Source organism: Rhyacophila brunnea, unplaced genomic scaffold (assembly GCF_057557595.1).
Source record: "Rhyacophila brunnea isolate RB1 unplaced genomic scaffold, BYU_Rbru_1.0 scaffold_2, whole genome shotgun sequence".
Taxonomy (NCBI): domain Eukaryota; kingdom Metazoa; phylum Arthropoda; class Insecta; order Trichoptera; family Rhyacophilidae; genus Rhyacophila; species Rhyacophila brunnea.
The window spans coordinates 48,663,054-48,784,548 of NW_028232859.1; the positions used below are offsets into that span (position 1 = coordinate 48,663,054).

Below are 121,495 nucleotides of genomic sequence, written 5' to 3' on the forward strand. Positions count from 1 at the left end.
TATTTATCAAGATGCTTCTGGCATATAAACTAAGTCATATGGCTACGTGTAAATTGTACGTAAAAAAATCACCGTGGCACAGTTCGCCGTGAGCTTTCGTATCGGAAAGAAATGACCGTATGCTATACGGTCTCCAATTGTATTAGATTCAATATGAACATTAATTCAATTTACATAGCTGATTTTGGTAAAATTTATGAATTCAAAAATGAAAACCTAACCTAACCTAAGAAATAATCCAGTTTATCGGCTATTTTCAAAATTTGTTTGCTGCTGGCTTCCTGTAAAGTGTAAACCTACACGAACCGTGTTTTATTTATACATTAATTTTATGTCAGTACTATGCGACCCAAAGAGGTTGGACGGTCTTTTATATACGGTCATATATTTCCGATACAACATTTCACGGTAAAGTGTGATATGGCGAACTGCATACGAAATATACGGTATAGGACTAGAAAAATGGTATTTTTCGGTTATGTGTATCAGTTCAATATAACCAAAGTTATCCGGAATAATTTAACTGAAAATTACTCCAGATAATTATAAATTTGGACAGTCTAAAAATAATAATAAAATTAACCGATTTTACTTTTAGATTAGCCATTTTCTATTGTATTTGTTTTTAATTTTTTTATCATGCATGGCTCATTTAATGAAATAAAACTAACGATCATAGTAGAAACTGAACAATCAATAATTTTGATGTCGTTAATCTGTATACTAGAGAATCTAATGTAATACCACATGATACCGTCTTTTTCTCAGCTCGATTACATAATATATTAATTAGATACAGCACTGCCTTGTTTATAAATTGATCACTAAATAACATTGAACAACTGTTTTATTTTATGCAAAAAAAAATGTTTAATCAAAACACACCGCACTGTTTGGGAGTTTGGGTGATCATCGATGAGGCAAACAAAGATAACATAGTGTCACTGCTGTGAAACAGGCTTCTACTCCTGTTTATTCCATCTCACTTCAATACATGTCTTCATCACTAAGTGTTTCCTAAAACTTATTCTGTCATACTCGCACGCCGGTTTTGTGCAGGCCTTGGGTATACTTGTAGCACTGACGAAAAGAAAACTGAAAAAAAAACACTTTGTAAGTAAAGCATACATTATCGTCATATTTTTTATGACAAACTGTATTCTTTGTAACATATAAAACTTTCTAATTACGTACTATGAATAAAATTGTGAAATTTATAATAACTACTAGTTCTTTGAAGATTTAAAATGACTACGTACTACCTATTATATTTAACAACATGGTAAATCCAAAATGAATGTATCATTTTATAATATTGATGCCAATGATGTATACCAGAAAACCAATACCATCTTTACTTTATCGATCGAAATTTTCTAACTACATAATATTATAATAATGTGTAAATTACACAAACATTTTTTCTTCTTTGAAACACATTTCTGACTATTTTAAGCATCGTTTATTATTTATAACACTGAAAATATTTATATATATAAAGTATACGCGTTGGGCTAATGGTAGTGCCCAGCGCTCTAAATGGAAAAGTTGACGACCCGGAGCGTTCGACAATTTTCTGAAGATTTTTTTAGGTATCAAATTGTATGTGTATTTTATAAAAATAAATGTGTTAGATTTTTTTTTGTTAAATGGCCTATCTAGTTCAGACGGTCAAATTATTTTTTCCACGAGACGGAGCGATAATATTACCTATTTCACGAATCGGAACGGCGCTCCGGTGCGCTCCGGTCTATTTCGAGCACTGGTAGTGCCCGCTTTTTCGCCAGCTATGTTGCTGGCTACAATCTCACGTCTCTTAAACTCACATGTTGCTTTTTTTCAGTGTGAACAACAATATATTGTTTTAAAAAGATCTCTTAAACCCCGTGAAAGACGACCAAGATTCAAATTTGAAAATATAATTAATTTTAAATTCTACATTTCTTGTAAAATGGAATTCTACCAAGTAAATGCTAACTCAATTAATTATCAAACAAATTTATTAGTTTTTGTTAAAAACTTAAAATTAATAACGTATGCAGTGCAATAACAACTGATATTATAGTTGCATACGACTCCAAAGAAAAATAACGGAAAAATATCCAAGTAGAAATAACAAGAAAAATGAGAAATTTCCAATGAAAATAGTTATCATAACTATACAAAAATTTTGTGAATAATTTCGTAGTTGAAAAAATATTCTTGTCGAAACAATGAATTAATTATGTTTGAGATTCGCATACCATTGGTTTTATATCAATGCAGGGTAAGAAACGAATAATAATTTAAAGCAGACACATCTCAACATCCTTCGCAGAGCGCTCGGGATCACCGCGCGACGAGCATCCCACGCGCCACCACTGTCCGACACATCATAACATATCGTTTGACGCGATCGCGAAGTATTGCCAATAATCAATTGTTGTTATTTTCAAGACCACGGCCTTCCAAGTTCACGGCCATGGCGTTTCTTTCAATTCAACATGTCCTCATGTGGATTCTGCTGGTTTCTGCAGTTTCCACAGATCCTAGCTTCACACAAGCTCTCAATAAAAAGCAGCGCGAAGATCCCAATATTCATGTGACAGACGATGCAGTTGTCATTGAAGGTATGTTGTTATCATTTTTTTTTGAATATGGAATAGTAAATTTATTATCGCACGATGTTTTGCACTCCAATTTCGTAAATTTGAATCGATTACTTATTTCTGTCATTATTATTTTAACTATTTTATTATCTTTCAGATTTGTTTTATTTTATAATTGTACTTATTGTACCTAGGTACTTACTTAATATCATGTTATGTAAATTTTTACTAGAATTCATAATTCTACTACCAAAAAGAAAGGGGAGATTAGCCTGATTTATTTTAAACAGTTGGATATGCCAATTTAACCATATTGCGTAAATTACCAAACGGCCGAATCAACAACCCTGAATTCGTAAATTTTGTACAAAAATATACAAAGTAATATTTTTTTATTTTGAATTGATAAAACAGTAGTTTTTTTAGAAATATCTCCCTTTCCGTTTGTTATTTTTCATTATTATTTTCACCGTATAATCTCCATATTTATATTAGAGTTAAAATACTCATACTTTAATGAGTCAATGAGGAAATTAATTATTGTTAATATACTTTTTGTAATTAATTTATTTCAGACTAGGTACTAATTTACTTTTCATGTCATAATAAAGTTAACAACTCCAATAATAACAACGTTTAATTAGTTTTGTTAATTTTAAGTGAGTCACAATGTCAGATACCTTCATTTAAATGTTAAATGATTCATTCTACTATTTTAGAAGAAATTCTCTAATGTGCTTAACACCAAAAATCATCAAACTTAGCTCCATTTGATATTGAAATAAAATCGGAAGTTAGGTATGTAGTTGAAAATTCGTTTGATATACATCTTATTAAGATTTGACTAATTGCAACTAATAATAATATTTTTTATTTTCTTTAATTATAATTCACTATAATATGATTTTCAATTAATGTATTATTTACAAACTGTCAACATTTTCTTTTGAGTATATTAGATATTTTACATTTCAAACTGTACTTATAATAATAACTTAAATATTATTACAAATTATATCCATTTAAAATAAAGTAAAAATATGTATTATTCATTTAATTTTTTAAAACGCGATTTTTTTTAGTAATTCTTCCACTTTTGATAAATATAGACCGGTTTTGTCCATCTCAGAGTTGAAAATGTCCCTCTGAGGCGGACGAAACCGGTCCAGATTTATTTGTTAAAAAAAATGCATTTTATTAAATTAAATTAATGATACAATGCATTTCCACCATGAAATGACAAGTAACACAATAAAAGAAAGTAAAAATACGTATTTTTGACACTAATTTTTAAACATAATCATTGAAATAAAAACTCTTTCAGTGAAATGGCAGAGGTATGGGCATTTTCCCAACGACCTTGCTTATCATGCCATAAACCTGGCGATTGTGCTTACCAGTTACAAAAACATCGCGCAGATTTCAATTTCCTTGACACCCCATACTCGTAAAACAATCAACGCCATGCCATGATGTCACAGAGAGACTTCCATACTAAATGTTTTTTGGCAACTACACGTCGAATTCCGATCTCAGACATAAATAATTCATACTTAAAAACGCAAGTAAATAGTTTCACGCCAATGCTCTAACTTGAAATAGTTTTTTTTTGTTTTTTTTTTTATTGAAATTGTATTTCACTAGCGATCACCCACAATTTCTATCGCATAACAAGTACGCTAATATTGGCGACTAGTACCAATACAAGTTAGGTAGGTACTGAGTGCATACTTACTTTGATTCCCAGCCAGCGTCAGGGTCTCCAAATTTGTCGTAATTGCGTAAGGTTCGAGTGGCTAGGTAAAGCATATAAGACGGAATGTAATGTATGCAGATTCGAGTCCTGTCCGGCACCATACTTATTATTTTTTACAAGATTTTTATCTAGTATATGTTTCTGAGGTGTTTCCGAATTATATATAATTTATTTTTTTACTTTATAATAATATATAATATAAAGTTTACTCATCGTGAAGTACGGGTTACGCTCAGTTTCTGAACTCTAGGCTGCGGATTCGAATCCTGTGTTAGAATTAGACATAATATGGACCACAATGGGTGACGAAAATGGCGGATTTTCAAGATAACCCCGATTGACTATTATTTACAATAATTTTAATACGATGTTGCGATTTCTCAAAATTTACGACCAATTGCAAACTCCATTGAAAAGTTTACTGACTATATTTTCCTACTTAAGATAACAATTAAATTAAGTAAGTATATAATGCACGTGTTGACAATATAATGATTTTAAAAAGTTTCACGGACATCTGCCAAAGTACCAAACTATGACTTGATGGATAAATCAACTACGTTTACAATAATATTCTCCTTTATGGTTTTAATATATTTATTATGTGGTATTAGCAATTTTTCTAAAAACAAGAATCTCGAAATTAAAAAAAAAAATCTCGTAAACGGATATCAAATAGTTTTTATTATTTATTAATAAATATCGATCACAACCTTTATATACTAACTAAATATATTATAATATACGTATATTATAGATATGTACTATTCCCGTGTATTATTAAATGTATTGAATTAAAGTTACCGAACGCTAGTAATTTTACTAAACATTGACTGCTGCTTTTACTATAGTAGGTACCTAGGTAAGTATTTAAAGTCATGAGATTTTTCGTGTTTTTTCAATTGAATCGATACATTATACTTTATATTATAGATTATGCATTTGTTGTGTAGCTACCACATAATAATATGGTATGTAAGTGATATAAAAAAGACCACTTAGCTGAGTGATTCCCAACCAGCGTTACGCGTCTCGTTTCAGAGGTACCGCGAGAGTTCGAAAAAGTACAACTTGAAACCATTTCTGTTAGTAAGCCGTGTTTAGTGTGACAGATTTTTAACAATGAATATGTGAATACATGAATACGAAAGTGGAAAATTGTTTTGTTAGATAACTCGTGCACGCAAATGTATGCAATACATTTATTATATAATATTATGTTTTCGTCAGAAGTATTAATCGCAAACCCTACTGGAAGTGGCATTCCGTGCGTGGTTGGGTGATACATTTTAAGGGAGTAGCATATTATGAAAGAATGCAAATCATATTATTTTTAATAGTATTGTGTAGATTCCATGGAGATGTCAATTTTTTGAACAGACTCTTAATATTTGTAACTTTATCATAATTGTATATATTGTTTTATGTGTCCGCTCAAGATAGCTACGCAAAAATAATAAGAGGTATTCTTCTTCTTATCGTGCCATTCCCTAGCGGAGGTCGGCCATCATCAGGGCGATATATGCCTTATCATAATGTGGCCAAGGTAATGTAGTTTCCTGGTTTTGTTTGAACATGTACCTAACCGAAAAAAAAAATCTTTTTTTTTAAACAGTACATGTTCAAACAAGCGCGTTAACATCATTTTACTCCCTACTTCAATTATAGTTTGTCAATTTATGGCTACAGTCGTATGTTGTAGCTTAACCACTAGGGAATGCCAAAAGAAATGGCGTATTTCAAAAAATCACTACCTTATTCTTAGGTCAATAATTATTATAAAACAATCATTATTCGTAAGATGTTTATCACACTTGAATGGTCAAAGACATAGCTTATAATGAGTATCTTTAGAATTATCTTCAAATGTGTTAATCTTGCCCATTTTTTGAATAATAAAATGCCTAATTCTTGTCAAATTTGGGATCACAGAGATTATCAATATAATTTTTTATCGTGAATATTTTATTAAAATTATCTCGTCATAAATTATACTAATAGTTTTATAAATGCGTTTAAATATTAATAAATGTAAAAAATCTTAACACCACTGCACAGTTATGTACCGAAATATGACTATATTCTAAAACATTAGAGCAAGAGGTTTAAAAGAATACTATTTTATGTAATAAAAATACTTTATGCAGTCATCAAATGTTTAAAATAAATATAAAGGATAATAAGGCTTCAAAATTATACAAATAGATTATCTACAACGTTTAAAGTATGTCCAGGATCATGCTTTGAAAATAGAAAAAAAGCTCGATTTTGACCCACGCTGAGCACGTCCGCCCTTAAGGAAGGCACTTTAAGCCTGCTTAGTGATTAACAAGTCTATTTTGTAATTTACCTATCAGGACGACAAATATATTTTTAGCTTCGTAGGGGTTTTCTGATTTTTTTAAACGCATCAAATATTCCACCAGACAAAAAAGATTGGAAATCACTGACTGCATCTACATTTTTTGCAGACGTGATCTTTAAATTGTTGTAGTGCCGTGATTTATCGGATGTGAAGCCAACTGATTGGCGAATACTCACTCACCTATAAAGGTATGTCGGTACTTATACAATATTGTCGGAGAATAGACGGCAATTCTTGTCACGTTTCAGTCACAACACGAACTGCCACTACTATTCCCTCTTCATCCTGCACCGCGAAATCGGACATAACCTTATTTAAAACGTAAAAAAATATTATATTAAAAATGTGTTATAATTACTAAACCTGCCTAAACATATTACAATAATTAATGATTAAACGTTTACTAATATTATATCAAAATAATTACAAGATAAAAAGAACTTTTTGTATACTAACAACGTTTTTTTTAAATTTTCTGTTGAATCATATAAACTTGACTAGCTTAAACGATCAAAAAAATTTGTACTTGATAGAAATAATACTGAAATGTCATTTTGACATTTCATATTGATTTCCATAGTAACGCACGTATATATTAATAATTTAGTTGCTAGGACCCCAGACCCCTAGCTTTTAACGCTACTTTTAACGGATTTCTCCCGAAATAACTATTCATACAAAACAGAATTAGCTGTGTTCTGATATATTCTAAAGGTTTCAAATGTCTAGCTAGTCGGGAAGTTAGTTAAAAATCGATTGCAAGATTTGTACTGGATAAACAACCACCGGACAAATAAGAATACGACCTAAAAACGTTGTAAAAATAAAGCATCACAATTATACAAATTAGTTTCTTACAATGTGTAAGTCCAGTCATGTTTTTCATATAATAATTATTATCTCGAAAAGTTAATCGACGGCATATTCTTTTCCAATTTTTATTTGGAAACTAACCACAAAACGAAAACCGAAAAATCAATTAGAATTTTTTTTCAGAGTAATAGAAACAGTAAAAAATGGGCGAGTGTCGTGAACGTCGTCGCGTTGTATTTTGGTTCAGTGGTCGCTCCGTTTGCAAAATTAGCGCACCTTTGCACCATAATATTGTATTAAACATACATTTTTATTTTTTCAATAGATGATATTGTCCCTTTTTACCGTATTCACGGAGTGGATTATTCTGTCATATCTTCAGTTTCTTCATGAGAGTTTCACGTGCTATTTGATAGTCTCACCAATGAGCAGCCGTACCCACAGCACTCGAAATCGAAAATTTTAGGAACCGAAGCGCTTCATAATTTTACGAAAATATGTATTAACATAAAATATGTAGTTATTTGTATTATATTGTGTATTTTATACGAAAGTGTGTTCGAATTTTTATTATATGACATATCTAGCTCAGACGGTCAAATATTTTTTTCCACGAGACGGATCGATAGTTATAGGGATTTTATGAACCGGGACGGTGCTCCGGACCATTTCGAGCCCTGCGTATCCATAAAATTGACAATCAAATTTGCAAACTATTTCTGAAAACTATTACGTATATACTGTAATATTGAAAAAATAATATTCACTACTTATGTCATTGCAAAATAGCTTTATTATTTTGACCACTTTGTGTTTCAGAAAAAAAATAATGAATAATAATACGGCTTAGACTGGCATTTGTAGGAATTTTGAATAATTATTAGTAGGTATTTAAAACAACAAATTAATTAGGTACCTATATCAATAGAATTTTATTTTTAATCATTCTTGAATGATGCAGTAACTATAAAATAAAAAATGGCAAATAAAACCTTCCAACCATGGTATAATAAAATATTGAATTTCGTTTTTCGCGTGCGATTAGATCTCTTTTAGAAACTAGAAAACTTTTTAAAACCCATAAAATCTATGTATGTATCATTATAAAAAATTAAGAGATACTAACCCATATTTCAATAAATATTTAACACAGTTTATCTGATCATATTATTATACCACGAAGATTCAATCGAGTACAATTTATTTTCATTGAATTATTTTAAATTTTTTCTTTTGATTATGAGCTTTAACTCTTTAAACACAAATTATCTCTATGATTAGTACCTAGTTAAACCCGTATATGCATACAAATTCACTTAAAGCGATAATTATGTCAATATAGAAGTGGACCTGTCACTGTTTGAATAATATTTTTTCTTCGTAAATACTTTAAAATCAAACACACGGAAAGCAAATATTGCCGCCTTCCGCAGTCTAACAATTCATTTGTTTTTTATTTCGTTTCTCTTATTTTGGAGAACAATAGCGTTCGAGTTCAACAAACTTCTGTTTGAATACATAATAGCTAAATGAAATAATATTCCGTTAGTGGTGTGGTGAATCACACGGGGATAAGGCATCTCGGCAATGCCAAAAATCACTCCACAATCCTCACATACTTCGCGTGACAGATGACTAAACAACTTTTTCGATGACATGATAGCTTATAATCCAGGCCACATGATGATTACATCAATACCTAAATATTTCAGTGATTGTCAACCTTTTTGATTTACAACACCCCGATAAAAATAATGGATTTGTGCGGCGAGCTTACGCCATGGAAATTAAGCTTTTCGGTTTGCTCTCCATTTTCATAATATGTATTCAACTTTGTCGTCGTCAATGTACGGTAATTTACACGATGTTATCGTCCCTATCTTCACGTTCTCTGTGATTCTTCGCATACCTACCCATTAAAAGATATTCATCAGTTACACAGTCTCTGTGATAGATATTTCCCACCGTGAGTGTAAAACCAAGGCATCTGCAAAAGACATATTTTGGATATATAAGGGTTTGAAGTCTTCGTTTTGAAATAGAGTTTCTAAAAAAAACCATAATATTTGGTTTATATCTGCATTATATTGCATGTTCTTTCAGTTACTTCACTTTTACATTATCAAGTTCACGACTTTTGCAGTTGTTTTGCATTTAATCTCGAAATTGAAAAATTTGCAGATGCCTTGGTTTTACAGTCACGGTGCGATTTTATCTTGTATATGTAGGTACTTACAAAAGAGACAAAATTAGCAATGTAGGTTGCAGATAATATGTATTTGTATTAGAATTCATTATGTACTAAATGTAAGAATCAGTTGATTTCTGTGAGAGTCAAGCAATTTACGCGGTTGGCCGGCCGACTGCTAATCAAAGCAATATACCTCATCCATCTCGTCTACCTCTGTCCGCTTTTTGTTCTAAAAAATATCACATTTACCACATGGTGTATTTATTAGTAGTTGGTTTGAGGGTGACCGTTTGCCTACTGTGAACATTTTTTTGTTTTTGATTTTCATATCAGCTATGACGGTTTATCATTACACATCAACCGAATTCACATTACTCGTGAAATTACTATTATGAGCGTAAAAAATACTTTAAAAACGATGTCATTGTAGTAAACCACACATAAACATGGGTAGTTCGCACAGAAAAGAAAATAAAAGTTCGATTAAAAACATAGATTCTCTATATTAGTAGGTATGAAAATTGATGTTTTGTTTATATCATTTTTTATAATAATTAGATACCAAAACTTGATTCATTGCGATTCCCATCACCCCATCGATTGCAACCCACCATTTGAAAGCCCCTGGCCTAACATAATACATATTTCTGATCCATTATTATTATCTAGTATCAGGATATGTCATTTTTAACACTGAAATATTCAATAACTGTCGCGGAAACCTATTACGAATTAAAACTGGTTATAACAGATTGATATTTTGGCCTACTGAACGTCTGAACTATTATATTAATTAATTAAAATCTATAATAATTAAGATTTCCATCCCACATTTAGAGTGTTTTTGCTGATGTTAAAACAGTTATGTATGTGAATGAAATAGCAATATATTCTATGTGAGAATATAAAGTATTATTCTAGGACTTACCTAGGTATAAATTATTCGGGATTAAGAAGTGAAAATCGATTTAGCTAACATATCAATAGTAAATTTTGGTAAAATATCGTCCTTGAATAAAATTTTATAACACTAATACTTCATTGAGATTTATAGAGTGCAACGCATTCTAAACAAACCTGTATTCACATTTTTTTATATGAGGACACGTTGTTAATCCAGTTCTAGTATATTGACAGATCCAAGGGTTTATAATATTATATAGGTATTCATTCTTTTGGACGAATATTATTTGAAACACAAATGTATTTTATATATTTTTCTGAAAGTAGGTATCTGTTACGCATAAGAGAAAATACATGAAACTGTGTGAGAAAGAGCGAGACAGAAGAGAATACGTATTAAACATATAGACGCATAGACGCAAATTTAAAAATATAAGAAATCGTTTATTTTATTCGGGTCGTGAAAGAAAATAAATGATTCTCTCATAATGGTTTGAGAGATGCTTACAGTGTGGTGATAAAAGTAGCATATCGAATGATTAGAATATAAATTAGTGGGTGTATCGAAAAGAGTTAAGATTAAATATGACAGTCAATTTATTAAAACATAGCGAGATTGTGGATGAGTAAGAACCATCAGTTAAGCGTCGCCGTTTGATAAATGAACGATTTCAGCGATGGCGTGTTCGGCAAAGTCAAGAGACAATAAAAACTCCGCAAGGCTGATGCAGCAGTTTATAGACAAATAGTTGAATCTGAAACACCTGAACAAAGACAGTAAGATAGAACATACACATACACGTATAAAAGAGATTGAGACAAGGAGATCTTCTCCTCTATCTATGAGAATGTTGACAGATGATTTTTTTTGTGATTTTACCGAGGCTTTGAGTGCGACTCACTGTCATACCGCCTCTTCTCTTCTAGAAGGGGATCCGTCGATCAGGTCCTCACTCCTATTCTGTTAAATAACTTTACAATTTTGCCCAGCTCTTCCGTCTTACCCACCGCCAGGACACCCTTCAATTTGTCGACATTCTCATAGATATCCGCAATTCGCAGCTGTACTCTGTGAAGTTCATATTTAGGGCATTGTAATGCTATATGTACAATGTCCTCTGAAACATGACATTCGTCGCAGAGTTGCGATTTGCTTCTTCCTATGAGGACATCAAATCTTTTGCCCATTGTGTGCCCTGTTCTTAGCCTCAGTATTAACTTAAGCTCATTCCTCGTCAAAGGAGACTCTACAAACTAGGGCACCTCTCGTGGTGATGGTAGAATAGATGTACTCCATTTCCCCTTTTCTAATGATGCCATATGGTGAAAATATATATCCACATACTTTGGCCCATTTTCTTTATAGCCTCATTCCAGTCCAGGTCAGTGTTCGAAATGGACAATTTTACGAACCGGAGCGCTCGATAATTTTCCGAAAATATTAACATATTTATGTAATAATTTAATTATTATATAAAAATAGTGTAGGTATGTTTTCGATTTTTTGTTGTATAGGTACCTACCAAGATTAGAAGGGTTTAATGAGCCAGTTTTTTGGCATGCGAGATTTGGGCATAATCGGCAAGGTAGATGACAATTGAGGTTTACGTCACGTCATAAACATTATTTTTTTATATGATTCCGATAAGTTTCATATAAACTTTAAGAATTATATTTAAATATGTAAATAATTATATTACTTTTTGATAATTCACGAATTGTAGTGCAATTTTTCATTTTTCCACGAGACGGAGCGATAATCTCGAGGATTTCACGAACAGGAGCTGCGCTCCGGTGCGTTCCAGTCCATTTCGAGCGCTGGTCCAGGTTTTCTGGTATCCACTGATATGGTACCCCTGATTAGGCAGCTTTCTTTGCCAGATTATTCGCCCTTTCATTTCTCTCAATACCCATGTGCGATGGGAGTTGACAGATGATACTGCCACTTTTAAACATTTTCTAGTTAATTAATATTATTTCAGCACGGACTAGGTATATAATTTTAGTCACGAGATTATTATTGTACAGTGCATTTCTACCGTGCTTTAACGAACTTATTGGTTTTGTAAAATTGATTGTCATTAAAATTATGTTTGAAGCAATATTTTAGTAAATATTTACATAAATTATTTACATCAGCTCTACGATAAAACTGTATGCATCAAATGATTAAACCTAGTAAAAAACAAATTTTCAATTACTTTTCTCAAAAATTTTACTTATAACACAAAAAATGACGTCTTCGGAACAATTTTCTTCAGTTTAAATTGACACGAAATATAATCAGTACATATTTTGATTTTTCGTTCTTTAGGAGGTTGGAAATTATTACACCGTTTTAAATAATCATCAAAGTAACTCTTAGTGCAAAAAGCCCCTGATTTATATCGCACCGTTGGTAAAAATTATAAAATCACTTAATATGCATGTTATGTAAGCATGCATTTTTGTAAATTACTTTTTTTAAATTGAATGGGGTGGCCATTCGATTTTTAAAATTCGCCGGTGTTCTGGTTAGTAGATATTTTACGAGATATTATAACGAAATCGATTTTGACTTTGTAATAATTCTTCTGATATGATGATTTTTTTGCAATACTAAATATTTTACAGTAAAATAATATTAAATATACATAAGTCGATAATAAAATATTATTTAATTACTATGGATATGAACGGAATGCGTTTTAAATAAATTGAACTTTAGAATATGAGAACATCTCTACCAATATGTGAAAAATGGAAATTTTCAATGTTTATAAAATTGATTCTCACGTCAAAGTTGAATAAACTGTATAAATTTTAATATAATTGTACAAAATTGGTTAAATAAATAAACATCAATATTTTATTATACCTATTTAAAAAGTTTACTGTAATTTTGAAGTGGGTGTTAAAATTTATCTTAAAAAATACATTTTTCGGTAATTCATGCTTGTTATTTTTTTAAATATGGGCATATAGATAATAATATTCATGATATTTTAACATTTTAATCTTCTCAATATAATCATAAAATACGATTTTTAATAGAATATTTTAAATAAATATTATATAAACACATACCCTCTTTGTAAATGACTTGAAAATATCCAAATTATTGGCCATTTTCATTCCGCCCTCTCAAATTGGTATCAGATCCGTTCAAATTTCTGAGTGTATTTTCGTACCATGTTATTATGCAACATCAGTGTTGAATTTTAGCAAAATATCATCCTGGAATAAAAAAAAATAAGATAATAATACCCGATTGCAATTTCTTGAGTGCAACACATTAAAAAACAAACCTGTATTTGCATCTGCAGTTGTATCATTTTGGTCGAATGCACATACACTGTCTGCAACAAGTTTTCTTCGGTCAACAATTAAATATTTTTTTTCCAATACCTTTTCTTCCAAAATTTGAATTCGATTCATTAAGTAATTCGATTATGAATGAAACTGATAGTACATAACCTTTTTTCTTAATTCATTCATGTTTACAATAGTATTTAAATATAATTAATTGATTCTTTTGTAGACTTTGTATTAATATAAAATAACAGGAAATCTTAAAAAGTTGCTTTGCAATAACACTTAACTATTATAGTTTCTTTTTGTCTTGTGGGATACGAACACAAATCATTCGTTTGCTGTGGGAGAATGGGACAACTGGGCGCCGCACTGTCGAATGAAAGTGTAACGATTTTATACAGAAAATAGACGAGGAATTTTAATCAGTTCCTATCTACTACTTAGTAGTTTTAAATCATTTTGCTCTTAACATAATGTATTTTATTGCAGATTGAGAATTATCATTCCTGAGGCTTTATATAGAAATAAAACAACTCTTTTATCGTTGGAACTTAAACATGTTCACAGTGTAATCATTATTTACGTGTTTTAAATAATAATATAATAATTTTAATGTTATTCACGAACGTCTATTTATTCTCAAATTTAATTCGATTGCGTGGCGCCCAGTTGTCACGGCACCGAATCGTCCTAGACCTAGACCCACTGGGGGAGAGTTATAATATGTAGCCACCTAACTATCAATCCGTACATTGTCAATAAATTATGCTTGATTATTAAATATTAATAATAATTTACCAATAATAAAACAAAATAAGTCATTTTTTATTTATTTTTTACGATAAATACTTATTTTATAAAATTTGTAGAATTATAAATATCCCTCAATATGTTATAATGAAGTTAGTTACAGCATTCGTAGAATACATACTACGTGTTTTCATAAAAGTATGTAACGAGAAATTATTTAAAATGGCAAATCAGCAGCTTTTCGTTGTCGCAAACGAAGCAATCGATTCGTTGGAAAAATTTTAACAGGGCCTCCAAATAGATTAAACCAGTCATAAAATCACTAAATAAGACACCTGTATACACAATGCATGTATATAATATGTATTGTGATTTGTAAAAAAACAGTCTGTTTACACGAATAAATTTTTTTAAATCTCATGGATGATTAAAAGATTAAAATTGCATTATTTTTATCGTATGTGGCCTCAAAACTAGTCATTGCGTACGGCGTAGAACCTCTGAGTAAATAATCCTAACACCACCAACTCCACGGTGTATACAGTATTTCTCAAATATATAAAAGTGATCTCTGCCGCTTAGTTTAGCACTGTCCAACGGCTCAGAAACACTGCATATTTACTGCAACATTATGAAGCAGTAATTGCATAATAATATTTATTATACTAAATTAAAAAATATGCTCTAACTAGTTTCAGAAAAAATCATCGAACCCACCGATATCAACAAAGAATTAACTTTCCTCCTGCAGTGTAATGCACTTTTTACGTTTGTGCAAAGTGTGTAATAAAAGTAAATTAGCTGAGCACGCGGTCAGAATTTTACGGCTTTTATTAGTCGAACGCGAATTCTTTCCGAGTGTGGGTCCAAATCGTTTTTGGCCAAAACAGGTTCCCGCCGGATCATTTATGTCAAGAAGGTCAATAACACCCGCGAATGCAAATGAAGCCTTATTTTTATTACGGGGCACTCTTATTTCGGACACATAAGTTATTATTAAATGCAAATTGGCAGCGATGGGGTCGATAGGTGTATTTTTTTTATTTGAGTATACACATATCCTAAATAACAGGACGAACCCCCGCACTCTGCGATAAAGATGACGGTGACATATAGTTTTCTTTTCGAAATGACACTTTCAAATACAGGGTCATCAACATCATATTATATAATATACGTAAAATTAACATATCAGCTGGACGATCAGTATGTGTTTAATGTTCAGTATTTAGTTAATGTAAAAAAACTACTTCCTTGTAAAGTCTGCCAAATTGGCAAATGGTTCGAATTATTTATAAAGTTTAAATATTCTTTACAACGACATATTAATTGAAAAGGTAATTCGAGATTGTTGCATCTTTATTAAAAATGCATGCACATCATCATCATCATCATCAGCATGCACATAAGAATAACAAATTTATATATTTTCGGTTAAAAATGAGAACGAGTAAAAACAGAAAAGAATTTTATAAAAGCCAAGATTTGTACCTACATGATATGATAAATTTACATAATTCTAAAGATCAAATAAACAAAGGAAGAATAAAATAATTAAACATGGACAATATTGAAACGTTCTATGTAGAGGGGTATGTAGGGGTATATAGACCCCGCCCATATTCCAATGTATTTGTGTAACAAAAATTTTAGGAACTTAGACCCTTCATAATATCATTAGACTTGGCATATAGATTTTATTGAAGTAAAACACTTGTTATAGAATTTTTTTGGCACTTAGACCCTATAGACTTTCAACCCTTCAAGTTTTTAATGCCTGAATGAATGTATTGGGCATGTCAATAGACATAATTATTATGAAGAGAATAAAATTAGATGTATACATACAATGAATGGTTTGATTTATAATTTGTTTTAATAAATTTAGTGATGACACGAAATTGAATCATATGAGGTTGGGGCAGTCAAAGATTTGACAGTTTTAACAAAAGGTCAGTGGTTTAGCACATTGGTTTTATCATAAATATTAATTATTTCTGTATTATTAATATAGTTATCTCTAACAAATTTGTATACTTAGTTATAATAAAAACTGAACAGTTTTTCATATACTTACTCATTTTTGTAGGTGCTTGGACTTTTGCATAAATTATTTTTACTATGTTAAATTAAACTATAATAATTGTCCAGCGTTGAATAATTAAAAACTTTATATATACCAACTTTACTAGATCCGCTAATTTTTCGTAATTTCACATTTCAATATTTCACCATACAACCAATCCCAAATTAATAATAGGTAGAACGGAATAAAAAGCATTAGTTTTACGTACTGCTATTTGAGTTCAGTTTCATAAAATAGTTCGAATAATTTTCATATTGTCGTTCTTCTATAATTTCTTATTTAGTTGTAAACTCCTAAATAATACGTGCATCCGTTTTGTGGATGTTATATTAACAAACTTTTTACGTGAATTAATTGCCAATCCATTTGAGGCAGGTCTAGACGTACTTTTTTCAATAATAATCATTCTGATAAAAAAAGCATAATATAAATAATTGGCAACCCTGTTTTTTGACACAACCTTTATTTATTAAAAACATGACATGACATTTTTTTCAATAAATTTTTAGCTTTGCAATCGTGATTAACCAAAGTTATGGATGTATCTTGTTACGGTTTACCGTTAGTTGATTAAATTAGATCCTAAATAAAATCGTAAAAAAAATAATTTGATCATAATATATTCTTTTTCATGTTTAAACTATAAAGCCTGTTTTCTGATATTTTATTTCTCTACTCAGCCAAGCAATCCGTGAATTATTGGAATTTTAGCCATATTAACTATAGTAATACTTTAATAGTTTCACAAGAAAATATATTTAAAAAAAATTAATAGATTGTGTTTTTGATTCTTATTTAATTCTGACTAATATTAACTAGATAATTAAATTCAATAAATCTATTCACGAGTTCTGTCACGTAAACGTCAGTTCAATTAATAAATATTAATAATGCAATGAATTACATAACGCAATTATCGACGCATACTATGCAAAAACAATATTTTGAATACCTACCTACCTAATAATAATGAAAGATTTTTTCTAAATAATTGCGTCCGTGAAGATCACGGTTTTTTTTTTTAACATTTTTACTTTTCAAATATAATTTTTTCACCCTACCCCTCCCAGTATATATGAAATTTTATCTCTAAAAATACAATCACAGTCAGTCTATTTTTATCACGTTTTTATTAGCTCGTATTCTTGTTTATCCAGTACAATTTTTTTCTTGTTTGTCCAAGATTTGTATTGAACGATTGAAGATTTTTAACTAACTTCGCGACTAGCTAGACATTTGAAACTTTTAGAATATATCAGAAGACGACGACAATGCATTCTTTTAATACTTTTAGCCATTTTTAAGCAGAATTGAATTCTTTTTCAGTTAATTCTGTTTTTTATGGAAAGTTATTATTGTTGCTTGCTAAGGGGGTCCTAGCAACTAAATTATTAATATATACGTGCGTTACTATGGAAATCAATATGAAATGTCAAAATGACGTTTCAGTATTCTATATTTATTCAGTATTTCTATCAAGTACAAAAAAAGTATTTATTAATACATAGAATTGTCAAGTTCAACAGAAAATTTAAAAACGTGGTATATAAAAAGTTCTTTTTATCTTGTAATTATTTTACTTCACCTAACTATGACGTATAAATCTATGTATCGTTATCGTATAGTTTTTGAATTTCAAAAAGATTGTTTGGAAATAAAATAAGTTGAAACTAAAACTAATGTCGTCTAGTTTAATTGCTATATTTCTTAAATGTATACTTGCTTTTAACGTTCCCTAATGCGCCACAGATTTCTTGAGCACACACAAGGGGATGATAGCGCTGACTTTAGAATACAGTATTGTAGACCGGTTAATTTTTTATATTTTTTGATTGATTTTGAGACCTATTCGTCCTTTTGATTTTATTGGATTAACAGTTTTAATTTCTTGATATTTTTGGTCCTTATACTTACTACCTAATACTTGTCCTGGATAATTTAAGGATACGTTAATACTTACCAAAGATGGTGAATCTTCTTCCATTTGGAGCTTTCTATGATTTTCATATAAGAACCGCTGTAGATAATTTCAGTTTGCCGTGCAAGTGGTATTTTTGTATGCAAAAAATATATAAATGCTCCCTTTCTTTGCAGAGTTTGTATGGAAATTTAATTTAAATACAAACTCTAACTAATTTAGTTGTTCTCTTTTGCCGTCACTTTCATACGTTTCGGTTCCAACTCTATACAAAAAAATCTTCAGCATCCTTGGTACTTTCATAATATGTATATTAATACCGTTTAATGTGTATTTTTCGTGATGAAAACTGGTTTAAAAACTACAACTATAGAAGAAAATCACCTAAGTGCCTTCTTTATTAAAGATATTATGTTTTATAAAAGTGCTAAAAATCATGGAATGAATAATTATCATTAAACATGTAATATTATAATTTAAAGATAAACAATTCAATGGCTACAATACAGCTCTGTAATATTGTGGGAACAAGGTTTTAATTAACATATCCTAATAAGTGCCATGTAATCCAACAATATGTAAATATTTTTTGTAAAATGTAAATATTTAGTCTTGCTAACAAGATGACATCCAAACTATTAAATAGTAAAGTTGCTAACATAACAATGATGTTTTCAAATCCACTATTTCTCTATATTATAATAATATTATAATACATGTGTACCGGAATTTATAATATCATAAAATCCATGTTGGTATAACATTAAAATCTTTTTTACGTATTATTGTTTTGATAGTAATTCTACTCTCATCTCATATTAAAATTATGCCAGAATTAATATTCTTTCTTTAATAATTAAACATTTTTTGTTGGATTTAGTTAATGCGTTATTAAATATACATAATTTAGAAAACCTCTTGATTTTTTTAGATTTTGAATCAAAGTATTAAAAAAAGCTACTAATCTTGACACTTACATGTATTAAAGTTTTAATGTGCCTACTTACACCTACTAATAATGTTTCATGAAACTATTTTTTTATTCAATCTAAGCTAACCTATTGCTTAGACCTTGATTTAAAAATTTACAAAATATGGTCACAAATAATATTATTAATGGAATTGAAAATAACACCTCAGATTCATAGTAAGATTCGTGTACTATTGAACATTATATTAATTTAGATTGCTCAATTGATAGAGCATATTTGCCAGAATCCGATTAATGTAGGTTCGTGTCGGTTTGGCACATTTTTTTCTAATCGGTATGTTTCACGATGTTCCAAATAATTTACAATATTCTTTTTGTGGACTGAATGTCCACAAATATCCATACATGTAGGTACGTATTTAAATTATTGTAACTAAAGATTTATTACATTTTTACAACGTTTTTCTTAGCTCGTACTCTTATTTGTCCGGTACAAATCTTGCAATCGATTTTTAACTAACTTCCCGATTAGATAAACATTTGAAACTTTTATAATATATCAGAACACGATGCCAATGCATTTTTTAATACTTTTAGCCATCTTTAAGTAGAATTGAATTCATTTTCAGTTAATTCTTTTTTGTATGAAAAGCTATTTCGACACCATTATTGGTTGCTAGGGGTCTGGGGTCCTAGCAACTAAATTATTAATATATACGTGCGTTACTATGGAAATCAATATGACATGTCAAAATGACATTTCAGTATTATTTCTATCAAGTACATTTTTTTTATCGTTTAAGCTAGTCAAGTCAAGTTTATATGATTCAACAGAAAATTTAAAAACGCTCTATATAAAAGTTCTTTTTATCTTGTAATTATTTTAATCGTGACTATGGTTTACGCACTCTAGGTTCACTCACGATGTGTGATAAGATATGACTGACTCCAATGTACCTAAATCAACTTGACATTCTTGTGGGTAGATAGTTCAAATCAGTTTTACATAATATTATATTATGCTGCTCGTATCAAATTTGCTTCAGTAATAATATTATCGATGACGTTTGTTCACCATACTACAAGCTACAATGCTACGTATGATCCTTCTACACCAGTGACGTCCTGTGGGGGTAGGCAGAATGAGCGTCGCTTGGAGACGGCAGTTACTCGAATGGCGACAAATTGAGGAGAATCATTATGTATATATAGAAATAGGTAGGTACCTAAGTTTAGCTAAAATTCAGCTCATTGGTTGGAAACAAAATGTATTAATTAACATAATAGGTTTAACAGGACGGTGTTTTTTATCGGGCTCGTGATGTCTAGTTTACTTCCGTTGTCCTTGGACAACACATCTTTGGTGAGCAGCAATGACACATACAAGTTGTCAGGTGTAGTATTTTTAAATGTATCTGAATCCGTGGACTCTCAATAATATTGTCTATTAAAGTAGAGATGGTATTTAAATTAGGTTTAGTGGTATATTTTGTTAGTAATGTATCCATACAACACCTTTCTCAGATATTGGAGTCATGAAAGGGTGATAAAAAATACTGTATAATAAAACGGGGCGGTATTCTGGCGGTGTCTAGGGGCGGCATTTTTTCTAGGGACGTCACTGGGCAAAGGCTATGATCTACTATCATAATATTGTATCAAAACTGGCGAATAACGTCAACTTGAATAAATATAGTATATTTTGCTGAGGACGCCGAGGCGTTACAAACTAAACAACACTCACCCTTCATTATCACATACAAATACTTAATATCCTATCCATCGTAAAAAATTTGGTTATAGCTACATTTAGGTGCAAAAATTACCCATTCATATACCAAAGACTAGATTTTTAAAATATAATACATATACCTGCATATTACGTTGCAATAGTTTATTATAATATACGTTGTAGATGAATACCAATGTATATTCCACGTGCGAATAACATAACTTGATTTGGCGCCTCGATTATAATCTAAATTCTTACGATAAATTAATTATACACTTTGGTGTCTTAGTTCATCGCTCTCTTGATAAATTATAATTGTGTATCCCTATACGCAAACCATTTGAAATTAATAGTATCCGGTTAAATAATATATTTCAATTTGATGAACATCTTATTTCTTTTTGGATAGATACTGCCGAAATGTGTCTTGTATATTAATTACTAATACCCTTGGTATAATTAAATATAATAATTTACTCGATGGGCGGATACACAGTTATAGGCAGGTATTACCATGTAGGCATTTAATCAATATACTCGTATGATATTAATATTTTTCTGCACACATATTCTCTCTAACTATAAAAATAATTAATAAAAGTTATGCCTTATGAAAGTTTAGTGTTAAAATATATGATTTGGAATGAATATGAATTCTGGAATGTTTTTAATGTGGTTAATTTGGTAGCTAGGATAAAGGTAATATTTTATTTGTAAGTTGTCGGATTGAAATTGAAACATGGATTTTTTTGTTTATAGCTGCTATACCTATATGTTTTGACTTTTCTATACGAATGACATGCCGTTTGATATATTTGTGATTTATATCAAATTATATTAGCCTATATTGAGCACTTTAGTTTTAAAAAAACTACTTATACTTGGGTATACTATTGGAATAAATCAATCCATTCGCCCTAAGATCGAACTTGAATTATAGGTAGTGAATAATTACGATTCGGTTCCATTTTGTGCAATCATTAAATTTGACGATTCATATTTTACCGAAAGGTTTCAGAATCGCCCGTCACTTTTTCACTCAGGATCGCCACTTTGTATCATCATATTTAAAGTTGAAACGATACGTATTCGTTAATTAGATAATTTAATAAATAAATGAAATTGGCTGTTTCAATAAATCTCAGATTGTGTTGAAATTTGGTTGTAATGTTTGCGGTTTTTGACAGATTCTGGCGAAAATACTGATGAACAAAGTATGAATCCGCAGAGTAAAATGGATTGCAGCTTATTAAAACAATAAGAGTCTTTTTTTTTCATTTTCACGTTCATATAATTAGATTCCATCTAGTACTCTAGTACAGTGTTCCCGAACCTTTTTCCACCTGCGGACCGGTAAAAAAAGGAAATTTTTTTCGCGGACCACTAATACTGAAATAAAAGTGTTTTTTTTTTACGTAATATTTTTTAATCTTATATTGTGACAGATGGGCATAACTATAACTAACAAATATACATAATATATTAGTCTGATACAATTAAAATTTAACAAAAACAATGGGTTTTTTCAACAAACTAATGCGAAACCTGCTGTTGCATCTTTGCTAATATATTGGATATTCTCGGCTGCTCTGACAGACGAAGTGCTACATTCACGTCCAGTATATTTTTTTGTTTCAATTTTATTGACGACATGAACAAAAATACTTCTTCGCATAAATAGGTTGTTGAAAATGACATTAATAAATTTATAGCTTTACAGCTTAAAGATGGATATTCATCTTCCACTGATATCCAAAACTATGGAAATAATTTAATGTTCCTTGGGCGGCCCGGTACCATTTGATCCACGGACCGGGGGTTGGGGACCATGGGGACCACTGCTCTAGTAGATTAGTGTTTATCTTCGACGTATTGGTTGAACTTTGAAATAAAAATAGAACTAAGCAACGGGTACGGGTTAATTAAAATATAGAAAAAAACCGTTTTCTTTACATTTCTTATTCAGCTTTACAATAAAATATAGTTTAGTGCGTTTTTGTTTTTAGCCATTTAAAATTAAATGGCAGTATGACTGCAAGCTCCGAAGGAGAAAAAAAATCATTTTTCTGTAGAAAAAATCAAGGTTTCGTGCTTGACCGTACGTTGGTGTCATTTACGTTTTCATAGCTTTTTTCCATTATCGCAATGAAGTCGAGAACGACTTATTATAATATTATTGACAAATGTTTTCTTGGCATTTACAATACTTGATACACTAGATTTAAAAAACAGATATTGATTTGTCCATTTCACTTTATAGCATAGGTGCTAAGCATTGATATACTACTAGATGAGCAGTTCCCATACAAGTGTCATTTTAAAAATGTACCACAAACGAATATCGTCTTATAATATTTCCTTGTAGGTATAATGCGTTAAGACAGTTAACATGGATTCCCGAATTTCACCCGTATTGCCCTAGCTGTAAAACTAAATTTGCGTTCTTGGAATAGTGAACCTAAGGGTGGCTGCAACGCAAAACAGACAGAGCAAGTCGTCATGCGCTGACTATTAGTTAGAGTAAGATGCAAGCTAGACCGGGCTTACTCAGTAAGTTTTAACAAAGGCCGACTCGCTGAAAATCGGGCGTCATTTTAAGAAGCATATGATTCATCCAGTAGTATATCAATGGTGCTAAGTTACTGACGGATCGGAATCATCGTCATCGTCACCTGCATTTTATAGCTGATGCTCGTGATCACTCTGGAATACAACCGGATTCTGGATCAATTTTATCTCTTTTTTTCATATTCTCTGTTTGCTTGTAGCAGATGCTATATATTCTCCAGTGAATTTCTTCACCTCGGCACTCCATCTATCTCGCCACTCCATTGGTGTTCGGCTTCTGCCCCCTTTTCACGCCAGAAATAATTAACAATTAGAGGCTTTCTGGGCTTCGGCGATTAAAGTTTTAGATACTTGGTGACAGTGGCGCCTCGACGACTTTCTAGGTGGCTGGGTACAGTTATTAATTATTAAAAATACACACCTACACTACTTATAATAATGTGATTTTATTAATGGGAAATGAGTAATTTTTCGAATAAATAATATGATTAGCTGTGTTGTTACTGAAGCACATTTAAAAAAATCTGTATAAAAATATTAACTTAATTAATAATAATAATTAGTATAGACTTACCATTATCGGCTTTGAAGAACGACAAACAGCGAGTTTTTTTAAGGGGTTATTTGAATCGCTCCCCAGTATGCGTATACTAATGCTAATGCGTTCGCATCCTTTGTGGAACGAGATTTGTACGGCGGCGACAGGATGGGATCAAGTCAGCGGAAAATAGACGCAGTAGCTTTCTTAATTTTTACATAGGTCACCGGGTAAAGAGCGTATTTAATTTTAATAATTATTTGAATACCGCGTAATTAGAGATAAGAAAACTGGTCGATTTTGAAGACTAAGTATACTTACTACCAGTATAAAAAATACTTAGTACATAAACTTGTTCCAAAATACTTAATAGTATTTAGAATACTATATAGAGCGTTTGGCGTGCGTATGCGACAAAAGTTTCATACTCAACTGACACTAAAACCAACTCCTTATTAGTATTTGAAATACGTATCGGCTCAGGGAACTCAGACTGTGTATCGGTTTCAATAGAATCGCTAAAAATACGATGAGATCTGCTTGTTGAAAAGTCTCATTTATTATAAAATTTTAAACACATTTTAAATTTATGAGTTGTTTTTCTGTTAGGTCACAATATTCTTGTTAACAAAAATGAATAACAGTGATTTTTTTTAAATTTTAAACATGTTTTGAGCGGTCATATAACAAGCCTAAGCCTGTGCGTCATCTCACCACTATGCTGAGACACAAAATGTATGACATATTATTCATACATTCGAATGCAATATACTAATAAATTAAAATATACCTATATTCAAGTGCTATCTCGTTCGCGCACATTTAATGTCAATAGTGTTGAAAGTATACCAACTGGCGAGTGCACTGAATAGCGACTCGCCATGATATCATCACAAGTTTTTTGGAATAAGTTTATTGGGCCACAGATACTGAGTATGGGTAGTTTCATCCGAAACTTAAGTACACAAACTGGTGACAGTATTTCCAACTCACCTCTACGCGTGATCATCATTGTGTTATTAAATAATTTACAATCATTATTATTTTATTTATTTGTATAATAATAATAAATATCTCTCTAAAATAGTGACGGGTTTAGATGTATAAAATAAATAATTAAATAAGTTGTTCATTTAATTATGTAATGAAGTAGGTTTATTATGTCCAATAATAAAAATATCTGAAATGTATTTTTGAGATGATAATGAGAGCCGCCCCCTGCTTGGTGATATATTATGAAAGTAGCTAAGCAAAACCAAACCGCTTAGACTACCCTTTATCTTATCCTTTACATTTCGCCAAATACCTACTACCGAAATAACAAAATTAAAACAATACATTATTATATACCTACTTACTCACCTATGTTTATATTTTGATTTCAGCATCGGGACATGTACGACACAAGCGTCAGATTTGGCTGACACGAGTGGCAGGGGTGTCACGCCCCGCCTTGCCACATGCGCCCTGCTATACAGCGTCTGGCCAACTTGGCAAGTGCGCCTCCTTCAGAGAGTGCTATCCTTATTTCAAGGTTCCAAACTTGCCAGCATATGGTCCGTGGTTATTTGGAAACTATGACACTTGCAGTTACTTCAACGACCAAGTCAGACAGGTGAACAACATTTTTCTGACATACATTTTAGAATATTGCCTCACTTGTTTTATGTGTATTTTTTCATATATCAAACTGTATAGTGTATTTATATCACGAATCTCTACCCCCGCTCTGCTAACTACAAGAAGTTTTTTTTTTCTGTACCAGGGCTCGAAATGGACCGGAATGCACCGGAGCGCCGTTCTGGTTCATAAAATCCTCAAAATTATTGCTCTGTCTTGTGAAAATATCAATTTGACAGTCTGGACGAGATATGTCATTATAATAAAAAAAAATCTAACACACTAATAGATATCAATCTTAATATTTTCGTAAAATTATCGAGCGCTCCGGTTCGTAAAATTTTCCATTTCGAGCGCTGTAGCTGTACCCATTCATAGAGACGCCTTTACAAGCGAAATTCATATAGAGTCCACGTTCCGTTTTGGCGTACCTGAACCTCATTGGCTGCATACCGCCTAGTACCAATAGGCTCACCAATAAACGGTCCTGATTGTTTTACGAAATGTAAAAAAAGATGTACTGTTGCAAACCCATGCGAAATTATCTAAAAGCCTACCCTATATGGTAAATAAATTGCTAAGCATGTAGTAAAATTCAAAGAAAACCCTGGTCAGCGTATTAAATGTTTGGTGTAATGGGTCACTGAAAGATGTATTTTTATTAGTTTAAAAAAAAAGTGCAGAAGTGGCTTCTTGTTTATTAAACCGACGTTTACAAACTGAAATTTGGCTCAGCGATTATTATGTCATATTTTCTCATGTTACACAGGTTTGATATTATGTAAATCAGTGTTCTTCGACCAGTGGTCCGTGGACCGACGCCGGTCCGCAAGAATTTATTACCGTTCCGCGAAAGCTTTCACCATGCCAATGACCGACTATATCGCTATACGATTCTGGGAATTCACACTAGATGAGATGCTGGGAGAATAATTTTTGAATGCTGCTGATATTAACCAGAAAATCATATTCAACATCATAAGCCAACATTTAAAAGCGTTTGCTGAATACCCTAATAAATATTTTTCTGAAAATTAAGACCTACCTACGTAAAGGCGGATCTCTAACCTCTGGATTAATAATCCCTTTTTGAAAGATATTAAATCATGTGCACTTGATCCTCGTCAGAAAGAAAAGTTGATCGAGCTATCGTCTGATGTCACTATGGTGTCTAGACATAAAACGCAATCATTGTCTCAATTTTGGATATCCCTTGACAAAGAATATCCATCTCTGAATTATAAAGATCAGATTATTGGTCATTTTTTCGACTTCCTATGAGAATTTTTTTTTCATCTATGTCAGTAATAAAAACCAAACAGAGAAATCGATTGAATGTTAATGCAGCGCTTCGTCTTTCAGAAACAATGCTGCAACCACGTATTTCAAACTTGCTTACAAAAAAGCAGCATAAGATTAAATAAATAAAATTTTATCTATAATGATTATTATGTCTGGCTAATACCGGTCCGCGAAATATTTATCCTATGTTCACCGATCCGCGGGTGTTAAAAGGTTGAAGAACACTGAGTAAATAATATGAACATGCTATATTTTTAGATTCTTAGATAGTTATATTATATAATTACCTACCTAATTAAGGTCCTGCGGCCTGCTTTTATAATAAGCTTATTATTCAGCTTATCCATACTGTTATTTTTCCAAATATAGCCAGATGTCTTTCAAACTCTTGGCGTCTGCTGCGTCAGCCCAATAACACTTGAAACCGGTGGCCTCGGAGGAGTTCCTCAAGTTGCTCCTGTTGAAGAGTCTGCCGCGGCCAGACCAGCACTAGGGTCATGGCCACCACCCCTTCCTCCACTACCAACCCACCCGCCAGACCATTCAGCGCCTACACACCCTCCTGGCTTCGGTACAACAAATAATTGTTATATTTTTATTGTTGAAATTTTGTAGTTTGTAATATTTATAATTAACATATTATAGGTACCTTATATTCACGGTGGCAAAAAGATTATGAATCAACTACATCATGGAAATCAACTTTTCTAAATTTTATTTACTTACCTACTTTTATCTACAATGGCCTAGTTTGTAAAGCAGCCGTCTCTGGAAAGGCTGTGGGTCGTGCGTATAATCGGCTGGGCAAGAAGAACGCATTTTGTTTTTTCATATTTTCTAGGACTCAATATAATCACACAATATTATTAATGTAGTCTTCCATCTTTACAATAATATGTACTGAAATGATACACTTCGATATTAATGTTTTGTTTTCAAAACAAATCGGAGTTGCGGAAGCGCTTGGTCAGCACTTCTTGACTACCATTCTCAGTCAAAGATAATAGTAAAAATGCCCATGGACAATAATTTATGTCCCTACCAAATTTTACAATATCTTATATCCTGAAATGAAATATATTTTTTTATTATTTTCAGGTATTCCTGGTTACCCAACCACAAGTAGACCAATTACGACCAAATCACCGCATACTACATGGGCCACCAGACCTCCAATGACTACATTCAATCCACAAGTAAATAATACTATGCTAATCGAAATTTATTCCAGTTTTTAGGTCATCCATAAATTTTAAAGTGGCGTTACAACAAGTCACCCCCAAACATTTTTTTGTATCAGTGCTACGGTAAATTTACATATAAAAACTAATTGATTCTGTTGCGATGGACAATTTCACATATCCGAAATTAATTAAAATCAAATTTTGCTACTAATTATAGGTATAATAATTAGCGCGCGTTGGAGGGAACATTAATGCACTATTGTGTTGGTACAATGATGTCCCGTGGGTGTGGGCATGTCATGTGTTGCATAGGGATGGCACATTATAAAAGGTGGCGAATAAAGGAACGAATATAAATATAGTATAACTATTGAAAGCATTGGTGATAATAGACGATGCTTTCGCATAGTGACGTCCCGTGGCGGTAGGCATATTGAGCGTCGATTGGAGGCGGCAGTTACTCGAAGGGCGGCAAATTGAGGAAAATCATTTGGAATATATAGAAATAGCTAAGTACCTTAACTTAGTAACAACGAAAATAAATCTTTCCATTAAAAAATCAGCTCACTTGTTTTGTCGGGTTTGCGATATCTAGTTTACTTCCGTTGCTCTTCGACGTCTTTGGTGACCAGAAACGACACGTACAGATTTGCGAATAATAAAATTAGTCTGATATTTGGTTAGTAATGTATCCATACAACACATTTCTTAGATAGTGGACTCATGAAAGATATGATAAAAATAATGTATGAACAAATGAGGCGGCATTTTGGCGCTGCCTAGGGGCGGCATTTTATCTAGGGACGTCACTGCTTTCGCATCAATAGGAAGTGTCATCTCAGTTTAAAAAAAATCAAAGCATAAAAATCCTGACAATATAACTATACTTACCTAATTGTACTTTAATACCCACTGTGATATAAAATTTAGCGTCAGTTTATATCACACAGGCAATTTAATTTATTCACAAATTTGCCTCCATATACCTAAAACCACCACTGTTTGAGAATAGATTTCGTAGAAATGTTCGAATTCTCAGTGTGAATGTAAATTTAAAGGTTTTAGCACATTATTTGTCTGTTTAACATAGCCGAAAATAAATAATAAAATAGGTACCTACATACCTAATGATTTTTTAGATAATTTGAAACTACAAATGAAAGGGGGCTGCATTCTAAGTCTGCTTAAGGGCGGCACTTTACCTAAGTACGACACTGTGTTAGTAATACTCAGGGTTTTTTTTTCAAAAAATAAAGGTGCCGGAACGCACTTATTGACAAACTTCTTAACTACTAAAGTAAATTATATTCAAATATAATTTAAAGTGACTTTTCCTATGCCACAAAGCGCACGAAAAATTAAACAAACATTAAGACAAATAACCAACTAAAGTTGTAAAAAATAAAATTATAAAAACATCATATATTTGACTAAAAGTATATAGTGATTTCCATGGCCCCCACATACTGAAACGGTCCCCCAGTCCAGGATCTTTGGCGGTCCCACTACCTATCACTAAGGTTAAAGGCAGTGTGACGCTATATACCTAGTAGCGTTTTTTAAATGCCGTTCGAGGTAAAATTAAGGGTATTCAGTTTATTAACAATCATTAACCAAAAAATGCAATTATATAACCACATATTTTAAAATGTTAATACGCCTGAAGGAAATTAACGCCGCAGGGGATTTTTTTACGATTAGAGCAAATTTTTGATGTGCGTTTAACTCATTTATCTAGTCGATCTCACAGGCTAGAGCCCTGTCAGCCCCCCCCCCCCCCCCCCCCCCTTTGTGGTGGCAATGGTGATTTCCAAAGTTCGGTCCAATTCTCTTCTGGCAAATTGTCTCGATTCCTTTTATTAGTGTTAGAGTCTATGGCCGAATGTCTTCCACTGAGTAACCACCGATCAACGTATTTTGATAGGAACGAAAAGTGTCAAAGGTAGTCTGATGCGTTTGATGAACAAAGGTACGGAAACTGTTTTGGTCTTCAACGAAGCTCTTAGTGGGGTAATAATTAGATTCATTTGCGAAAATTCGCGTTCACATTCACTTGAAGAAATGGTAATAGAATTCAATGCAATATATCAAACAAGATAGTTTTTCAGGATATGTTTCAAACATTAAAAATACTGTGAAAAAAGGTGCCGGAACCCCGTTCCACCACGTTACATTACAAAAAAGCCCTGGTAATACTACTGTATTATGATAAATTAATGAATAATTATTATTTTACATTTTATTTTTTCAACAGAAACCGACTGGAAGACCTACCAATTCACCAGTTCTTACCACAGATGCAAACCATGTTTTGTCCGACCACATGTCTTGTGGATCAAAAAATGGTTACCAGGTAAAAAAAAATGATATATTAGTTAATATAATATAATATATAAATGGGAGCATTATATTTATCAAAAAGTCATAATGTTTACAACATACTTTCAAATTATTAATAAGTACCACACAGACAATTATCTTGCAGAAAAAATGGGTATATATATTGTATTAGTTTTGTGACATCACATTGTATACCTATAACTCTTTATCCCCTTCTCACAATAATCATCGCACTATATCAGATTCCTTAGGCTGTGGCATCATATAATATGCATGATCCCCTACGAGTGTGCATATCGTATTCATTGTATATGAGGAAGTAATGTAATTATTTTTTAACTCTTTGAACTCTCTTGGCCAGACAGATTCTAGAAGGGAGCTCAATTGGCCAGTGGGTCTGGCCCAGAGCAGGTTTACATTTACTCCCCGATTTATCAAAAGTGCAAGCATTGCCAACAAATGTAGTTAAACATTATAACATGCAGGATAAACCATCAAATTTACATTATTATCAACCGCTGAAATAAATTCTTGGAAAAATTGATGTACTTATCTATTCACCTGATTAAATATTTGCAATTTTCAAATATTTTTGAGACAGTCTATCGTAATATCCTATAAGGGGCAGACTTTTAATGCTTTTTCCACTTGCTACAGTGACCATATTTGTTTGTATTATGGAACTAGTATTTTTCTAACTCCTTGTACATTATTATTATTAGATATTCTCAATACATACAATAATTTCAACATGACTGTCATATTATCAGTATCATTTATTAGTTAAAAATCTAATGAAGTTTTTTTGTAAATATCAAAAATTTAGAAAAAGAGTTTTTCTTGTATATTCAGGTACTGCAGACAAATTTATTGACATTTTTCACTCGCGCTGGATCAGTATTAAGTTATTATTTATTATAAACATCACAAGTTTCCTACTTTAAACTTCTACAAGAATGTCCCGAATTTCGATCATAGTACCTAATACGTTTTGAAAAAAATTGACCAGAGTAGAAAAGGTTAAATATGAATAAAATAGAAATCTGTCATTTAGTTAGACAATGTTATATTTCAAATTTACAAATATTGTAGGACCAGGAAAGAATTGTCGGTGGACATAACGCAGACCCGAATGAGTGGCCATGGATTGCAGGATTATTCAATGCTGGCAGACAATTTTGCGGCGGCTCCTTGATTGATGAAATCCACATACTCACCGCAGCTCACTGTGTTGCCACGTAAGTAGTATAAATTTCCTGATTTTGAAAATGAACTGTGACCTCTGAAGATGGTGATTGAAAAGAACGTGCTGTTTTACACTGTCTTAATCGATGGTGATGGGATCCACCTCAAGTCTCTATGAGTCTTTTCTGTACACCCACGGCTAGGTGAGGCTTACTATATTAAAAGCCCATTGTTTCTTACAGAATGACATCTTCAGATGTAGCACGAGTCACTGTGAAATTGGGTGATCACGACATCAGAACTAACAATGAAATACGTCATGTAGAAAAACGTGTTAAGAGAGTAGTGCGGCATAGAGGATTCGACATGAGAACTCTGGTAAAACATTATTGATTCATTAATAATTATTTTAAGAATTGATTTATTATAAAAATTAAATATTATATATGTACCTAGGTTATTGAAATTTTAAAATATTTTTTAATCTATTTTACATTAAAGGTAATGGACATTTATTTTCAAATTTGACATAGTGAACATTGAATTTTCATGTCTTGAGGGGTAGTGACTACTCACTATAGTTATAGAACTTAAGGACGGACCTGCACAGAAGCACACTTACTTTCGTGCGCATATAGTAGGTGTGTATACGCTGCGTCTGTGTGAAAAGTCTGTTTTACACGATACAATATAATATTCCCAGTTTTACAATGAATACTCCATCTCGATCGGAGTATTACAAAAAACTTTTACAAAGACAAGCACGAGAAATTATTGTTTTTAATGTGACCAAATATAAAAGTGATGAAGAAACAGTACAATTATAATGATAGCTAGATATATTGTGATAATTGTTTTCTGTGTTTTTACAACAATTTTACTAAAAATACCAAATAAAAGACATTATTTGTAAATTATAAAAAAATATGATTGGGTCATCGATATATTTGATAAATGACGTATACTGTTCACTTTCTACTAATTAAGTTATAATTTGTGTTCTAATTATTTAAATAATAAATAGCTGCAGTAATATAAGTAGTTCATGTGGGTTTATTGATTTATTTCCTTCCAAAATCAATAATTACCCAGTATTATTTAACCTAACTAGCATATGAATAATAATAATTAAGATGTGAAATTATTTTAATTTATTTTTCTATTGTTAATTATAGAATAATAATTGGACTTCTCAATGAATTACTGAGAATAGAATTGTTATACTTAAACTAAAAACCTAATTTCGCCGGATTTGTTTTCTCAAAAAATGACAACACAGATATCTTTTACACACGACTACAGCAACTTCTGTTATCGCCGAGATCTTGTTGTGGACAGTAGTATAACAATTAATCATATTGAAAGTAACTTTGACGATTTGCTACGTTTAATACGAGCTGTTCCCTTCTTAGACACTCCTGTACTGGCCGAAAACGAAAACAGCCGAACCCAACGGAACATCAAAAAGTTAACGTTTATGTTGTCGGACTATAGTAATATATTATTTTGCCTTCTCACTAATTTGTTATTTTTTCAACAAGCATATCGAAATATATTTCACAGTTTAATTTTAATCGGTGTGTTATTATTCTTTATCTTTCAGTATAACGACGTGGCGGTATTAACAATGGATTCGCCAGTACATTTTTCACACCAAGTGCGTCCAGTTTGCCTTCCTTACGGAAGTACTCTTTATGGTGGCAGCACTGCAACGGTCATTGGATGGGGAAGTCTCAAAGAAAGTAATAAAACTATTTTTAATTAAAAGAATGTCATTATTTAATAGATTAATTAATTACTAACATTTTGTTTGTTTTGTCTTCAGTGTACTTCAGAAAATCGTGTTTAATAATAAATATTTTGTTGCAAAAGTGTAATACATAATCAAACCCAAGATAGGCCTCGCGGCAGTATGCTTGATATGTATTCATAGATTCATATTAAACACAGAAATATGATAGAATTGCAGCAGGTTTCCGAGTAATTGAGATTATGAAATAACGATTGTCAAGCTTTCCTGCTGCAAGGGGCCTCGATACATGAATATATAAAGTGTCTAATAACAAAAACTAATAAATCATGTTCAAAAGCTAAAAAAAATGTAATTATATATGGCTTCAAAAATGCGCCAAAATCATAATATATGAACAGTGATAATTAATAAAGTCAATAATGTCCAATTTTATTTTTCGTATAATATTTATTGCATAATAGAAATCGGCAGACTGTTCTAATTTGAAAATAAAATGGAAAAAAACAAATGTTAAAACCAGCCAAGTGTATTTATTACACTTGACGCACAAAAATGACCTTTACCACTAATATTGAATTGTGGACTTATCTGTTTTTGTAATTAGACTCCTGATATATCAGAGAACATGAATCGTGAACAATCAAGAGAATTGGAACCAGTTCCGGCATTAGTAACCCGGACTTAAATTGAATTACGTAGATGAGAGAATAATAGCAAAATCTTGATAAGGTTATTTTTAATATCATTTACATTTCTTTATTTTCAAGGTGGTCCACAACCCGGCGTTTTACAGGAAGTCTCAATACCGATTTGGACAAATGCTGAATGTAGACAGAAGTATGGGTCAGCTGCTCCAGGTGGAATAGTCGACCATATGATTTGTGCCGGCCGAGCGACCAAAGATTCCTGTAGTGTAAGTATTACATACGAAGATATTCTTGTAGAGAAAATTACATAAAAAAGGTGTTCTTAACAATAATCACAAATTCAATGCGATTATACGAATTGTCTTCTGTATATATTATGTAAGTCAGTTGAGAATGCTTGATTAACAACATTTGAGTAATAAGTATCTTTGCAAGGTGTTTGTGCGCACGCACACAAAAAATTGATTGCCGTACACAGCTAACTGAGTTTTTTTGTTCAGTATAAAACTTTATATACAAAATGAGTCTATCTGTTTCAAAGTCGGTGATACTCTTATATTTTCTCGGCGATCTAAAATGCATATCTATTTTGCTAATCATGTAAAATTCTTCTGCATATTTGAATATATTTTTAAGACTCGCTTGTTGGTATTACAGGGGGATTCTGGAGGTCCATTAATGGTAGGTGAAGGAGGGCGGTGGACGCAAGTTGGAGTCGTTTCATGGGGCATCGGTTGCGGAAAGGGACAATACCCCGGAGTATACTCCAGAGTCACAACATTCATGCCGTGGATTCAAAAGAACACAAAATAATCATATTTATTCTCACGTCTTTAGGTTCATTTAAATTAGTTTCGCCAATGTGCAATGGGCTAACAACTAAAAGTTAAATCTAAATAAACACTTCATTTAAATATCTCCGTATTATAACAATTTGTAACAGTCACAAATACGTGCTGCGATAATAGGTACATAAAATTCTTTTTACTTGTGAAATGTTGCCATATTGGAAAAATTCAATTTTTCTGTTATAATATATTTAGACTTGTTTTAAAGTTACATCGCAGTACCTATACCTACATGCTTTTATATAAATGATTCTTTAATTGTAAGGTAAAATACTTATAATTATTAATAATAGTAAGTGAATAGAATTAATATAGGATAGGATAAAATAAGAAACACTCATTTACCAGTTTTAATCTTGTACTAGATTTATTGGATAAAATGTTTGTATTTGACATAATTAAATATTACAAGGGATGAATGTTCAATATTTTATATGAAAATAGAGATCTCAAATCCAGTTTGGTGGCTTTTCTTTCCCCATCCCAATATGCAAATAAAAAAACAATTTTTAATTTTAATTAAAAGAAAAATAATCGTCTATAAATTGTTAGAAACTTATTAATTAATTATTATATAATATAATGGGTAATTATATCACAATGCAATCATGCAAAATCTTATATTTCAAAAATTATTAAAAGCAAATCAAAAAAAAAAAGATTTGTACTTAGTGCAAAATCTAATAATATTTCAGTGTTAAATCATTTTATTTACCCAAACTCATTGTATTTACACACTGTATTACCCAAAATATTGTATTTACCCAAAATCATTAAATTAAAAATTCAAATTGATCCACTCTAATTAGGTACAGTAAAAACAAAACAATGATTTGGTTCGTGGATTGTATGCGTACGAATACGTATGAATGCCTACGCGCTCATCGGCTGGCAGGTGTTTAGTACGGCCCCCATCCGCATGCACACCATCGACCAACCGATTTATTGTCTTGTTTTTACTCTAAGTGAATATTAGACACATATTAAATATAGTAATATAATATTTATGCATATTTTCATTCATTAATACATAATATTACAAAGATTATTTTAATAAGAAATAAAAATTGTTAAATGTATACATTGGATGAATTTAAATTGTGGTTTAAATTATTACAATATGAATTCAAATAAATTATGGTATATATAAATTATGTGCTACTCACTCCCAAACATTGAAAATGCTCACTGATACGGAAAAAAAACTATAATGCGCTGTTGAAAAACCAAACACTGAAATCTGTTTGAATGGTATAACAGTGCAAGCTCTTCACACAAAAAAGCAAGCAAACATGGATGTCTAAACACATCAAATTTTGATCTGTAAACAGTGTCGTGGCTGTTTGTCACTTGCACACATTGCATTGTGACCTATAAACATGGCCAGAGATAGATAGATTGTATGATTTCTATGTTTAACACATCGTCGCTATAGGATTGGTTTGTCGAATATCAGATTTGGTTGAAATCGACCTTTGAATGCAGAATGATTTTTTGTATCTAAATGGACCAGAACCATCCTTTTCTTTAAATTGCTTTGTAATGAAAACAGCATTCATATGCTGTAAAAACAAGAATTTAAATACCTTCATGTATTTAAATATAGGATAATCAAATTTGTTTTTCGTCTCCTGAACAATTGCATTTGGTCTATTCGACAAACCAATCCTACAGTGACGACATAACACAGTCGACCATTTGTTGCAGTCGCCTTTTCCATGTTTGGGCGTAACATATAGACTAGAAATAAAACTGCACGGTGCAGTTATACAAATAACAAATTGAAAAGTGCAGCCCATCATATCTCGAAGTTTGAAACATTCAGATGCTGAAGAATATTTCGAGCTGAAAAAAAAAAATTCAATCAAAAAAAAGTCTGTGGCTCAACATGAGTCAAATAATACAACAAAACTTGATTCATATCAAGTTTTATCAACAAACAACAAATCAGGCCGCCATGTTTCCATGGTGCCAAGGCATAGGAAAATAACTTTTTTTAGGCAACCAATTCAACTACATTAAAATCGTTTTGGAATCTCCATTAAATGTTGTTTATAAGAACTCCAAACTCTTTGTGTATTGTCACTTTAGTGGCCAATCCGTATTTTTGAAGTCTCACTAAACACATATGAGGCGCCGAGTGCCAAAGGAGCTCAAGTGCCAACTTTACGATTTTTGACATTTGAATGTAGGTATTTTCTATAAATCGATATGTATCATGTCACAAAGTCTTATCGTTAAATATTTTCGTATAAATATTTTACAAAAGAGATTTATTTTCTGTGGCATAATTGTTTTGGTCGTTATGTCGGCACGCCACAGAAGCTTATCCGCCATTATACTATGGAGAGCGCGAAACCAAAACAGCTGTCAGATTTGTCTTATTGAATATACGTTCTCAACAGTGAAAAAAACTAAAAATGAGCTCAAGAAGGATTAGAAAAATAGTTTCGATGTGTGTTAAACCTGTAAACGAGGAAAATCATGATAAGTATAACATGTTTTATCCGTTTTTCTTTCACATACGCTGTTGTTTAAAATATTTTAGATTACTTTTGAAATATGGTTATTAACGTCGTTTTAGTAATTATGTCCACTAAACTTTTACTTCCATAAAGAAAAATAACTCTTATTTCTAATTTCATCTTATTTTATATCCAATTACGAAAGATATACACTAAAAACAGTATTTAAAAAATCACCCGAATCCTTGAGAAAAAATGATGGTGTTAAATTTGAATAATGATTTTGTTATTTTGGCCAGTTTGGAGTAACGATTTGATTTAGTATTATTAATAATATTGGGTATATAGACGGTTATTACAAAAAAACCATCCAAAAGCTTTAAAATCATTTCTGTAATGGCAAAAACGTATTTAATTAAACGTATTATAAGGCAAATTTTATGCCAAACAAACTTATGTAACAATCATAACAAATTTGACCAGTTTTTCAATGTTTATTTGGCATAATAAAATTTGTTTATATCAAAATGTTTTTTTATTGCTATCCAAACCCTTACATTAAAACATTTTTTTTAAATGATTTTTTTTTTTTTAATTAATGCCATTATTTGAGTTTGAAAATGTTAATGCCACAGAAGCTGATGCAACAAAAAAAAGTATCAAGGGCCACCTTTTTTCATTTTTCTATATGCCAAAGGGGCTCAAACACCATTTTTTTTGGAATCCAATAGATATTTTTCATTAAATGTTATTGCAAATAATACTTTGATTTTTTTAAATTTGCTTTGCTTAGAAAATAATTGTCTATTTCAACATTCAAGTTTAAAACTAAAAAAATAAATTCACTGAAAACTTGTCGGCCATTTTGTAGCACTTTTGTTAAATGGTGCTTGAGCTCCTTTGGCGCTCGGCGCCTCATATATTTTTGCATTTAGCAAATTTTAATAAACCATGTTTCTTTCAAAATTTTATATTAACTTGTTGACCTCGGAGCATTTAATTATTATTTAATTGCCACATTTAAATAACATGCTAATTATATCGAATGGCCAAATAATGAGGACACAACAAGTGTGCCATCTATGTTGAAAGGATTAATAGCTGTTAGGTCAAATAAAATTATAGGTAACATAATATTATATTGTAATAATAAGTACCTTGAAAATATCCAGTATCATAAATATCATCAGGACTAGGAACAAATGGTGGACTTGCGCTTAATTGGTTTTTCCAGTCAATGTGTGCAAAGACCTCCATTTGTTTAACAATCGTGGCGTCGGGTCTAATATTCGGGTCCATTGTAAGAAAAGATTCGATTGCAGACACTGCGTCTTTTGACAAAGCTTCATCCCCTTCTGGCCACTCTATATCTGATGTGAACACAATAATCATTATATTAATCGTTAATTTGTATATCAATCTACAGTACACTCTCAGTAATCCGCCGCTCAATTATCCGACAACTACTATAATCCGCCGTTATTTTTACTAGTTGAAAGCACAAAATCAAGCTCTATAATTCGCCGATATTCGATCTGCCTCACTGAACAACTGGTTGTGTCAAGTGATTAACTGTTCAATATTTAATTAATAAACTTAGTTTATAAATATGTATAATTTAGTAAATACTTGATTTTGATACCGTAATCTGCTAGTACAAATTTCTCAAAAATACCTGTTTTAATTTTTACCATATTTTGTATGTATGCACTATAATTCGCCGCTTTCACTAATTGGATACTTGTCTGGTTTTTGGGGTGGCGGATTACTGAGAGAGTACTGTATTGAAATAAACAATGTTTGAAATTATCAGAGTCGATATAAGTAGGTACTTATCAACTGTTTAATCTGCAAACCGGCTCTCAAAACTCCATTTGGGCAAATTGTTCAGTAAAGAGAAAAAACTTAATAATTATTTAACTATCAAGTGGAATTTAACAATTCCAAAAATATACATGGAATTTTTTTTTTACAAATAAGCTGCACTGTGAATTAATAAACTATTTTAGCTTCCCTTTTATATATAAAGAAAATTTATATAAAGAGCGGAGTTGTTCCATTTACGATATTGGAAATTTGGCACCTGTAATTGGATGTTTTGTTTGAAGAATGATAACGCATTTATTTATAGGTTTAGTAGTTTGAAATTTTGTGTGGGCATAAAAACCATGCTTTATAATAAAATGCCATCAAAACCTCATTTTTGGTAAAAACTGCAGTTGGCTGGTTTGCAGATTAAGCAGTCGATAAGAACCAATTCCAAAATTGAACAAGATCAATATATTACGTGGGATCCCGCGATTGCAAATCCTAGTTGGGATTTATCTCTTAGACAGGGGATAGGGAACCTTCTCGTGTTGGGAGGGGGCATTAAATTAGCAGTAACCTAATAACTACAATAGTCCACGACCCGTTTATTATTTCAACTTACTTCTACATAAGATATTGTTGAAAACAGCTTGCGGTGTCTCATCATTGAATGGAGGTACTCCCGTCATGAACTCATAAAGGCAAACACCCATCGCCCACCAATCCACTGCCGGCCCGTGGCCTTTCCTTAAATTTCAAAATAAATTACTTTACTTCACAATGTTTTCAACGTTTAAAAAAAATGATAAAAAGTGGGCATTGTCCACATTCAAGGATATTGAAAGTTTTGCGGTATTCACCTCAAGAGTAGTTCAGGTGCGAGGTAATCGGGTGTGCCGAGGATCCGTTGATCCGACGCCTGCTGACCCCTCCGAACCGACTTGGGAGTGCGGTATGGTGTTTGGGAGACGGCGGCAATATTGTTATTTTTGATGGGAGACACCGCTTCGTCCTGAATAAACAAATACTCAACCATAAAACATAATATTACATACATACTCTAAAAATGTAAATGAGACTTGAAAAGATCTTATATAATTATTTCGTCGCCTAAATGCGCGGAACTTGTAACTCCACTTTTGGCCTAAAATGAGTTAAGTATGCAGTGTTAGAGTAAATTTAATTGTCCATTCATAATTTTACCCTCTACAACCAAAAACGATTGGTGGCCATTGCTGTGTTTGGATTGATGTCGAATGTGGGCTTACTACAAATTAGCTTTCTAGTGTAATAAGTCAATTTATTCTTCCTTTTCTACCTCTTTCTGATAACTATAAAACCATTATTCTGTATAGTGATGGAGCTACAAACCAGAAAAATATGTAGTACTCGCTAGTGCTTTATTAAATATTGCAATGTCACGTAATATCACCACTGCCGACACTGCTACTACCATAATGCCGAACCCAAGCGGATAAAGCCGAACGAGCGCCATCTAGTTGGTAATGAACCGAACACATGAATTTCGTATTGACACGTCAGACATAGCAACTTAACCTACAATTTTCTTAGTCATGTCATTGCGATTGCAGCAAAACAGTCGGATCTTGCGTCTCAATTCTCAATATGTAAAATTGACATACTCTGTCTCGTTCTCAAATTTAGCACAGCTAAGCGAGGTGCTGTTAAAAGATATCACCTTTTGACAGTTCAGACGGTTAACTTTTTTACATAATTAGCCGCAAAAATACGTAAAGTGATAAATGTGATGTATTTATCACAATTAGCTCTTTTTTGATGTTAAGTAATATGTTAGAATAGGGCTGCAAGAAATGATTTGTAACCCAATACATAACTCAAATTTGTAAAATTCATGAAAAATTAATTTCAAAACCATTGTAATATTCTATACGATACAGAGTGGTAGTCTTAAAGAATGATTGTGTGAGAACTATTATTCATAAAATAATGCAGAAGCTCACCATCCGCATTGTTCTCGGTGGAAAACACTCAACGGTAGACGGTTGAACTTTCTGTGAAGCCAATTGAGACAATTCCGATTGATTGGTGTCATTCAGGGCTAAATTAAATCGAGTGGATTTGATCAATTTGTTTCCACCGTGCTCTGGAGACTTTTTAGTTGATGAGACAGGTGTGGAAAACATCACACCGGTGTGGACATCATCTTGAGATAACCATCTGAAAAAATACATAAACTTATCATCAGAGAAATGCTCAATGCTGATTTGCACAGAGAAACTTGGCCATGTCTTATTTAAAACAATTGTTTTATTACTATGTCACATGGAAAAGTTCTCTTTATATACAATAAAAAAAAATAAGAATTTGAGTATGATCAGTCTATGTCATGTACATACTATATAATTCAGATGTAAAAATTTTATACCTTTTCTTTAAAACCCCTTTCAAAGGACTCTCCTTACAGACAGCGGTAGGGCTCAAATGAAGTGCTTTCCTCTTTGGCGTACAGTCTGATACTTCCATCACCAATATCTCCTGAGTGAGACCCGTGTGGAAATCTCCATTCTGAGACTTGGTAAGGAAGGCCACACGATCACACGATTCGTCATCACTTTGGTTGCTATTATCTGCTATAACTCGTTTGCGTTTCATACTCCTGCAAAGATTATGAACATAATGTTTTTGTAGTGTTGCAAATTTGCCCATTTAGAGAATCTGCCCCTTCAAACTACAAAGTCAAATTTTGGAGCTGCATTTTAAGTGGGGTAAAAGAAATAATTAAGCAATTATAAAAGTACCGAAGGACACGGTGAAAACAATCAATCAATATGGACCCCCATTTTACAGTCAATAGAAATTACTCACCGGTAAGTGTCGGGCCTCTTGAACGATCGAACCCGACTCAGAGGTGACGTAGCATCGCTTTTTTTCCGTCTAACAAACCGAGGAGACCTGCTTGACTTCTCCATGGAGCACATTTTGCAAGCGTTCGCAGATGTTGAACTTGCGTTTGACTCATCAGTTGGCGCAGTATCTTTGAACTCTTCATGATTCATTTGAGTGTTTGTGCTGGTGTCGGAAGATAGGTCACGGAAATGGCTCGACGCACTTTCGCATGTGTGGTAGGAGCTGACTGTACTTGTGCCCTAAAAAGTAAAATAAAACTTAACATACCCACTGATATATTATTCAAAACTTTCCCAATATCTGTTACCTGAACCTAGTGTTCCCATTATTTTTTCACAAGTTTAGTACATGTTATGAAAAGTGGGTAAAAATTCTATTTTTAAAAAATCTATGGCTTATCAGATAAGATTAATTAATTAAGATTATTGGAAGAGGATGTTCTAAACCTACAGCATATCGGGCAGTGGCGAAGGGTGACTTTTGGAAAGAGGTAGGCTGTGGAGTAACCAGGCTTGTCAGATATATTTACGGGAAATAAGAAGATAACCCTACTGATGAATAGGTACACTAAATCGATGAAATTTCGAAAACTCAATTAGTTTGATATAATTAGTTTATAAATAAGCAATTAGTTTGAATTATGTATTTTCCTAAACATTTATAAACGTAACATACGCTCAAAATATATTACCTATCATCTTTGAAAATATCCGTTGTTGTGTATAATATGTTCCATTACAATTTATAATTTAACCCGTAAAACTAAACATTTTAAAATACTTCTATATTTAAAACACAGACTTAGGTATAAATAACTGATAAATAAAAATCGCTAGATAAATTATTTTGTATTTTTAACATTAATCAATATTTATATGTGATTGAATTGGCATTTATGAATTATTTTCAGTATTCATCTTTTTCACACAGATGTCCAATATAACGATTTTATGGGTGCCCACTATCCATGCACCTCGGGTAAATGTAAATATATCCTCTCAGTGTTCATTTTGAATCACTCATCCTCAGACTTCATCTGATATACATGCTGCTATTACTGTAACCCCATTATGGTGACTGTAATTTTCTTATGAAACAATAAACGCCAAATTCTTCACAAGATAAGCCTTCTTATAAACCTCACCATGCCAGGCTGCCTATTTTGGAAAGAGTTATTACTACTAACAATAATAATTAAGAAACAATCTTTCAACATAACTTAGAAATTCACATTTCTGCAAAATATGTACATATGTAGTTATGTATAAGTCACAAATATTAAACTATGTAACTCACCATTCCATAACTGTTGGGTGTCATGTCTAATGTCATACTCTCGGCTGATTGAAAAGGCATTATTCCCGACATTCGAGAAGTATTCATAGAATCAGATGCTCGATTCATGAAATCATTCATTACACTATTCCTGAATAATGAATTCGCACCTCTCTTAGCTGAAATAAAAGATATTCAAACACATTTCTTATTACGAGAAACTATATTCTTCATTAGTCATTCTGCCACCGAATAAATTATGAGTCTTTAATAAAAAAAAAACGCATGACAGAGATAATATCATTATTGACTTACTGCTCTCTTCAAGTGTTTGCAATAAATTCTCACTGGGATATGGCGGTGATCCCATAGACCCCAGAGACCCAACAGAGCCATGATTAACAGCAGGACTCACTCCAAGAGGTCCTCCAGAACCGAAAGAAAGATGGGAAGTGAGAGACAAGAGTTGTCCCGGTGTACGGGCGTTGAAACTCGGAGTGCAGTTCACCAAGTCCGACATCTCCAAATCTACAAGCACATTTGAAGTAAAACCATTTAGATTGATAATTGATAGATCCAGTAGTGCCTATCATCTTCGTTATCTTCACGTTGACTCTACTGTTCGGAAATAGGACACTATATTGAGATCAAAACTTATTATAATATCCATATCTAATACATTAAGTTTATAACTTCATTCTCTAAAGTTGATAATTGGAGGTGCATGAAGTGTCTCGCTTGTCTAATCGAAGATTTTAGATAAGACAAACAATACCGGCATGTGGGTGCAAAAGTTTAAGTTTTCAGAAGCACTCAGTGACAAAGATATGAGTTATACGTAGTAAAATGCAATAAACTGGAATGTAGCCATCAAATTCCCTACTGTGAAGATACTTTCAGTGTTTACCTTATAAGTGATGAGGCAAGTAGTTAAGTTTGTTCTGCCTTAAACATGATTTTTTGACATTAAAATAATATTGTTGATTATTATTTAAGTAATGGATGATTTATTGGGCAAATAAACAATTTGGGATGGAAAGATTTAGCCACTCTTATACTTCACAACCATTAAGATTTTAAATTATATAATAATTGAACAATGTAATTTTTTATTATTGTGTGTCGATACTCAACAACTCCATGATTAAAGTAGATATATTAAAAACAGAAAAAATCGTTAATAATACACCGAATAGGTGCCCTTAATTTGAGCTGAAACACAATTTGAAAAATGTTGATGTAGTGTGTCAGACTGCCTTTAATCTTAGCGATAGGTCCTAGCCTGAGGACCCGCTTCAGGATGTGGGGGCCATGAAGCAGGGTATTTATTAGTTCACTCTAACCGTAAAAACAAAATGATATGGTAGTGAAGTCATTCATCACTAACCTCTGTGTATTTCAATTCTCGAGAGACCGAAATCGGTTAGCTTAACATGACCCTCTTTGGTGAGAAGCATGTTATCGGGTTTCAAATCCCTGTGAACAATATTATGAATGTGCAAATATTCCAGTGCTAGCACAACCTCAGCTGTGTAAAATACAGCCATAGACTCCTCCAGAAAACCATAGACACCCAAGAGAGATTTTAGATCTCCGCCAACCATGTACTCCATTACCTGAAATCAAATCAATCTATTCACTCTCTTACGACAGAAGTAACAAAAATGATATGAGATTTTCATTATTGTATAACTGTCTTAATTTAGAGATCACAATTTTGACTCAGCCATGGGATTCAATTCCATTATACCCCGTTTACACGTGCATGGATTTACTGTTGACAGTTAAGTATTATCGCGGCCATAACAAGAAAATGTATAGGTAAACATGTATTACCCTGCAGTTGCAAGCTCGCATGCATGAATAAAAAAAGTTTGGAAGCTTATGAATTTTGATGCGACAGTAGGGATTTTTTCGATCTGTGCCTGCGCAGTAGAACGATTGTGGCGAACCTGCCAGCAAAAAAACCAACTATACCAACTCACTTTGGGGTTAACCGATTTTCACTACCTGTCAAATTGTACCATAAAATGACATCGCGTCTCGCTTACTCTTGAAGAATGAGATTGGAGAAAAAGTCAGCACTTCTACGTGTAAACAGTTATTGTCATGATAGTTCATAATACGCACAATTGCTGTCAGTAAATCCATGCACGTGTACAGACGCTATTACACAAGGTTGAGAAGCAGAATGCGCTGGCCTTTACTGTGGGCGTTATTCTCTATTCAATACTATGTTTGCATTAATATTATTGGTACAAGTCGGTTATGGGTAAGCCAGCGGCAAACACATTTTGAAAATAGCCGATATACTGGATTATTTGTTAGGTTGGGTTAGTTTAGGTTAGATTAGGTTTTCATTCTTGAATTTTGTCAAAATCGGCTATGACAATTAGCGCGGTTCCCACCTGGCTTCTCCATAACCGACTTGTACCATATTTTTATTTATTAGGATTGTTAGAAAAATAGAATTCAGTAATATCATAATAACATGATACAAAATCATGCTATTTTTTAAATTGTATTTTTCTTACGATTAGAATCACTCGTTAGATTTGGGAAACTTTTCAACCGATGGTCAAATAACTTGACGAAAAAAATACTATATAGGTACTTACTTACCTGCTACACTCCTAAGATAGAAAATGTTTGAATCAAGGGCTGAACAAAAACGAACCATAAGTGCGAATGAGAAAGCATTCGGCACGCTTATATCTCCGCAAGATGCGTTAGAGTAAGATAGAATTTCTTCCGCTGAATTAAATATTTTTTGGAAACATCGCCGGTAAATATTGATTTGATTATATTCATTTAAAAACTGTGAGCATTGTGTTACTGTTAAATATAAAGTGAGTGGTAAATATTTTTAGTTAATTTAGTAGAAAACATCTTAACTATGCTGTGTTTAAATTTGGTAGCCGTACTGAGAAGCATCATGATGGTATAACGTATCATAGTTAAGTTAATAATACAATTGAGGTTCTACTGTGCGTTATACGCAAGAAACACGGCTTCATTTTGCCGAACAATAGACACTCTTTTTATATTGTTACTATGAGATTCGAATAATCAATGTTAGTTTTAAAAGTTTAAAATAGGTAACTAATAAAATAATTGGTTCAAAACTGGTGCAATTAACAGATATGTTACTTACATACTTTGTAATCCTCAATTTTTGTGATAAAATGAGATATAAAATTACTAAATCGATAATAGTTGATTGACTTACTAAATAAACTGATGATGCCGACTGCAGGGAATAGAATAGCTGAACGCAAAATGGGCTGCGAGAAAGCGCCAGCGCGTTTCTTTCTGTGACGACTTGCGATACCATATTTTTGTTGATCATTTCTGACTTTTTCATAACTTTGACTGCATACAACTGATCGGGATTTGTTTTTTTATACCCAAGAAAAACTTTACCAAACGATCCTCTGCTGATTGGTTTAACAATACAAAAGTCATGGATTTCAGGAGGCTGAAAGCATAATAAAAAAATAATATATAATATCCATAGCATGAACGGCTTCAAAATGCATGAAAAATATTAAAATACCATGTGTATTTCGACATGTACATGAGTTGAGTTTACCTTAGCTGTAGCGGAATTATTATTCTTGGTGATCGTGTTTAATTTTTTTATTAAAGAGTTATTAGGTTCCTCTACTTTTTTTGGGGTCACATTTTCTTTCTGATCTTCGTCCATTTTGGAAACAAATACTTTTACCACACAACAATCAATGCTAACAATAAGCAAATTTAAAGTTTTGAATTCGTAATAAAAATAACTGACATGAACAAAACTGACAAATAAAGTTTTTTTTTCTAATGACTACTCACATAACAAAATTACCAGCCGCCTTAATGTATCATTTGATACCAAAAAAAAGAAAATTATTTGAAACGCGACAGTTTATATAAACATATTAAAACGTTTTTTCTTTATAATTTTTATATTATTTCGATAATTGTTATCCATTTTAATGATTATTATTAAAATATCTGAATAAATTTTATTATTTCCATGGAAGAAATTTATTTTAAATATTTTACTAAACCTAGCAACACAAATTATGACACCAACCTAACATTAAAACAACTGTCAAACGTCAAAATATGGTCAAAAACGGGGAATAGGTTTTAAAGTTTGCTTGAGAGAATTGAATCTGGCGCTATTATACATATATCGTCTTATTGTGTGACTTTTTATCAATGAAATTCAGTAAATAAATTAAAAGTATGTTATTCTGCAATGCTTTTTAATGTTATAGACTTTCTACTACAGTGAATCACTATATAGACACATGTGACATTTTCTTGTTATTTTGTTGATATTTACAATCTGCTACTGAATACCTAAGTACTTATTTGGATGTGGTAATCTTAACATACCTTTTAAATAGAGAGGTATAAATGTTTAACGTTATTATTTGCAGAATAAGATGTCTCTTTATGACGATTTTGATGGGATGAAAGGTAAAAATACCGAAAAGGTGGCAGATTGGTCTTCAGGCATCAAACTATTACAATCTCAATTAAAGCTTAAAAAAGCGGCCACAACACAACCCAAACGAGACTCTCTAAGAAAAGCCACCCAGGTATTTATTTATGTGATTCTAATTGATTGACAACCTTCGTCGGTAGTATAACAGCCCTCTTTGTCAAGAATAACCTTCCGCAGTCTGTTGTCTTATGGTATAATCATACTATTTGATAAATCGTATATTAAAGCCTACTAAGATATTATGAAATTGTGGAAGTACATTGCATACTCAGAATAACATCAGCCAAGTACTTAGTGAGTCAGTGACGTCCCGTGGGGGTAGGCAGATTGAGCGTCGCTTGGGGGCGGCAGTTACTCGAAGGGTGGTAAATCGAGGAGAATCATTATGTATACCTATATAGAAATAGCTACCTAAACTTGGTAATAACGGAAATTTCTGTCCATTAAAAAATCAGCTCACCGGTTGGAAACAAAATGTATTAATCAACATACAAGGTTTAACAGGACTGTATGTTTTGTCGGGTTCGCGATGTCTCTTTTACTTCCGTTGTCCTTGGAGGTCATGTCCTTGATGACCAGCAATGACAAGTGTAGATTTTTGAATTATAGGTAAGTAGGTACATACTTGCCTAATATAAAATTTATCCAAATATTTTTGCCAAATAGTTTTGGAAGTTGCCAGGTGTATTTTTAAATGTATCTGAAACCGTGAAACTCACAATTATCTATTGAAGCAGAGATTGCATTTAAATTAGATTTAGTAGTATATATTTTGTCGGTAATGATCTATACAACACATTTTTTAGATATTGTAGTGAGAAGGATAATAAAAAATACTGTATTAAAAAAATGGGGCGGCATTTTGGCGCTGCCTAGAAGCAGAATTTTGTCTAGGGACGTCACTGTAGTGAGTAGACTAATTTTCTAGCAATTAAGTAAATCTTTAACAAAGCGGCTGAAAACAAGGATTGGTTCACGCCAGTAGATCTACTTGTCTTGCTTTCAAGTGACCCTAAATATTACCAAACTATATGAAAATGAAAGATGGCAAACAAAAATAATCTTTATGGTGAAATATCAATGCTATAATGTCAAATTAACACCTTTAGATGTTTTGATTAAAATGCTGATTATCGGAAAAATTAATTAAGCAGTATTTTTCATAGATAAATTGTATAATTGTGTCTTAATTACATTAATTTTGTTTTTAAAAATGTGAATTTAGCTCTGTTTTTCAAGTTTTCTTCTAACAATAATATGGAGTGCTGTTTTTTACCCTTTTTTTTAAATTATGAGTAAACAATCTAAATTCAAATTTATTTATTCACATATTAAAAATTCAAGACGTTCACAGCATACCATGAAAAAATAAAGACATAAAAGCAGTGCAAAAAGAGTATAAAGATTGAATATAAAAATTATGAAGTACTTAGGTACTTCCATGGATTTTAAGAATTTATAAAACAATATTCACCTATAGTCATCCTCACGTAGATGGAATATTTCAATATCTGGAGTGATTTGGTTGAGAGTTATTAATTGTTCTTCTATAGGCATCACCAATGACAGGTTAATTCTGCACTTTGGGAGAACAAACAATTGGTACTCCCAATTTCTAAGATAATTATCAGGGACACACAGGTCAATACTCTCAAGAATGGCAGAGTTCTCATTTTCACTGCGTCTAAGTCGGTAAAAATACATGGTCAAATTTAATATATATATCTTCTAGTGTTTAGACTACAGTATGTGAGCATACCTTAGAGAAAATCAGTTGAATAAAGCCACAGATCGTATCCATACAGCCTCAAAGAGGCTCAAAAATTTATTTTGAACACGTTCCGCCATAAAGTACTTCAGCTGATGCGGGGCCCAAGCAATCGACCCTCTCTTCGTGCTGGCTTCGAACTAAGAAAATAAATAAACGCACAAAGTATCGGCGAATCATTCTACAGTGGTGTCATGGGCGATTCACAGGTGTATTGGTATCATTTGCTATAATGCCTCCCTCAATGCTAGCAAGACGTATCAAACTGCAAATCACTTTTGCTGTACCCATGGTGCCATTGTAGAATGATTTATCTATATCTCAAGCCTGACTTTTTATTTGCAGTGATAACAAACCATTAATCGTGTGAAAAATGACACCCTGTTTATAGTGATTATCATGCTAAAACACAGAATAATAAATGTGTATCATTATTATAAAACATTGTATTTTCCCAATGACAATGTTTTTTTTACATTTGACGAATGAATAGGTATTGCCGCCTGTGATAGATTTGAAGTCAAAGAGGGATGATGATGATAATATTTACTCCATTCACGCCCCATCAGCTAACCAACCATTTAAACAAAGCGCCTACGCACCTTCTATAAAGGACTACGACTGGGATATTGTAGGAGAATATGACCCCATGTGGCCTAATGACTATGAAAAGGTTGTCAAAGGTATGTATTATTTTTTTATTAATCAAATTAAAATGTATCTACTGCGCTTACTGCAATATTACAGATTACCAATGTGATGTGATACCTATAACTGAGTGTAGTTATATGAACAGGTACAGGACAAAGATGGTTCTAAATGTATAAAATTGAATCAATAAAAAGGATGTGCAATCTCGACAGTCTATGTCTATATCTAAGAGTGGAGGTAGGCTGTGGAAATCCGACATAAATAGTACACAGTAACCTTTTTCAGTCGATTTAAAATTCCACTAGTTTATTGAAAATCTCTTTGGAGTATTCACAATTGAAGGAAATAACAAACAGCCCCAAAACTGTGCACTGTTTCTGATGTGGGAACTGAAGTTGTTATGCATTCGTTCCTCTCAATTTCAACAACAGTTTGATTAGCACTGACAGAAACTAAGATCATCCAAAAATTGTATCCTTATAGTTGTCTTCAAAGTGAACGTATTTATTTTTGTCTTGTAATATACGAAATTTTGATTTAACCATGTGCGCTAAATACAAATAAAAATTATACAGTTATTATAGAACTTTGATCTGACCTTTTCAAATTGGTTCGTCATAACTGAAAGTTCGCTTATTCGCCGAGTTCATTTTATAAGATATATAACACTACTGTATTTAGTTTTAAAATTCGATAACAGAGTTGCGGGAACAGCGTGAGGGGGAGACATACAAAAAGCAGGATGACCGAGACAGAAAAAATACAAAAAAGAGAAAATCGCGATTTGGAGAAGGAGAAGAATTCTATCCTGAAATGGTAGATATAATTTGTACTACTATTATGTGTGCTTCAATTAATCACTAGAAAACTTTACGAATTCTCTCGGATCGATTTTAATGTGAGATTCATTTTACTGTTTTATTGTATTGATGTCGTATAGCACGATGGCCGAGTGGCCTAAACGTAGGCTTATAAGTCGTGGGTCCCAGGTTCGAATCCTGGGTTTGGCAAATAATTTGGTAAATAAATTGTTCAATTTATGTTTGGAGTCAAGAGTATGGACCTAATAGGTTGAGCAAGTGGCTAACATCCATTTCTCGTAAAAACAAAAGTCTGTTAATACAAACCTCCACTCTGGACGCCAGTGATGCCAACCGTACTATAATTATAGTACAATACTATAATTTGACTTCTGCGAAAAATGTAAAATACTATAATTTTACTCCAAATATGCCAAAATACTATAATTCTAAAGGATTCAAGACGAAAAATGTGCTTGTACTATATATTTTTTAGATATACTATAATTTTTACGCGTTTGTACTATAATCAGCATAGAAAAAGATGGCAACACTGCTGGACGCCCATATGAACCTATTTGAATCAGAAAAAGTCAAAAGAAGAATTGTATTTTAAAATGAAAAAAATATGCATATTTATTAGCCGATGAACCCTTAATTGCAATAATAAAAATAAGCAAAATTAAATTTATTTTGTACTTAGTATATTTCAAATTTATCGCTTTCTGAAAGTTATTAAAATTTTTTTAACATTTTTTTCATATGCTTTTGACAGGTTTTGGGTGTGACAGAATATGTACGTATTTTTTTAGATTTTGACTATATTTCATAGAAAATAAACTTTTTCCACATTAATTTGCAAAGATATGGGCATTTACAATCTATAAATTGTATTAAACACGTTTTTACCTAGACTTTATGGTAACTTTCAAGGTGCCTCTTATAATAAAAAATAAAATTTTGCCTACCTGATAACACTGTATACTTCCAAATTAGAATGTTAGAAGATCTCGAATCCAAATCCTGGCAGGATCAAAAAAATTATTTATTCAATAATTAATTGGAACCGGGAATAGAATGTCGATATTACCCACATCCACTACTTTATAAGATTACTGCTTTTACAGCAACGACAACAGTCAGACGAAGAAAAGGAAGGATCCCCTCCAAACGTTAGTGAACCACGAACAGGCGGAGCTGCCATTGCCCCGCCTCCTTCACTTCAAGAACCAGGCCCTGCATCCCCTACACATGCGGAGCCTATGATTCAAATGGAAAAACCCTCGACTCCTGTTGGAGGATACGGTGCAAGTTCTGTAGCTGCTAAAATCATGGCCAAGTACGGGTTTAAGGTATGTGTTTAAGCTATTGCTTATTTTGAGATTATTTCTTCAAGAAAAATTTGCAAACATATATTTTTCTCGTAAATCGGTCGGTCCCTATTAAAAAAGTCGGATCTGAAATTTTGTCATTTTCGGATTATTACGTAAAAGTTATTTAAACTCTTTAAACATTTATACCACAATCACAGTTTTTTTTGTTTGTTTGAAAAATTACGAGATATTCAAGTTAAAAATGACGGATCTACCGAGAGTGTACGAATAACAATGTCGGTTCTTACCAACCGACATTGTTGGCTGGGCGTGGGTGAGCAAGATGCGTCGGATCTGACAGTTGCTGCTATGTTCACCGGACAGACGGATGTTTTTATAAACGTTTAGAAAAGTTTCTATAACCCGTATTTTTATCCATTATGGCAAGCAATAGGTCACAAAGGATATTTGATGAAACATCTTTGATTGCTCGTACTGAAAAATAGCATTTTGCAGATCCGACTTTTTTAATAGGGACCGACGATTATGATTACCTAAATTACAACCTACACGGGGAGCGAGGCCAATATCCCTGCTGAAAACAGGTTACTAAATAGGTTACTAAACTGAAAACTAACTAAAAATAGGTAACCATTTTCTCAATTCCACATTCATATTGAAATAAATTTGTATTTATTTAATCTGTGTGGATTCCAACTTTCAGTCACAACTAAGTCCACTAAATAGAGATAGGGACTCCACTGTGGGATCGCAATATTATATGTCTAACATGTCAATTGCGGGATGAATTTTCGTCGATTGAAATATAGGCCCATAGAAATTGAGTTATGAAAATGTAAAATGCGTATATATTCAGTTATAATATAAATTCTTTGAGATTTTGAAAGGGAAGCATCAACCAGTCCTATTTTACAACGTTTTTCTTAGCTCGTATTCTTATTTGTTCAGTAGTTGTTTGTCCAGTACAAATCTTGCAATCTATTTTTAACTAACTTCCCGACTAGCTAGACATATGAAACGTTTAGAATATATCAGAATACGATGCCAATGCATTTTTTTAATACTTTTAGCCATCCTTAAGTAGAATTCATTTCATTTTCAGTTAATTCTGTTTTGTATGAAAAATTATTTCGGAAGAAATCCGTAAAAAGTAAAACTATTATTGGCTGCTAAGTGTGTCCTAGCAACTAAATTATTAATATTAATATATACGTGCGTTACTATGGAAATCAATATGACATTTCAGTATTACTTCTATCAAGTACAAATTTTTTTGATCGTTTAAGTTAGTCATGTCAACTCAAGTTTATATCATTCAACAGAAAATTTAAAAACGTAGTATATAAAAAGTTCTTTTTTTCTTGTAATTATTTATTTCCTTAACCAGCTTCCATGAAAGTTATTTTCAAATTAACGATGAGGAAGTCCATATGTCCTTGTTGTATCATGTGATTCGTATTGCATCACTCATGGCCTGCGGTAGGAGTGAGAGAAAAAGAAGAAGTCAATCCCCGTGCTTTAAACTAAAGTGTAGATCCCTTACCGTTGTGCAATAGGCTTTTTGAACAGTAGAATAGTTTGACAATGAGTGCCCAAGAAGACCAAAACTTATCATTTTCACGATTAATAGGATATTAAGTATTCTATGTTATGACAAAAGACAAGTATTGTTGTTTAAGTTATAACGTCTCAGTGTCCTCAGTGAAATATATTTTAAAATGTTTGTTCAAATTGAAGAATGTTAATTGGAGAGTCAATGCCAGTTTTAATACTGAATAGTACCATCACTAACCGCCTACATGAAGTTGGACATGCCTGTATATATGTCAACATAATAATCAACGAAGGAAAATATTTTTTCAACAGCTTTCAGAATGTTTGTAGTTGCAGTTAATATGATTTTTTTCTCTTCGTAACATACGACGACGACGTCAAATTGAAATCAATACTTTGTAAAATAAAATATGTTCTCAATGTATACAATATCAAATTGCCCTCATTTATGATTGACAGATCGATGTTTAATGTTTTTGTTTTCTTTAGGAAGGGCAAGGCCTGGGCAAAAAAGAACAAGGCATGTCGATGGCGTTGCAAGTTGAAAAAACTTCTAAGCGAGGCGGGCGAATAATTCACGAAAAAGACGGAGGCTCGATGCCCCCTCCTCCACCTTTCGTTGAATCGCCGAGACCAGGTTAAACAGAATACATCTTTTTTTTCCCAGTAAAATTACTTGCTCAAATATATTTTCATCATAGTTTTAACATCTACAAAGTAATATTCATTGGTCTGGCAAGTACACAAATTGTTTTTCAATTTGTGTATGAGTCAGAGTACGGACCTAATAGGTTGAGCAAGTGGCTGACATCCATTTCTCGTAAAAAATAAAAATCTGTTAATACAAACCTCCACTCTGTGGAGGTCCATATGATCCTATTAGGATCGGACATGGTCAAAAGAAAGATTATAGCATGAACTGCCCTATTTTTTAATACACTGCCGCGTCTAAAATAGGTTTCTTACAACAAATAATCATTATCCTTTCGCGTAATCCATTAGTGCAGCACAGTTAGGTGTATAACCGATAACCCTGTTTCCAATAGCCACAAATGGCAAATTTGAGATTGCCAGTTTCCACAGTCAAATGAACTTTTTCCTGGCAACATTCCGTTCTTTAAATGCAAGCCATCAATGCACAGCTGCCATCCGACTCCCAATATATTTATTTCGTTTTGTAGTCTTCAATTCAATCTAGTCTACTTTGATAATCAAAAAATGTTATTTTGAAAAACTGCATTCAATTGACTGAATATTAAAATAATATTTCCAGGATCTCCTGCTTTGATGAATGAGCCTGTCGCCATGCCTGCGCCTCCCAAACCAGAACCCACTATCACTGAAATTATGAAGAGCCCCAGTAAAGTGGTCTTATTAAGGGTAAATGTTTATTTTTAATTTACACCCCTCGTTAGCATTAATCCATTTGAAAATTTCCTGGATTAATCACATTACCAATGAGAAAGTTTAAATGGACCCAAAAAGCCAAGAGAACTTATAGCTGCCATCATACGCAGAAAGGCAGCGTATTCAGTCATATTTTCCACAATGAAAAGTGTGATTTACTCCAGTTCGTAATGCAGGGGAAGTATAAAGGGCAGCAGAGGTGTATTCAGAAGTAGATTCTGTGAACTACGCAACCTCCATAAGTGGTTCAATATCCAAGGTGTTGGTGATTTGTTACGACTGGTTCAAGATAGATAGATGTACTGCAATTTGGTCACTAGCCTTTGATAGAAAACAGCACCAAAAGTAGAACACCAGATACTGAATAGTTAATGTTAACAATGAACCTGCAATGCAAAATCACTTGTAACTTACCTAATTAGTAGACAAAGGCTTCCTTTTTTCCATTTTCATGTGTTTAAACTCCAATCTATATAGAATCTATATACATCTTTGAGTAACACTAGAAATAAATGTTACCATAAATAACGCAGGATAAAGTTCAATGACCATAATATTAAAATAGATTTTTAAACACAATTTATACTTCATCTTCTTCACTATCAAGAGTCTAAAAGTGTTTTGCAGATAGGTTATTTTTTATATGTAATTATAATCTGTTGTCCTAAAGGAAATTTATTTTAAATTTCAGAACATGGTCGGTCCTGGAGATGTGGACGACGAACTAGAACCAGAAGTAAAGGAAGAATGTAACACCAAATACGGAGATGTCATAAAAGTTGTTATATATGAATTACCGGGAGCACCATCTGAGGAGGCCGTCAGAATATTCGTCGAATTTAAGAGAATAGAGAGTGCCATCAAAGCCGTCGTGGACCTCAATGGAAGATTCTTCGGGGGGCGGCAAGTCAAAGCAGGGTTTTTCTCTGTTGAGAAATTCGCCAATTTGGATCTTCTGGATGTGAACTGATATGCGTCATCGTAATAATTTATGTAAATAAACATTAAAAATCAATTCAGATCTACACTGTTTTACTACTTTCCACCTTACATTTCTCTAAGCTCCTCAAACATCTTCCTCTATAGCTCGTACTGCCAGCGTGGTGAATAATTAGAGAAGGCAAAATATTTGAATGGGTATGCAGCTTTAAAATCAACAAAGTGTAGCCGAATTTAGAAAATATCTCCACACCGTTCAGTATACAGGTAAGTTTATCGCGGGGAATACGTTCTGGACATGGTCGTGATCAACGGGGAATTCCCTTGTTTGTCCTCTCTACGTTTATTATGCAAAATTTGCGATTACATACTGTCAAGCAATGCTTTACAGCCACGTTTTACAGCACTCACTCTCTCGTAATCTTCGTCGTTCTCTTCTAACAACTCCATGCATTGATTTTGAAGAGAAAGGGCCTTTTCAATGGTTTTAACACTTAACTTTCGCACGGGAACAGGTTCGGAGATGTCATTTTCTAGGGACGTATGGCAGTCCATTTCCTGCAGCTCTTCATTAGTTAAGGGTTCGCCGTGTGATTTTAACAAAGTCTGAATATCTACATCAACACCTTCAATGCCTCCGGATATGGCTATAAGACTAATCTCTTCGATGATATTTTAAATATCATTTTCATAATTGCAGTGAACTTCACCAATTTCACTGAACAACCTTTTCCAAACACCCTTCATACACGACTGGGTGACTTCATTCCACGCATTGTTGATGTTTCGGATAGCTTTCATAATATTAAATTATTTCCACCAAACCCGCATGGCATCTCTATCACCTCAGTTTCTTCTATAAGTTGAGAGAAGAAGAGTTAGACAATCCTTGGATGCTTTAAATCCAGAAGCAGTTTTCTCCTCTATGGAAATAAACGTATGTGTTGAAGTCCAGTCTCATCCACATTAAAAATTAAATTTGGTGGATAATTTCCCCTTACCATACCTGTATTATTATATTTAGCTTTGATTTTTCTTAATAACAGGTAGTAGGAAGCTCGACATCATTAAATGTTTGTAACAGCTCTGATGCGATGACTACATTGAAATTAATGTTGAAATAATTACTAGATAAAAAGAAATTTTTTATATACCACGTTTTTAAATTATCTGTTGAATCATATTAACTTGACAATTCTATGTATTAATAAAATCTTTTTATTGTACTTTATAGAAATACTGAATAAATATAGAATACTGAAATGTCATTTTGACATTTCATATTGATTTCCATAATAACACACGTATATATTAATAATTTAGTTGCTAGGACCCCCTTAGAAACCAACAATAATAACTTTCCATACAAAACAGAATTAACTGAAAATGAATTCAATTCTGCTTAAAAATGGCTAAAAAAAAGAATGCATTGTCGTCATCTTCTGATATATTCTAAAAGTTTCAAATGTCTAGCTAGTCGCGAAGTTAGTTAAAAATCTTCAATCGTCCAATACAAATCTTACAAGAAAAAATTTGCACTGGACACACAAGAAAAAATCTGTACCAGACAAACAAGAATATGAGCTAATAAAAACGTGGTAAAATCAACATGACTCAAATTTTTGATACCACAATATTCTGTTAAAAAATATCTGACACCACAGCGGTAGACCATTTAAAATAATTCAAAAAAATACAACAAAGGCGAACTCCTATGTCACATGCATAGATAAGAGTCACATGGCAGCCGACTTAACGCAATAAAATTGAAATTAATGGTTTCCCCATGCCGATACATTGTCAACTCGGACAATGATTCAAAGTCGAATTGACTAAAAATATAAACAACTTCATTCAAATCAACTTTGTTAAAATGTAGTTTCAACATACAATTGAATGACAAAAATCAACACGTGAGAATGCGGCAATAAAGAAAGTGACATTTGGAAGAAGATAAAAACAGATTATCTATAAGCAGATTCCATACATTCTACAATTGAAAAGGCCAGAAAGCACCAACATGAAATGTAAATACATATGTTAAAAAATTGTAGGATAAAATAGGATAGTAAATGTGATAAATTCATTAAATATTATGACACCCTGAATTTCAAGACATTGCATATTGAAGGATACATAATGGTTTATATTTAAAAGAATAGAAAATATATCAAAAATTATAATTTTTATATTTAATAAGGTCGGGAAGAGTTGCAGCAATCTTCAAAATGCTGCCCTGCTTAATCAGGCTTTGTGGACATGTCACCATTATGTTCTAAAGAAGGACAGGATTTGCAACCGAGCTAATTTTTAAATTAAATGTTTTGAACATAGTAGAATTTGTTTCTAACTTTATGTGGTTAAGGAAACTTGTATGTCAATGATATAAGAAAAATTCTAAGACAAAGATATTTATGAGTTTACCATCGTTTCATTATATTCTGAGGAGTAGTATTTTGGACAGGTTTACAATATATGAATAAATAAGTATGTATACTGTTTTTATTATCAAAATGAGCTTTACTATTCAATATAACAATGGAATGATTACACTATGTCAATTAATAATAAAAGCAATATTTTCAATCAAAACACATTTTAAACTCTATTGAAAATTTCACTATACATATAACTATTGAAATTGGATTTCAACCAATTCAATGTTAACTCGATACATGCATAAAAGCTGTTTGTTCGCAGTTAAAATTAAATGTTTTAATTAAGAATGTCCTACTATACCTACATAAATAACATATTATATAACTGAATTCGAAAATGTTTCTTTGAAGATCATTATATTTTGTTAACAGATAAAATAATATTTTAATTTGTAAATAATTTCAGTTGCACATATTTTGGAATATAAAGCTACATCGTTATATTATATCCATTAATTTTATTTATTTTTCAATCAAACTACATAATTAATAACCAAACAATCAAATTTCATAATAATAATAATAATCAATATCAGGTGATATTGGTAGATGTTATCTGTATGTCTACCAGTGGCGAAGGGTGGAGGTAGGCTGTTAAGATTCACCATAAATAATGCATACTAAACTTTGTGAGTCATATGTATTTGTTTTCATTTGACCAAGACAACAATTTACAGATAGTGTTGGTTAGTTTTTAAAATTCAATTAAACCCTGCGAAACCAAACCATAATAGATAATGGTAATAAAATACTCATTTATCTATAAAATTATGCCTCTTAATCATACATAATTTCAGATATTTCATAGATAGAATAGTATTTTTTTTATCTATTATAGTTTGGCTTAGGCAGGGTTTAATGAATTATAAAAAAATAACTGACAACATGTGTAATATGTATTTCTAATTCAACGAAAACAAATAAGTATGAATGAAAAAGTGTGCTTAATTTTGTTGGATCGCCAAAAATATACCAAAACTATTTTATGGTTAGGTTAGGTTAGGTTAGGTAGGGTTTAATTAAATATTTTAAACTAACCAACACTGTCTGTAAATTGTAGTCTTAGTTCAATAAAAACAAATACGAATAACTAACAAAATTTAATGTGCACTATTTATGTCAGATGTTAATAGCCTACCTCCACCCTTCGGCACTGGTGTGTACTCCTTACAAAATAATAAATTTAAAGAATACATTATAAGTGTCTGTACAGCTTGAGATTTTAGACTTTCTTATATACATACTACATCATAGTTACTGTTTGTCTGGAGACAGATAAATCTTCCAATATTACTTATAATAATGATCATTACCTAACAAAAACATCTATGTACATACATAAAGAAAGGCAAGAGTTATAGAACTGATAGTTTTTAACTAATTTATTTAGCTACCATTTGAAAATATAAATTTTAGAATTAAATAAAATTTAGTAATTAAATAAAAATTTTAAAAATTATTTAAAAAAAAAACATTTTAAAAACTATTTGAGAAATTGCTCTGTGAAAAAAAACATAACAGAAACCAGAGCAAAAAGCAGCCGTCAAAAAAATTTCACTTCAAAACAGCAGATCATGCCAGAAGACTGAAGATGAATCTGAGATTGTGGGTTATAATAATTATTATATTCTAACCAATTCAACCTAACAATATTTTATTTTTAATGGATGGATACAACTACCATATTCTTTTCAGTAAATTATTTTTGTGACTTGTTAATAATAACACCAACAATGATAACCTAAGCCGACAGGGATGTGAGGATCTATGACATTGACTATCTTTGTGACTTTCAAAATATTATCGCCTGGAAAAATATGCGGCGAAGCAATATTTAGTTTAAGTAAAAAATATACTCTTCAATAATTAATGAAACTCGTTACCCGATAGTTTCAGTTTTCTTTTTATTTATGAGACAAGATTTTATTAAGATTAGGTGATATAGGTACTTTCGACACAAATATAGAATCGTGTCCGTAAACTTGTACATATGCAGTTCGCAGTATCACACTTCACCGTTAAACATTGTAACGGAAATATATGGCCGTATATTAAAGACCGTCCAACCCCTTTGGGTCGTATAGTACTGACATAAAATTCATGTCTAAATAAAACACGGTACTTGTCGGTTTACACTTTACAGGAAGCCAGCAGCAAACAAATTTTAAAAATATCCGATATACTAGATTATTTGTAAGGTTAGGTTAGGTTTTCATTCTTGAATTCATGAATTTTGCCAAAATCAGCTATGAAAATTGAATTAATATTCATATTGAATCTAATAAAATTGGAGACCGTATAGTATACAGTCATCTCTTTCCGATAATACACCTGTGCCACGGTGAAATGTTTTATGTACAATTTAGATATAACCATATAGAATAAGGTTCACCATTTTTGCTGTAGGTTGTGGAAATCATAAAAATTTATATATTGTGTAGACTGAAAAAAATATTTATTTCAACACTCTTAAGGAATTATAATTGTTTAATAATTTTAATAAATAATTCATTAATTCACACATTAGATTACATGGAAGTATTATGCAATACGCAGTTTTGTGAAACCATACGAGTGACTAGCAATAATTTCATTGTAAAATATTTCTTAAATTTAACAAAAAAGCAAATGACAAAAATATTAAGTTAATAACGGGAAACGAAAAATTGTTATCTTTTATCTAACCACAAATCACTACGTGTTTTACTATCAAGATTTAAGCTATGGTCTGTGTAACCATAATAAATCTTTGAATTGTGACATATTTTAAAATTACTTGTTACAAAAAGACACAGGAATGTATGGAAAACTTCATTTTATTGAATAATAAATAACTAAATTGAGGAGGTCAAAGGATAATGGGCTTAAGCTCAAAACCAGTATTTTAGGTAAATACAATTTTTTCTATAATATTATGTAGCTATCTACAATAAATCAAATAATTTTATCTATAATGTAATATTATATATTGCATTAGGCGGCTCTCATAGTGCAGTGCGTAAGGCGCTGGCTTTTCGTCCGGGAGCTTCTGGTTCGATCCCGGTGAGGACGCAATATATTTATGTGATTTTCTCAAAGTCTGGGTGTTGGTGATTGTTTCACTTCCATTACTAAAATCTACAGTCATTGGGCCTCTAGGTCTGTTATTGTATTGGAAAAAATATATGTGTAGGTAAAATATATTATTTGAATTGTGTATTTGAAATTTACAAATTCTCTTTTTTATACTTTTCTTCAATATTGAATAAATAAAACAATGGCTGCTACTTTTCAATATATAGAATGTTTATTAAAGATTTCATATCCGAGTATACTTCAAAAACCGTGACTTGGACCAATTATCCTTTAAGCCCCACAATTAATTTCAGTGTGAACTGATCTTATGATAAAAACATATTCGAACATACACATTTATTGGATTAATAATAACTCGGAACACTTCTCCATATTTCCTAATTATGCAAGTAGATAAGCAAATTCTATTAAGACTCAAAGCAACTTACATATGTATAATGTTAAAGCAATAATGAAAATTGTTAAACTTCAAAATTCGATGACTTAAATGTTAGAAGGTTATTTACGTTTTGGGAAGACTTGTGTGAGGATCAAAATTAACAAAAAAAAAATGTAGATTCTTTAGGGCATAATGCCATAAAGTTTAAGAAGAACTGTTTAGATAAATATTATGAATTTATGTGAACAGTTTTTACAGACTTAATAATTGGTAATACTATCACTATGTTAGTGTAAACTAGCGTTTCCATTTTTTTTTTTAAATCACGGAACCCCTTAAATATTTTAGTGTAGCACATCAAAATAATGTTCCGCAGGCGAAATTTTATTTGCAAATTTCTTAAAGTTCAAATGAGGATTATTCAAGAAAACCTTGAAGTATTGGAAAAGAATCTTAATTTTTTCCTCAGATCCAAAATTGCAACTATATGAGAGGGTGAAAATATTATTTTTCTAGCACTAAAAATGTTTAGGGTTTCCTTTAGGAGTGGTTACATCGGCCTATAATGTTGTGGGTTGTGGGAATCCCAGATCCGGCAGAAAAAATTACATTTTTTTTTCAATGTGTATTTGGATCCATAGGTTAAACAGGTGGTTAACATAATTTCTCGTGAAAATAAAAATCTGTTAATACAACCTCCCATGTGCCAACCATAATACCAAACCAACCATAATCTTCTTAGGATCGAACAATGTATAAAAAAAGCTTTATTTAATTTGGTAAAGTCGGCAAATTAAACATTTATTTATCAAAATCTATGTTTCAAAAAATATTACAACAAATTTTGCAGCAGTTCTTACATTTTAACAATAACATTACCTCATAATAACCACCGGATTTATGAATGCAAAAGCAGATCCGAATGGTGATTATATAGTTTTAAAATATTGTGACTGTATTGTTTGACATGTAATCAAATTCGTCTACACAGTATTAAATTATTTTTAACTAGGCTTCTTCCCTTATCGTAAAATCTTACAAAAACCACTCCGCAGACCCATTTGGAAGCGCTGGTATAAACTGTATGAAATTGTGGTTTAATCAATTTTCAGGAATTAATGAAGTAGTGTGAAATGTTTCATTCAAAAAGACAACAAATTTCGGTACTGTGATGGCAAACGGTTATAACTGTTGTCTGACAAGAGTTAGTTTATAAGATATTTTGAAGTATTTTATATCAAAATAAGCGGAATTAGCATCGCTATACAAACCTCATATCATCTTGTTTAAAAAAAATTGAAGTTTTATTTATCTTGCATTTTAAGCAGATATATCTATTTGCCATATCAACTTTTTTTCACATTCGGTCAGATGCATATATCTTTTAACATTACTTTGTGACCAATAAAGTTACAGCTCTAATATTTTGCCACATCAAAGAATGTACAATTTGGAACCAATTATGGAAGAAAACTGGAAAAGTGAAAAAACAACAGTTATAACCGTCTGCCATCACAGTACCGATTTATTAAAATCTTTTTTAGGAACATCAAACTTTCTTCAGCTCAGGAAATAAATATTCATAATATGTGATTATAAACAAGTGTTTGTACCTAACATTGGGTACATATCCAACAAAAGAAAGTCTTTAACAATGGTATCTGCCAATTCTTGGTCAAAGGACTTACATGGTAATAATTATTTCCTGTGAAAATGCATTTTTGTATCAGTTGACAATATCCATCTGCAGGCTTATTCTAACATGTTAAGAATAGACCTGCTGAGTGGATAAAACCGGTCATGATCTTTATTAAGTTATGTGGATTAAGTACTATTATATATTTTGTTGTATTTTAATTCATATATGAAAGCCTTTGGTTACCTACTATAAAAAGAAAGTATATTTTTTTAATTACGATTAGTATATTAAAAGTACGCTAGGTATAGGTACATCATTTTTATAAATACTCTTGTAAAAATACATCCAGGATAAATCTGTCAAATCAAAGAGAAAAATCTATAATTCTATCTATCTAGTGAGTTTTAATTTTGTCATTTATTTGTAATTTATGGTGACTAACATGAGTGGGAATAAACATTACTATGAAAATAAAATGGTGAATTATGCCAAACTATATATGTACTACCGACTTTTATGAAAAATATATTAATCTCCTCTTGACTATTCCTTTCATTATTACTCTCATTATGTAGCAATTATCAAAGTAGCATAAAGTTAATAAGATTCTATCGTTTATAAACATGCTTGCGGTATTTTGTAATTTCTAAATTTATCACATACTTCCAAAATAAAATTCTTAAGCAAACCGGCTTGATTGTCCTTTGACCCGTCCAACAATACCGTAGGTATAAACGTAGGCTTCACTATGCGCGTCGATTCTCCGTGCTTCTTTAATAGATTTGCACCATATTCACCGTTTGCACACTCGGTAACTGGTGCTATATCCACTGACAAGGAAGTGCCGCACTAGAAAAGAATAATAACATGAACTATGTATATTTTCTATATTTTTTAATATAGAAAAATGGAAAATTTACAATTGGATGGTATATTAATTACAGCAGAATATTTTTTTCATTATGAGAATATACTACGAAAAACTGTCAGATTAAAATTCAAAAAAAAATGCCCTATCAGTCTCGAATCACAACTACTATTATAATAGATATACCATCATAAATCGTCAGGTGTTCTAATTTAGAACTAAGCTCATCACAGTATAAAAAGTACTAAATGATATGTCAAATGTTACCATGTGGCGCTCTCACTCTGCAAACAACTTATACCGCTATTTGACCGGGTGGATGGATGACTTTGATTTAGAGTCAGCCGGCTAACAATGCAAATCACTCAACTCTCATGGAAATTTCAAAAATGCCAGTTGATACTTCAGTTTAGTAAATCATGCATTCAAAGCATAAGATAGAAACGCAATAGATAAATAATAATTTATTCGTCAACTTCTTTTTACTGAACATCACATAAATTAACTTATAAATAATATAAAATTATGATATTAGGGGCCGTTCATATTATATGACATCATAAAGAGGGGGGTGTCTGGTATAGTGTCACAAATTGTGACGAAGGGGATAGGGAATTGTAGAAAATGTAGCATCATAAAATCAACAAAATATAAATTCTGATAATAAAACATCTGTGAAAACATTATATCGAAATCGATAATTTTTAACGAATAGGGATCGGGGTTTCAAAAATAACGTAATTTAGACAGACGGATAAAAAGTTTTGTGACAAACTGTGATGATGGAAGAATGGGAGAGTTAATCAAAAAATACTAAAAGCATTATGTAATGATATTTTACTTACTCTGCGAAGTGCTTGGTCCGGATCAATATTATCTACAATCATACAATTTACAAATGCTATCTGTTCTGTTGTGTCATGGATTGCTTCAATGACACAAGCGTGTATTTTATTTGCTCGGCACTCCACCTCACCGTGTTGGCATTCAAATTGCAATTCTCGTTTCGGACCAAGAAATGTCTAGAACAAATTTTTCACATAACAATGTTATAGTGCATTCTAGAACTGTTCATATTACCTTGGCTTGGGTTTTTATAGAGCTTTATGCAGTATCGTGCAATGCATAAGGCACTGGTCTTTCATCCGGGATCTCCAGGTTTGATTCCCAGTGAAAACACAATATATTAAATTTATATTGTGATTTTCTAAAACACCGGGTGTTTGTGATTGTTTATCTTTTATTACTAAAATATGTTACTATAGTTCTTGGGCCTCTAGGCCTATAGTGTGGTGTTAAAAATAATATATTTAACCCTTTTACTCCCAGCTGATAAATAAATAATTCTACACATGAAAATTAGAAACTTTTTTGTGTATTCTCAATAGTGTTGGAAAAAATTTGGAATAAATCATAAATTTGGTTCCAAACTATCGGCCGATGGAGCCCAGATGGAGTTTTCGCATAGGTATGGTGGGCCGAAATATCGGCCGAATGGGAGTAAAAGGGTTAAGTTTTTTTTTTTTAATGAATTTTAAATTTAACATTTGAAAGCGAAGGGTATCTGTGGTTTAGCAAATCGCCACTAAAACACCCACAGCCATGATATAATGGTAAATTTCTAATCTATAGGAGTCTAATTCACTTCAGAAATCTACCCATAATAAAGTGTGCCAATAGAAATTTAACAGAATTTTAAATCCATTTATTCAAATTAATACATCGTCTTATTCGTCACAATTAATACAAAATCTTCAGGCACTACGCACATCAGTGGCGAAGGGTGGAAGTAGCCTGTGTAAATCTGATATAAACCTTCACACGAAACTAAGTCAGACATACTTACTTGTTTTCATTTGACTAATTATTGAGCAAATCGTAGGTAGTGTTGGTTAGTTTTTTTACAATTCAGTTAAACTCTGCCTAAGGCAAATCATAATAGATAAAAAATATTCTTCTCTCTATAGCAGGATTGGCTAACCTTTTTACGAGTGCGTACCAAAATATTATTTTTCAACAAATGGCATAGGTACTTAATTATAATTTATTAGTCTTATTTTTCATCTTCATTAAATATGTAGGTACCTAATGTAATAGTTACACAATATTATATTTCATGGCCTAATTATACAAAGTTTTTTGGGTCTGTTTACTGGTTCTCTTCCACCGCTCGCTGTCATCTGTCAGTGAGCGCAGTGTTGCCAACCGAACTATAATTATAGTACATTTTGGTTCGCGTACTATTAAAAAAATATAGTATGTCAAAAATACCACAATTTTGAAAAGTGGAATTAATTGAATTGACAGGTTGTGCGAATATTCCCCGTTGCTTATTTCATTGCGTTTAAAAGTTGTCTATATTGTCGATGTTTAAAATTCCGTAAAATGTTAGTACTTCAATCACAGCAAATCGTAATAACGTGAAGCGAGGGACGTAGTAAGTATAAGCTATATAACATAAATAATATAAGATCTCAGTGTGCGATATTATTCTATGGACGTAGTCTTGCGTTGTATACTCAAAAAAACTAACGTGACAGTTAATGACGGTGGCCGATGTTAGCATTTTTTGGTGATAAGAGGTGTTTTAATAAAGCAGGGCATCGGAATTTCTCGAATTCTCTGTTATGTTTATGTGACAAACAAAAAACTTACATTTTCAACACGTTCTATAATGTTTGCCGAAATACTATAATGTATTGGACCGCGTACTATAATTCGATGACAAAAAGATAGCTGAATTCCAATATGGCGACTGAGAGATAAAGACGACGGTGAACCATTAAAAAGCACCAGTTTTTTTTCTAAATGGCATATTGTGAACGCCTTAAATTAACAATTGCTATCAATGGACGGATATTTTAAGGAAATATAAAGAAAATAAAAAAATATAATATAACTGTATATTACTATACCTGTGCTTTTCCGTAAGGAATCAACTTTATTGACAAATTATCCTTTAGTTTGTTATTAGCATTTTCCAAATGGTGAATAAAAAAATGTCTGGAGTCAGGACAGAGTGCTTCATAGAAAACTGACACTTCTATTATTCTATTTGGAAATAATACCTTGGTAATCTCGGCATGCTGAAAATGAATTAATTAGATAATAAAATCACACTTGTTTATTATTCATTAACAAATAATAAATAATCAAACCAACAAAAAAATATTGTAATAACCTGGTTATTTGATGAATTGTCTGGATACAGCTTGTAAACTTGCCACATGATTAGCAAAAGTAATAGTGCAATAAGAATGCGATAGCGCTCCATTCCAAATAAACCCATCTCTAAATTGTTTTAAAGTCATTTAAATTCAATAACTACGGTTTAAATAAACAGAACTCGTCGTTATCTTGTCAGCATTTTAAAGATAAACACTATTTATTTTTTAATTTGTCAAACCCGTTTCTGACAGCGAGCGTGACACATGTTTAATGTTGCTGTTGCTTATGCTATTTTATATTTTATTATTTTTTTAACAAAAACAAGAAAACAATCATAACAATACTTATTATAATTTAGAAAAAGTAATTTGGTCATTTTAATTAAAATAAAATAAACTAACGAAGCGAAATCGCAATAAAAATCAAATTGCTAGTGTTTTTGTTGCCAAGGTTTAATAATATTTTCCCATGAAATAGTGATTAGTGCTGTCCGGCATTTTAGAAAAAACGATATTTGGTTTCACGTCAGTATCAAACCAGTGTTGCCAACCGTACTATAATTATAGTATTTGTACTATAATTTTGGTCCGCGTACTATGTACGATATAAAATAGGTATAGTACGCCCAAAATACTATAATTTTGAAAATCGTACTATAATTTTATATAAAAGTACTATAATTCTGCATTTGCCATTTCGCAATCGAGTGGTTTTCGAAAATTTGGAAATCTGCGGCCCGCGGCGAAATATTTTTCCCAAAAAAACAAGCTGACCACGAAAAATCGGGAACCTGCGGCCCGCGACGAATTTTTTTTCCTAAAAAAAACAAGTCGACTATGAAAAATCGGGAACCTGCGGCCCGCGACGAAATATTTTTCCTAAAAAAAACGAGCCGACCATGAAAATTTGGGAACCTGCGGCCCGCGGCGAAATATTTTTCCTAATAAAAACGAGCCGACTATGAAAAATATAATTTTGGAGGCTCTGTACTATAATTCCAACTACTAAATATGGCAACACTGTATCAAACTCAATTTTAACTCATTGATACTTGGCGTACGTATTGGAGGATGTTGTAAACTTTTATTTATATAATAAAAGAATTTGAATATATCTAAATTAAATTTTTTAAAAAACCGTCATCAAAATAAATGACAGTCAAGACCTGCTTATCCTCATAAAAAGTATTGATAGCTTGACACTCTATTTGAGTACCAAATAAACCCTTCCTTATTTAATCTGACAGTTCTATTTCACTATAAAATTCATTGTTTACAGTTTTCGTTTTATGTTTGTTGATGTTATTATCAGAATGTAAATGCATTTAACGTACAATACAACATGTCTATTAAAATATGTAGACTTTGCGTCGATTCGCACTCAAATGGCATTGATATATTCAATAATACTTCTGAAATTGAAAACATCAATGTCAAAATATACAAGCTTTTCTCCTTTCGGGTAGGCGCTTACTTTATTTTGAAAACTATTACCTAATTAATATTTTAATTACAAAGCAACCTTTACATGTTCCCTGTATAATGTTTATCCACAATCTTTATTAAATCTTTCGCCTATTCCTGGAACAAAATAAATATAACTAGATACATTTCCCAGTTTACTGTAATAATTTTGCGAGTGACTTCTTATAGTGTGCACAGTAACTAAATAAACTGTGTATACATTAATGTTCCTATTCGTGTGACACTCTTTCATTCATTAATGCCTGTTTTTATGTACTTATAATAAATGTTGCTTTTAGGTCACACCGAATGACACATCAACAACTATCTGCCTCGCATGTATCCATCATATAAACGAATTCTATAATTTTTATCTGAAGGTCATCAATGCCCAATTGAATTTCTCCAGAGAAAACATTGGAGATGAAAATATTGTGATTTCTCCAGATAAAAATACCCAGTCTACAACTTTGATTCATGTAAGTGTTACCACATACATATTGTAACCTCATGGTGAGGGTTACGTTCAAATGTGTGGGAGAACACCACAATGTAAGATTTCAAAGTGAGGTTTATCGTTTTTGAAAGAAAAACAAAAGTTCTCAAGCGGTCACTAGGCTTTTATTTATGCCCAACCAACCGTACAGGAATATAAGAAAACATGTTTTTGCACAATTGTATTGTTTTAAATTTAATTTCAGTAATGAGTCGACATTGAGCTACTTTACAAGCTGCTTATTGGCGAATTTACAACCTGCTTGTAAACTCACCCAGTGTCATCGAACAAGCTAACAAGCAGATTGTAAACAATCTACCGAGAAAAGCCGTTCCACTTTTACACGCTGTACGCTGGCGTGTGGGCCGATATGCGTCTGCGCAGTAGAACAATAGTGGCGACCTCCCGGTCTGCGTCTGCGCAGTAGAGCGATAGTGGCAACCTCCCGATCTGCGTCTGCGCAGTAGAGCGATAGTGGCGACCTCCCGGTAAAAAAACGAATTACGTACTGTCAAAATAGTCACTAGCTTGTGTCTTCTGAGCGAGTGGAAAGTTTTGTGTGTCATCATCACAATCGCACTAGCTGACTCGCCCGCTTTTAAATTCGCCAACAAGCAGCTTGTAAAGTAGCTCAATGTCATCGAGGCTTAAGCGGATGGCGAGAATCATGGCTTAAATATACCCATGCCTTTACATTTTTTTTAATGGTTTTGTTAACCTCCGCTGTTATTTAAACGGCCGTCTGCCAACTGACTTCAGATAGATAGCTGATGAAACAAGGGCATTCGTGACCTGATGCCGTCTCTTGGTATTTTTGTGTACTGTGTGAGTGGATGGGCCGATATTAGATATTTATAAAAGCTAACAGTTTGTTTAAGTCAAATTCTCTTAACCCACTACTGATTTCCTGGTCATTCAATCTAAGCTTAGTAATTAGGTCGGAACTGCAAAATGTTAACTTTTCAGTAGAGCTATTTTAATGTTGCGATTGACCAAATCTTATATGCTGATTACCGATTAGGACCGTTGTTATCTTCTAAATAAAATTATATTTTTTATTGATTTGAATTAAATTCCAAATGTTTGGGAGTTCTGCTTGATTCACCCGGCTTGATTGCTCGATTACAACATACCATTGTGATAGGTGTTGTCATCATTCGTGTTTGAGATTCACGATAAAATATCGTATTATTTAAATGGCTTTAGTTATAATTGTTTAATTATTATAATAACAAGCTCTGTACTGAGCTTGAATCCATTAGAATTTAAATTCAAATTCCATCAAGTACCTTCGGTCGATAGTATTAATCTTAAAATTAATTGTTTATTTGTTTGAAATTTTTATTTGAATATTGTAGTGTTATAAATGATAGTAAATGTTCGTTTAATTCTGTTGTAAATTATTATTTATATCGTAGTAGATTACTTATACACTAACTTATATTAAATTTACTTAGTTTAACTTATTGTCAATTAACTTATTTCACTAGCTCAGTTACACTTCTCAATTTATTTTATTTTTAAGCTTCAGAACATGTGTTTATTGTATCAGACAATTTTTAAGTTATTATTCTGTATCTCGATGCCGTATCAGCTATGGCCTTTTTATAATGAAACTAAATTTCGAATTATTAAATTACTTTCACGTTGATAACAATTGCGGGTAAAGATCTTCTTAATCTTAAAGAAGAACCCGGACTGAAGTTTTCCAGCCGACATCCTTTCCAAGTTAATTCACACGTTCTTTCTGCGAGTAGCCCCTTTAAACAGTCACCTATTGTTTTCTGAAGCTGAAGGCGATAAATATAGATGAAACATTAGTCAGCGACTGAAACAACGCATTCTATAAAGCGTATGATTTCATTTTGCGTGTCCGCAGAATTACAGTACAACATATTTGCGTAATATTATATTGATAATGCTTAGGTGCTAGTTATGTTATTTAATTTTATTTATATAAAGCAATAACATTATTATTCAAATTATTCCATCACCATTCATGCTTTTAATTACCTAAAATTATAAACATCATGACAGATAATCAATCAAAGAATTTAAGATGTGTGTTCGGTTAACTATCGTATTTATGAAATCAGGGGTGTGCTTACGACTAATAATAAAGTAATTTGCACTATTGGGAGAGGCCCAATAATCAGAGATGTAACACCACCCATAAAAACGCATGGCTTGTGAACAATTATTCTTAAGACAATAAAATTTAAAAAAAAAAACATTCAAAGAGTTATGAGCGATTAATGTTGACTATATTGAATGACACGGAAAGCGCGTTCCCTGCCGCAACACAAATAGACCGACGACGTGGATTCCACGTTCCCAGGACCCAATGGGTTAATAGCTCAAAAGGTATAGCTTGAAATTATAGTAATGTTTTTTTTTGTTGCACTACTTTTCAGGATGCATTGGAATATCTTACGGACTATCAAAATTATGACAAACAAGAATTACCTCAACGAGTGCCGATAGAACAGAAAAATATATTCAAAGATTTGAACAACATCATAAAAGAAGAAGATTGCACGCCAAATTGTGATCTTATTGACAATGATTGCTTAAATTCAGAAGCGTTGCTTGAACACAATATACCAGTTGTTTTTACCGGTGACCATATAAAATCCGATATTGAAGAATATCAGAATGAAAAATTTCACTCATTTCCAAGTGGTGATGTTATGGATGCGGACTTGGCATTCGACAGTGACGACAACTTATTAACTTACAAACGTAATAAGTTATTTATAAACAGTAAACATGAGCGGAAACAAAGAAGAAAATTAAGACAAGCGAATAAATTAGAAAAAACTGCAATAAAAAAGCGAAAGTCTGATCGAAGAAAACAAAATGCTGAAAAAATTAAGAGTTTATTCAATAATGACGTTGTAGATAATAGTTTATTAAACACACAAGACGATAAAACATCACCCAAATTTCCCCCGGAAATTATTAAAGATGGTAAATTGATTATTAAAGGAAACTTGCTGGACGAGTTGATCAGTAAATTTTATCAAATTCAATGTGAACTCTGCAGTAGTGCTCCTAAGTTTCGGAATATAACTCGGGTGAGTAATTATTGGCAATATTGTTAAATTTGTGTTGGAACTGTTTTATAATATGAAAAAAGGAATCTTCCATTCCAGGGTTACAAAATATTTTTTTTTTATTTAAGCGTCTTAATAGTCTTTGTTACATCAATAAATATTTTCAATTTATTTAGTAAAGCTCTACCTATATAATCTACCTCTGTGTAAGAATATTGCACCCATAACATGTCTAATTATTTTAAAAATCAATCCACTAAAACCTCGTAATTCATATTCATCCATGGAAAAATTCATAGACCATGTCAGTACTATAAATAATTGTCCATTTGCATAGTTTATTTGTTTTATATTTCGAAATTCTATTTAAAATTGATTTTTTCCGTTTTTTTCTGAAAAAGGGTAGTTTCAAATTTACAAAATAGAATAACGATAGGTATCCAAATTTAATAAAAATATTTTGAACCAATGATTGGCAACTATCCGTCAGTGGCAAGGGGTGGAGATATGCTGTTAAGATTCGATATAAATAGTGCACACTAAACTTTTTCAGTCATACTTTTCTGTTTTCCAATAACGAAGAGCGCGATGCAGAGCCGTTGATGTTAAGCAGCTGTTCTAACAAAAAAAACACATCACATGTCCTTTCTCTCTTCCACTTACACATGATAATAAGAATTATATATGTTTTTCTCACTGAACTTAGATCGTCGAAATTGGTCCCTTAAAGTTAGGCGAGTATCTTAAGGAATTATATGCCTAAGTTTGATTCTGCATCGCACTTACAATACAAATTACATACTATGGTACTCAAAGGCCTAAACCAAACCATAATAGTCAAAAAATATTCTTCGATCCATAAAACTCGTGGTGCAGTGCGAAAGGCGCTGGCCTTCCATCACGAAGTTCTGGGTTCGAATCCCAGTGAGGTCAAAATATATGTACATAATCTAATATGTAAATTCCTCAAGTCTGGGAGTTTTACTACTATTATTGGGCTTCACGGTCTGTTGTGGTGTTTAATAAATAAACAAATAAAATATCTAAAATTATGTATAATTTAGTGGCATAATTGTAGATATTTTATAGATAGACGATTAATTTTGACTATTACCTATCTATTAAGTCTTAGTTTACGCAGGATTTAATTGAATTTTAAAATCTAACCAGCTCTATCTGCAATGTGTAGTATTAGTTCAATGAAAACAAATATGTATGACTTTTCTCTTTATCATTCTCTTTGACTTCATACTACGGAAGTCAATACCACCCGACCGAGGCATACCTGTTACCCCCACGGTGAAGCTATGCGACCTAGAATACGCCGATGACGCTGTCCTATTCGACAACTCAATCGAGGGCATTCAAGAGACAATCGACAGGTTGCATAACAACTCCTCTCGCGTTGGTTTGAAAATCAACGTGAAGAAAACCAATGTCTTGTGTAATAGCACCTGTCCTGATCCAGATTTCCCTTTGATTAGCGACGGACAAAACATCGAGAGCGTCGACAGCTTCAAGTACCTGGGGGTACACATCACGGGAGATGGCATTTTGCAGAAAGAGCTCGCTATCCGAATGGGAATGGCTGGAGCAACATTCAACTCGATGCGGAATGTCTGGGACTCACGATTGTACTCGGTCAAAACCAAATGCCGCCTATTCGACGCTTGCATTCTGACGGTGCTGCTTTACGGTACCGAATCATGGCACCTTACGAAGGCTCAGAGCAACCGTATACTGAGCTTCGAAAACAGATGTTTGCGACGAATACTGGGTGTGCGGTGGTATGACTTTAGGAGCAACGAGGAGATAAGAGAACGCACCAAGCAGCCTCGCATCACGCTGAAAGTGAAGAGGCGACGTTGGACCTGGCTCGGCCACGTGCTGCGGATGCCAGAAGAGAACTTCAACCTGGCTTGCCTGTTCTTCAAGCCGACCGGATTCCGGCGTCCTGGAAGGCCGCTATATACAATCTACAGAGTGTATACGGCGAAGCTACGGGATGCTGGTTTGACCTGGAACGAAGCAAGAAGACTGGCGAGCGACAGGGATTCTTGGAGGCGCCGCGTGGTGTCCATATGCTCCAGTTAAGGGGCGGATATGGCAAAAGAAGAAGAAGATAAAGTTTAGTGTGCACTATTTATGTCAGATTTTAACAGCTTAGATCCACCGTTCACCAACGCTGTCTGTAGCCATAAGCGGTATTCAAAATTATATTGATATTCATGATTGTTTTAAAAGGATTTATCATTTTTTTCAAACAGCTAATGAAACACTTTGATGTTGTCCATGAAACAAAAGGATTTCTAACCTGTTGCAACACTCGCTTATACCACCATCGAACGATATACATGCACATGGCTCGCCATCTACAGCCATCTGCTTTTGAGTAAGAATATTAGTTGTATTAAGTGTTTTCAGTTAAATAAAAATGAATATAAATCTTGCGTAAATCGTTATAATAAATTATTTATATTTAATCATTATAATATCCCAAATCATATCGTTTTATGTTTGATTAACAAAACAACATGAAGGGAACCACCGTATTAATATACAGGGTGTCGTTCTGCGCTTACACTATGATGTGCATTTTTTACTACATATGGTTACTTGGGATATAAAAACAAATGAAAACCTAGTTAACTACCTAAAAGGTTGTGCGAAGTTTCAAATAAGCCTTCAGATCTTTCAAAATAACATTCACTTTAATGTGCATGCGCTCAATTGAATCCATTATTACACCTGTTATGTTTATTTTTGTTTATATACCTAGGGCAACTTAACAAGTATCAAAACTGTCTTCTCTGTGAAAATTGATTTAATCGATACACATATAAGAAAACCCATAACATTGTCAACTGATACGCGCTAATATTTTTTTATGAATACTATTGTATAGACAGAGATCTTACTTAACTTGTACTATGAAGGTACCTGATGGTTCTTTTTCTGAAGTAAGGCTATATATGAAATAGTTAAAATCTGTCTTTAAATCAAAGAGGTCTGTATAAAAGTGTTAATTTGAATTAACTGTTATAGGTGTCCAATATGCAAAAAGGTTGTATCGCGGCCTCATTCATTGAAGCTGCATTTGCAGACTCATTTACCAGAATCGGAAAAACCACACAAATGTGATGAATGCGATCGCAGGTAACAGTTATTATATTACGTTTTAATATTAACCGGATAAGTGCCACCAGCGTCCTAGCACGCTTTTCTATTCCGAGAACAGAGGGCCAGCCATGCAAAATGCGCGTGCAAAGACGCTTCACTTGAAACGCAATATATCGGCCGAGGCAATGTTTTGAATAATTCAATCGCATTGCCCATACAGCGACATCTCTTAGGATCATGGTGTAATACTTACATTTGTAATTTTCTATATTATCATCAATGAAACATCAATTTTAAACAAACCTTTCTTTGGTTACCGAAACGCGTCGCTAGTAGGGTTGTGCCACGGATCCGATATTTATCAAATTACTCGCCGGGATTCCCGTTTACTTATAGTAGATGCAATCGAAATTATGGTTCGCTTATGCATACGAGAAACGGGGAATACTGTGATTCCTGAATATACACAACTACACAATAGCAGTGACACATCTTCGAAAATATGCCAGTTGAATATTCGAAGTCGTATTTGACGTACCTAATTCGGTTTCGCGGCTGAAATATTTTCACTTTATAATTCATTTCAGTAATTTACGGGTACGATTTTGTAATTTTTAAACCTTCGTAATCTGTGTTGTGTGTCGTAATTGTATATTTTATAAGATATTAGTGTCGGGACTTATTTTATTCGCATAGTGTTTAACTTATTTGACTTTTTGTGTTATATCTTTTTATAATAAGTCAAGTTTCTGGGATATTTGAACTTTTTTACATATAAACCTTTTGATCTTCTTTCTAATCAAAATGGAAGGAACACAAAGTTCATCAGAAAATGCCGAACAGGTCGAAGATTTGATGTACAGGGTTGGCATAACTGTTGAATCGGATGATAGTGATTTTGATGTCGATTTGGATGAAGAGGAACAAGATCCCAGTGCATATGAAGCTGCACAAATTGATGAATCTGTACCGGCTGATGAATCTGTTCCAGTTTTCGAATGGGAAACCGATGATTTTGTCCCCAAAATAAATTCATTTGATAGCTCGAGGTCAGGAGCGGACATAGAAAATGTTGATAGCAGAGAATCGGAGTTTTTCAAGCTGTTCACAACCAGCACGCTTATGAATTTCGTTGCCATGGAAACCAATAAACAATACCAATACGTCAAAAATCACTGCAATGAGTTGAGTTGGAGATTGAAACAATGGGTAGACGTAACAGTACGAGAATTGTACCTCTTTTTGGCAATATGTCTTTTGATGGCCTGTAATTCGAGAAATAAAATACAAGATCACTGGTCTAAAGATATTTTACTATTTTCTCCGATTTACTCAGATACGATGCCCCGCAATAGATTTCAAATCATTCTTCGCATGCTCCACTTTTGTGACAATACGCACCAAATAAGTGGGGACAAGATTTTCAAAATTAGATTCCTAGTGGACTATTTCAAAAAAAAGTTTGCGGAGTGCATGTATCCTTACATGAATGTGTGCATCGATGAAAGTTTGCTACTTTTCAAAGGCAATTTGTCATTTCGCCAGTATATCCCATCAAAAGCAAGCCGTTTTGGCATTAAATTTTTTGTGATATGTGACTGTGCCACCGGATATGTACTGAATTTTATTGTGTACACTGGAAAAACCACCGAATATGTAACACACATGCACATGGGTATTTCAGGAAGTGTAGTCTTGACTCTCATGGAACCATATTTGGACAGGGGACATACCCTGTACGTAGACAATTGGTATACTAGCCCAATTTTGTTCCAAAAACTACATGACCGGAAAACGAATGCTTGCGGCACTGTAAGGAGAAACCGAAAGGGATTGCCAAAGCATACGGAGAAATTGAAAAAAGGAGAAATGAAAGCTTACCACACAGACACTATTTCGGCACAAATCTGGAAAGATAAAAGGGAAGTGTCCATGCTGACGACTCTTCATCCTGCCCAGCTCACCGACACAGGCAAAAGAACGTATCGGAATGAACCGATAATAAAACCGGAATGTGTCCAAGATTACAATAAAAATATGGGTGCAGTTGACAAATCAGACATGGTTTTGTCAAGTGTACACTCGACGCGCAAAACAATGAGGTGGTACAAAAAAATGTTCTTCCATCTAATCGACCTCTCACTGTTGAACAGCCATATACTGTTTTGTCAAAAAACTGGAAAACGTGTACCGTTGGCACAATTTCAATTAGAGGTCATTCGACAATTAATTAACGAATACAAACGTGTTGTGCCTTCCAAATCTTCAGTTAGGAAAAGACATTCAGAATTGCCATCGCGTCTCACAGAGAGGCATTTTATGGCAAAATCACCTCCAAGTCCTAAAAAAGTCAAAACAATGGCAAGATGTGTGGTGTGTTTATCCAGGAAACTTCGAAGAGAATCAAGGTATGAGTGCAAACAGTGCAAAGTGGCTCTCTGCGTTGAACCTTGTTTTGAGACATACCACACGGTAGAAGACTATTAATTTTTTTTTGAATTCGTTATATTTTTATTTGGTTTTAAGACTAAAGTAGCACATTGTAGAATTACTTCTCATACATTATCACGTTCTCATCTTTACTGTGTAAGTGTTGTGACAACCCTGACGTTTTGTGAAACATTAATTGTGATTTATTTGGATAAATAACGGCGTAAATGGACACATTGTGTATTAATTTGGTAAGTTTTTATGATATAGTATTAATATAAAGCCAAAAAAAGTATATTTACTAAGGTTTATTTTTTCAAAGAAAATCGCGGCCCTCCGTATATGGCCATACAAATACCTCTTGGCAGAGAACAGGTTAAAAATGACAACCCGAGGATCCCACTCAATTTCAAATTCTGAGATTGATTCCAGGATTGTAAATATCCCAGGATTAGTTTTTATAACATGACCATTGAAAAGAATACTCCTTTCAAGAAAACAAAATGTTTTTAAATGAAAATATAATAAATGAAAGTATCATAAATAATTACAAGATAAAAAGAACTTTTTATATACCACGTTTTTAAATTGCCTGTTGAATCATATAAACTTGACAATTCTATGTATTAATAAATATAGAATACTGAAATGTTATTTTGACATTTCATATTGATTTCCATAGTAACGCATGTATATATTAATAATTTAGTTGCTAGGACCCAATTAGCAACCAATAATAGTGAGTAGTAAATATTACTTTTAACGAATTTTTTCCAAAACATAAACAAAAGAGAATTAACTGACAATGAATTTAATTCTGCTTAAAGATGGACAAAAGTATTAAAAAAATGCATTCCTGTGGTGTTCTGATATATTCTAAAAGTTTCAAATGTCTAGCTAGTCGGGAAGTTAGTTAAAAATCTTGGACAAACAAGAAAAAATCTGTACGGGACAAACAAGAATACGAGCTAATAAAAACATGGTAATATACTATTAATCTCTTTCAACTTTCTTACTTTCATAAGTATTCAGAAAAAAATATGCAAAATAATGAACTTTCAAGCATTTCAAAATTTCAGTCTTTTTCTAAACCCGGGATTGACAAAAAACTGCTAATTCCAGGATTCAAAAAAGACTATCCGTAATATCAGGATTTAAAATCCTATCCATGATTACTGTCCCTAATCGCCATTAATATTATCTATTTACCTACTTTTATTGTAAAGTTTTCTTTTGCCATCTTTAATTAGATTTAGCTACATCGAAGGATTGGCCAGTCATAAACTCACCCACATACCTGTCGAAGAGAGAGAGACAATCAATTGCAAAATCTGTGGTAAAAGGTTGGTAATTTATTGAGTTATGTTTGATAGAGCGACAGCATTTTGAACATGGCAATTATTTTTCAGTGTATTTTTCAAATATTTCTTAAATCCAATTTATCTAACAGACTGCCATTTCTATGTCTTATAAATGAAGGGTAAGCGGAAAGAAAGATCATTGTCGACAAAAATCGAAAAATGGGTTTATTATGTTATCTTGTGGACAATTTTGTAAGCTATTATTAGATAGCATACTTTGGAAAAAATTTTGTCCAAGCACTGACATCACAAAGAAAACAATGAAATTCAAAAGATACATCATTATCACAAAGATTTGACGAATATAATTTTTTTCTTTTCAAAACTATACATTTAAGTAAAGTGAATTGTGATTGTAGTGAATATTAAATTGACGTGTAAGATAACTTTAAATTTAAGTTTAATAAATGGTGTAACAACGTAGTTGTTAAGGTTTTTCACTTTATCTCAACACTGAATTAATGTGGCAATGATCTTTCTTTCCGCTACTCTTCAAGTACGATAAAATTAAATAACCATTTTCAACTGACATCTATTATCTGCCCGATTATTATAGCCCATATTAGAATTGAATATTAAAAATGTACTAACGACGGTAAACATTACAGATTTACATTGGCCGCATCTTTCTCCACTCACATGAGAGCCGTACATTCAGGCGCTAAATATTTGTGCTCAGAGTGTGGTCGAAGCTTTCAGAGGAAGACTGAACTCACATTCCACATGTTGACTCACGATACAACCGGAAAAAATAAGGTCCAGTGTCAGCAGTGCGGGTTTATGTGAGTTTCTCTATGTGGAAATTGTATCTAAGGCCTTCCGCTCACGAGAATACTAAAAAAAGATGCGACTGAAACTAAAATTCCAGCCAGTATATAGCTAATTCATTTCAATGGCGGCTCGCTTACGACAAGACTGGAATCTCTCAGTTTCAAAATGTTCACAACCAAAACCGAAGAGACGCGACATGCTAGTCTCCCAGTCTCTCAGTTTCCAGTCACCCATAAAATAGTGGCACCAATATCAGTAGATTCGATGAAAATCATATTTTCTTACCAAAATTGGTAGCACTTAACTGAACTGAACAAGCAATGATGAGTCAAGATGTCCAAAGTTAAATATAGACGAACTGATTTTTAATTTAAAATATGTGGCAGATGTTGAGAAATACTCCTGCCTGTATAATTACAGGCTGCCTGAATATTCCCGTAAAGATCTTACGGGGAAAGCTTAGAATGAAATAGGAAAGACAATGGGTTTGACAGTTTGAGGTTATGAGATTATTATTGTAAGTAGGTTCAGTAGCGCCGTGTGTGAAGCATTAGTCATTGGCCAGTTGATGAGATCCATCATCAATCAGTTTGTAAGATTTTAGTTTCTTCGTGAGCGAAGGTCCTTCCGTACTCTTCAAATGCACTAAAATCGCATTTTTTTAGTACTTACTACATGCAAGAAGATCACCGTTTTATTGTGATTGAGCTAAAACCTCTTATGTGATGACATTGTAATATTACAGAAGACACAAAAAAAACTGCTTTATACGCTTAATGAAGGTAGAATTTGACAACAGTCTGCCATTTTCATACAATGCATTCAATACTGCCAACGCAGAGAATATAATTAATTAATTTTCCCATAATAAATATTATGTTAATACCTTAGACTATAGATACATCTAGACGCCACCCGTTGCATTGCTAAATGAAGCCGCTTGCCTTGCGTTTGGTTTGTGAGCGAGCAAACGCATTCGTCTACAAATGTTCGAGACCATAGACCATTTCGCTAGTGCTCGCCCAAAGTGCTCGCACTAGACGCTCAGAATTAAAATATAATTTTCAATTTTTTTACGTTATATAGTATTTTTAAGCGGTCAAAATGCAACCATTAGATAAAGATATCTATAATTTAAGTTATTTCAAAAAAACACTAGGTCACTGATATTAAAATATATAATAAAATACAAATAAATTATCACGAACATGTATCAACTTACCTATGAAACGTTATACCATCTTCTTGCTTATCAGTACGGCTACCACATTTTAAGACAACACACAGAACCATCTTTTCTACTTAATTAACTAAAAATATTTACCACTGACTTTATGTTTAACACAAAAATATCAATTTTAGCAACACGAGCTCGCAAGTTATAGACGCTGTGTGAAGCGTTTTGCCCCGATTTGATGGCGATATTTTTGGAAACTAGCTTACACAAATGTAGACTTTTTATCTTACTCTAGCGCGTGTCAAAGAGATCGTAAGGGTGCCGAATACTTTCTCACTCGCACTCATGCATCGTTTTTGTTCAGGCCTTGGTTAATACATTAATCACTATCAAGTACTGTAATACAAAAAAAATATTATATAGATAATGAAGTTTACATTTATTATCTATGGTCCACATTATGGTCGAAATCTTAAAAAAAATATATACTGTCCTACAAACTTATCTAAAGAACGGTCAAAAATGAACTACTAACTACCATATAGACGCCATTTTAAAAATGTCATTCGAAAATCAGATTCTGTCCAGTTGCGAGTCTTGATTGGGTAGTTGACGACAGTGGCTCACCCATCAATTCTTTAGATACGTTTGTAGATCTGTACATGTATTATATATTTAAAAAAAAATATCAATGAAATAATCAATCATGTAAAAATGTACCTATTTTTACTCAAAATTGAATACAGAAAGCAATAAAGGATTAAAGGTTAAACTTTTATCCCCCTTTGAAGTAGTACGCGCCTCCAGTTTGGAAACCGCTGACTTAATGACAGACCAAAAACTGATTAATTAAAATCAATAAATGCCAATATTTCCAATTTTACTTTACTAACATTTATTGCGGTTTATTCAATTGGCTAAAATTAAGCTAGTTATGGCTAAAAAATTAGCATATTGTTGTAATTTAAAATATATTAACCAAAAGAAACTATGTATCATTAAAACCAACCATATACACTTGAATACAATAATGATATTTTTAATTTAATTGTGGACTTATCAGTAGATATTTGAGAAATTACTACATACTGTGCAAAATTGGTACCTTGATAAATAAGTTGAATGAATTTTGTGAAATAATTGATGCGAATCTGTATTTTCTTTTGCAGGTGTAAAAATCCGCCCACGTTGAAGATACACATGAAGAGGCACGCGGTGGAACGGTTACACTGCTCACTCTGCGAGTACAGCACGCATCGCCAGCAGCAACTGAACATGCACACGCGCGTTAAACACTCCGATGACAAACCTTACGTCTGTGTTGTGTGTGGAAAGCAGTTCAAGTTGAAGAGTGTTCTCAGGGTGAGTTATTATTACATATTTACCAGAGGGTGATATTTCAAAGTATGGTGCTTTTCACCTTCTCAATTTTGATAGCACAGTTTTACTTACATATATATTGTTGCAGTATATTATATAAGTCTCAAATAGTGTACTTCAAAACATGTCTGTTATATAAATATACTATAAGCTGCAGTGGTAGTTGTATATGCCATCCATGGACTGAAACCGTATGCGGTTTCAAACCGTGTGCCATACTAAGCTTATGTTTTCTGTTCATGGAAATATATTTTATTTTATTGATATATATACCCATTGCTATCGAAATTTTAGTAGTTTCTCATACAATTTTTATTACATGACTTTCTGTTACATTTTCCAGACTCATATGGCTCAGCATACGGGAGAACACAAATTCATGTGTACATTCTGCCCCAAAACATTTGCGTCCCCCGGAAATTACCATTCTCATCGAAAAAGAATGCACGCTGACGAGCACAAAAATGAAATCGACATGAAGCAAAAGGAGAGATTTGTAAGTGTAAATTTGCAGTATACTCTCATTGAAATAGTTAAATTGTAGATATATACGAACACAATGCCATCTGTACAATTTATGTAGCATTCATTATATTATCTCCTTCGACCTAAGTGAATTCGTACTTACACAATTTATAAAATATATGTATTTTTTTGTCATTCTACGATTAGAACAATAATTATACTCAATAAAGTTCGAATCATGGATCATGTAAAAAAAAATCAGTACCAATCAAGGCCTGAACAAAAACAAACCATAAGTGCAAATGAGAAAGCATTTGGCACACTTATATCTCCGCAAGATGCATTAGAGTAAGATACAATTTCTATGGTTGAATTAAATATTTTTTGGAAACATCGCTGATAAATATATTGATTTGAATGATTACATTCATTTAAAAACTATGAGCATGTGTATGTGTTGCTGAAATTTATTGTGTTTGTGTTAAATATAAAGTTAGTGGTAATGATTTTTAGTTAACCCGGCCGGCGCCGATGTCACACACCTTGTACAAATCGGCCAAATTCGCAATGCGCATGTGTATAAATCGATGCCACCGCGTCCATATTTATCATACGGGACTGATTTTTTCACGTAAATTTGGCCTGATTTGTCCTTCTCCTGCCACCTATGACATATTTTAAAAGCATTGGTTCTAAATATAAAATAATCACCAAAGTTTCGAACCAATTCGTACGGCCAAGTTTTGCCGGTCGACAGAAATCAGTTTGAACTGCGCGCCGCGACTGCGCAGTATACGACAGACTTTCAACCGAGCGGGCCATTGCGCGGGATTGTATTTATCGCATACAAGTTGAATATTTACCGCAATCGTTGATAAATACTTTTTTTGCTGTCTGGTGTACTTATCACATTAAAACTGGCATGATTAACTATTGAACGTATGATTTTATTTTATCGCGATTTTTAAAATACTTTTTGTACCTACTGTCTACCGTGTCCCATTTTAGTGAATGTGAAAATTAATACTGATATCAATAACTATGGTGTGTGAGTTTAATGGTTTCTGTGATTTGGCGTTTCTTAATACTGTAGTTAAACATTTTAAAAACATTTCATAGTTTTATAGTGCGTAAATATGGAGGAAGAAAATGTGCGTACTAATGAGGAATTGGACTCAGATTATGACATGTCGGAAGAGGAATTGGAACAACATGAGACTGATCATGATGTTGACGATACGGACTCTGACGAGCCAATTGAATTTTTGCGGTCATGGAGAACTGGTCCGTATATTCCAATAGTTCACGAATTCAATGATTGTCGATCTGGCGTGACATCGAACGACTTGGACGAATCCTCTCCCGAATGTCTTTTCTTTGAACATTTTTTGAATAAAAATATAATGTCGGAAATAGTGAACCAAACGAATACATTTTTTAACCATTCGTACAGTGCGGGAGACCTCGGACCGAAATCGCGGTCACACAATTGGACAGACACGTCAGTGCCGGAGTTGTATACATTTTTTGCCGTATCAATGCTGATGACTCGAAATAAGCACACGTCGATAGAGGAACATTGGAGTACCGATCCTTACCTGCATGCAGACATTTTTGGGAAAATAATGGCTAGAAATCGATACCAACTTATTTTACAAATGCTTCATTTTTCTGATCCTAGTGTGACCGCCTCAAATGATAGACTAGCTAAAATTAGATTACTGTTAGAACACACAAGAACAATTTTTAGGGAAACGATGATACCGTATCAGAATCTTTGCATAGATGAGAGCATAATCGTGTTTAAGGGTAGATTAATTTTTAAACAATTCATTCCTTCCAAAAGACATCGATTTGGAATAAAAATGTTTGTGATGTGTGACGTAATGACAGGATATATTATTGACTTTATAATTTATTGTGGGGAAGGGACTGACATACAAGACAATGAAAATCTCGGTATTTCCGGTGCGGTAGTGACAACGCTAATGAAAGACTATATCGGGAAAGGTCACACCTTATGGTGTGATAACTGGTATTCGAGTCCGGCGCTCTTTAAATACCTTCACTCTCACAAAACGAATGCTTGCGGTACAGTGAGAAAAAATCGTAAAGATATGCCAGTGTTCAGCAAACTGAAAAAGGGAGATACCGAGGCTAAGTACAATAGTCCACTTTTGGCTCTGAAATGGCACGATAGGAGGGATGTTCACATGCTATCCACCCTCCACGATGCATCATTTGGACCAACGGGAAAAGTGAACTATAGAACTGGCGAAAACATTGAAAAACCAAAATGTGTTATAGATTATAACAAAAATATGGGTACGGTAGATAAGTCCGACATGATGCTTAGCAACTTGTCGTGTATGAGAAAATCGATCAAGTGGTATAAAAAGGTCGCATTCCACATGATCGACTTATATTTATTAAATGCTTTTTATTTATATAAATTTATTAAATCTGACAAAAAAACATTGGGCGATTTTCAACTCTGTGTAATAAAACAACTAGTGGACAAATATTGTGTGAGAATTTCAAATGCACCCCTGCCTAAGCCGACAGCGTCAACTAGCGATAATCCCGTACGATTATTGCCCAAAAGTGCAACGGGACATTTGCCAGAATACATTTTACCGACACAAAATACCGATAAGCCTAGAAGAAGATGTTTCGTATGCGGGAATTCTAAAAAAAATCCGAAAAAAACAAAACTCTCGCTATATGTGCCCAACGTGTGATGTTGCGTTATGTCTGTCACCTTGCTTTAAAATATATCACACATCTAAAGAATTTGAAAATAGGTTTATTATTGTATTTGTTTTTTTTTTTAATATGTGAGTTCGTGTTAATTTATCAATAATATTCAATAAGTGAAGTGTTTGTGTAGTTTAAATATATTAAAAGGGTCCCCTTTATATTTGTTTACGACTCAACCCGAAGACATTAATATGTGATTTATCGATATGCACTTGAAAATTAGTAACGCTCGATTCGTGGGAACGTATGCACAAGTGTCGAAATATTACACACCGTGCAGAGCTCTAACTAGTTGCTACAAAATGGCGACTTGCGGTAAGTTCTTTCAAATTTGGATAGCATTCGTTTGTTCGAGTGTTTCTGATATTATAACTGATTTATTACGGTTTTTTAGTGTGTCGAAATTATCTTAATGGCTTTGGGTTCTCGACTGGAGCTGTGACATATTTTTTATTGCTTTTTTTAGTATAGAACAAAGACGATAATGAAATTCATGCGTAGTTATGGTGCGTCATACGATTTTTGAGGCAGGTGCCGGGTTAATTTAGTAGAAAATATGTTTAACTATGTTGTGTTTATATTTGGTAGCCATACTAAGAAGCAATATGACGGTATAACGTTGCATAATTAATTAAATTTAATAATAATAAAATTGAGGTTCTACGAGGATTAGAGGATTGTCTTCTTAAATGTATGTACTTATGTAGGTCCATTTTATTTTCACCTATCCTTTAAAAAATTGCACGATTTTTAATTCTTTCTTGACTTTTGTGATTTTTCGAACACAAAAATCTTCACAATGAAATAATCACGTAAGTCGAGGACTTATTATAATAATTATAGTCCACTGAAAGTTAAAAGTACTTCGGCCACTACTCTTGCAATGGCATTAACCCTTTTGGAAATAAAATATTGTTCTAAAAACCAGGCCCACTTATTGTTTGAAAATATATTTTTTTAACTCAGCAGCTCCATCCTGTCCTAACACATTTTCAGCATTCACGGGACACATCTCACACCTCGGACATATCTAATATTCACTAATTATTTTCCAAATTACCTGCCGAAGATGCCCATTATTTTAGCTGTTCGAGAAACATTTAGCTCTCTGACTGCTAAACATAAAACTTTCTTGCACATTTCTTCAGATGTTTCTTCCACAGGTCGCCTGGTGTAGAGCCGACATTAATAAACTCCCCATCTTTATTACTTTTTTAAATATTCAGATTTATATTGGTAGTAGTAATGTTTAGTTATATGTATAGGTATATATATATATATAACATGTCCATATTATGGAAAATATAAATTTTGACAGTATTGACAGATGGAAAATAATAAATTTAAATATTGCATTTAGTTTGGGCATTCATTATACAACTGGTTGTGAATATTGTTGATGTACCTACCAGGGCTATTATTTTCTTTTTCTTTTCAGAAGAACATTGAAAGAACAGAATCCACCGACCATCTGAAAGAGGATGAAGAACATGTCCATGAACTAGCAAGAGAATATCTCAAGAAGATTGCCGATCAAAACGCTAGTAAAAAAGTGATATTAAATTAACTAACAATAATAATTAATAAAGCTATCAACTCTCAGGCTTGGTTTTAGGTAGGACAATGAAATATTAGGTATCAAGTAAGAATTATTCATATATGTACATGAACACAAAAATGAACTGTTAATTTATTGTAAATATTAGTTTCATATGTCATTAGCCATTCTAAAAGCAAGCCATTTAGTTTTTAAATAATAAATATGTAAATATTTTTTTTATTTCACTTTATTATACTCATGAATATAAATCTAATTCGCGGAGTTTTCATTCAATTACCTACATAATATATTATCATAATTATCCATGTCCACTCCCTTAGTTGGAGCATACAGATACCGTGCGATGTTTCCAAGAACTTTCCAGTTGCTCACCAATCTTATTCCATCTTCCTAGGTCATGCCAATACACAAGATTAAATCTTCAATCTTTTATTTTTTTTGCGACCATGTCCGATCCTAATAAGATCATATGGGTCTCTAAAGAGTGGAGGTTTGTATTAACAGATTTTGTTTTATACGAGAAATGGATGTCAGTCACTTGCTCAACCTATTAGGTCCATACTCTGACTCATACACAAACCCAGGATTCAAACCTGGGATCCATGACGCAATAGGCCGATGCTGAAGCCACGCGGCCATCATCCATTTTCTACTTGATGTTTACATCCCATCTCGAGATTTTGTCTCCTTCAATAGGTAGTGCCCTCGGCTATAGAAATCTGTAAACTATGAAGGCTTTAAGGGCCATTTTTATTATTTGGAGAAGTCAGTCGATATAGGCAGATCGTAATTGTTGAGATCATAGGAAGGCACATAATCTACATATAATTATGTAATTCAAGAAAATCACTTGTTGAATTTCCTCAGTTTCAAGTTCGCCAAGCTTTCATTTGATAGAGCCCCGAGATTTATCTCGTCTATTTATTTTTCCTGCCCTACTCCTTAGTAGAAGTGAATGGTTTTTCAGAAATTAAATTTTTTTATTTCCTCGTGTACATATTGTGTATCCACCGGAGTTTCCATAGCGGATTCCTTATTTCTTGAATTCATCTGGAGAAGAACATTAAGTATTGATAAATATTTTCTTAAAGCTACATAACTTGTATGAGAAAAATGCTACACACTACAAACCACAGACCTACAAACTTATCTAAAGAATGGATGGGAGAGCCACAGTCGAAAATTACCCAATCAAGACTCGCAACTGGACAGAATCTGACATTCGAATGACGTTTCCAATATCGCGTCCATATGGTAGTTCGTAGTTCCATTTTTGACCGTTCTTTAGATATGTTTGTAGGACTGCACATAGTTTTTTATTAAATAATGTTCTAACTATGGCCTTGTCCACATGGCGGGTTTTGACTCGTACTCTTTGACGCATTCCAGGTACATGTGACATTGAGCCGTCCACACGCACTCGCGCCGTGACGACTGTCGCGCGCGGTCGAGGTACAGATGACCTCATTGAGGTGTCCACATGCACTCGCGACGAGACACGCGCCATGTGGACAAGGCCTATCTGATACTTATTGTGCTTGGTTCAAATGGAATATTAAAATAAAACAAATAAACGAATAAAAAAAATTAACTACATACATACCTACCTAATTTAAATAAAAAGTGAGTAGTAGTTGTATCCCTCAAAATGGACCAAACAGTCTCTGAAATTGTGATACTGGATATGGTCTAACTATAGAAAACATAAAAAAATAACTAACCTAATCGAAGAAATCCTACTTAAAAAGTCGAGCATAGTGCAATTTAAACTCACATAATTCGGAAGAGTGCTCTTATCCTTAAGTTATCAATCCATGTTTGACTCACGGAGACTATTGCTAATAATTACGCTATCTGAGGTGCTGCTGTGCATTATAATATAGTGAAACTCGTATAGTAATAGGGTGATAGCACAGAATGGAACAGGATTTATTAACATAGTAAGGGTAAGATTAGGAGCACAAGTGATTTTCCAGTACCCAGTAATATTGTTTATAATAAATCCTACAAAATTAAAGTTATGGTAAAATAGTATTTAACTAACTATGTACATACATTACTTTTTGACATGGCTAATTAATTATTCAAGATTGTAAAAGGTGTGTCCAACCCACGGGCCCAAAAATCCAGTTCTGTCATTTATTTTTAAAATCATGTTTTATTGTGAAAATAACCTGTTGAGATTTTGAATGGAATTTTGAAAGCTGGCCGGAAATGTCAATCAAAAACTGATACATTACATTGATTCTTTAAATACTTACATTTTTAAGTTTTTCTTCCTGTTTCTTCTTTATATCTCTTGCATAAAGTTCTGTGTGCATTTTCTTTTGATGTGTACAACGATTTCCTGACGATACAAAGGTTCTCGGGCAGTACGTGCAAGAATATTTCTTTTCTCCGGTATGCTGGGCCAAGTGTGCCTAAATAAGAAAAGAGGTTTAATAAAAATAAATACATCTTATAATACATAATCTAGGTACTGAAACAATCTCTTTAAAATGAGAAAAAATATGATTTTGAGAGACCCTTTGAACCCTGTCGGCTGTTTTACCAACATCACGATCTACTGACATTACCATACATGCCTGTATAGCAATCAGTTAGTTAATAGTAATGGATTAGACAGACGATCTTGTGCATGACATTATTTCTTGGGCACTATAGTGGTGTGAGAGAGGAAATCACTGGCTATCCATTGAAATAAGATGTTCCTGATACCAGTGTGACATCATTGTTTGATGGTTTAAAAACAAACTTTAATAAACGGTTCCCGTTTATCCCCAGGGACACCTTACTGCCTTTGAAAACAAGTTGTCATGTGAAAAATGAAAAAAAGTAGTTTTTCAGATTGGTCGAAAATTAATTCAGGAGCCCAGAGTCTATGCTAGTAAGTTGAGGAGCTTATGGTTCAAAGGGTTAACAAATTAATTGGATTTGAGCACATCTGCTGATTATTAATTTCTTTAGATATCACTGTTAAAAGTGTTGTTGTATTAAACTGATTTTATATTGTTAGATAAAATAAAAAAACTGACAGATTATAGAAACACATTCACGATGACTGAGTAAATACAGGTCAGGCCTATAATGTCGTGGATCCCGGGTCTGACAAATTCACATGTTGTCTTTCAGTGTGTGTTTGGATCCAGAGAATCTAATAGGTTGAGCAAGTGGCTAACATCCATTTGTCGTAAAAAACAAAAATCTGTTCCTGTTGACAATATCCACTCTGTGGACGGCCATATGATCATCTTAGGATTGGATTGTGGTTAGCCACAGGCACAGTTTTCTACAAAACTTCTGTGTGTACTGGTTCGGTAAAAATTTACAAGTCTGCCCCTGCACACCTTAGAGTGCTTAGAGGTAACATAGATCATCAATGAGATTGTCTGTAAATAGTACAGATTTTTTTTTTTAAATGCTTTCAATTTCTCATATTTGTACACATGTACTACGTTAAAGTGCCCACCACCACCCGTCATATATGCACAACCGTGGATATGCACGGCCGCTTTCTATGACGCTTTAAACGTGTCTGAAAGAAGTGATTTTAAGTTCTCATTCCGTCCCGAGACGGAGCCGCACGGGACTGATGCTGCAACCATGCACCGTAGTGCTTAAAGAAGAAAGTTAAGAAAGAAAATGTTTGTTTTTTGGACTGGCTCTGCTGTCCGCTGACGTTAAGCGCTTTGTGTACCCACATACTGAGTGTCACGAATTGAAATGGATGAGTCTACAGCGGGACTATCCCGCTCCCCATACGACGCTGCAAATTTCTCAAATGCCGCAAAGTTGGCCTCGGTTGCTACCAGATCTCCATGACCAATTGGGCCCGTGTGAGGACGGACCCTTGCAAACAGCTCCACTCGTTCGAATTCCATAAGCGGGCAATCCCAGAGGATGTGTTCAACATCTTGGTGGTCATGCCCGCAGGTACAACCCGGCCCATCTACTATCAAGCCAAACTCGTGGAGTCTGGCGGCGAAGTTGCCATGGCCGGTGAGGAACTGGCTAATCAAGTGCGAAGGTTGGAGTCTTCTAGTTTAGTGCCTGCAGAATACGTCTGGAAAAAAAGCGGTAAGTGTGCCGCCCCTTGGGGGAGGCAGTCCACCTCGCCTGCCATGCCGCAAATGCGGTCTGTACACATGTACTGTATGCATGCCTGCGCAGGTTAGACTGCATCAACTTGCCTGTGCCGTATAGCTTGTAAAAAATACACACTTTTACAGCGCTTTTCGGTTTGCGCGAACTACAGTTTTCCCGTCCATACACATGGACTTCCTGAAATAATCCGGTTTGCGCAGGTAAGCTCGCAGTAAAGCATGAGCGTGTAGCTGGCGCATTAGACTGCTTATCACTACTGCTGGTGGCTACACATTTTTTCAGATGAAGTATAATAAATACACTTACGATTATAATTATCTCTGAAAAATGTTCTCTGACTAAAACATAATCTATGTAATAATTGAGTAGGTACATACATTTAGGCATGACTTCACTTTGAACCTTTTGTCACAAAATTTGCACTCATGTGGCTTGACATCAGTGTGTTTTATTTTCATGTGTGTTGGTAATCTACCTTTGACGCATGTGACGAAACTGCACTCATTGCATTGAAAGCGCTTTCCATTGTGTATTTTTTGATGGGCTCTCAAATTTGCCGGCGTTTTCAAACTACCAGGAGAGAAAAAGTAATATAGTTATTATATTAATTAAACTGGGGTTTACGTGCAGAACTCTATTATGTACAATCGCTTCAACACAAGGTTTTTGTTAATTCTACAATTTTCGAAATGTTGATGTTGACAGTTATATAGTTCAGGATACAAACCCATCTTCTGGTACCTTTATAAGATTAGAGTTCTAAAATCTTGTTTTCATTATATATTTTAATAATGAAATCCTACTTAATACATAAAATGAAAAATATACACACTGATTCACACAAGACGTAAGATAAAACTTTGCTACAGTGTCTCACATGACGCTTTTCAACACAAGTAGGGAATAGAATGCCATTGATAATATTTTGTAATGTTTCATAGGTCCATGCGCTGTTTATAAATAAATAAATTATATTATGCTGGCTATAAACGTAACTGCATACTTGGAACAACTTTTTTCCATAAGTAAACATGACGGGCACATATGAACAATGTCAGTTTATGCTTGAACCTTCATCGGAAAATGTGAGACTTGCAAATATTTCTGGTACACATGTTAGTTAGCCGGCTCGCACATCTAAACTCGTCCCTTCTGCGACATAGCCATAAATCAAACCTTGTAGAAATGTCGCATTCATGTTGCATAGCCAGCTACACACATAAGCCTAGCGACAGTGACGATTGCAACCTATCGAAACGTCAAAGTCGTCAAAAAAATGAAACGCCAAACAAAAATGCCATCAGACGCTGAAACAGCGATTATTATGTATCGAGCGCAAAAATCTTCTGAAGTGGTCTCTCTTTGTATAATTATAATTCAATCTCTTGGACAAAGTAAATATTTGTGCGCTCATCTGTCATTTGTAGGAGATACGGCAACCGGTGACGTTTGGATTAAAATGGCTGATTTGTAACGGTTTGCACAGGGGCAACTACAATACTGATGGTGAGCGACCTGCAGTGCGAGTTGCGTGCAATTTGTTGCTAGCAACATCAGATGTTTTTTTCAAACTAAAATATCGCATTCCACTAATCTGCGAAGCTCCATTTGGTAACGTGTGTTTTGTGAATAACGATCATGTCACATCGATGTATTCGACATGTTGCAGACGAGACAAGTTTAGATGTGCGAGCCGGCTTATACCTGCGCAAGTATAAAGTACTACTTATAGAAATTCAAACATTTTCATGTTACTCATACAATCAAAAAACATCAAGACAAATATCATCATACGCTCATTTGTATACTTGTGCATAAAAATTGCTCAAATCGCACCGTGAATGTAAAACCAAGACATGTGCAAAAAATATATTTTGGAGACATTAGGGTTTGAAGTCTTCATTTTGTTAGGACAAATAGAGTTTCTTAAAAAAACCATAATATTTGGTTTATATCTACATTATATTGCATGTTCTTTCAGTTACTTCACTTTTACATTATTAAGTTCATGACTTTTGCAGTAGTTTCGCATTTAATCTCGAAATTGAAAAATTTGCACATGTCTTGGTTTTACACTCACGGTGCGAAGTATGCAGTTGCGTTTGTAGCCGGCTTAACATTGCATGGCAATGTAAATTGTGAGATATATTGAAATATAAATTAAATGAACTTACATAATTCCGCACTGCTTACATTGAACACTGTTCTGTCCGTCTTGATCATGAGTGTATAGATGATGTTTCAAACCACCTTCTGTTATAAAGCCATGCCCGCACTTTGGACATAAAAAATCTTTGCCAGATTGCTCAGATTCCAAATCTTTTGCGAGTCTGAAATGTGGGCACATGAAAATTACAATTTATCACCTGAAGTGTAATATTTAGTTACAAGTCTATATGCTTGAAACATAACTGAATATGTAGATAAAAAAGTAAAACATACTATCTCCAATGTCTATTGCTTACTGGAAAATATTTCAGTCTTTTTCAACAACAAACGAGGATTGTTAATGGACTAGCTTCAACTTTTTTAAAAAGATTTTTCACTAAATCAGAGTCGATTTCCCACTTTCACAAGTCTATGCTCTTTAAAATTCCATAATTCACTTATGCCGTTAATCCTTCATTTCCATACAAGCAGTAAATTCATCCCAACTGCTCTATACTATGATGTCTAAATCTTATTACATGTTTAGAGTAAAACAATAGACATATTATGCATTTATTATGTTCCGGCTTTCATAATATTACTGCCAGATGAAAGCCTTCCCTAGTATACTAGACTCTTCTCAGCCCCAAATTCTTTGCTGTCATGTACATGCGTAGAACTTATAAGTTAGTCAATCCAGCGGGTTTTAGGGCGTCCCAGTAGTCGTTTAGTGCCAGCAAACTATTTGTTTAGCATATGAATATATTATGTACTGCATAATATCTTACAATTTATCCTGCAAACTCTTGTAGTAGCGTCTCTGTTCAACTGGAAGGTGTGTGTCTTTATGGAGTATCAGCGAGTTATTGGAAGAATATCTAAAGAAAATGAGATGAAAAACAAATTGTCAACAGATAAGATATAATTCTTTTTATCACAAATTTCTAAATTCATACTGTTTTATTTTTAGAGGTGAAAGTTTTTCACAAATGCTACAGTACCTACAATAAAACCAGCTGATATATAACGTAAAAGGGATATGAAAAATGAAAAAGTATGTTACTCTCGTATGTAAAAATCTTAACGTGGAGGTACTACATGAATGTGTCATGTTTTTTTGTCCTGTACAAACTAAACAATTTTTTTTGGTGCGGTCACAGGGTTTTAAAACTGTTCAGAGAAAGCTTGTCACAGCAAGTCACAATATGTATATGGGTATGGATTTTAGGGGGGGGGGGGGAAAGTTCACAATTTTTCATTAAAAAAATTAATTAGAACGGCGTCCATGCATCGCTTTTGATAGCTTTACTATATCTGGCAAATAGCCACTTATTTTTAATTGAATACATGATTGTAAATTTACCTCCGTTATTCTGCTTCTAAGTTTATTTTTTATTTGATTGATAGATTAGAATGTTTGTTCACATATATATTATTACCAAATACGACCCTTCCCCAGAAAAACGTTTCGAATGCCGTATCAGGAATTTAACATCAATATCGAAACACCTCCCCAACTAAAAGGTTGCACAGCCCTACCTTACGAACAATATTACCAACATTATCTTTCAAAACGACGATGCGAATCTCGGGTACCCACGGTGACAAAGGAAAGTACCTGCCTGCAACCAAGGGCATTGATGGTCGCTCACTCCGAAGAAAAAAATACCGTAATTCGTTCGAATGTTTGTCAAGTAACTTCCTCCCACCCCGCGGCGCGAGGGGTGAAGCCCCCTTTGCAAAATAGTTTTGCAGACAGTTCAAATCTACCTACAATGAAGGGATTACCAAAAATAAGTGTCACGCCGGCGTGCGGCGTCAGCCGTATAATCGCATAATAAACCGTGTTTCTAGCCAATTACTAAACCAATTTTTAATTATCAATAAATATTATAATAAATAACTAAGTGCCCGCGAGATTAAATAATGTGTAAACACGTCCATGTGAAAATGAATGCAAAGTGAAGTGTTGTCTAGTTGGACGCCGTGGGCCCGCTGGCCACAGACATGCTTTGCGTAACCTCTGTCGATTAAACGTTACTTTATCTCAGACATGCTGAACCCTTGTATTCCTAACTTGTACTATTTAATGTAATTAAACGTCTCCGCGGAGAATCTGTCAAATCAAAGTTGTGTTTTATAAAAATTATATCCCGTGATGTCCACACTCCCAATCGAAGTAATGCTTATGAAGAATCCTGCCAGTATACATGTGAGTCCTCATTCTTCTTGGTATCAATATGCAGAACCAAAGATTGTGACAATACCAAAAGCTAGTTTTTTTTAACGCGTCATATGTTTCAGGTAAACTATTTCATGTATCAAATATTATTGTTTCTATTTTAGGCAGTTAGTTTATAGCTGTCTACGTGTGTTGAGAAATCAAATTGGATTTCTCTCTTTCGAGTTCTTTCAAGTGGCTGGTCAGATCTGTGAATTTGTTGCTTTGTTTGCAGTTCACTGCTTTTTAAATTAATTTACTGCATCTGGAGTGAACCAAGTTCATTCACATTTATTTTGAGAGGACGTACGATAAAAGCTACTGCAGTCTTATTTGCTCTGAACTGGTGAAAACATTCACCAAAACTGTTGTTCATTTTTCTTAATACGCTGCTGAAATAAATTGCATCAAAACAAGTGCTTTTTTCGTCACGATAATGTTTTAAATTCTTGAAGTGAAGTAATTCACCTCTCTCTATATCTTCGGTGAGAACTTGTAGTGTATTTTCAAAGCACTCTACTTGCAATAATGTTACATTCTTGCTTCTCATTAATTGTTGGTTATTAGAGAATCTTTTATTTTTTTATGTTGAAATTCCTTTATAATAAATAATGTATGTCTAAAAATGGTATTTTACTTGCGGCCCGATGTTCCTTTTGTATTCCTAATGTGGCCCTTCATCCAAAAAGTTTGCCCAGGACTGCCATAGAGTAATCTTCGATGAAAGGTAATGTCATGGTTTTATAAAATGTTTCCTAATAAAAGACAAAAGCGGCCCTCGGCTTTCATACGTTTTACTTTCGTACATTTCTTAAAATTTAGATTTTTGTTAATAATGCAAAAACTGTGCGCTTTCATGCATTCACAATAATTATAATTATAAACACAGCAAGTATTTATAAAGTCTTTATCAAGAAAAAAAAGGGTGGTATTCAACTATCTCTTGACAAGTTTATAAACAGAACACCTGATTGCAATACGCCTCGTTAACTTTATCATGCCCATTGACCCTATTTTATCATACCCATTTTACATTGCTCTACTTTCGTACATTCAATATTTGTACACATTTTCAGGAACCAATTACGTATGTAAGTCAAGGACCGACTGTATTCTATAAAATATAGATTATAAACTATTATACTGTTAAATACTTTTCATAAAAGATATTTGACTAATACTGGCCTCATGCTTACCTTCTGTCGCATTGATTGCATTTATAAGGCCTCTCAGATTCTGGCAAATGTCTTAGTAAATGTGCTCTCAATCCAGCTCTTCGAGTGAAATCTCTCTTACAAATATTACACCTGAAATTGTTCTTATGTAGATAATCTATGAAAATGTAGAGATTGTCATGTTCAAAAAATTATCAAACATAGTCTATCACAGTACATTACCTAAAAGCATCACTTTGCATATGTCGCGCAATATGGTATATAAAGTTTGAGCGAGAGTGAAACCGCTTATCACAGCACGTGATGTAGCCTTTGGTACCATGCTCTGTTTCATAATGTTTAAACATCTGTTAATGAAATAAAAGTACATGATATTGTTACATACATACATGTTATCTTAATACCCCGTTTACACGTGCATGGATTTGACTGTACGTATTATTGCGACCATAACAAGAAAATGCATGTGTAAATATGTATTATCCTGCAAGCAAGATTGCATGCATGAATCAAAAAAGTTCGGAAGCTTCTGAATTTTCACACGACAGTTGGATTTGTTCGATATCTGCGCCTGCGCAGTAGAACGATAGTAGCAAACCTGCCGAAAAAAAACCAACTACACCGCGCATACAACGACTCATTTTGGGATTAACCGATTTTTACGACCTGTCAAGTACCATAAAATGACAACATCACGTCTTGCTTACTCTTGAAGAATGAGATTGAAGAGACAGTCAGCACTTTCCCATGTAAATGGTTATTGTCGCGATAATTTAAAATACTCACTGTGTGTGCAAGTAAATCCATGCACGTGTACAGGCTCCATAAATCAGTTAAATTTTAAATGATATCCTAGCGTCACAAAAAAATCACAGCAGAGGCCCACATTATTCTACATGTACACTAAATTAAAATACTTTAATACATTCAATAGATTGCGATAATCTGTATTATAAACAGCTTTCTGAGTACTTTTCCAAGTTTTGATTATTTAAAAAAAAAAATTTTGATCAGGTTTTTTGAAAACCGTAGAATGGGGCTTTCACTGTATGTGTATTTGCCAGACCCAGGATTCAAATCTGGAACTCACGACATTATAATGCTGACGCGTAACCCGCTCGGCCATTGCGAGGTTTATTTAACATTGTTGTAGAAGAAATATGTAGATTTGGGGGACCATTTCTTAGAAATGAAAGCGATTATCGGTATACTTTCTTTACTTCTACGTTATCAGCGTACATTTTAAATACCTAATTATCAACACCTATTATTTTTTGATATGCACAAAAAAATTGTTTAGATAAAATTATAATGTATGCAAAATACCATGAAAAATGTCACAGCACGTCTTCTATTATTTCACACCATTTATTGACATAAACTAATACACTATTAGAGGTGAAACCCTATGATAGTCTTAAATATGCAAAAAAACAATATGTGAAATAGATTAGGTTCTGATTACTTACGTCAAATAAACGCTTGAATTCTGGCTTATGAAGACAAAGTTGACATTGAAATTTATGAAATTTACTGATAATATAATCAAGTTTATCTCCCGTCACTATGAGAGTCCCGTTCTCAAACAATTTGACAGGCTCCGCAAACATTGTCACCTCTCGCTCATCAGAATCTCCTTGCTCACTATCCTCCGATTCATTGGTCACGGCAGTCAAATCATTACTCTCTCTCAGAAAAATTTGAATAGGTTCTTCAAGATTCGCAATAGACGTATCTTGACTTGTTGACAATATTTCATGGTTGTTTATGTCATCAGAATCTTTTTTTAAAATCAAATTATCTACGATTTCGACATTCAATTGATCTGACTTTAAAGAGTCATCCATAAAAGTGCCAATTTTTTCTTCACAAAATTCTAACTTTACATCGATTTGTTCGTCCACAGCTGAATTATTTAAAATATCTTCCTCCAAGTTATCCGCAAGATCAGTTTCTGATTGACTTTGGTTCAATGATTCTTCTTTCACATCAATTGAGATTGGAAATGCTTGTATATTATATATCACCCCATCTTCAGAAATTGTCTGAAAAAAACATTGAACCTTAAAAATATAGACAAAAACAAAGTAAATTACCATGTTCATATTGGCCATGAAGTGGAGGTTATATTAACAGACCCTTTTTACAAGGAATATTAAACTTTTTTTCAGTAGGTAAGTACATCTTCCAATTTAATTTTTACAAAATCAACTGATTCCTAAAAAAAATTCTAATTAGTGGGAAGGGCTAAGCTTGAGCACACGGTTTCTCCAAACATGGAATCAAATATACTATCATGCCCGCTTGCTCTTTGAGATTAGAAGACAATAATCTCATTCACAAAATACTAACTACATCTATCTGTATGTGGCTAAGAGAGGTCGTGGTCTGTGGTTTTGAATACTGTTATATTAAAAGAACAAACCTCTTTGAAATTGTCAGAGTGTTCTATAATTGGCGGTCGGTAAGTGAATGTTCCCTTATAATCAGCCGCATAACTGGACAAAAAAGTTTGTGCTGTTATTACTAAAGTAAAAAAATCAGAGAATTTTTTCGTCAACTGCATACACTTTGCACATATAGATGTCAACCTCTCTGTTGGTGTAATCTGAAACAAAAGTGAAGAATTGCTTATTGCTTTTTTTTGATAATCCCATTAGTTTTGGACGATGTGGAAGTATGTCAATGCAATTACTAGATGGAATACTCTTTTAAAATTAATTAACATTACCAAATTCATAGTTGCCTACATAATAATTAATAAAAAACAGTAAATTTCCCATACGTTGCTTCGGGCTGGCAAATTTTAACAGGGTGCCAAATTAGTGGAGGGATTTGACTAATATAACTTTTCAGAGTAGATGCCATGTTGGTGTCCAATTTTTGTTATTAGTTATTCAATCTGTCGCCTAATTATTTTGCATATGAAGAAGAGGTGACCTTTTTAGGTATATATTGTCATTTTCCTTTCTGAACCAGGGTAGAGGTTCTGCGAGATTTTACAAAATGCTTCAAGGGTTCCGCCATATAAAAAAGGTTGAGAATCACTGGTCGTAAACTATCTAATTCACATACCGTAAATGAAAAAATCTTCTCGATTGCTGTAATGATCTCTAGACGTTCAGAATTAACGGAATTGTCAAATAGATCAAATGTCTCCACCTTTGGGTCGAGACAGAGTCGGCAAGGCTTGTAAATTTTATATTTAAGTGAAGAATTGGCCATATTAAACCAAGCAATCAAGCCTTTAGGTTAAATTTAGAAAAAAATATATATCCAAGAATGCTGAAAATGGACTGTTTAATCAAATAATAACATAAGTCGCCCAGGTTTCAGTTTGAAGTGGAACGTCGATTTGACAGTTAGTTGACAGATAACAATATTATCACAGGTAGTCTATGGATTTGACCATAGATATCAGTGCTGCCATCTTTTCAAAGTGGAATTATAGTACAGAGCCTCCAAAATTATAGTATTTGAGGTAAAAATATAGTACGCGTCGTCATATTCTGTTGAAAATGTGTACATAGGTTTTTGTTTCTCAGAAAAAAAAAAAAACGGTACCTCTTCCAACCAAAAATGCTTACCGAAGAATTCAAGAGATTTTATTTTAAGCCAAAGTTTTTTTACGTTTTTCCAGTAATTTTTTTGAACTTCTCCAAATCTTATATTGCAAAATTCTAGTATTTGCATCAATTTATCGCACGGAAATATCAAAATTTTAGTACGTTTTACATATTTTTTCCGGTATTCAAAATTATAGTAGTTTGGGCGCACTATACCTGTGTTATATCGTATAATTATAGTACGTGGACCAAAATTATAGTACATATACTATAATTGAACGTAGTTATGCAGAATGTAGCCAGTCCACTGAGAGCCAGCTGAGACAATGGCACTTTAGCAACAATAAACCCTGGAAAATTCTTTGTAGCGCAAGGCGGTGATGATTCTGATGAATATTTTGTCGTATTCATTGGGAACTGAGGACTGCGATTTGTAGTCGAGTTTTTTTTCCGTGGTAAAAGAAATGTCGCATAGGACTGATATTCTGAGCATATACTTATCCTATCTTATATGATTGCAGTCACTTGCTCTGAATGGCATGACTCATCATTACATGTCACTATTTATTATTTTTATTCTTTTTATTACATCAATACAGAAATTAAAAAGTGCATCTCTTCCGGCCTCGTTTGCCATGGTCCCCGGAAGGTCTCGAATGTCCGCATCTGCCATATGTAATAAAAAGTTCAGGTTGTGCCGCTCCTTGCTAAAGATTTGAAAATCCAGGAGTAAATGTAGGGCGTCCTGGTCGCTTCCGTCGTCGCATGGACACTTTCCATCAGATGTTATTTTAAACCGGTACAGGTATGCTCGCATGACTCCGTGACCTAGTGTGAGAATCTGAGTCATCTCAAAACACAGCCCCTTATGCACCCTGACGTCTCGTGCTGCTGAAATTAAAAGTAAAAACTTTCGGGTCAACTCCCCTGTCGATGAGTTTATGTATCGTGAGTTCCATTCGTTTTTCACCATATCTGAAATTGTAATTTTTGCGTAGCTCAGAGGAAATTTGTCATAAGCTATCGCGCTCTTGGGTTCAGAGGCACCATGACGAGCCAATTTGTCGGCTCTTTCATTTCCTTCTAACCCGGTGTGTCCCCTTATCCATTTGAAGTGCACCTCGGGGTGGCGCCGTCTCCGTATTGCGGACTCGCTGTGAATAGAAAAGACAATCGGATTAGTAGACAAGGGATCTCCAATTGCTTGGATTGAGCTTTTGGAGTCCGAATAAATACAAATACTATGGTTTTCGGTGAGCTTTCGTTGGATTGGATCTGAGCCTGCCCACTCCAGAGCGCATTGGATGGTATAGAGTTTGGCCTGTATTACCGTACAATAGCTGGCAAGGCGGTACTTACGAGCCATTATCTCACAGCCATTAATGTGTGCCACAAACCCTGCACCAGTACCACCATCAATTTTGCTCCCATCCGTGAAAATCGGCATGTTATTGCATTCGTTACTTTCCAACGTTGCAGGATAAGAAACCACTTCAGAAAATAGTCTAGCCGGATGTGGTAGCCGTCTATAGTCCACCGGTTTTTCATAAAGCCTATCGTCAGGCAGAAAATCTGCGAGGCGCTCCTCGCCCTTCTTAGCTTTGTAAATGAGAGCGATTTGTTATAAACGTAAATCTAGAGGCATAAGTCCTGCTAGAGCTTGCGTTGAATTTAGCGAAGCCGTGCGATAAGCTCTACATATTCGTATCGCTAGTGCTCGCTGAACCGTATTGAGTTTTTTTTCCGTTTGGCAGCTTCATACCATATGTTGGCCGCATATGTGATCATAGGCTCAATAGCACAAGTGTAGAGAATTCGAAGAGCTTCAGAAGATACACCCCATGTGGGTTTGGCCATTCTTGCTAGTTTGAGAGAAGTCACCGCTGCTCTTCTGCAAATGCTGTCCGCGTGCTTTGACCAATTTAGTTTGTCATCGATTACTACCCCTAAAAGTTTAAAATCACTAGAAAAAGATAGAGGTTGCCCATTCATCACCAGCGAAGGCGGAGAGACGCGCCTCCTAGTAAAGAATAAGGCCTTCGTTTTCTCCGCGGAGAAAGACAATTTGACTTTCCTTCCCCAGGCCTCGGCGCTCTCCAGCACGCTGTTAGTCATAGTTTCTAGAGAACCAAGTTCTTTGGATTCCACAATCAGCAATACATCATCAGCAAAGACCTGTGCGTGTACACCTTCAGGAAACGGCATAGAGAGAAGATCGTCGAGAACTATGTTCCACAGGACAAGGCCGCAAGACGAACCTTGTATGCATCCCTTTGATGTCTCTTTGGTAGCAGATGCTCCAGCATATTCGACGAAGACTTCTCGGTCGGATAGATAATTTTTGATGATCCTGAAAATATTCGCGGGACAATTTTTAGATTTCAACCGTTGATGAAGTTATGGCCACCATGCGTTGTCAAACGCGCCTTTGATATCAAGAAATACCGCCACTACGAGCTGACCATCGCGGTTAGCCCCCCTGATTCTATCAATTGCTGCATGAAGCGCGTTTTCAGTACTCTTTTGAGGGGTGAAACCGTACTGGTATTTGCTGAGCAGGTGTTTAGTCTGAAGTTACCAGGAAACTCGATTAATAAATAATTTTTCGAGTACTTTGCCGAACACGGGCAGCAATCCGGTGGGCCGATATGACGAGACGTTAGCGTAGTCGTCCTTTCCCGGTTTGGGAATGAACACCTCTCTAGCTACCTTCCAGATTTTTGGAAAATGACCAATTCGCAAGCAAGCATTATAAAGAGCGACAACTATGCTAGGAACAGTTAAGAATGAATTGAGACAGATATCCGCCGTGAAGCTGTCGTGTCCCGGAGCTGAAGAGTGAAGTTCTCGTCGTCATCTTCCTTTGAAGGAATCTTTAAGGATTTCAGGAAGGAAGGAAGATTTTAGAATAAAATAGCAAGACGTTACCTACTTTAACAAATTTATTCCAAAATAAGCAATTGGATAAAATCAATTTGGCAACGCTGTGATTTAGGGTAGGCAGACAGGTTACTAAGCGTGACTAAACGTTATTATAGCATACGTTGGTAGGTACTATTAATTATTACAAGTTACTAGTATTGCTAAATCAATTCCCTCAGAACATCACAATATCAATAATCGTCGTAGATAATAATTACTACCGAACAGATTTGTTTTGAAATGAAGAATATAAAACCAATTTGTTTCAGGATATTGTTATTAGATAGGTAAAAAAAGGTTGATTTAAGGGCTGCAGTTCTGAGAATTTGTAACTTTGTGTTCGGAGGGAAGACTTTTTTGAATAAATTAATTTTTTGAAGGCTGCGAGGTTGTTGAGTTGACGATTATTTTTGTAGGTAGGTATGTATGGAATATTTATTTATCGGGCGCTTGGATCGTGCTTTCTAGAATTAAGTTTATAAGTATATGGTTATCTAATATATAAAAATCAATATTTGTTTGTTTGTTTTGTTTGTTTGTTTGTTTGTTTGTTCGTATTTTATGCGCTGCCATACTGTTCATCCGATTGCGATAAAACTTTGTCAACTTATTGCTTGCACTTGCGCAAAAAGTATAGGCTATATCTTATAATATATAAAAATGAATGTCTGTATGTCTGTTTGTCTGTCTGTCTGTCTATCTGTCCCGTATGCGTTCCTATAAATACCATTCATCGGATTTTTCCGAAATTTATGTAAGTGGTTGTATGCACACCCGCAAAGGTTTCTGAATTAGAAAAACCATCTTCTTCTTTTTCTTCTTCTTCATTATATCTTCTTTTATTCGTATGGTTCCTTTACTGTTCATCCGATTGCGATGAAACCTTCGTCAGTTGTTGTGGTAACACCCGAAAAGGTTTCTGAATTAGTACAACCATCTTCTTCTTCTTCACCATCATCATTCTATCTTCTTTTATTCGTATGGTCCCTATACCATTCATCCGATTGCGATGAAACCTTCGTCAGTTGTTGTGGTAACACCGGCAAAGGTTTCTGAATTAGTACAACCATCTTCTTCTCCTTCTATTCTATATTCTTCTATTCGTATGCGTTCCTATTCCATTCATCCGATTGCAATAAAATTTTCGTCAGTAATTGTGCCAACACCCTCGAAGATTTCTGAATTAGTACAACCATCTTCTTCGTCTTCTTCTATTCTATCTTCTTTTATTCTATCTTCTTCTATTCGTATGCGTTCCTATACCATTCATCCGATTGAAATGAAGTTTTGATCAAGTGTTGTGCTCACGCCCGCAAAGGTTTCTGAATTGATACAACTATTTTCTTCTTCTTTTTCTTCTATTCATATGCGTTTTTATACCATTCATCCGATTGCAATGAAATTTTGATCAAGTATTGTTCTCATGCCCGCAAAGGTTTGTGAATTGATACAACCATTTTCTTCTTCTTTTTCTTCTATTATATCTTCTTCTATTCGTATGCGTTCTTATACCATTCACCCGATTGCGATGAAATGTTGACCAGTTGTTGTGCGCACGCCCGCGAAGGTTTCTGAATTAGTACAACCATCTTATTCTTCTTCTATTCGTATGCGTTCCTATACCATTAATCCGATTGCAATGAAACTTTGGTGAGTTGTCGTGCGCATGCCTACGAAAATTTCTGAATTAGAAAATCATCTTCTTCTTCTATTCGTATGCGTTCCTATAGCATTCATCCGATTGCGATGAAAAGGTTTTTGAATTAGTATAATATAAAATACAAAGTTTGTTATTTGTTTGTTCCATCCAATTTTGATTTTTTTACTACGTATTACTAACATTAATAACGTGTTCATATTTTGGATTCGATTTTAATTTAGTGTTCTTTTGTTTGACCTTTACTCCTATTAGAATTATTTTCATATTGCCATATTGTATTACACAGATATTTTAATATTAAAAAAATAATTACCTCTTATTATTTTTTAAATATCTAAGATAAATATAACCACGAAGCGACCCTGTACGAAGCCGGGTACTTAAGCTAGTATATTATATAAATAACGTAAAGGCTGATGATATGTTTGGAAGGGCTTTAAGTTACATATAGTGTTGGATATTTTTGTGAGCTACCTACTGAAAACCTGTGGTACGTCAGGACTAGGTATGTACTGAATTAATTTATTTTAAAATTTAATTTGAATTGAATTTATATTTGAGAGGGCTAGGCGAGTGCTGTTTAGTATAAAGTTTCTGATAACGAGTTATGGTTTTAGAAAATTATGCTGATGGAGCTCAATAATTTATAGTACCTATACTGATTGCAATGGAATTTTTTAAGAGCGAATTGGTAATAGAATATAAAAGAATTTACCGTTTGCGTACGAATAATATTCTTACTGTGATAGCTATGTGCGGGAGGTATGTATGGTATTCTATCAAGGTAGGTAACGTATTGTATGCTATTGGTACCTAGTGAGTTGGACTTGCTTCGTTTTTAATTAATTTTTGATGTTAGGTCAACTAAGTGGTTTTACAGAGATAATTAGTATCAATGACGTCCCTAGACAAAATGCCACCCCTAGGCAGCGTCAAAATGCCGCCCCATTTTTTTTATCATCCTTTCATTACTCCAATATCTAATAAATGTGTTGTATGAAGCATGGCCCCCGCATCCTGAAGCGGGCCCCAGACTAGGATCTTTGCTTTGCCCCCCCTACCTATCGCTTAGAATAAAGGCAGTGTGACGGTCTACAGTAATGTTATCCAAATGGTGTATGCATTAAAATTAATTAATTTGTGTTTATTTAAGTAGTGTTTATTCCTATAATTCAACACATCACTTTGAATTATGGAGTTTTTTGAGTATCGCTACACAATTATAAATTGTATTCTACAACCACATAATTTTAAATAAGAACATTATTGAAGGAAAATAGCGCTGCAGGCGACTTTTTTGGTTTTAAGAGCAAATATGTGATATGTGTTTATCTCACTTATCGAGCCCGGGCCTCAGGCTAGAGCCATGTCAACCCCCCCTTGTGGGGGCCATGGTATGGATACATTACTAACAAAATATATACCTACCACTAAGCTGAAACATACAAAATTAAATTTTAAAATTTAATTAAATTAAGCGAATAAATATAATATATTAGTTAGACACTTACCCAAATCACCAGAGTCTGAGATGCTATTTGGTTGATATGTCTGACACATTTGGTTTGTACCATTTAGTAATACCTACGCAGATGTATTATTTTCACACAATTTTTCTATGCTATTTTGTACCCTAAAACATGTAATTAAACAAAATAATTTTCCTCGTTATATATTTAATGTAAACCTACTTTTAATTATAAATACACAATACACTATTAATTAATAGTCTCAACACTCAACACCGTTGATAATTGAAATAAACTACAAATCCACACTATTATCAGCAAAAAATATGTTTACAAAAAAAACGACTTAAAAGAAGGTATTGTTATTCACAGCACCATAAATCTGATATAATCTAGGTAGGTACCTACTCGTGTACACTTTTATTACAATTAGCTGGTACTTAACTTAAATACCTATTATATGCACGAATACTAATTGATTATGTCAAATGTCAATAAGGATTAATAATCATTATGAATAGGTATCTATTTGCAATAGGTAAATCAGGCAACTTTTAAATCTCGCGAGTGACTGGCAAAAATATTTGGATAAATTAAAAAATACGGTATGTACCTACTATCACTCCCCTCCATTTTGCGTGTGTGTGTGAATTTTTCTCAACTGTCACTGTCACTTTTATTTTTAGTTTTCTTTTTTTATCGTCTGTATTTGGGATGAAGGTGGATAATTGACACACTGGAATGGTTTCGGAAACGACGAGGTTTATTTGGTGTTAATATATACTATATGGTTACATTTTTTATCATTTAATTCTACGGAGCGCAAAATGTACGCGTTCGCGATTTTACTGCTTGTCGCGATCTGCCCGCCAAAAAAAAAAAACCGTTGGACTCGCGAGCTGTGCACAATGCGACGTTGCCATACGTGTTTTTTTTGGACAATGTTGCCGGTCAGATATTATTTATTAGTGGTATTATACATTATTTAATTATTTTCGCAATCAGCCGTTATTATTTGTTGGCTTTGATACCGATTCGGGCGTCTCCAGGTACATAAAGACACACCCAAATGGGGACCATACGGGGGCGTCACAAGCGCACCTCTCTGGAAAGGCCCGAATGGGGTCGGGCCAACTAAGGGCTGATTACGATAGCGTGTGTAACTGGACAGTGCGGTGGCTTGATAAGGGGTGGTTGCGTCTCTAGACGTTGAAGGATCGAAGCCCCACCGGTACGTCGGCGGCCGGAGAGACTCGGATGCAGCACTGTAGCATAGTGGTTCGCGGTTCCCGGGCCCACCGTAAAGCTGCTGAGAGAGGAGGGCGTCGCGCCCAGCCCTCTCAACACCCTCGGACCGTCGGCAAACGGAGAGTTTCGGATGCAGCACTACGCCGCTTTGTGGGCGTAGTGGTTCGCGGCTCCCAGGCCTACCGTACGGGCGGATGCTGAGAGAGGACGTCGCACCCAGCCTTCCCAACAGCGACCGTCCGAAAATCAGTCGATCCCTCACGAAAGTGCATACCGGCACATTACTCGACCCCCTTTTTTGCTCGCTTGCCCTGCCGCGGCTATCGAATTACACGCACTGCACTGATATTATACTAATATAATATGCGAAAACTTAATTTTATACTTAAAATGGCTTTAAAGTTTATAAAAATAATTTTAAAAATATATCAGGGCCCGAAATGGACCGGAATGCCATTCTGCCTCATACAACTGCTCCGGGTTGTAAAATTTTCCACTTCGAGCACTGAAATAACTTAATATACATCGCTTCCAAACACAAAACACTTAAAACTAACTAATCTATGATGCTAATGGCTGAGGATGCTGCTTGGCTGCTTTCCGCTGATGGAGGCTGCTTTGCTCAGCTGAAGAAGGCCGCTTTGTAGCTCTCTTCATCATGGTGCATCTGGGCCAGGGCTGATTGCAAGGCTCACAGACACGCTGCTGTTGACGAAGAGGGCTCAAGCGGCTGATGATGCAGGGCATTTGATGCCGTTTTCCCTCGTTGGAGCCAGGGTCTTGCCCGATACACTCGTCCGTGGGCCAAGTTCGCTGGCGGATGCAGTTGGTCGGGAGTACATCGGGAGCCATGACTTCGCAATCCGGGTGTTTCTGCTCTTTTCTTCACTGGCTTGGCTTTGGCAGCATCCTCTTTCTACTGCTTATTATTATACTTTTGTTGAGCGCCACCAGAGGCAAGCCTCTGGATGTTTCTTCCTCGCCGTTTCCTATTCCGGTGTTTGGATCTCAGGGTTGTGTGTCCGGGTGAAAGAAATTCCACCTGCTTCTTGATTCCAGACGATCAAAATCAAGAAGCGTAGTCCCACGTTGACTGGGGCCACTTATCACTCCCCTCCATTTTGATATGTGTGTGTGAATTTTTCTCAACTGTCACTGTCACTTTTATTTTTAGTTTTCTTTTTTTATCGTCTGTATTTGGGATGAAGGTGGATAATTGACACACTGGAATGGTTTCGGAAACGACGAGGTTTATTTGGTGTTAATATATACTATATGGTTACATTTTTTATCATTTAATTCTACGGAGCGCAAAATGTACGCGTTCGCGATTTTACTGCTTGTCGCGATCTGCCCGCCAAAAAAAAAAAACCGTTGGACTCGCGAGCTGTGCACAATGCGACGTTGCCATACGTGTTTTTTTTGGACAATGTTGCCGGTCAGATAATATTTATTAGTGGTATTATACATTATTTAATTATTTTCGCAATCAGCCGTTATTATTTGTTGGCTTTGATACCGATTCGGGCGTCTCCAGGTACATAAAGACACACCCAAATGGGGACCATACGGGGGCGTCACACTACTTATAAACCTCCACCATAATTCTCCTTGCTTCGTTAGCAACGTTGATATATATAATATTATTTTCTTTTAATAACTATGGCGCGACATAATTGGCTTTTGCGCAGTATACCTACCTAAATAATATCACTGTTATGAAAGGAACTCTTTAATCTGAGTAAATGACATTATATTATTATGACTGATTTATTATTCGTTTGTGGTGTTTTACATTTATTAAAATATTCATAATGTGTCTAGGCGCCAAGTTTATTGGCATTTGTATACGAAACCGAGCAGTCAAAAATAAATTTAAAAAATCACTAGCGGAGCGTGGTGACATCATACTAAAATCGCTGCGAGTACCTACTGGGTAATAATAAAAAAAACATCCGGAACAAAACATCTCCAACGCTCTGGTTATATAACTAAGTTTAGGTAGCTATTTCTATATAATACCAAATGATTCTCCTCGATTTGCCGCCTTCGAGTATCTGCCGATCCCAAGCGACGCTCAATCTGCCTACCCCCACGGGACGTCACTGATTAGTATACTAATTGTAATGAAATGATTTTAGTGAAATAAATTGAGACTTTAATTTATGAACTTTAGGTATTAAATAGTGATTAAGTAAGTAGTAATGGTTATATGATGCAATTGTTTGTTAGATTACTTAGCTTTCGATCCCGTGTATCCTGGGAGGCGATCTCTGGAGACTCTGCGAGAACTGGGTGAATTTGCACGGGCAAGCCGGAAATTATAGAATGCTCTGTCATATATTGTTTACACGATGAGCGCGTCTCTTTATTTCAGACTTACCCTGGAGCCGTTCCTGGGCTCGCAGCGATCTCACGAGAACGTTCGTCAGGATGCACGGTATTCGCGGCAATATAAATGAAGAACACAATAGTCGAATATTTTAAAACAAACTTTTAAACTCAGAGCAAGGCGGCTGGATTCAAATGGTTATCGCCTAGAGAGGGAATTCAGGTAGAGAGATAAAATTCGGGTCGGAGCGATTTGCGGATACGTGTGTTCGGTCCGTGCGCTAGGAAGCAAGTCAACAATATGATATTAAAAATGTATGTAAAATTGTAAATAGTATTTTATTTCAAGAATAATTTTTTTGCGACTTGGGTATTTTCAGCAGAACGTATAGAAAATCTTCTGGCACTGACCTATATCATAATATCTCATTTTTTTATTTTTTGTGGACTGGCTACTTTCTGCATAACTATGTCCAATTATTATAGTACGGTTGGCAACAACCTGGGTTCGTATCTTTCAACCTGAACGAAACAAATCAAACCAAACCATAGACAATATACGTACAAATTGTATGAGTAGAAAGTAGACCGGAAATGGTTTGAGATTTGACGTTTGGTTCAGTGTATCATAGAGCACATAATATGTACATTCAAAACTAATTTTATCGAAAAATCACCAGGAGCTAGTTTAGCGACTCACCGCCTCAATTATGAAAAGCTTTAATCAAAAGTAATTTTTAAAAACTCGTCATACCTATAAATCTTATAAATTAACGAAATGGCTACCTATTTATGAAGCACTCTTTATATTTTGTACTGTTAAAATGAATGAATACGATAGTTTGTTAAATTTGTATTATTGTAGACAACGATAGGAGGTTAGAATTTCACATCAGTTGACGTTTCAATAAATTAATATGTTTCTGTTTTAGAGACTAATATATTATGAATTAATTTTAAGTACTGGCAACACTAATTAGTTGTCAGAAAAGCGTTTCGTGGACATTCTACCAAACGGTTCCAAATCAAATAAATCCAACGGTGTCATTTGATTCGTTCAATTCAGGTTCAATGATACGAACCAGAAGACGGATTCAGTTATGGCGCCTACTTCAAAAGAATAAGTACCTACCTACCTAGGCGCAAACGTGCAATGCGCCACTTGTAATCATCCAATGCGCCACGGCTTGGCCACCATTGCTCTAAGGTGACAATGATATAGGTAATATAAAAAAAACGGTACAAGTCGGTCATGGGGAAGCCAGCGGCAAACACAATTTGAAAATAGCCGATATACCTACTGCATTTTAGGTTAGGTTAGGTTTTAATACATGAATTTTGCCAAAATCGGCTCTGACAATAATAAAATTATTAGCGCGGTTCCCGTCTGGCTCCCCATAGCCGACACTTATACCAAAAATTCATACACAAACATAATATCGTCATAAAAACCTATGTGGTGATTTTGTTTTGACGAAAATGATTTATTGATACCTACGACATGATGCGATTTTTTTTCCATCTGTATTATGTACCTATATAAATTATGGAAAGACAACATTGATATAAAATTAATACTAGGTACCAATGTGAGAGCATCCAAAATGTGTCACTGTATATTATTTTAAATGTGGTTTGAGATAATCGAAAAAACTGTTCTGGAATATACCTATATATTTTTTTAACATTTTTAGTAGATCCTAATCATAATTATATTCAATTTTTTATCTCAGAATATGACTCTAAACCACATTATTATAAGGTACCCATAGACTAATATACTATTGACGGTACCTATTTAATTTTAATACAAGACGATTTGCAACAGTGCTGCCATCTTTTCAAAGTGAAATTATAGTACAGAGCCTCCAAATTATAGTATTTGGGGAAAAAAAATTTATACTACGCGTTGTCATCTATTAAAAATATACCAGGTTTTTTGTTTCTCAGAAAGAAAAAAAACGGAGAATTTGCGAAACTCTGAGACCTTTTTATTTAGGTACCTACCTTTTCCGACCAAAAATGCTTACCGAAGAATTCTAGAAATTTCATTTTAAACCAAAGTCAAGGGATTTTTTACGTTTTTCGAGCATTTTTTTTCCAAGTTCTCCAAATCTTCTTATATTGCGAAATTGTAGCACTTTTCACCAATTTATCGAACGGAAATAAAATTTTAGTGCTTTTTTCATATTTTTTTCCGTTATTCAAAATTATAGTATTTACTACATACTTATAGTACTAGTACTATACTTGTTTTATATCGTACATAGTACATAGTATATGGACCAAAATTATGGTACAAATACTATAATAATTATAGTACGGTTGGCAATAGTGGTTCGTCTCATTTTTTGACAGTTTACAATAATAATAATAAAATTATTGTAGGATGTGAACAGTGTGTGTGTGTATGAGAGAGCGTGACTACTCGCATTTATAAACCAATTTTCACTGAGTGAACAAAATGTAAGTAATGCAGATGCCTAGTAGCATACAAATGGAACTGATTGATTTAAACACAATTTCTTTATTGAAAAGGAAATTTGATGAGCCTTTTCCAGATCAAAATGCTTCACATAATTAATTTCTGGCGTTCATTACCATGTGAACATTTCCCAGAGCTAAGAAAATTCGCAAAAAGTTATAAGTATAAGTAGTTATGTCGATTTGGATTGACATACAGATGTGAAGAAGCATTTTCATCCATGAAATTGATTAAAAGCAAAACAAGGTTGCGAATAACTGATTCAAGTTTGAAGAATTCTCTGCTGCTCTCTGTAACAAATTTAAAACCAAACATTGAAAGATAGCGAAATCCAAACGCTCAAAAGCTCTCAGTGCTCCATCCTCTCAGAGCTCTCTGACTCTCTCATCACATCCAACAACTGTGGTCCAGACTTATCTTCACCAAACGTGACTCTCTGGCAGCTGTAGCACCATCAGCGGGGACCACGACAGCGATCACCCTCTCGTCCAATAGATCATTTCTGATTATTGTAGATTGGTGCTCCAATAAACGTGTGTTTTTTGAACTGGCATAAATTAATTAACTTAATTACGTGATTCCTGTTCCTCCCCTAAAAGCGAAGCAGATCCTATCCCTATTTTTCAACCCAAATCGTGAATATTAGAAGGTAGAAAAGGTGCTTGGCATGCAAAAGGTTGGCCATCCCTATTTCCCTATTTTCCAACCCCAACCGTTAACGTAGAAAATGTGTTTGAGTTGTATGGCGCATCTGAACCCGTCTGTGAAAAAAATTGGCGCATGGTATGCAAAAGATTGGCCACCCCTGCCTTAGAGCAAAGTTATGAAGTGTAATATACTCTACTACGTCCCATATATTAAAAAAAATCGCTTCAAATCTATGAAAATTTGGTGTAAAAAATGAATTTTTTACACTAATTGCAGGGCGGATTGGTTTGTAGGGGTCTATGTTTGTGTTATAGGTAAGTACTTACATATGAATTTACCTGTTACTCACTAGGAGACAGTTTCTAGAACCTCCTTCTCGTAAATTCACCTGGAAAAGAATAGTCATGCAGTTTCTTCCAAAAGTGAAAAGTCTTGAAACAATGTGTGACCCTTAATTTATGAAAAATCCAAAATGAAGAGTGGCACACAACACAAGAGTGCCATGGGTAAGTAGATATTGGCCATCACGTCACAGAAAAAAAACAATGGACTAGGATGTAGGACTAGAGCGCATGATGCAATAGGTTTTTTGGAAGACATTTAAGTAGCCTGGAGAGAAGGATGATCACTGGTGGCGTCGAAGAGAGTTACCAAGGGTTTGCACTTTCCAGATGAAGAAACATAATCAAAAATGCGACTTAATTACCAATATCTAAAGCAAGCAGATTAGCAGAGGATCATATTGCACCATCGCAACTAAACTGTCACAATCCAAAAAACGTCAAACAGAGAAAATCAGCTTTGAAGTTTTTACCTTTCGCATTTTTGTAGGTACCGTGTTTTTTAAATATGTTTAGATATTGAATGAAGTTTTGACTTGAATTTGATGACTTAGAGATATGAAATTTTCGGTAAGTACTTACATATAAGTACTATGAACGATAGACAATGAAACGTAGTAATAACTTAAAACACGTAAATTTGGACTTGTGGCGGTTTAGTTGCGAGGGTGCGATGTAAGATGGAAGGAAATTGTTGGCAAAGCCTATAATTTCAGTAATCACCATCGTCAGTAATGAGGCAAAGGATATAAAGATAGCATCTCTTCTACCAAGAATAATTGACAGTAATAAATCTATCAACCGTCAGGATTGTTAACTGCAAATTAAACTGGCAAATTTGCAAATCGAACGATTCAGGTCGATCGTCTGCTTCGATTGCATCCAATAAAATTGTGAAATGTCATTTTTAATCACTCCCTGAAGTAGGATACAATATAGATTTAGTTGATGACCGATGACAGTTGGTTAACATATAGGTAACTGAAAATATAAGGTGATCGGGGTAAGTGTAACTTTGGGGTAAGTGTAGCTACTAAGATATCTCAGTATCTACTACAAATTGGATGATGCCATCTATGGAAAAGTGATAGCAAAGTCACTGATTTATAAAAATAATCAGAAATGGTGTCGATACCACGTTTTTTGAGGTGACTACATGGATTATTCTCCAGACGACATTTTGACGTCGACGAGTGAAATGGTAGCTGTTACTAAACTATTTTTTAAAACATGGAAATCTGCACATTATGGTTGTAAAATTTGGTGAGTATATGTGTTGCTACCCTGCTTCACGTGTTGTTATCGTTTTACTTATTGATAAACATTTTAAAACTTTAATCGAGTAGACACACTTCCCCACGAAAGTAAACGCGTGGGGTAAGTTCACCTTTGTTTTGTGTCACACTTCCCCCATACATTTTCTATGAATTCGCATAGTCATTATTTTAACTAGACAGTGATGGGACACGACGCATTATTTATATCGATTGAAAAAATGTTCGTAATTGAAATAAAATGTTTATATTTTTTTTATTATAGTTTTATGTTAGCTAAGTAGGTACCGGAAGAGTGCATGTGTTTCAATTTAATACATACGTTTTTAAAATAAGTGCTTATCTAGCATGTCATAATAATTAATATGCATTTTTCCAACATGTAAATATTAAAGAAAGACAGATAAATGAGCTTACGACCAAGGAAAATGACAAAAAAACAGTTGAATGTGTAAAAAAACAATCTATTCACAGGATATGAAGCTGCAAGAAAATACGGGATCCACGATCTACAATTATTGCTCATGTTTACGTAAGAAAAGAAAACAGTTTTAGCAGAAAGTACAATATTACCCAAAGCGATTGAAACATCTTTAACAGAAAATTTGCATACGTTGGAAAAGCATGTCTCACAAAAAAGGAGTCTTCAAATTATCGAACGACGGTGGCCGCGCGGCTTAAGCTAGGTTGAGCAAGTGGCTGACATCCATTTCTCGTAAAAAACAAATTCTGTCAATACAAACCTCCACTCCGTGGAGGCCCATATGATCCTATCAGGATCAGACATGGTCGAATAATATAATAATATTAAAGAAAATAATATTAACACACCGTTTAAAAAAGAAGTACCCGGACACAATTGGTTTATAGGTTTTATTAAAAGAAATAAGTTATCATTTAAATATGATGGTTACTTAAACCCTAACGGCTAAAATTATTAAACATGGAACATGCTTTGCCCACTGATCCTCTGAATGCTGGTTGTCCAAATTCGGAGGAAAAGAAAATAAAATAAATTGTGGGGCACGGGCAATGACATTATTAATGGACGACGCATTCAGTACAGTAGCTAGCAAGTAAATTCGCCCATAGTGACATTCGCACGTGTATAGGTAGACATCACGCAGTATCATTATGCGATATCACGCATCGGGAATTTATAGCAATATCACCTTTATTGTAACGGCGTTAGAACAGTGTTTCTAGTATCAATGTTTGTTTGAGCGAACCTGTTCGAACCGAACTATTCGGCAGACCCGACAAAAAGTTTCGGGAATTTATAGCAATATCACCTTTATTGTAATGGCGTTAGAACAGATTATGCCATTCGGCAGACCCGACAAATAAAGTAAGTGTCATTTTTTTTCCCAGATGCTTCGTCCATATTAATGTCATTGGGCACGGGTCACACGTCATTCCCAAAGCGCCGTTCGCGGCCGCAGTATTGCCAAGTCAAAATTTTTAATTTCAGTAGAATTTGTAAAAAAAAATCAGTAGATTCGACAAGTAGATTTCTGTTTTTTTTCCCGGATGGTGGGAATTTTGTGGAATGAAGAAATATCAGTAGATTTCATAAAATATCAGTAGATTCAGAATATTGCCAAAAATATCAAAAAATATCAGTAGATTTACTGAAATTTCAGTAGACATGGCAACACTGCGCGGCCGACTGAAGCTACTCCAGTGTTGCCATATTTTGAAAGTGGAATTATAGTACAGTGCCTTCAAAAGGATAGTATTTCAGCAAAAAAATATAGTACGCGTTGAGTGACCAATAATTTTCTGCATTTTCAAAAAATTAAACGTGGGTAATTAACGTCTTGTTTTTGTCTTTTTTAGACAAAATATCCATGAAGGGTAATAATTATTAACGTCACGTTTTTTTAGACAAAATTAAAATGTTAAGTCAGTGGTTTCCAAACTTTATGTTACTCCGCTTCCCTTTTAAAAAAATCAATCTAGGTGCCTCCCCTTCCCTTATTTCATTAAATAATACAGACACATTTTAAGTAGTCAACAATGTACCTACTACTTACGAATACAAAAATGAAAAAAAAAAACAAGGTTTTACTAATAATATTACATTAATTTTTGACAAATGTGCTTGTTTATTTGCAGAATCAATTTTAATAGTAGTCAATCCAAATTCATCTTCATTCATTGACAAATGGATTCTATCATGGACTCCACATCCTGAAGCGGCCCCTGGAAATCGCTGTGTTAAGTAATTAACGTCACCTTTTTTTAGACATGGGGGTTATTTTTTTTTCTTCTCATGGATTATTTTGGCATTGTTTTTCTTCTATAAGCAACTTTTTTTCCGATTTCTAAAAATTATAGTATTTTGGGCGTACTATACCTGTTTTATATCGTACATAGTATGCAGATGAAAATTATAGTACAAATACTATAATTATAGTACGGTTGGCAACACTGACAAAGCATTCCAACAGTGTTGCCATCTTTTCAAAGTGGAATAGTACAGAGCCTGCAGAATTATACAATTTGAGGGGAAAATATAGTACGCGTTGTTATGTGAAACACCGAGACCCTTTTTTATTTGGGTAGGTAGGTACCTCTTCCGACCAAAAATGGTTACCGAAGACTTCATTTTATTCATTTCATTTCATTTTAAACCGAATTCAAGGATTTTCTTACTTTTTTCGAGCAATTTTTTTTTCACGTTTTCTAAATCTTCTTATATTGCGAAATTATAGTACTTTGCACCAATCTATCGAACGAAAATATCGAAATTTTAGTACTTTTTACATGTTTTTTCCGATATTCAATATTATAGTATTTTGGGCGTACTATACCTGTTTTATATCGTACATAGTACGCGGACCAAAATTATAGTACAAATACTATAATTATAGTACGGTTGGCAACAGTGGGCCACTCCGACCCGCGCCGCGCTACTTTCGTGACTTTATTATTTTGTTTTCGTTACCGCTGCCTGAGCGATGCTTTCGTAACGAATCCGCCCGAGTGGTCAAGACAAAATCATGTTCCATGTTAAAAACCGCAAGCCGTAGAATATGTTTGCAAAGAAGTTTGCGATCCTTTTGTAATCAATTATTGGTACTATAACTTGTCTTATTAAACAGTACAATCATCAACCTGCATTTAAAAGATTGTCAACAAAGGATAGGTACCTATATAATGTTGCCTGTCAACTTGACATAACAAGTTTTTCCATGATCCTTCAAAAAGTAAACTCGTTAGTGTCACCGGATTTCCGTCAACTACCTAAGTTAATTAATAAAAAATACGTCGTTTTTGTTTCGGGACATGACTAGCGCTTCATACATTAGTATGACAACACACTTACCCCAAAAACACGTTTTAGTCCATTTTTGTTGAAATTGTATTCAGTAGTTTTAACTCAAGACTCAATATCCATTAAATGAAATATTACCTTTCTATGCATGTAATACGTTATGGTTTTGAAGTACTTTTGGAATTAAGATGAATTTAGTTACACTTACCCCAATATTGGGGTAAGTGTAACAAACTGACTAGTGATCAAAAAATATTAAATTGTCGTATTATAGTACCTAAGATATAAAGTGGGTTCCTTTTGTACATATTAATTGAATTGGTCATTTCGAAAACCCCATAACTGACACAAAATAGCAAAATGCTTTTATTGCGGATTATTGTTTATTGAGGGTAGACCTATCATTCTCTTCGAAAACAACTCAATTGTGAATATGCAACACGATTTTATTTCAAGTCAGTTCGAAAACAACATAACTGCAGTAGCTGTGTTGTTTTCGCACAGATTATCCTTAGCCACCGTACATCGACTGTATGCAAAATCTTTCACTTCCGAATATTCCTGTGCATGATTTTTTTGTTTATCGCCAGCTATGGGTAAACTCTTTTTTTATACACAACCTTAAGTCAAATAAGGCAGGATTTTATTGCTACTTCGAAGGACTAGCAAAAAGGGCCCTATGAAGTGTGCACATTTTTGAAGGACTACATAGATCTACTACTACTACTACATAGGACTACATACATTTTGCTGCTCACTTTTTATTATCCATACTGTTGGGTGTGAAATGTTCCTCTGCCATACTAAGAATAAAGCCAAAATGGTTATTCATTGTTTTAAACTGTATAAATAAATGAGAAGAATAAACAGATTTATTAGTAATATCTCATTAATTATACACATTTTCATTTTGTGTAAAATTGTGGCGTTAAACACTTTGTCTGTCGCCATATTTCACTATTTCAGGGCCGCATTGAAGTGAACAACAAATTATTAAAATAATAATTGCATATTAAAAACATATTATATTGATTTGATCGTACATTTACGATCGATCATCATCCAAACTTTCAACATCTGTGTACCCCTTCTATAATTTTCATAACACTGAGTACCCCTTGTCAAAAAAAATAATTGAATATAGTTTAATAACAATCAAAATATATTTATCTTTTCGCTTTTTAGTACTTACATAAACAAAATAATAATAAACGAAAAATAAAATTCATTCATAATAAAATATAAATAAAAGTTATATTATAAAATAACATTCATTATAATCAATGAGAAGAATGAAATTGTTTATGTTGAGACAGATCATCATGATTTGGTTCCCTGGTTGTTAATTTTAATAACAAATGCTGAAAAAGCAAACATAGATATGAAGTTGGAAAAAGCAAAATGTATTTCAGGACTTTCTCTGTTAAAACTGGATACACATGTTGCATTTGCAACCAGAATGATGTTAAAGTACACTCTGAAGCTAATTCCAACAATAGTTGCTCTTCTTCTGCATGCGATAAACGTTCTAGCGTGGATGTTGTATTGATGCTTGTTGCACCAGGCGTACTCAAAGTCCGGTGCAGCGCATACCCCAACAAAATTTTCCCATACCCCAGGGGGTACGCGTACCACACTTTGGGAAACACTGCATTAGAGCATAGTTACATCATTAACCCATTGGAAACAGTGAAATGGGGCAAAATTTGGACCAACTGGCAGGCATAATCGTAGTAGATTTTTGGGTTTCAGGCTCGTTGCAGAGGCCATTTCAAGAGATGATGTTTCATGATGAAAATGTAGTGTAGATATGTGAATGTAAATGTTGCTCTAAGAATGTCAAACGGAATCCAATTAGCTAAGAACAAATGTTGCTCAGAGTAATCTGTCAATCGTTACGACCAGGGATACCGGCTCAAATATTGGATTTTTCTGATAGTGCCGGAAGCCATGACGTTTTTAACTGTAATCCATCATCCCTATTAATATTTTCAGGGTTTCTATGGATATCAATGGCCTCCTTTATGAATCGTGCGAAATATCCTTTATTCCGACCCAATATCTTGGTTTCAAAGTCAAATTTGTGTCCTGTATACATCGAGTGCTCAGCAATTGCCGACATCGTGTAATGTTTAAGTCGGTATGCCCTCTCGTGTTCACTCACACGCTTCTTTACTGTTCTAGAAGTTTGGCCTATACTTTTTTGGGCATCCGCGACAGCTCAACTGGTATACACCTGCCGAGTCCAAAGGTTGCGAGTCCTTTACTGGTCTTAACATATTTCGGACCTTTGTCGATGTTGAGAATAT

The 121,495-nt window shown here is 33.6% G+C and overlaps 6 protein-coding genes across 14 annotated transcripts; 3 read left to right on the plus strand and 3 right to left on the minus strand.

The window, feature by feature from the left end:
• Nucleotides 1-2,313: 2,313 nt before the first annotated feature.
• On the plus strand, nt 2,314-35,770 carry l(2)k05911 (CLIP and Tryp_SPc domain-containing lethal (2) k05911). The gene is made up of 10 exons (XM_085947439.1): nt 2,314-2,609; nt 25,819-26,048; nt 27,725-27,926; nt 28,454-28,551; nt 30,794-30,892; nt 31,972-32,117; nt 32,307-32,442; nt 33,668-33,806; nt 34,585-34,730; nt 35,122-35,770. The coding sequence occupies exons 1-10, from the start codon at nt 2,462-2,464 to the stop codon at nt 35,275-35,277; spliced, it is 1,500 nt and encodes a 499-aa protein (XP_085803565.1). The 5' UTR covers nt 2,314-2,461; the 3' UTR covers nt 35,278-35,770.
• A 1,215-nt stretch (nt 35,771-36,985) lies between these two features.
• On the minus strand, nt 36,986-47,549 carry gwl (serine/threonine-protein kinase greatwall). Its single transcript, XM_085947438.1, has 12 exons — nt 47,343-47,549; nt 46,980-47,228; nt 45,138-45,366; nt 44,066-44,278; nt 43,772-43,929; nt 42,434-42,714; nt 41,994-42,224; nt 41,569-41,785; nt 40,447-40,598; nt 40,209-40,333; nt 38,935-39,147; nt 36,986-37,157 (listed from the first exon to the last, which is right to left on the minus strand). Exons 1-12 carry the CDS (start codon nt 47,454-47,456, stop codon nt 37,111-37,113), a joined length of 2,229 nt encoding a protein of 742 aa, XP_085803564.1. The 5' UTR covers nt 47,457-47,549; the 3' UTR covers nt 36,986-37,110.
• Nucleotides 47,550-47,831: 282 nt separating this feature from the next.
• Spf45 (splicing factor 45) lies at nt 47,832-56,787 on the plus strand. 2 transcript variants are annotated; one of them, XM_085947440.1, is made up of 9 exons: nt 47,832-47,987; nt 48,187-48,348; nt 50,516-50,705; nt 51,374-51,489; nt 52,249-52,269; nt 52,601-52,825; nt 54,851-54,998; nt 55,635-55,741; nt 56,460-56,787. In XM_085947440.1, exons 2-9 carry the CDS (start codon nt 48,193-48,195, stop codon nt 56,736-56,738), a joined length of 1,242 nt encoding a protein of 413 aa, XP_085803566.1. In that variant the 5' UTR covers nt 47,832-47,987; nt 48,187-48,192; the 3' UTR covers nt 56,739-56,787. The 2 variants fall into 2 exon arrangements, with proteins under 2 accessions (XP_085803566.1, XP_085803567.1); XM_085947441.1 differs by lacking the exon at nt 52,249-52,269.
• A 2,414-nt stretch (nt 56,788-59,201) lies between these two features.
• Nucleotides 59,202-68,535, minus strand: LOC147072447 (gamma-interferon-inducible lysosomal thiol reductase-like protein). 5 transcript variants are annotated; one of them, XR_015070677.1, is made up of 5 exons: nt 68,288-68,535; nt 68,022-68,192; nt 65,952-66,128; nt 64,419-65,087; nt 59,202-59,725 (listed from the first exon to the last, which is right to left on the minus strand). XR_015070677.1 is itself a non-coding variant. In XM_085947442.1 (4 exons), exons 1-4 carry the CDS (start codon nt 68,393-68,395, stop codon nt 64,854-64,856), a joined length of 690 nt encoding a protein of 229 aa, XP_085803568.1. In that variant the 5' UTR covers nt 68,396-68,535; the 3' UTR covers nt 62,381-64,853. The 5 variants fall into 5 exon arrangements, 1 of the variants encoding a protein (XP_085803568.1); XR_015070675.1 differs by lacking the exon at nt 59,202-59,725 and adding an exon at nt 62,408-63,765 and having other exon boundaries at nt 64,516-65,087; XR_015070678.1 differs by lacking the exon at nt 59,202-59,725 and adding an exon at nt 62,417-63,787 and having other exon boundaries at nt 64,733-65,087.
• A 965-nt stretch (nt 68,536-69,500) lies between these two features.
• Nucleotides 69,501-88,564, plus strand: LOC147072448 (uncharacterized). 2 transcript variants are annotated; one of them, XM_085947444.1, is made up of 10 exons: nt 69,501-69,735; nt 70,037-70,216; nt 72,648-73,310; nt 75,557-75,681; nt 76,335-76,445; nt 80,090-80,182; nt 80,809-80,982; nt 83,318-83,510; nt 83,872-84,024; nt 88,192-88,564. In XM_085947444.1, exons 1-10 carry the CDS (start codon nt 69,616-69,618, stop codon nt 88,318-88,320), a joined length of 1,941 nt encoding a protein of 646 aa, XP_085803570.1. In that variant the 5' UTR covers nt 69,501-69,615; the 3' UTR covers nt 88,321-88,564. The 2 variants fall into 2 exon arrangements, with proteins under 2 accessions (XP_085803570.1, XP_085803571.1); XM_085947445.1 differs by having other exon boundaries at nt 88,195-88,468.
• On the minus strand, nt 88,523-101,368 carry LOC147072449 (uncharacterized). Of its 3 annotated transcripts, XM_085947446.1 has the most exons (10): nt 101,038-101,368; nt 100,388-100,570; nt 99,432-100,007; nt 98,185-98,309; nt 97,984-98,094; nt 95,355-95,444; nt 94,593-94,748; nt 92,796-92,988; nt 90,576-90,734; nt 88,523-89,364 (listed from the first exon to the last, which is right to left on the minus strand). In XM_085947446.1, the coding sequence occupies exons 1-10, from the start codon at nt 101,185-101,187 to the stop codon at nt 89,278-89,280; spliced, it is 1,830 nt and encodes a 609-aa protein (XP_085803572.1). In that variant the 5' UTR covers nt 101,188-101,368; the 3' UTR covers nt 88,523-89,277. The 3 variants fall into 3 exon arrangements, with proteins under 3 accessions (XP_085803572.1, XP_085803573.1, XP_085803574.1); XM_085947447.1 differs by lacking the exon at nt 97,984-98,094 and having other exon boundaries at nt 101,038-101,359; XM_085947448.1 differs by lacking the exon at nt 98,185-98,309 and having other exon boundaries at nt 97,984-98,105; nt 101,038-101,355.
• Between the last annotated feature and the right edge of the window lie 20,127 nt (nt 101,369-121,495).

Excerpts from the sequence above, each read along its gene's own strand:
- Spf45 (XM_085947440.1), top strand. The coding sequence starts at position 48,193 with ATGTCTCTTTATGACGATTTTGATGGGATGAAAGGTAAAAATACCGAA. Across the intron at positions 50,706-51,373 it reads CTATGAAAAGGTTGTCAAAG|AGTTGCGGGAACAGCGTGAG; the intron begins GTATGTATTATT and ends ATTCGATAACAG. Across the intron at positions 52,826-54,850 it reads TGGCCAAGTACGGGTTTAAG|GAAGGGCAAGGCCTGGGCAA; the intron begins GTATGTGTTTAA and ends TGTTTTCTTTAG.
- LOC147072447 (XM_085947442.1), bottom strand. The coding sequence starts at position 68,395 with ATGGGTTTATTTGGAATGGAGCGCTATCGCATTCTTATTGCACTATTA. Across the intron at positions 68,193-68,287 it reads ACAATTCATCAAATAACCAG|CATGCCGAGATTACCAAGGT; the intron begins GTTATTACAATA and ends ATTCATTTTCAG. Across the intron at positions 66,129-68,021 it reads TTCCTTACGGAAAAGCACAG|ACATTTCTTGGTCCGAAACG; the intron begins GTATAGTAATAT and ends AATTTGTTCTAG.
- LOC147072448 (XM_085947444.1), top strand. The coding sequence starts at position 69,616 with ATGTCTATTAAAATATGTAGACTTTGCGTCGATTCGCACTCAAATGGC. Across the intron at positions 70,217-72,647 it reads AGTCTACAACTTTGATTCAT|GATGCATTGGAATATCTTAC; the intron begins GTAAGTGTTACC and ends ACTACTTTTCAG. Across the intron at positions 83,511-83,871 it reads AGTTGAAGAGTGTTCTCAGG|ACTCATATGGCTCAGCATAC; the intron begins GTGAGTTATTAT and ends TACATTTTCCAG.
- gwl (XM_085947438.1), bottom strand. The coding sequence starts at position 47,456 with ATGGACGAAGATCAGAAAGAAAATGTGACCCCAAAAAAAGTAGAGGAA. Across the intron at positions 44,279-45,137 it reads GAGAATTGAAATACACAGAG|ATTTGGAGATGTCGGACTTG; the intron begins GTTAGTGATGAA and ends ATGTGCTTGTAG. Across the intron at positions 42,715-43,771 it reads CACCCAACAGTTATGGAATG|GGCACAAGTACAGTCAGCTC; the intron begins GTGAGTTACATA and ends TTTACTTTTTAG.
- LOC147072449 (XM_085947446.1), bottom strand. The coding sequence starts at position 101,187 with ATGGCCAATTCTTCACTTAAATATAAAATTTACAAGCCTTGCCGACTC. Across the intron at positions 92,989-94,592 it reads TGTAAGCAGTGCGGAATTAT|TTTGAAAACGCCGGCAAATT; the intron begins GTAAGTTCATTT and ends CTCTCCTGGTAG. Across the intron at positions 89,365-90,575 it reads AGGAAGAAAAACTTAAAAAT|ATGAATTCAAGAAATAAGGA; the intron begins GTAAGTATTTAA and ends GTTCTTCTCCAG.